The sequence below is a fragment of the Arachis hypogaea genome, chromosome 12, assembly GCF_003086295.3.
Source record: "Arachis hypogaea cultivar Tifrunner chromosome 12, arahy.Tifrunner.gnm2.J5K5, whole genome shotgun sequence".
NCBI classification, from domain to species: Eukaryota; Viridiplantae; Streptophyta; class Magnoliopsida; order Fabales; family Fabaceae; genus Arachis; species Arachis hypogaea.
This window is the reverse complement of record NC_092047.1, coordinates 11,971,420-12,101,383: the sequence shown is the minus strand read 5'-3', so window position 1 is coordinate 12,101,383 and position 129,964 is coordinate 11,971,420. Positions and strand designations below refer to the sequence as shown.

General features: G+C 32.5%; 4 protein-coding genes and 2 pseudogenes across 9 annotated transcripts; 4 read left to right on the top strand and 2 right to left on the bottom strand.

The window, feature by feature from the left end:
* Positions 1 to 9,798: 9,798 nt before the first annotated feature.
* On the bottom strand, positions 9,799 to 13,770 carry LOC140176974 (uncharacterized). 2 transcript variants are annotated; one of them, XR_011868316.1, is made up of 4 exons: positions 13,002 to 13,770; positions 12,817 to 12,934; positions 12,578 to 12,704; positions 9,799 to 10,073 (listed from the first exon to the last, which is right to left on the bottom strand). XR_011868316.1 is itself a non-coding variant. In XM_072208796.1 (4 exons), exons 1-4 carry the CDS (start codon positions 13,228 to 13,230, stop codon positions 9,995 to 9,997), a joined length of 546 nt encoding a protein of 181 aa, XP_072064897.1. In that variant the 5' UTR covers positions 13,231 to 13,770; the 3' UTR covers positions 9,799 to 9,994. The 2 variants fall into 2 exon arrangements, 1 of the variants encoding a protein (XP_072064897.1); XM_072208796.1 differs by having other exon boundaries at positions 12,817 to 12,927.
* A 25,455-nt stretch (positions 13,771 to 39,225) lies between these two features.
* On the top strand, positions 39,226 to 40,513 carry LOC140177280 (probable transmembrane GTPase FZO-like, chloroplastic). The gene is made up of 4 exons (XM_072210439.1): positions 39,226 to 39,372; positions 39,517 to 39,731; positions 39,821 to 39,985; positions 40,154 to 40,513. Exons 2-4 carry the CDS (start codon positions 39,681 to 39,683, stop codon positions 40,214 to 40,216), a joined length of 279 nt encoding a protein of 92 aa, XP_072066540.1. The 5' UTR covers positions 39,226 to 39,372; positions 39,517 to 39,680; the 3' UTR covers positions 40,217 to 40,513.
* A 333-nt stretch (positions 40,514 to 40,846) lies between these two features.
* On the top strand, positions 40,847 to 41,740 carry LOC112726865 (uncharacterized; annotated as a pseudogene).
* A 7,982-nt stretch (positions 41,741 to 49,722) lies between these two features.
* Positions 49,723 to 53,300, top strand: LOC112729694 (protein THYLAKOID ASSEMBLY 8-like, chloroplastic; annotated as a pseudogene).
* A 486-nt stretch (positions 53,301 to 53,786) lies between these two features.
* LOC112726863 (uncharacterized) lies at positions 53,787 to 126,168 on the bottom strand. 4 transcript variants are annotated; one of them, XM_072208799.1, is made up of 16 exons: positions 125,510 to 126,168; positions 124,826 to 124,919; positions 115,601 to 115,902; positions 112,233 to 113,007; positions 109,923 to 110,183; positions 109,528 to 109,739; positions 99,256 to 101,082; positions 98,870 to 99,121; positions 81,080 to 81,808; positions 79,809 to 80,648; positions 78,988 to 79,710; positions 75,895 to 76,728; positions 57,476 to 58,657; positions 54,782 to 56,078; positions 54,428 to 54,530; positions 53,787 to 54,114 (listed from the first exon to the last, which is right to left on the bottom strand). In XM_072208799.1, exons 4-14 carry the CDS (start codon positions 112,954 to 112,956, stop codon positions 54,813 to 54,815), a joined length of 8,850 nt encoding a protein of 2,949 aa, XP_072064900.1. In that variant the 5' UTR covers positions 112,957 to 113,007; positions 115,601 to 115,902; positions 124,826 to 124,919; positions 125,510 to 126,168; the 3' UTR covers positions 53,787 to 54,114; positions 54,428 to 54,530; positions 54,782 to 54,812. The 4 variants fall into 4 exon arrangements, with proteins under 4 accessions (XP_072064900.1, XP_072064901.1, XP_072064899.1 ...); XM_072208800.1 differs by lacking the exon at positions 115,601 to 115,902 and having other exon boundaries at positions 99,256 to 100,447; positions 100,550 to 101,082; XM_072208798.1 differs by lacking the exon at positions 115,601 to 115,902.
* On the top strand, positions 86,253 to 90,186 carry LOC112726864 (uncharacterized). Of its 2 annotated transcripts, none has more exons than XR_011868317.1 (2): positions 86,253 to 86,671; positions 89,643 to 90,186. XR_011868317.1 is itself a non-coding variant. In XM_025776402.3 (2 exons), the coding sequence occupies exons 1-2, from the start codon at positions 86,393 to 86,395 to the stop codon at positions 89,750 to 89,752; spliced, it is 375 nt and encodes a 124-aa protein (XP_025632187.1). In that variant the 5' UTR covers positions 86,262 to 86,392; the 3' UTR covers positions 89,753 to 90,186. The 2 variants fall into 2 exon arrangements, 1 of the variants encoding a protein (XP_025632187.1); XM_025776402.3 differs by having other exon boundaries at positions 86,262 to 86,657.
* Positions 126,169 to 129,964: the final 3,796 nt, after the last annotated feature.

Here is a 129,964-nt window from a genome sequence, read left to right as displayed (position 1 = left end):
AGTGAAAATAGAACATACAGTAAAAAATTGACTCTTAGTTTCACCAGATATTATATTAAATCTTTCTAGTATTGTTTATTAACTGAAATTCATTATTAAAGTATCGTTTATTGTATTTTTACCACAAAATAATTGTACATATAAATTAAGAATAATTTTTTAAAACAATAGTTACGACATTGTTTAAATTTGTTAAAACAACTTAACAAGAATATATAATTGACAAAAATAATATCTATTTAATACTAACTAAAATTTATTTTATTTTAACTAGTAGATGAGTATGAACAAATAATACTCTGTTGAATTTAAATAACTAATAATATATTATTAGATGATAATTAAATATTATTATTGAATTAAAAATTAATTATATGTGATTAGTTTGTTTAGTGTGCAAAAAATTAAATTAATTAACACCCCATGAAGTAAAAAAACAGGCCTCAAATTGATGAATTAAACTCATTCATAAACAAGTTTAATTAGTGGTCCAAATCTAATCATTCAACTTAGTTGCTAACTAAGAAATTCAATTTCATTTGCATTTGAACCAAAACACCACACCAATGAACCAAAATTCTCTCTTTTTTCTCATCTCTTTTTTTCATCACCCACGTGATTTCTCGAAAGAAAAAAAAAAAAAAAAAAGAAAAGCTCTAAACTAGGACAAAATCAAAGAACAAAAAGTGAGTTACCAAATATAAGCAAGAAGAGAAAGTTAAAGAAGTTAGAGCTAAAGGCAAACATCACATCGGAAGCATCATCAGAGACATCTTTTCATTTTTGTGCAACATTAAAACTTGTGGAAAAAAAACCTTCCCTCTGCATACACCGAATCGAAAAGCTCAAGAATTTGAAGGTCATGGAGCTGTGCAAAGAATCAACGGATAAGAAAGTTACTTGGAACCAAAGCACAAATACATGACTCAGATTTAAGAAGCAATTTGAAAAAAGATGAAAGAGAAGATAGAAAGTATGGATGCATGTATGATTCAGTCACTTTTTCTACTCTATCTCTCTTCTGTGGCGCTGCTGCTGCTATGTTCGTGGGTCAGGTGAAACGGTGTTTGATGTGACTCAAAACCGACCCAGAATATATACCAGCGCCTATTTGTTAGACCTGAACCCGACCCTAAACCCGATGAAACCTACACACTTTCAGGCCATGATTATAACGGGTAAAGATCGGGTGAAACCGGGCCGTTGATATTATATTACCTTGATACCTTCTTGTAAGCTAGCATGTGAAAATATCCAAATTTTCAAGATTCTAACTATTATTTGACATGGTAAAATTCACTTAGAAAAATATAACAAGAACCAACTCTTCTCTAAAATTAAAGCATAACCACAATCAATACTAATATTGTCTAATAATACCCAAATATTTAAATCAATACAAATAACACAATATTATGCATTAGTCTAAAATCTTATGTATTTTAAACATAAAACATTAACTTATAATCTTATAATAACTAATAACACAAAATATTAAAGTTTACAATAATTAAATTTCACATAAGAATAGCCATTATCCATCACTAATAACACAAAATATTAATTGTGTATGATGATTGGGCCAAGTATTTTTGTTTTTTTGTCATGATCTTGAGGGAATTTCCTTGTAAGTTGAGTGAGCACATTGCTGTTGAAAGTTAGGGCAAGTTCCTAGTTAAATCTGGCTTGGGTAGAAGCTGGGTTTGTCCCAGATAAGATTGGGTAAAATCGTAAAAAAATTGGTGAATGTAATCTTGTTTAAAGATAGTGAAATTGACGAAGACTAGATGTAGACTACAGCTGAAGCAGGATATATGGTTGTGTCACTTCTTCTCTATTCTGTTTCTGGTTTTTCACATCAGAAGAGACAAACAAAATAATCTCCTACTTATTCTATTCAGCTAGACTTCACAGCAATATGTCTTACACGTACTTCTGTTTTAACTCTTCTATCGACAAGAGACAAAATAAAATAATCTCCTACTTTTTATATAAGGCAACACTGTAGAATCTAAAAGTTTCATGCAATTCCAAGATTACTCAAGCAAAGTAAAAAGAGGCCAAAATTCAATTTTCCTTTCTCTTACTACCAATATCCATCATACTCCAAATAATTCTTTAATAATTATGCTTTAAATAAATTATTACTTAATAAATAAATATTAAAATATTAATTAGTTCATGACATTTTATTAGATAATTAGTTTTAAATATTATAAAAAAACAAATTAATTTCTTCTCTTTTCAAATTTTAAATAATTTGATTCCTTTATTATATTATTTTTTAAAAAAGTGAATGAAATTTCTCATTTTTTTAAAATATACCATAGACTGATTTATTCTTTTATCTTATTATAGGCAAATATATCTAATATTTTAAAAGATTAAAGGGTAAGTTGACATTTTAGAGATTAATTTTTTTAAAATAAATTAAAAAGTAATTTGGGATATTAGTTTCTTATTCTCTTAAATAAATAAAATACACCTTCAGATAAATCGCATTCGCTATTAGAATATTATATTTAATGGTTATTTATTTTGTTTTTAGTTACAATAAAAATAGTTAAGATAAGTCGCATTCATCCTTGTGACTAATGTTAATGACCGAATTTTTTTTATTGTTCTCTTGTTATGCATGGGCTTCTCAAAAGAAAAGGTGACAGACTGACAGAACAAGGTGGATGAAGTACATTAAATCTACTTAATATACTAAAATTAAATTTTTTCCCGACTAATAAAAATGAAGTGTTGATTTTTCATGAATCTATTTTTCGCCAAAATAAATGTACTATTTTCTCTTCTAAGTTTATTTTATAAAAATATTTTTATTATAGTTATACTATAATTAACATTTAAGTAATAATGCATAATTATACTACTTTAGAAAAATATCTTTATTATAGTTATATAAAATCAATGTTTAATACATTATTAAACTACTTATCAATTATCAATTGAAAATATTTTTAATCATTTTAATAATAATAATAATAATAATAATAATAATAATAATAATAATAATAATAATAATAATAATAATAATAATATGATAATGGCACCGGATATATATAATAACCAATTTATATTTTTCTAAATAAGTTTATTTTGAAAAAATATCTTTATTATAATAATATTATAATATTATAATTAATATTTAATGAATAATGCATAATTATACTAATTTAAGAAAATATCTTTATTATCTATCTATTCTATTTATTCTATTATATAAAAATTAGATTTTTGCACTTAATGATGGAACTAATGGGGTAAAAAACAGAAATAAGTCAAGGGAGAAAATAATTTACATGAATCAACCAAAACGAAAACTGATTCATGAATCCACCAATGCACGTTTATATGTAGTTCGAACAAGCTTGGTTCGAACTCCATTTCTACATAATTCGAACCAGCTTGGTTCGAATTATACACAAACACATGCACACACTAATTCGAACCAGCTTGGTTCGAATTACACACAAACACACGCACACACTAATTTGAACCAGCTTAGTTCGAATTACACACAGTAATTCATGGTATAATTTGAATTATGCTGTTAAAAAATTAATAATTTATTAAAAAAATTATTAAAAAATTTATTAAAAAAATTAATAATTTAAAAATTAAAAAAATATATATTTTATTTCATACGTTAAAAAAAACTAACAAAATATTTAATTATGAGACTTCTTTAAAATATTAATGAGCTATCAATTCGAATTTCATACAATACTTTTCTGTCCATTTTTAATAGCTCATGAATCTTTTTTGAATTGCTCACCATATAATTTGAATAAGAGTGATTCGAACTTCCCTATGCGTAATTCAAATCATGTAATATCTCACCATATAATTTAAATAATTTTATTAAAAAATTATCATGAATATTTTTTAATAAATTTATTTAAATTATACCACAAAAAATATTTTATTCTATGCAAAATAATTTAAAAAATGGCTTAAAAGATGTTAGAAGTACTATAAAAATTTGTAATGTCCTAATGACTTATGACATTAAAGAAATACTCTACATAGTCACTAATAATTTAGAAATTAAAGAAAAAATATTTTTATCATGTATTTACCTAAATCACTAGAATATTACAAACTTTTATAGTACTCATAACATCTTTTAAGCCATTTTTTAAAATTATTTTGTATAGAATAAAATATATTTTTTAATTATTTTGTATGGAATAAAATATTTTCTTTCATTTCTAAATTATTATTGACTATGTAGAGTATTTTATTTAAAATTTGAGTACATGCATGTATTTACCTAAGTTATTATAACATTATAAATTTTTATAGTACTCCTAATATTTTTTAAGCCATTTTTTAAAATTGTTTTGCATAGGATAAAATATTTTTTGTAGTATAATTTAAAAAAATTTATTAAAAAATATTCATGAGCTATTAAAAATAGACAGAAAAGTATTGTATGGAATTCGAATTGATAGCTCATTAATATTTTAAAGAAGTCTCGTAATTAAATATTTTGTTAGCTTTCTTTTAACGTATGAAATAAAATATATATTTTTTAATTTTTAAATTATTAATTTTTTTAATAAATTTTTTAATAATTTTTTTTAATAAATTATTAATTTTTTAACAGCATAATTCAAATTATACCATAAATTACTGTGTGTGTAATTCGAACCAAGCTGGTTCGAATTAGTGTGTGCGTGTGTTTGTGTATAATTCGAACCAAGCTGTTCGAATTATGTAGAAATGGAGTTCGAACTAAGCTGGTTCGAACTACATATAAATGTGTATTGGTGGATTCATGAAGCAATTTTCGTTTTGGTTGATTCACGTAAATTATTTTCTCTCTTGGCTTATTTCTGTTTTTTGTCCGAACTAATGTGGCATGCTGTCCTTATTTATTCCATTTAATTCGTTAAAATAAATTAATTATATTTAATTAATTATATAATTAATTTGATTAGACATTCAAATCTCATCATTTATTATAATTTATATGAATTGATTAATTATAATTAATTTGATTAATTATATTAATTATTTTGATTTGATTGGAGTAAATATCAAATTATTTAATGAATAATAAATATGATAACGAAAGATATGAATTAATTTAATTAGTTTATTTTTCTCAATGCCATCTATTTATACAAGATTAAATATTTTTTACTCATTCGCTCTCTTTTTTCTCTCTCTCCCTCCCTCCCTCTCTCTCTTCCTCTCTTTCTCTTTCTCTCGTGTTTAAGGTACAATTTTTATAATTTATTTAATTTTTGTTTTTTATCTTTATTTATTATACATTTCATTTTTTATTTTTTTAAAATTTTTGTTTATTTTAATTGTTTATTATTAGGCGCATACTTTTTTTCTTTTAACTTCTAATTAACAAAAAAGATGTGTCATCTTTACGTTGTTTTTAAATAATTTTACTATAATTTTGTTTTGTAATATTCTATTTTGTCATGTGTACTTCAATTCCTATATATATATATATATTGATTTTTTTTGTAATTCACAATTAATATATATATTGTTTGTGTATGTGGTTTATATATATATATATATATATATATATATATATATATATATATATATATATATATATTCTTTTTTTTTGTGATTCACAATTAATATATACATTGTTCGTGTATGTGGTTTATATGTTAATGCTTTTATGGATTTTCTTTATTATTATTTTTGTGTGTGTCTCTTTGTTGCTCTTTATTTTAGTTATATTCATTGATTTTTCTGTATTGATGCTCTTTTTATTTGAAATATCGTGACAATTTAGAGTGTATGTTGTGATCCATGTGATATTCGTTAATTTGGTGTATCTTTTTAGATGATTTATGTTATAATATGTTTAAGGAGTTGACTTAAAATTATAATATGATATATAAATTTATAATATGCTAAAATATTAGGATATTATCATATAGAAATTTTTTATTTGTCCATTAGATTCAACTATATAGGATCTTAAAAATTATGCAATTATGTAATTAGTTATTTTTTCATATAATTATTGTATTGATCATTTACATTAGTGAGACTATTTTCATTATTAATATATAAATATGCTATTATTTGTATAATTGATTGAATCATCTTATTTGTTTAAATTTAATTCTATTGAAGTAATTATTCAAGGTGTCATCGCTATTTCTATTTTTAAAGATTTTTTTTAATATTATTTAACAATTCTAATAACATAATAACAATTAAAAAAGATAGAACAAAAAAATTTTTAATATGAAAATAAAGCAAAAAGAATAAATTTATTTAATAATTTTTTCAGGATATATATTGTTTTATAGATAATTATTGTAAGGCATGATAAATTATTAAATTCTAAAAATAATTATTAAAAATAAATGATTATTATAATTAAAAATAATGTCAATTTAAATTATATACAAATAAATCATGCTAAACATAACAACTTAAAAGGGTTACTTTTGAAAGAATATAGTTTATGATATTTAATTTTTTACTATTTATTAAAAAAAAGTATAATTACTTAACGATATTTATTTTTTAAATTCACTATGTATGTAATTTTGTTCCCTTTTTTTTTGACAAAATTTTCTCATGATGGTAATTCTTCCAATGGTGTAAATGCAGAAAATTATATTTTTACTTTTTGATATAATCGATATATTATTCTTAATGAATAGTAATTAACCCCTCATATATTTAATCAAAGCATTTTGAGGATAGTTTCTATTTATAGATATTAATGGATGATTATTTTTTTAAAAACAAAATGCATTATGATTTTAGATTATTTCATAATTAACAATAATACTTGATTATTTCTTTAAAAATAAACTGCATTATGATTTTAGGTTATTTCACAATAATAATTAATGTTCATAATATTGAATTACTCTAAATTTTTTATTTTCTATCGTTAGTAGTTAATCCCAAATTAAAAAAATTATGTTGAATTGTTGAATAGTCCAAGTATAATTGGAGTTAATTTAGTTTATTTGTTTATTAATATAATTGATTGAAAGCATAAATGATAAATAAGACAAGCAAATAATTAGAAAAATAGAATGTTAGTAATTACTTAAAATAAATAACAAAATAAGTTATAAGGTATTACTTTATTTAAATTATTAATAATTAAAAGAATAAAAAGTCAGTAATTATTTTTAAAATAGACATTAAATTTAGTTTTATGGTACTAATTTATTTGAGTTGTTAATAAAACTTTATAATTTTTAGATTTATATCTACTCAATTTATGTAATTTATTTTATTCTACTTTAACAAAAAATTGAGACGTGTATTTTTAATTATTTATTTAAAAAGTATAGCAAAATGAGTTATATCAATTAAAATTAATTATCGATAATTGATATCAATTAATTGATTGTATTAATTTGTAAGATGTACGTATAATAAATGTTGTGAAATTAATTATAATAAAATAATAATTAATAAATAAAAAACTAAAAGGGGCTTTTTTTATTGCTTTTTAAAGGCTATACATTTTTATAATTTCACTTTTTCTTTATCTCTTCCTTTCACATTTATTTCTTTTAATTTATTGAACTAAATCAATTACACTAATTATTTGTATTAACTAATTAAGTAATTTTTAATGAGTTATTATAATTGTGTCTTTAGATCATAGGTTAAAAAGATTATAAAAAGTATTTTATAAAAATTATTAAAAAATAAATATTTTTAAAATGTGTCCTTAAGACACAAATTAACTAAATTATTTTTTAATTTAATGTGTTTGATTCATTCAATTGTATTAATTATAACTAATCAATTATGTAATTTGATTTGATTAGGATAAATATTTCATCATTTAACATTTTATTTGATTCATTAAATTATATTAATCATAAGTTTAAATATTTAATTTAATTAGAGTAAATATGAAATTATTTTAAATTTTTTTATTCATTAAACTAAATTAATTATAACTAATTTATTATTTAATTTGATCGAGATAAATATTAAATTATTTAATAAATAATATATAAAGCAATGAAATAAATAAATTCAATTAATTCAATTTATTATCTTATTATTTTATATATCTCTTTTCTTTCTCTCTATTCTGTATTTCAGGTAAAATATTTATAATTTTTTATTTTTGTCTTTTTATCTTAATTTTGCTAATATTTTTCTGTGATTTTATTTTATATTAATTTTTTTATTTATTTTGATTAGTAATTCTTAAGCGTATTATTATTTTATTTAAAAATAATTTAAATTTTTGTAATATTTTTATAAAAGTTGATTAATAGTTTTTTCTTTAAAATATTTTTTTGAAATTTTTTTAATAAGATTGTATTTTAATTTTTCTCTTTCATCCTTTGTATTAATTAATTATATTAATCTTCTATTGCAATACATTTTTTATCTACTCCATACATTATCTTTTCTATCTTCTTTTACTTTTTTAAATTGGTATTTTTACTTTATTTTTAATTATTTATTTTACTTTTGCTTCTCATAGATTTATTATAATTATTATGATTCATCACATATTTTTTTTTAATTTAAGTGATTTTTTAGGTTATATTTTATCATTGATACTTTTATTTTGTTTAGTGTATTTTTTTTAGTCTGCGTTTAATATAATAATTTGTAAATATCTATTCTATTATATAAAAGTTAAATTTCTGCACTTAATGATAAAACTGTTGTGACATGTTTCTGATGATGTTTTTCGATTTATTTCTTTTAACTCATTGAATTTAATTTATTATAATAAATTAATTATATCAACTAATTGATTTGGTTAATTATTTAAATATCATACAATTTATTATAATTTCTATCAATCAATTAATTATAATTCAAATTGAATGATTATTTTGTTACGAAATTATTATTTCCTAATCTATTCATGGGCAATACATATACTAATTATAATCGCAAATTAAGCTATTTTACATTAAATGACTTATATAAAACGAAATAATTATAACAAAAAATAATTAATATATGTGATTTAAATATTTTTAATAACTGGTAACATGGAGTTTAATAAAATATAATTCATATATTTTTTTATTTATCTATATGTATATAATTATTTATGTATATGTATATCTATTAAGAAAAATTACTGTAATATATATATATATATAGAGAGAGAGATAGAGATAAAGAGAAAGAATTATTTAACAAAATTAATATACGTATACATAAATAAAAAAATTATTATAATTTTTGAAAATTACACATGAACTCTTTTTTTCTCTCAAATAAATTTATTCTAATTATATTACAATTAGCTCATGAATAATGCATGATTATATTAATTTAAGAAAATATCTTCATTATAATTATATCAAATTAATATTTAATGCGTTATTAAACTACTTATCAATCATCGATATTTTTAATCATTTTAATTATATCAATTGATATAGTTCTACTTCTCATTTAAGTGCAATAATTTTATTAGGAGATAGTTAATGCACACATTAATAGTGTCTTATTTAATTTGATAATAATAATAATAATAATAATAATAATAATAATAATAATAATAAGAAGGTCTACACGGTACATGCATTATATTTTAAAAAGGTAAAATATATTTAAAAAAATTAGGGTATCAATAATCAATTGTGATTAATATCAATAATTAATTCTTATAATTATTTTTGTACTACTAAAAGCTACATATAGTTTTTTTTTTTGTAGAATAAAAAAGGTTGTTGTAACACCCTAACTACTAAAGTTCACGCTTCCAGCTGCGCCACTCTGATAGTTCGGACATTACGACGACTTTTATACTATTTAATACTAAAATATGAGCCTGTTTAAAACTTTAAACCGCAACACCACTCCCGAAAACACTTTCTTTCAATAATGTACATCCATAGATACCATACAACTTACAAAAACTCAAAGGGTACATCCATATATATACATATACATATACATATACATATATAATATTACAAGCATTAACCAATACAATTCCTATCCCTCTTACAGGATATATCAAGATAAAGGCAAGGGTTCAATAAACCATAACTAAAACAATACAGAGCATTTCAACAACAACTAAATAAACCCTTCGTGACTTCAGCGTCCATATCCTGAAAGGGGAAAAATGTAGGGGGTGAGAACATCATCCTCGAAAGGGTTCTCAGTAGAGGGTTTTTGGGAATTACTGTAATAGGATACGTGAAGATAAACCGTACCAGTGATTAATAACCGTCTTATGCCCCTTTTCAAAAACAAAGGTTTACAATAAAAGAGAAATCTGAAATCCTTTTCTGAAAGAGGAAACTGTTCATTTAAAAACAATATTCAAAAGCCTTTCAAAAGGTTTATCTATGCTGAACCAAATTAGTCTTTCATACATTTCCAAACCACAACCACAAAACCGAAACCAACCATCGGTCCATCTCAATTCAACCACGGCCCTAGGCCCAAACAATCCAACCAACAACCAATCACCATAATCCAACAGAGTCCCAATTGCAAACACAGATAGGAAGTTCAAGCACAAACAAACAGTTACAGCAAGTAGAACAAGTAGCAGCTAATCTCAAGTAATCACATAGGCAAACCAAGTACAATATGCACACGCAAACAATGTCACGTAGATGCATAAGATGCATGCCTGTCCCTAGTGGCTGATGATATCATCTGTCGGTTATAAAGCCAACCCGACAAGTCCTGGTAGCTAACCATTGGACTGTCCCTCTGTTGCGCATCCCCAACTCGAGTTATACTCATCATAAATTTGATCATAATCATGATCCATATCCATCACCCTCACTGGTGAATATTTACGGGGGCGAGCTCATCCGGGACTTTCACAGTGCCCGGCCACACTTATGACATAGGGTCAAAAGAGCTTCGAGTCTCAACCTGGAGCACGTGGTGGCTAGCCACTGCTTCCTCCCAGGAAAACTCTCATCTCCGATAGTGGAAGTGCAACATTCACATTTATCAATGATTCAGCATATACATGCATTCAATCTCATCCATGGATCAACATCCATCTCAGCCATCCGGCTCACGGTTCAGTCCAGAACCAGCCAATATTCATATCATACACAGCCATTCCGGCTCACGGTTCAATCCAGAACCAACCAATATTCATAATCATACACAGCCATTCCGGCCCATAATAAAACAGCACTTCCACCATTCAAAATCATCAAATTCATAAAATCGGCATTTAAGCCATAAATCACTTTTTCTCAAATCATTTCACTTTGAAATCAAGTTTCAACTCTTTTCAGCCTTGGCTTTAAAGATCTCATTTCTCAAATTATCTCAGGCTCATAAGCCACTTTTACTCAAGAAAAATTCCCTTTTTAAAACAAGCCACTCTCGGCTTCCTCTTTCCAAAACTTCCAAAACCATGGAAAGTTAAAGATTCCTTTTGAAACATTCAAAATCACCCATCCAACAATGGGATTTTTGTAACAAAAGTTTCTCGACAGAGTCCCAAGTCCTTAGGGGAGAATAGCATAACTCATTTCGCCAAATTCATTTAAAATCATTAAAACCTTGACTTTCCGATTTGAGTAATAAAATAAGATCTAAGCCAAACCGAGTCACGTAATCGTTTACTTCCTTCAAAGCCGTTTCCTTTACTTAGGCAAAACCAGCTTCAACCCCATGATAAATTCTAAAGCGTTTCAACTGTTCAAAATTGTTTGTCTTGCAAAAGTTCAGAATTCAAAGAGTACTTAAAACCTTTCTCAAAACATTTCAAAATGAAACTTGTCAATAGACATTCAGGTTCTTTCAAAGTCATTGAAACTCCTCTAATTGAAACCCTCAAGTCAAATTCAAAGGCATTGCCCTTGTCACATTTAAAACAACTTTAAAACATAAGTTTCATCTAAATAACTTTCTTTTGAAAGATATACAATGCCTTTCTTACGAAGCAAGACTAAATCATAATTTCCTCTTTAATAATTCATTTCAAAAGCATGAATCATCCTTTTCTTGATACTTCAAATAAAATAGTAGAAGTCTTTAACTCATCATTTTTCCAAACAACATTTTAATAAAGAGTCAGATTTTATAGAAATTTCGGCAGCATATCCCCTAAAACTTGGACTTTGCCACCCGGTTCGGGTCCCAACAAAATCATTCCACAATCCTTTTCAACAACCCAAAATCCAAAATCAGTTCAAGGCAAGCCAAATCCAACAGTCATCTCAATTCCATATTTCAAGAAAAACGTCTCAAAAAATCACATCGTTATCAGCTGAATAAACTCATTTCTAAAGCTTTAAAGAAACGGTTCAGCAACAGTCATTTATCAAACCAGATCATTAAAGCAAGGCAGGCTGAATTCAAGAGTGTATTCTATTTTTCACATTCTCAAGAAAATCCATCAACTCAAATCGATTTCCCACGAATTAAACTCGATCTTAAAGCTTTAAAAGAATCAACTTCAAAAGCATTTCTTTTCACAAAACCACACAACAGTCTAGTCAAACAAACACCCATAATCATACAAAACAACTAAACAATACATAGGACTGATACAATCACCAAATACACATCCTCACATCAGTACCCATATGTAATAATTCCAATAATAAACTATAGTTTTCGGAAAGCGCCCTACCTCAAAACGCAAAACCATAGCCCAAACGCGTCACAGAATCCTTTCCGCCTCAACTCGAGATCAACAATCAAAATCCCGGCAGCCAAAACCTCGGTTCCAAGCCACTTTCGCAACAGTTTCAACAACTCTAATCGCAACATACAACAACCGAAACTCAATCGTATAGCAATTAATGCCACAAACCTCAGCGTATGATAACAGAACAGTAACTAAAGGGCTTTCAAATCGAAAACGCTTACCGAACGAAGAAGGAACAGCTGAACCGAAATAGTGACGATCTCTGAACTGGCTCAGCAGCAGCCCGGCAGCCACCTCAAGTAGCAGCGGTGACCGGACTCCGGCAATGGCGCCTGGAACCTACATACAGAGACGTTAAAGCTTCCAGAATCTTAAACGAATGAAGACCGAATTCAAAAACCCTTACCGGCAGAGTTTTCCGGCGACGGCAGCGGGATTTTCCGGCGACCAGGCACGGCGGCGCGACTCAACACAACCAGGCAGAGCGGCGGCAGCCTCCAGCAACTCCGGTGAGCTTCCTCAACGACGGTGATGGCCGGAGCTTCGGCGGTGCTAACCGAGGCTTGCCGGCGGCAGGAACGACGGTGATAGCTCTTTCTCGGCGGACCGAAACAGCAAACATGAAGGGGTTTCATCTCGCTTCTTCTTCGCTGCTGGCAAGGACAACTACCCAGCTCCGGCGACGGCGAACTCGCGGTAGCAGCGGCGGTATCCAGGTGTGACGGCGGCGTGCAAGACAGCGCCCCTCTCTCTTCACCACGAGCTCCCTCCCTTTCTCCTGCGATGGTGGTCCTCCAGCGCGACACCAGTCACAACAGGGATGGCGGCGGTGAGACCCCAACAGCGACGAGTTTCCCGGTGACAGAACACACCGGCTGGAGGTCACGGCGACGTGAGAGGTTTCCGACGCGGTGGTTAGACCTCGGCTCGGCCTCAGATCTTGCTCTCTCCCTCCTCCGCGCGTCTGACTCCTTCCCTCTCTTCCATTGTTGATGATGGCAACAACGACCGGCGATGGACTGGACGTGACTGGACGGCGACGACATGAGCTCGATGGCGAGGGCACGGTGGTGCGGCGGCGAGGCGTGTTGGCTACGCCCTCCCTCCCTCCGGATCTCCTTCTTTTCTTTCACAGGGGACCGTGTGTGTTTATGAAAAAGGGGGGTGGCTGCTGCTGCTACTATCATCAATAATGTGCAGCTAGGGTTGGCTTTTGGAAGGGAAAATGTGGGCTCAATTAGGGTTAGGGTATTTTTGTAATTTCACTCAAAAATAGGCATAATATAGTAATTGAAACCCAAATTAAATCCAACACTAATTGTATATAAAAAATACTATTTGCTCCTCATTTTTACAAATTATTTTCAATAAAATGTCCCAACCAAATAATTAGAAATAATATACTTAATTTTTTCATTTTCCAAGATAGCAATATTAATATTTAAAATATTAATTACTTAGTGCAAATCATATAAAATTCTTATTATTTCACAACTACCAACTTTATAATTCAAATATAGAAAATAATCCAATAACTATAAAATTGGATAATAATCATAACTCATCTCAAATCCAATAAATCAACACTTGCCTTAATTACCTTTAATAAAATAATTTCTGAAATTAAGGCTATAAATAACCATAGGATTTGAGACTTGATCATAATAAGACTTTTCAAAAATTTTGGGTCTTACAGTTGTGATTTATAACATTTTCGTAAAGTTATATCGTATGGACACAAGATTAATTAGATAACAAATTAAATTTTAATTATTATATTTTATTTTTTGCTCATATTTTTTCATTAATTATTTTATTTTTTATATTTACAGTAAATATTGAATGTAAAAAAGAAAAAAAAATAATATTGAATGTTATCTATTTTATGTATTTAGAGTCATAATTAAATTATTTGATATAATTATAGCAAGTATCTAGAATTAATAAGAATATGATACTATAATTTTAAGTTGTATAATATAATAAAAAAATATAGCAATTTATGTATGCTTCCTATATAGCAATAATATTATATATATTTATATATCTCTTCTTTTAGCTCTTTCCTAAAAATATTGGCATATAATTAATGTCGATAACATATATATTGAGTAAGTATCTCTATTGAATTAATCATAAAGATTAATAAAATATAATGGCATAAATTTCACCTCATTGTAGTAAGTATCTCCATTGAAAATATTTGCTAATTATTATTACCATGTTTAATTAGTGTATATATATATATATATGTATATAGTAAATTGTTACAATTATTTATCATCTAAAAAATTCGTACCTCAAATATAGATCTTCTTCTATTTATTATTTTTTATACCTAAGGGCTACTAAATACAATTCTATCAACAGTATTACTATGGTAGATTATGTAATGAAAAAGTTTGAAAAATAAAGGCAAGAATTATAAGGTTATGGAAAGTCCCATCCAAATTTGACAATAACAAGACGATTTACATAGAGATGATTCTCATGGATAATAAGGTAAGTTGATTATTTTCCATGATTCTTTCAAGTGATGCTAGGTCCATTTTATAAATTTTTTTTTCATATTTTAAGTTTATTTGATAAGTAAACCCTTGCACGAATAAAAAACAGTGCAATTTTATAGATTTATAAGTGCTAATAGCCTTTATATTTGATTTGTTTTGTAGTGTGATAATAACCAATATATTTGTTAGTGAATTTGACTATTACTATATTATTTATGATCACATTCAGTATATATATTTGATTTATTGAAGAAAGTACGTAGATTATTAAAACTAATAAATAACTATTTTAGAGTTAATCTAATTAATACTAGATTAAAAAAAAATCAAACAATACATAATATATTATTTTTTTATTAATCAAATTATTATAATTTAAATTAATTTTAAAAAATAATTTAAAATTATAATTTTAATTTTATCACGTGTATGGCACGGATAATTATACTTAAACGGTATAATAATCCATGCATGCTCCGATCCTCCTTTTTGGGAGATTAATTAGTATAGAAGAGTCAAGATGGTATAGACAAGATCACAAGATATATATAGAAAAACATACCTCTATCAGTAAGAGTAAACGCGGATTTGATCTGATTCGATTTTATCCGCGTGAGGAAAACGTGAGGAATCATAAGAATTATTGTGTCTTCTCAATTATTGATTAGTAATTATGTTGACGGTCTGTGCCCTGTGGGAGTGGGGACTCATTATTGATTGTTGTTATGTACACAATGACTTGGTGGTGATGATGATAGTGAGATAATTTGTCATCATGTAATTATATTAGCATTACTAGTCAAGTCCTATTTTATTCTTAATTTGAAATTACAAATTCGTGATATTATATGATTTTCTCTTAATAAAATCAAATTATATAAATAAATAACAAAAATAAAATTGAACGAGAAAGAAAAAAAACAGTAAACTATAGAAAATGTAAAATACTTTTCAAAGATTTAATCAATAAAAATTTCTCAATAAATTTCAAATTGTGACAAAAATATCCCGACATAAAAATTTGTATTTACTTTTGTGTTGGGATATTTTGTCATAATTTAAAATTTTTTAAGGTGAATATTTTGTCGTTTAATTTTTTAGTGACATTTTATCAGCAAATAAATTTTTTAAGAATGCTTTTATAGTTTACTCAAAAAAAGAAAAAAAATAGAGAATAAACTACCAAAAACATCTATAAATTATCAAATTATTGGCAGAAATATCTTTCATATTCATTAACAATAAAAATATCTTCAAAATATTTTATAATGGAATAAAAATAACCAAATCATACAATTTTTTTATAAGCGACAAATATTTTTTATATTTGTCAGACCACTTGTGCATTTGATTCGGAATTTTGTGAGAATATTTTGATAAAAAAAAAACTAAAAATTTAATCTTTAGTTATTTTTCAAAAAAATATTTTTGGCCATTTATAAAAAATATGTTTTTTTAATCATGTTTATAAAAAATTACATTAAAAATTGATTTCTAAAGTCTTTATTAAAAAAATATATATTTAACAGTTAAGTATTCTTGTCGTGTTTTTAAAATATTTTGAGGTTATTTTTGTTCTTAAAAATTTTAGAAGATACTTTTGTCAATAATTTCATAATTTAAGATATTTTTTATTTATTCTAAGAATTTAATTTTAATATACTAATAGAATAAAATATTTTATATAATTATTCAATTATATCTGTATATATTTTTTGAATAATCATTTATATAAACAATGACCAATTTTTAAATTAGCAATGAACACTATACTTTATATTATTTTTTAAAAAGTATACTCTATCTAGTCTTCAGTGTGAATTGGGTTTGGGTTAATGTTTTGGGTTACACTAGTGCAAAGATTACTTCATACAGATTTTATATAGATATTTTTTTGTGGTTAAAACTAATGACATGTGTCCTTTTTTCTTTTATTAGAGAGGGTTCTAATATAAATGCAAAGACTGTGATTATAATATGGTACAACTATTTGCAGATTATTAAATATTAATTAGTAACTGTTTGAAAATGGTTAAAGCAGTTAAAAATTGTTAAAATTTATTACACTTCTTTTTTTTTATACAACGACCATGGCTTTCTCGGTTCGAATTATTAACTCAAGTTTATTTTCTTTTTTTTTTTAATACAATATACTAATAGATTAAATAAATTATAATTATATATGACGATAAAATAATACATATTTAACCATTTAAACAATAATAACACATTTTTTTATTTTTTCTTTACGTCTGATCTTTATTCACAACTTTTTAAATGATAATTATAAAAAAATAATATTTATATGATATATAAAAAATTGTTAAATATTTATTTATAAGTATATATTAAAAAATATAATTATAACGTGTATTGTTAATTTGTTATAAACATTTTAACATTTTATTAGTTTGCTTTCTTTTCATTTACATGGAGATAATTAAACATGTTAAACAAAATTAAGATATTATTACATTTATGTTTAATTTTTATTAATTAACGGAAACTATTCTAACATGATATATAACTTAGTCAAAGTATATGAATTATATTTTTTTTCCATTAAAATTATATTGTCTTCACTGATGAAAGATAATTTTAATTTTACTTCAAATAAATTTTTAAATTTATATATCTAGCAGTTAAATTCTTAATACAAGATTTCAAACAACTTAATAAAATTAGATAGCCCAATTTTCACAGTTTAATTTAAATCATATATATCATTCGTTACGCGATGATGTCAAGTATAATTCATTTGTTATTAGCAGTGACGAAGATTTTCAGGTGCTGTTCTATTGTTGCCGTCAGTTTTTTGAGGTGAGGATTTTGGAACTGTTGGCAAAGCTTGTTGATGTGGCATCTAGTTCTGGAGGTTCGAATAGGAATCCACTCCAAAGGACATCCAGCTTGCTTTAGTGTCCTGTCTGGCCTGTTGGATCCTCGTCAGCAGTGCCGGTAATTGTACCTGAATCAGATTTAGTAGTTTCACTGTCCTTTGCAATTAATCTGAATCGCAGTTGTGATGCAGTAGTTGGTGAGGTTGGACCGTTGGAAGAAGTTGCTTTTGCGACGCTCAGTTCTCCTGTGATGGTTTCGGTTTTCGGAGAGGTTGGAGCACTTTATGGGGTTGAGGATGCATTGCATGATGATGATAATGATGTGGAACCCGCTACGATAGTTGATGAGCGACGATGAGACACCACAAACGACTCCAGCTGTGGGTGGGGGAGCATCTAGTTTAGGTATTAATCAGTACCCCCGTACTTCTTTGCTCTGGACTTGGATGCCATGGCACCTCAGAGAGATCCCAGTGTACCTGTTGGCTTCGGGGCAAGAGACACGCAAAATGCAGGAGGTGTATTTGAATTTTAGGTCAGTCAGCAGTTTCAAGATAAAGAGGAAGTCGTGTTCAGCGTGAAGACCTATAGCATTGGCCATGGTGTTGAGTATAAGGTATTGGAATCGGATCATCACAAGTACTATAGCAAGTGCAAGGAGTTCGAGGGCGGGTGCGCATGGCTTATTCGGGTTAGCCTTCGCCAGCGCAAAAGAATTTGAGAGGTAAAACGGTACAATGGTCCTCAGACTTGTCTAGCCACATCGATCTCTAGTGACCACATAAAGTTTGATTATAAGCTCATTTTTATACACCTTAGTGCTCTGTAAATCGAATTAAGTGTCTTCGAATTATTCCTATAGTAACAAACACAATAAATTGAAGCAACAAGTTTCGATTTACCATAACATACGTGCATGGATAAATCGAATTAAGATGATTCGATTTACGTTCATTTACAAATCAAATCCATTTGTTTCGATTTATGTTCATCTATAAACGAGTCCATTTGATTTGATTTAGTAGTAAAATGTCAAATCGAACCTAGTTGATTCGATTTTCATTCAAGAACATTTTACATCTAATTCGAATCCAATGAATTCGATTTACTACGTGTTTCATTAAATCGAATTGACTCAATTCGATTTATATAAAAATTTGCTTTGAAACTTTGACGTTGCATTTTTTGATTTGGGACGTTCAGATAATATTGAGTGCCATTTAGTTTATTAAAATAATTTGTCCAATTTATTTAAAGCAAAATTATTAAAAAAATTAAGAATATTATTTTTGCATACTGATTGCTTGTTAAAAATAAAATAAATTCAGCTAATATTAAATTAGTATTATTTTTGTCAATTATTCTTTTTAAGTTGTTCGAATAAATTTAATTAAAAACAATGTCTTAACTGTTATTTTAAAAAATTATTCTTAATTTATATCTAAAATTATTTTATTTTATATATAGTATAAACGATGTTCTGTAATAATTTTTATTTAATACTATACTAGAAAGAACTTTAACACAAGTAATCTTTTAATTTCCAAAAATTCCGTTTTTACTATTCTGTAACAAAAATAATAGCCTCTAACTATACTGTAATAATTACAAAGTTTATGTTCTCTTTCTTACATTATTATAATATTATTACATCACTCAAACTATGTGTTGTATAATGTATGAACAAAAAAACATATCTTTAAATTTGTATGATTTGATGCTCTGTATACTATAATTTACTTATTTTTTTTTTTTCATTTTTGTTAACTATCCTGATTTGGTTGAACCAAAATATTAGGATTATTATCTGAAAAAATAATCATTTGTATCTATAAATTTTGTGAATGCTGACAAAATTATTCTTAAAAAAAAAAACTAATATAAAGGGAGGAAGTGGAATGGGTTATCCATCGAGAACTCATGACTCAAAGAGTGCAACAAATTCAATAAGCCAATAATATATCTATTTACTAAACTTGTACTAATTTAATTTAGTTTTTCAGATCCTATACATTATTATTTTTTTTTTGGTGACTATCCTATACATTATTATAGTACAATTGTGATCGGGAGACTAAATTGATAAAAATAAATCTGAGAAATTACTGTAGATTAAATCTATTAGCAAAATATAATGATAAAACTCATTGTGCTAAGTGCTAACATGGATTGGATCGGTCCAAATAAAAACCCCGCCGCACCTTATGCAGTGTTATTTGTTGTTTTTTTTTATTTAAATAATTTTTTTATGTATCAATTTAAATTGAAATACAAAATTTATTATTTTGTGTATTTAATTTTGTTTTTGCAATAAAAAATTGCAAAAATTATATTTCTATGATTTTTCGTGATTGTGTCTGCAAAAATAAAAAAAAAATTTGTTTATAATTTTTGTTGTTATTATCAACAAAAATAGATCAAATTTTTTTTTTATATTTTTTCAATCAATCATTGTCGATAAAAATGAAAAAAAATTTGCTGACAGTAATAAAAAAAAGTTAATTTATTTTTGCTAACAATAACAACGAAAATAGCAAAAAATTGGGTTAAGTATTTTTTTCATCCCTAAGATCTGAGACCAAAATCAAAATCGTTTCCAACCTTTTTTTTGTTATTAAAATCATCCTCAATGTTACAAAACGTTATAAATTCGCCCTTTTCTACTTTAATTTTATTTTTTTACCAAATTACCCTTAATAATTAATATAAATAATAAAAATAATATTAAAAAATAAAAACAAACCCTTCCCCCCCTTCCACCTGCACCCCCACTCTCTTATCTCTTCCCTTTCTTCTCTCTCCATCCAAGCAGAAAATCTACAAACAGAAAATCTCACAACAAACTCAGATTATGCAATACAAACAGAAATTTTAGTTCACACAGAAAAAGAAGATGAAAAAGACACAGAAGAAGAATCAGATTTCTGTTTCCTAGTCCAACCACAGCAGCAACAAGTAAAATCAACAAAAAATGGCAGTTCAAACAATAATTCAGCAATCTTCATTGTCAAGTTATAGTTACAAATATGCGGTGCCACAATTTCAGCAATAACAACAAAATTCATGCCAAACTTAAAAAATCATGGATGTAGAAGAAGAAGAACTCGATATAAACTCAGATTCAACAAACAATTCCACAATAAATTTGCAGAATGTATCAACAATTTTAGATCCCGATTTTCAATTACACATCAAAACAAAACCGCATCAGAGATATCTTCTTCGAGGAACAAGTTCAACCGATTTGAACACACAAGCAACCCGAATTTCAATTCTGCAATTAGATTTCCTGATTCAGGGACCATCTTACCTGTATGCCGGAACGCAACCTTTGGATGCCGGTGGTCGTCCATGGCGGGAACAAATTCGGTCGAGGACGAAGTAGCGGCAGATCTGACAACAGGTAGCGGCGCCAAGGACGGTACCTCCGTGAATGGGGTGCAGATGCTCGCGACGCCCTGGGTTGACGGAGTGGCAGCAGCGACCGACACCGGAGATTCTTGAAGGTGTGGCGGAGGGTTCCAGCGCGTTTCTCTGATCTGACAAGACCAGCTCCACTCCTTGCGGCGGTCTTCCCTTGGGATCTCGAAGAGGAGGATCGAACGACGAAGAAGCAGATGGCGGTGGCGTTTCCAGGGAATTGCGATGGAGTACGAGACAACGACGGGTTGCTGTAGCTAGCAGTGGATTCTGCAACGGAGGGTGTGAACGGAACTGAGGGAAGGTGGAGAAGGAGCCACTGGAGCCAGACGGTGATAAGGGAAGAGAAGGGAGTGGGGGTGCAGGTGGAGGGGAAATGATTTATTTTTATTATTTATATTAATTATTAAAGGTAATTTAGTAAAAAAAATAAAATTAAAGTAGAAAAGGACGATTTTATAACGTTTTGTAACACTGAGAGTGATTTTAATAACAAAAAAAGATTGGGAACGATTTTGATTTTGGTCTCAGACCTTAGGAATGAAAAAATTATTTAACCCCAAAAAATTCTATATTATTTTTGCTGTAAATACTAGCATAAATCATATAATTTACCGTTTTATTTTTTTGCCAACAAAAATATAAGTAAATATACAAAATAATAAAATTAGTATTACAATTTATTTAAGTAAATAATTAATTTATTTTATTTAAATAAAAAAGGTCGCTATTTGTTTCATTTCATTTATCTTTTATTTGACTTTTCTGTTTTATTAGTTTATTTCTTTGGAAAAAAATATTTGGCTCGGCCTAACCATTATCACACTAGCCTATGAAATATGGATATTTCTTTGATGTAATGTGTCTGCGTGTCTAATACATTTTAGACATGACACTCATCGATATTCGTTTGATACGCACATCTTTTGTATCCAACTGTGTCTTAAATAAAAAATAAAAAATTATTTTTCAAACACCCTTAAACACACCTAAATACTATCACGTACGTATCCATAATTATTTTTCTCTCATTATGCCTTTTCCCTCAAGAAATTACAGAAAGATAAACATTAAAAAGAAAATTACAATCTGTAAAACATGAAGGAGATTGACTCTTCAACAGCCTCTTTACTATGTGTTAAACCAGATTTGCTAGCATCTGATTCAGTTCTTCATTCTGGCGGAATACTCCTTTGACTAGGAAGCACTGTCCAAGTGGATGAACTTCTTCAGAGAGCTCTTCTCAGAACATACACCTCAAGAACACTGGTTATCTCTCCTTACCTCAGCAGAAACAAAAAATTTTTTTCTGTATCTCCTTGCATGTTGCTGAGTTGCTCTCCTCTGAGTCCATTCCTCGAGCTATGTGCTACACCAACCTATCCTTTCACTTTCTTCCATTTACCTCCAAAAATGGAATACTGGAACAGACTTTTTTTTGCTTGACTGAAAGCCTTAGATCAGCAAAGATACAAGTTTCAAAGGTAAACTTGAATCTAAACCATTTATTTTTTGCTTAGGCTCCAAGTTCCTTTCTTGACCGTTGATCCATAGCAAAACTCCATAACATCCATTTTTTTCATTTTACCAGAAATGGGTATGAGGGGAAAGGAAACTTCAGCAAGTTACTTTGGGGTACCAATAATGGAAAGATCTTTCTGATTTGCCTAAGATCCAATTTTGCCCTAGCTTCTGATTTTTTCTTCTTTCTTCTTTATAGCTAACCTCTTTTTCCTTCTAGGATGTGAACCATGGCATAGCTATCTCTGACTTAGCTTAGCTTGCTTTGACTAAGGTGATTAGACATTAGCTTTTTGTGATTTATCTTTCTCTCTCTTTCTTTTCTGATGAAAGAACAAAAAGAACGAAGCTCTCTCTTTCTCTTTCTTTCTGATTCTTACTGAAGCAAACGTGTGAAGTGCTTTGCGAGGCTTTGGGAGGCTTCAGCTTGAGTGATGTGCCTTGGGCTTGGATTATCTTCACTTACCTATTAGCCCATGTGGCTTCTTTGTTAATTTCATTTGGGTTTTATTTATTAGGCAACCCACCAGCAGTGTTTTGGTTTCCTTGCATTTGGGCTGCTGTTCCTTTTGATTTGGCCTGCAACACTTAATGAAACATAATCAAACCCAATTGGATATTTAACCCAATAAAATAATATTTGTCATCATCAATTTGGTTAGTTAATTTCTTAACTCAACATAATTATATATATATTTATACAACCCAAAATATAATTCAAACTACAGAATAGACACCTGTTTCTCCAAGTCAACCTCTAGGAGATACAAACATAAAATATATAAAGAGGAGAATCTATATACATATATACATAGTATAAATAAAAAATGCAGCATCCCAAAACTAACCCAACTTCACTTGCACAGGAAACTCCAGACGCTCAGCGAGGTGCCTCTCGACCTGCATCTAAAAAACAACAAAAATATGTATGGAATGAGAATCGGAGGTTCTCAGTATAGTAAAGGTGCCCGCATAGTTAATATAAAAGGTCCTAGGAAAGCCAGAGGCGTTCCTAGAACTTCGACACTCAGATTTCAGCTTAAAGATCCAACTAAACCAGAAATTAAGTAAGTTATCAAAGGTATTCAGGTTCTAAATCTAACTTTAACCTACTCTCCTTAAATCCTCCGAATTACTAGTAGAACAACCCTCCTTCACTCCTTCGTCAAGAGAGGGTCTCTCAGAAGCATACAATTCAAGCAAGGAAAACACAGATAAAGGTGCAATTACAGCAAGTAGAACAAGTAGCAGATAAGCAGAGTTAAGCAATTAAGCAAACCCAAACAATACAGTGATACACACTCAAGCAAAACATACAAATGCACATGATGTATACCTATCCTATGGCTATTGAGCTCATCTGTCGGTTATATAGCCAAACCCAACATGTCTGGTAGCTAACCTGGACATTGTCTCTCTGTTGCGCATTAATATCATTAGAGGGAATACATATCCTGTCACCATTAGAGGGAATAGGTGTCCTGTTACTCTTACAACCAGAGAGAAAACACAGACATACTTGTCATCAATCAACCTCAACCATGTCTCATATAATTTTAAATACATTATCATCATCAATTCATATCTTATTGAATCTCAAATTCATTATTATTACCATCATCATTCCTCATTATCACACCTCCTATTCCGTTCATCAATATTTTAAACTCAAAACATAATCAATTCTTTTCTAAACAAATCAAACTTAAAACATATAATCCTTAAAACCAATTCTTTCTACATAATCGCTTCAAACGAAGCCTCCAATTCTTATAAAAATTTCAACAGCATCTCTTCTAAAACTCAAACTTCTGCCACCCTTTAAGGGTCCCAACCATCAAATCAAACATCTTTCAGTCGTTCAAATTATTTCCAGTATCAAATTATTTTAAAATCAAACCAATTCCAATATTAAATTTTTTCCCAAAATCAACCAACTCCAATAACAAATCGCTTACAAAATCGAACCACACATCTCTCAACTATAACAGTCCAGACCACCCGCTAGCATGATATTGTTCGCTTTGGCACACAAGGCCTCACGGTTTTGCCTTTGACGATAGGGATGATAGCCGAAGCCCCCGACACTCACTAATCAAAACGCGTCATGCTAGGGAGAGGTATCTACACCCTTATAAGGCATGCTTCATTCCCCTCCCCAACCGATGTGGGACCTTACAATCCACCCTCTAAAGGAGCCCAGCGCCCTCGCTGGCACATCGATCTGGGCTCCGTCTCTGATACCATCTGTAATAGCCCAGACCACCCGCTAGCACGATATTGTCCGCTTTGACACATAAGGCCTCACGGTTTTGTCTTTAACGATAGGGATGATAGCCGAAGTCCCCTCACACTCACTCATCAAAACGCGTTATGCTAGGGAGAGGTATCCACACTCTTATAAGGCATGCTTCGTTCTCCTCCCCAACCGATGTGGGACCTTACATCAACCAATCCATTCAATTTAATTTCATAAACTTACCATCAATCCTCAACACATCAACGATCTTCATTATTTTTTTATATTTATCAAAGACATAATCCAACACATACGAATTCATTCATCCTTTATACACACATCATATATCATATTCATAATCCATCAATAATTCATTCATTTCATTCCTATCTTAAGGTCTTCTAGCTTAAGTTTTCACATGACATTAAACATTAACTTCAAGAAACTAAAACCATACCTTGGCTGATTCCTTCCTAAACTCGAAACACCTCAAAAACCTCTCCTTTCACAAGCTCCAAGCTTCCAAACATCAATTCCTCAAACTTAATCACCCAAATTTCATTCCAAACTACCAAATTGAACTCTAAATCAACCAGCACACAATCTATTTCACACAATATCACTATAATCATCACATGGTTTACTAATTCAATGATTCACAAGGGTTCAATAATTTCTTACCTTATCCATGGATGAAATGTAAAAAGCCCAACACTATCTACGAGCTAATTCGACCCTAGAACATCAAAACCACATAATCTCTTAAAATCAAAATCTTAAATTTTGAAATTAGGAAAGAGTGTTTGAGTATGAAATTGCTAGATTCTTACCAAATTGATCTATGGCTTCCGTAAAAAATTTGAGACGAACATGTGGTCGCTGACGGTTCGTCAATCGGAGCTCTGGATTGAAAGTTATATGAAATTAAAATTGGAAACGAGGGTTACGGTATTACATTCAAGCTCTTCTCCTCTCATTCAGCGTATTTCTTGAAGCTCTTCTCCCCTCATTCAGCGTATTTCTTGAATTCTAAAGAGGAGGAAAGGCTGAATCAAAGTTTTAAACGTAGATTAGGTTATGGACTTGAGCCCACTTGGACCTAGTTCATCCGATTCGGCCTGTTTGTCCAATTTTAGGCCAAAATTTTTAAAATTAGTGTCAAAATTCGTATTTTTAATATTTTCACTCCTCTAAATTATAAAAATTGATCTTCCTAATTTTCTTTAAATAATAATTAATTTATTATTTATTTACTAATTACCTGGGGTTTACATTCTACCCCCCTAACAAAAATTTTCGCCCTTGAAAATACCGTTCACTACAAGAGTTTGCGAAAGTAGTTCCCTTTCCAACCTAATGGATAGTTTCTCGACCTTTGGTAATCTTCACAACGACTTATCTCTCACAACTTCTCCTTCTAACCTTAGTAGTCCTAATGTCCTCCCAATCTTCGCGCTTCCGCTGCGTCACTCTTATCGCTTCTTATTAAGAACTTATCTTATTTATTTATGCCAACTAATATTTCATCTGGAAAATCATGATTTTTCACAACTCAATCATGTGTTACTAATGAATGCTATTCTTCGATATTATTCAAAGTGATTAAAATTTGGTTACTAATTCCTTTATTACCTCGGATCTGAGGATCGGATTTGGCTACATTCCGGTTTCTCCTGTGTGGGCAATCTCTGGCCAAATGTCCTGACTTTTCGCAATTGTAACATAAGCCTGAACCATAACGGCATGGCCTGTTTGGATGATAGCTCCCACATTTCTGACAACTTGAATCATCTGAAACAACCATCGTCTATTTTTTTCTACCATTTTCTTGGTGGTCATCATTCGTTCCAGAGTTATTGTGACCTTGGGGAATTGTTGTGCGTATCTTCTTCTCTTAAATTCTTAGCCCCTTAGTGCGAAATTCAGATTGTACTCCTTCTGGTAGAATTTTTGGCGATCATTCTCTGCCATAGCAGCCTTTCTTAAACATTCCTCTGCAACTCTACTCTTGTTTACCAATTCAGAAAAAATTCTGATTTTCATGGGACCCACTGAACTCAAAATATCACTCCGAAGTCCTCCTTCGTATTTGATGCACTTACATTCCTCAAAATCTCCCGGAGCACCCTGGCAAATTCTGGAGAATCAGCATAATTTCTCAAATTTATTCGTGTAACGACCGACATCTGACCCTGTTTCAATTGTAGCAGTTCAAATTCCTTAGCTGTCCTGAAGGAGTGAGGAAAATATTTCTTGTAGAATTCAGATCGGAAAGCATCCCAAGGTATTGCGGTGTTGCCCTGCTGTAGGAGATGTCGGGTTCCCTGCCACCAATACTATGCTTCGCAAATTAGCTGATATGTGGCAAGTTCAACATACTAATTCTCAGGCACCTGTTGTTCTTGCAAGGCTCTCTCCATATCCTGAAACCAATTATCAGCCTCTATCAGATTTGTGGTTCCTGTAAAAATTAGTGGGTTTATCTTCAGAAAAGTTGCTAAAGTCATCGGTCCATTTCCACCATTACCTCCGTTTCCGTTATTAACTTGCTGACCAAGGGCCTCAGCCCTTGCCTGAGTAGCAGCCGCTATGTTCTCTAGAGCGTTCATAAAGTTCACGGGATTATTCATAGTTATTTCAGGTTCAGCATTAATATTCTGGCCTCTGCCTCGATCGCGTCGGCGTCCACGAGTTATCATTTGGTTCTTGTTCACACCAAACAAGTGATATTAAGATGATCAGTCGCAATATCTCAAGTCTAGTGCTTCAAAGTCCCAAATATATGCTCATGATCAAATATGCCACATATATCCTAATTAGCATATACACACACCCAGAGTATGTCCAGAAGCATAGTTTGTCCGTCCTTCAGGCTCTACAGGAACGAATTGCTCTGATACCATAATGTAACACCCTACTACACAAAGCCTTACGCTTAAGTCGTAAAGTAGAGGTGGCAAGGTATTACGACCTTTAAAAATAAAATACGTACATAAATATAGTTGAAAGAATTTATAATTAGGAGCCGTGAAGAAAAAGTTAAGCAAAAGCGAAAACAGAAAATCGTGTCACACTCGCAAGGTTAATCGTAAAATGGATAAGCGAGATCAAAGAAAGGTTAAAAACATAATATACAAATCGGAGTTCCAAAATACAGATATATAGCTTTAGACTCGACCTGTGAAGCTAAGGCCAGCTAGAGTATGTAATTATATATATTTATACAGCCCAAAATATAACTCGAACTACAGAATTCTCCAAGTCAACCTCTAGGAGGGACAAATATAAAATATATACAGAGGAGAATCTATATATATAGCATAAATACAAAATGCAGCATCCCAAAACTAACCCAACTTCACTTGCACAGGAATCTCCAGATGCTCAGCGAGGTGCCTCTCGACCTACATATGAAAAATAACAGAAATATGTATGGAATGAGAACCGGAGGTTCTCAGCATGGTAAAGGTGCCCATATAGTTAATATAAAAGGTCTTGGAAAAGCCAGAGGTGTTTCTAGAATTTCGATACTCAGATTTCAGCTTAAAGATCTAACTAAACCAGAAATTAAGTAAGTTATCTAAGGTATTTAAGTTCTAAATCTAACTTTAACCTAACAGTTCACTTTCTGTCTCCTTCAATCCTCCGAATCACTGGTAGAACAACTCTCCATCACTCCTCCACCAAGAAAGGATCTCTCAGAAGCATACACATACAATTCAAGCAAGAAAAATACAAATAGAGGTGCAATTACAACAAGTAGAACAAGTAGCAAATAAGCAGAGTTAAGCAATTAAGCAAACTTAAACAATAAACACTCAAGCAAAACATACAAATGCACATGATGTATGCCTATCCTATGGCTGATGAGCTCATTTGTCGATTATATAGCCAAGCCCGACATGTCTGGTAGCTAACTCGGACACTATCTCTCTATTGCGCATTAATATCATTAGAGGGAATACATGCCCTGTCACCATCAGAGGGATTATGTGCCCTGTCACCATTAGAGGGAATAGGTGCCCTGTCACCCATACAATCATAGGAAAAACACAGACATACTTGTCATCAATCAACCTCAATCATGTCTCATATACTTTTAAATTCATTATCATCATCAATTCATATCTCGTTGAATCTCAAATTCATTATTATTACCATCATCATTCCTCATTATCACACTTCCATTCCATTCATCAATAATTTAAACTCAACACATAATCCATTCTTTTCTAAACAAATCAAACTTAAAACATGTAATCCTTAAAACCAATTCTTTCTAAATAATCGCTTCAAACGAAGCTTCCAATTCTTATAAAAATTTCAGCAACATCTCTTCTAAAACTCAAACTTCTGCCACCCTTCAAGGGCCCCAACCATCAAATCAAACACCTCTCAGTCATTCAAATCATTTTATATATCAAATTATTTCAAAATCAAACCAATTCTAATATTAAATCTTTTCCCAAAATCAACCAACTCCAATAACAAATCGTTTACAAAATCGAACCACACATCTATCAACCAATCCGTTCAATTTAATTTCACAAACTTACCATCAATCCTCAACACATCAACGATCTTCATTATTTTTTTATACTTATCAAAGACATAATCCAACACATACAAATTTATTCATCCTTTATACACACATCATATATCATATTCATAATCTATCAATAATTCATTCAATTCATTCCTATCTTAAGGTCTTCTAGCCTAAGTTTTTACGTGACATTAAATATTAACTTCGAAAAACCAAAACTATAGCTTGGCTGATTTCTCCCTAAGCTCGAAACACCTAAAAAATCTCTCCTTTCACAAGCTCTAAGCTTCCAAACGCCAATTCCTCAAACTTACTCCCTTTTTGCCCAGCTTGTATTGCCTTTCTCCAGCATTCATGTACAGCCGCTTCCTCATAGGTGTTAGGTTATGGATTTGAGGTGATGGCTAGAAAAAGGGACTTATATTCTGGGTTTAGTTTATCATAAGACAAGTGTTGTGAGATAGGATATAAAGTGTTAGAGTAGACAAAGTTGCTAGAATGCGTTGTGTGGGTTATCATACAATGGTAGTCCTTCAAATAAGCAGGCGATCTCTTGACACTTTTAGATTTTCTAGTGATGCAGTCATATGGGATGCTGTAGTTTTGTGATGGTGTGCTAATCGGTGCAATGGTATGTGAAAAAAATTGGTGAATGCATTGAACTTGAGAGATGTTCACTTGAATCTGTGAGTGTGGTTGTGTAGGTGATGGCAAATGATATGTGAATGGTGTATCATATTGAAAAATGTTGATACATTGTGGAGTAAGAGTAGGTGTCACAGTTTCAGTGCTTGTGGAATATTAAAATAGAAAATGAGTTTCATAGAAAGTTACGTTGCTAGATAATGAAAATTTCTAGATTTTAAATCAATAAGTCAAAAACCCTTTGTTCCAAATTTGAAACCGAGAAAGGTTGCTTTTCTGGCTCTTGGGTCCAATTTTGTTCTTGAATTTGTTAATGTGGAGGCATATGTAAGAGAACCAAATACTCTTAACTCTGAAAGGTTGGATAATGTACCATACAAAAGCTTATAAGGACTGACATTATCCAATTTAGTGCTGGACAACCTATTAATTATGTGAATAGCGTGATCAACTGCGTATTGCCAAAAACAAAGTAGAATTCCTGATTGAAATAACAGTGTTCTAGCAATAGCTAAAATGTGTTGATGTTTTCACTCTACAATTCCATTTTGCTCTGGTGTTTCTACACAAGAAGTTTGGTGTAGAATGCCAGTTGATGCAAAATAGGATTTTAGAGTGAATTATAGTCCATTGTCAGTTCTTATACACTTAACTTGTTTTTCAAATTGTACTTTGACAAAATTCACAAAGTTAATAACCAATTGTGATGCCTCAAATTTTGTTTTTATAAAAAAAGTCCAAATAAATCTACTCTAACCATCTATTACAATAAAAAATACCTATGTCCTTCATTGGAAGGGATAGAAATAGAACCCCAGATATCCATATGAACTAAGTAAAAATAATCCTTTATTTTAGTTGTGCTAAAATAAAAAAATAGTTTTTTTTTGTTTTGCAAAATGACATGAGTCACAATGAAATATTGAAGCAGTGCAATCTATAAAAGGATAATATTTTTTCATTAAAACCAGTCTAAACATAGGTATATGTCCTAATCTAAGATACCAAATCTTATTGTTCTCAGTATGTGAAGATGCTATAATATAAGTAGTGGTAGTAGTTGCTGCCAATGAAACTTGCTTTATTGAAGGGAGTTGAAGGTGAAAATATTTTGGTTCTCTATTAATTGTATATAGCCCTTCTCCGCACTTAGCAATGCCAATGATTTTCGATATGGATTGATCATGTATCTCACAACACTTATCATTAATTAACATTTGGCAATGTAAGTTTAATGTTAATTTTGACACAGAAATCAGTATAAAATAAAAAAAATGTACAAAATATTTTTGAGAATTTTTTTTTTAGAGAATGTGATTGTGCCAATAATGGTGCTTACAGTTTTGGTCTCATTTAGCAATATCACATTTATTGGAGCAATATTTTAAAAACTTGCAAAATCTTTTAAGTCAAAAGTCGCATGATCTGTCGCACATGAGTCAATGATCTAAAGTGCAGATTTTAGGGTTATAATGCTCATAATTCTTGCATTAAATTGTAATACAATGGTTTTACCTGGAGTGGAGGTCTGAATAGAATTAGTCAAAACCTGGTTTGTACTATGGGGTTGTTGCTGCACACTTTTGCCTTTGATTAACTCCAACAAGAAAAATCTTTGTTCGGGAGTAAATTCAGAGCTTGACATTCCAGTGTTTTCTTGGAGGCAATTAAGTTGGGAGTATTTGTCATTGAGTACATCAGCATGCTCCTCAGTGATCATTTGATTGATTGTGGTATGATGTTGCTGTCACAACTAGAATGGGAGGGGTACCCATGTTTCTTATAGCACACATCTTCTATATGGTCGAGCTTGTTGCAATAAGAGCATACCATGTTAGCTCTATGACCTCTACCACCTTGACTCGATCTCCCTCGTCCTCTTCCTCTGCCTCTGTTAGATGAGGAATTGGACACTTGTGATGCATTTGTATTTTGAATGAATTGAACAAAATTTTATTGTTGTCCATGTCGGTCAGTTGTCTCTCTTGCTATGTTAGTATAGAAAATACTATGTTTAGGTCTGGCAAAGGTGACATGAGCATGATTTACAATCTGACGATAGAGTATTGTTTGTTCAACCCTCTCAAAAGTCTGATTACTTGATCTTCATCTCTGTATCCTCTTATTTTTGACAATCCGCAATAGCATAACTCTATACATCCGACACAATTTGGAATGGATTTGAAATTATTGAGCTCTTCCCATATTTGTTTGAGCCTTGTGTAGTAATCGGTGATGGTCAGATCACCTTGTTTGATGGCAAAAAAGTTGCTCCTGGAGTTCTGCAATTATGAAACTATCCCCTTAGTAGTACTTGTGCTTAAGGTCCTCTCACAAATCAACAGCAACATTGTTTCACATAACACTATTACAAATTCCAATACTTAATGAAAGATTGGTCCAAGAAACAATCAAATTATTGCATCTTTTTCATGCCTCAGATTCAACATTATTATTCTTAGGTTTTCTTATGGTTCCATAAATAAATTTTAATTTGTTTTTCATAGCATGACTCCAACTACCATAATTGTTAGGTGTTAACATGATTGAAATAATCAGTGTACCTAAATTTTCTCCTAGATGAATAAAATAAGAACTTGATTGATTTTGAATTGGGCTTGTGTTGCTCTTCGAAATTTAAGATTGAAGAGGAGTGAGTTGATGGAAGAGATTGGCTAGTACATTTACGTCCATCTGTACTGCGTTGCTTTGGTTGTCAGAACCACCACTCGAGGATTTGTTTACCATGTCCTCCATTGTTAAAAAATTAATGAATTATAAAATAATAGGATCCAGATCTTCTTTCTTCCAACTCGTTGATCAGAACAGTTATGCTCATCAAGAAAGAATCTTGTAAAATAGTTTCTCATCAAACACTATTGGATAAGTTTGAAGGAAGAGGTAAGAAAAAGAAAAAGGAAATGTCAAAAAAATATTAGGAAAAGAAAGAAAATTGCATAATTGACCACGATTGGATCTCAATTCACAACTTTTTCAATTTGATTCACAGTTTGGTTGCTCTCCACGCTCATCGCATCATGAAGAAAATCTCATTTCCTAAACCATTCAAATTGTAATATTAATGGTTTGATAAATTAGAAGGGATTAAGAGAAGAAGAAAAATAAGTTCAACTCATTTTGAAAAGAATGAAAACTCTTTAAAAAATGTTTGTTGAGTTATTACACTTTATATACTATGTATTCCTTATGTATTCCCACTATAAAATTACAACAATTAAGTCTACATGGCTACATCTACTATTGATGAAAAAAATAATCTAGGTAACAAGCCCCCTTCTGCCAGATCCTTTTCTCTATAGACATTTGGTTAGTCGCCTCGTATATCTTACCACCATGACACCAGACATCATATATGCAACATAATAATTAAGTCAATAACCATGAGAATGTGTGAATGTGTTGACGTGCCCTGAGTCTCTGCTGTCTCTGGCTCTAGTCTGTGTTTCTGGGCCGAAAACTGAGTCCAAACTCAGCCCAAAATCGCCCCTAGCGTTTTATGCAAATTCTGCACGTGGCGCATGTCATGCGTACGCGTCAGGTACACGTACGCGTCGATGGTCTTCTGCCCGTGTCACGTGTCTGTGGCAAGTACGCGTCCGCGTCGCTGTGGAATGCGCCAAGCTGCGCGTATGCGTCAGGTACACGTGCACGTCAATTCTCGCTGGTCAGCTCCTTAGTTTCTTGTGTTCCTTCCATTTTTGCAAGCTTCCTTTCCATCCTCTAAGCCATTCCTACCCTATAAAGCCTGAAAACACTTAACACACGGATCACAGCATCGAATGGTATAAAAGGGAATTAAAAATAAATAATTTAAGGGCTTAGGAAGCAAGTTTTCAACCATAGAACAAGATTGGGAAGGATTTGTAAAACCATGCAATTTGTATGAATAAGTATGCAAAGGATTGATAAAGACCACTCAATTTAGCACAAGATAAACCATAAAATAGTAGTTTATCACAAAGCGAGTGTTGAGGTACTTAAAGAGTAGTTCCGAAAAAGGAATTTTCTTTCCCAGAAGTTCAGAAATTCAGATTCTTAACTTTAGTGACTCTGATTGGGCCAGATGTCCTGACACTGGGCGATCTTTAGCAAGCTATTATTTTTTCTTTGGCAGCTCTTTAGTCTCTTAGAAAACCAAAAAATAAACCATCATTGCCTGCTCATTCACTAAAGTAGAATATCGTGCACTTGTCAACACAACTTGTGAACTTCAATGGATACTAAATGTGTTACAATTTTTACGTATATCTTCTATCCGCTCATCAGTTTTATATTGTAATAATCTGGTTTTTCATGAACGGACCAAACATTTAGAGGTTGATTGTCACTTGGTCCGACGCTAGAGTGATAAAACTTCTCCCTATTCTTTCTCTGGGTAGCTAGTTGACATCTTCACCAGCCTTTTGTCTCCTCAACTATTTTATCTTAATCTCAATAAACTTAATGTTCTTGACATTTTTTATCCTCCAACTTGTTTCCAGGACGTATTAAACTACTCTTTCATATTAGCCCATGACAACAACAAAGAAGTCTCACATCAGTCCATAAATTCAACCCAATAAAATACATCAATTCTGCCACAATTTTAACTTATATTGTTTTTATTTGTTCTTATCTTATTTTTATTTGTACTTATCTTTCATCTATTGCAATATATATATATATATATATATATATATATATATATAGGCACGCATCCAGTAAGGGCAATGAGGGGGCACTTGCCCCCACTACTTTTTCATTTTTTTTTTCAAAATAGTTATATATAATAATGTATTTCTACTTTAAATTTTAAATGATCCCACTACAAATAAATTACACTTAATTGGTTAAAGTTCCAAATTAACTTTTTTTTATTTTCTATTATTTTTATTATTATTTAACCTAATTAAATTTAATTTTTGTACCGTTACTCTTTTATTCTCTTAAACTCTTTTTTTATTTTTATATTTTTAACATTTTTTTAATTCCTTATCTAGTAGTCATCTTCTCTTCATCAAAAGATAAATTTCAAATTCTCTATATTTTTTTATATAACTTTCTATGACTCTATGTATCTTCCAATTTCATTGTTTTTCTTTTTGATATTTTCAATAACAAATTTTAATTCAAACAATTATAGTTTAGGTATTAATCTAATATTTCTCTTCATGATTTTATATATTTTATTTTATTTTCAATTTATTCATCTTTATTACTTATTTTTTATCTTTTGTTCTATTATATGTACCTGTGTTACATATAAAATTTTAAAAATAAATTAATTAATTTACTAATTTAAAATATATTTTTTTATTTTTAAAAATAGTTAAGATAAAATATTTTAATTACAATACATAATTAAACAGATAAATAAAATCTTTCATCTAACATTATATCAAAATTAAATTAAAAAATATATAACAAACTTAATTATTTTAAAAAGAACGAAAGAAAAAAAATTGTAAATTAAGGTTATATTATTTTATATAAATATACTTTTATATACAGATTTAATTTTTCTAGTATTTATATATAATTCTAGTTTTAAATTATAAATACTAGTGTGTCATTAGTTGCTAATGTGGCAGTTGAGTCGGTCTTTTATTATTAAATATGTATAAAAAAATTAGTTAAGATAACAAGTTATCTATAATTTAATTAAAATATTTTAAATTCAAGTTTTAGAAATAAAAAAATATTTTTTATAAAAATAAAAGTGTTCATTAACTTTTTTTAATTTTTATATCTTTATATAATTAATAATGTTCAACAAAATTTATTTTAGTGTATATATTTTTGCCCACTACTAAAATTTTCTGGGTCCGTCACTATATATATATATATATATATATATATATATATATATATATATATATATATATATATATATATATAGTTTTACCTTTATAATTTTTTAATAAAAAATACAAAACACAACATTCTTTATCTTTATTTTTTTTATTCTTTTATAATTTTATTAATAAATATATTCTTTGAAACACAATGACACACCTCACCTCCGATAAGAATACAAAATAACTTCATTCATAAAACATTCAGAGAACTTCAAAAAATCACTCACACTTATGGTAGATATTGTTGTGCACACTACACTCCAATAGAAACGAAAACTTCTTTATTTGATATAGGTTTAATTACTCTGTTGATCCCTATAGTTTTGTGAAATTTTTAATTAGGTCCCTATACTTTTTTTTTTAATTGAGTCTCTGCACTAAATTTTTTTTTCAATTAAATCATTCTTAGTAATAATTGGCTTAATTTTATAGGGACCCAACTAAAAAAAATTGGTATAAGGACATAAATAAAAGGAAAAAAAAAGTGTAGGGACCCAATTAAAAAAAAATTGGTGCAAGGACTCAATTAAAAAAAAAAAAGTATAGGAACCTAATTGAAAATTTCGCGAAACTATAGGACTAACAAAGTAATTAAATCTTTGATATATTTGTTGCTATTGTTGTGATCCACTTATATTCTTATTGCATTTTGAGAGTCCTGCTGATCCTTGAAACAAAATTTCGTAGATATGTTAGATATCTCGTAATTTTTTTATTTAGAAGTCCACTATGTTCATATCATATTTTACGAATTAAAGCATTGAGAAAATTCACTGTAATCGAGTAATTCTAAAATTTTTGTAATTCATTATTTGGACAAGTGATGTTAAAAAACAGAGAGATAAGACTCACATATGTGCAACCAAAAAAAAGACTCACATATGTAAATGTTATGAGGGTAGCTAGAAATTGAGGTTATGCGAAGCCAACACTGCTTCTTTTCTCAAACTATTGATTCTATCTACATGCACCCGTATTCTCTCAGGTAATACCTTACCATCATGCTTTTGCATTCAATGATAGTGATAAAAAAGCCATACCCTTCTTCTTTGAAATTTCAAGTTGACTTCACATTATAAAAGCTCCCAAGTTTTGGTAACTTTTCAAGAGACAATCTCTGAAGCTCGCGGAACTCCAATGCTGCATCTTCTTTCCCTTTCTCTTCATCCAAGACAGAACTTTTCCTTGCCAAATCTTAATCACATCTTTCTTTGGGAGGAACAGTTTCTTCAAGTTGGGGGTAGCAACCTTGCATTAGATTCTAAATTAATAAGATATGTGAGAAGATCGATTCAAAATTTAATTCAATTTTTAAACCGGCTTAGAATTAGAATAAACTTTCAATATATGCATTCATTGTGTGACAAAAATGTTGTAATTATCTAGTTAACAATGTATAAATAAGTCAATATAAATCGCTGAGACCAGAGGTTTTCATACCTTTATAGCAGAAACAACGCCCTGATTATCTGTAGTAATGAAATCGTGATGCTTTGAAAAAAAATATATAATTTATATTGAGAAAAAATCATCCAAACGTGTTAGTAGAACGTGTATTCTATTGAGATATATGTTCAAGTTAACAAAAAAAAGCATTATTATAAAAAAAATATAATTTATATTATTACTACTGAACATATTGTAATTAAAAAGTTGATATCCTATCAAATGAAAATACACTACACCCTAATTTAATGCTACTAATTAAATTTACTCTTTTAACCTTATTAATTCACATTGTTTACACATTATTCAAAAATCTTGTTTGTTACCTATACTTTTCCTATCCAAAATTATTGCAGACTTTTCAAATATCCAAGATACAACCTCTCTAACCGCGCGAATTCAACACAATCTTCATCTTCTTCTTGTTCTCCTCCAATGGATATGTCAGATAACAATAATTGTCTTAGGTTTTTTTTCATGCACTCGCATCGAGGTATCAGAAGAAGAGGGGAATAACAAGTAAAAAGAAAATTACTGAAAGTCTTCGCTTCCAAATTCCAGTATCATTAGCAATATCAAGTGCCTTTAAAAAATCCCCATCTTTTAGGTTTTTGTTTACCTTAATTTGACATCATTTTTGAATATTAAATCCATATTTCATTACTTTGGATGTACTGGTTTTGTTAGAGCTACCTTTTAGTGTTGAATCCATGCTTGTTAGTTACATGAGCTCAATAAAGTGCGTTCTAGAATTTTTCTCTGTCTTGCGCATGGAATGCCTTGCAATTTTCTGTTTCTTCAAACAAAGTGTTTTTATCTCCAGTAAAGGTAAAATGCATTGCTTCATCATCGTTAGGTGCTGACTTAATTGGATGCATTTAAATAGTTAATGTGACAATGGGAGCAAATTCCTTTGAGCTTTAGGGTATGTTTTGAGTGAAAGATTTGGAGGGCAATGAAAAGGAAGAATCGTTTTTTGTTAGTATTTTTTAATTTAGGTAGATAAACAATTTTTATGATACAAAGGTTGAGATGTTGTTAATCATTTCATTCTGTTTATACTAAAGTATATTTTCCTAAGATGAACAATTTGCATCTGGTCATTTGCGTTTAGTACATATTTTGCATGTGCTACATCTCGAGCTTGATTCATGTGAATTGGGAAAAAACACATGACAGATGGAGGTGTCACTTCTTAATGACGCAGTTTCTCAAATTGATGAGCCGTTTTTACTGGTTATAGTGGTAATTGTGTGCTGAATCTCACCAAATTCTGGTTCCTGGGATATACATTGGTATTAGCTCTAAATTTCAAAAAAGATAAGACTGTTTTAATACATCTATTTGGAAACTAATAAACCAATTAGTGCTAAACTTTATCGAATTTTCATCTTGTCTTATTTTAGTTTATGTAGGGTGCAGATATAGGGAACGGTTGGTTCTTCTGTCACTAAGTTTAGAAGTTACTGTCCTCATTAATTTCTTTAAATAGTCTTGTTAATCTACTTAGAACAACACAAAATGCTTTTGGTTAGCTGAGTGATGTGTTTCTTCCAGCTTTTATATGGATTTTTCAGATAGACATAGAAATCAAATCCTACAGAATGCTATTAGTTATTTGACATGGTATTGTACCTTTTCTCTCATATATTTCAGGGTGAATTTAACTCCGGTAAATCAACCGTGATTAATGCGCTTCTTGGGGAAAGATACCTGAAAGAGGGAGTTGTTCCAACTACTAATGAGAAAGAAGTAAGTCAGTTAATTTCTTGATTCTGTTCTGTTTCTTCCTTGTCCTGTACGAATATCACAATTTTTATATTATAGACTTACATAATATCTTCTATGCAATTGTATGTGCTCTAAGTAATTCTTTTACATTCTTTTTGGAAACAGATGACAATTGTTGATACGCCTGGAACTAATGTGATTCTTCAGAGGCAACAACGTCTCACAGAGGAATTTGTACCACGCGCTGACTTGTGACACAAGATTGCCGATATGCCAAGCAGGACTTAGCTGCAGTGAATGATATTGTTAATAGTGTAAATGATTTTGCAATGGATATAGAAACCGAGAGCCTTTCTTGGAGGAGGCAAACTTCTTGTTTGGTATGTTTTAAGTTCATAATTTTTTTAATCATCACAATTTGTTTCCCTCTTAATTGATTTGCTATTGGTATGCTGTGGTATATTACCAGATTGAGACTACAAAATCACGTGTTGTGGAGCTCATTGAAGCTACTCTGCTATTGTCAAATCTTGATATTGTTGCTTCATATGCTTTCAAAGGAGAAAAATCTACAATGGCTGCTACTTCAAGAATCCAGAATGACATACTCGGTCCTGCTGTTTCAGCTACTCAGGTTAGCTTCTGGGCTCTGGCTCTAACCGTTTTTTTGTTTAATATATATATTTTGGTAGATAGAGGAATCCAAACTACAGAGCAACATAACTCATTTATCAGGATTATTTAATGCAGTTATCAACATTTTTGCTTTATGCTTTGCTACAATGTTTGTTGATTGAAACAGAATTTACTTGGAGAATACGAAAACTGGTTACGTAGCAAAACTGCCCAACAAGGAATCTTTTGAAAAACGATGGCCATCATTGAATCATGAAAATAGTGAGATTGAGAAGAATGAGTCATTAAAGCAAGTGGATCAAGCTGGCAGTCAGTTGATTGATAGCTTCAGCAGTAGTGCAGCTTCAAAATCATTTGAGCAACAAGTTTAGACACCCCCCCCCCCCCCCCCAAAAAAAAAATAACAACAAAAGAAATGATGTGGATTTTTTTGCCATGTGCTTTTTCATAAATTTATTGGGCTGATGTGGATTTGTGTTGTATTTGACAATGTCCGGTAATACTCTTGTATTCAAGTGATGTTAAGGCCTCCAAAGTGCAAAAAAAAGTAATCAATGCCTATATGTTGAGGAACTATTGTTTCTGCTACTATTATAGAAAAATGTTATCAACAATAGTAACTTTTTTGTTGATAACATTTTTCTATTCCTTTGACTCATAGGTGATTCAATGTTACATGGTTGGGAGGGTGGGACGATGATGGCTTTCTTTACACATTTCATATGGAATTACGTTTAGGGATGCTTATGACAAAAGTGGGATTACCAACTTTATATTGCAGAAGATCAGCAAGAACATCACATCACAGAGAATAGCATGCGTCTTTATCCTAGTTGTAATATCTTAACGGCCCTACAATCAAGAAGTCATTGTAGTGTAGTGGTGAGTATTCCCGCCTGTCAGCCCGGTAAAACCCGGGTTCGATCCAAGGTACCGGCGAGAAGCTAACATGGGTTCTAAACTTAAGCTTCCACGCCGCGCTCCTATACATATACACACACAATGATTGCTTGCAAGCAATTCAAGTAACGAATCAGATCCCACAAACATTAATTATATGATGATGTATTTTACAAAAGGATCAAGTTTAGTATCATGTTTTTGGGTTCTTCTCTTTGTTCCTCCAACGCAGCGGCGCAGGAAATGTCAGCTTCCACGAGCAGCATTCACATTATGGCCTTAGATGGCATCGTGAACGTGAATTCCCTCTTCACCTTAGCGCTTTTCGTTGGCCTCACAATCACCAACCCTGACACTGCCCTTGTTGGTGGTAGCAGCGGCGCAGACACTGCCTGCGCTGCTGGGCCCGCGGTGGCAGAAGGCCTCATATCAAGCCACGTGCACTCCTTCAGCTGCTTCCTCTTCTCCAGCCTCATAGCATTGGCCCTCAAAAACATCATCAACGCAAGAAAAACCGTTGAAGATGGGGATAACATTGATGCTCTTGCTGGTGGTAGTAATAGCAAGATGGTGCACTTTCTTCATCGGGGAGGTTAATGCGGTATCATTGAGGGTGGGGACACTTGTTTCGGCTTTTGGGTCGGTATTCGGGTGCGGGTTCTTGGTGATGGCTCTGGTGGATTTGGTGCAGATCAAGTTGGGGACTTTTGGTTGTGGAAGTAGCCGTTACAGTATTGCTGCTGTGGCACCTTTGCTTGTTCTTGTTCCCACTGCGCTTCTCATCTATGTTTCCACTCTTGTTCTTGTTCCCACTCTTGCTCTATGCCTTCACTCGTGTCAAGGCCCAAAATGAGCCATAACCACTCAGGAAAATAATCCCATAGTAAGCCTAACATGCTCAAATATAAATTGAATAAGAAAGTTATAAATATTTTACAAGTCCTAAAATGGATAATTATACATTTTTAACAAAAATTAAAATAATTAAGAATGGTTGAATTCTGTATGTGTCATATGGAGCATCTACATCTAAGAACTCATCAAGAATAAGTACTCATTGCAGATCGTTACTTCTTGAATAAAAAGTCTCACATAGACAAAAGAATTGTTCCTGAAAAATATTTAAAAAAAAAAACGGGGTGAGTTTTACGACTCAGTGACCAGACAATACATCTATAATGAGACCATATAAACATTATATAAAAATAATTTTAATTAGAAAATAATAATTCATAATAATAAGTGAATCAATAAGGGAGTTCTCATACAGAAATCAAATCAAAAGTCCACACTTGGGCGGTTCCACCTCTATGGGTAGCCATTTCCTCTAGTGTATCTGTACAGAATAACAGATCCAACATGTGGCCTACACGTTAGGCTAGCAACGCCCCTGCTAGCTGAGGTCTGAGCCAGATGCATCTAGGTTAACGTCATAACCGCCGTTAACTACGGTTTTCTAATACGAGCCTCCCTAACCAATTCAAAATATATAATTTTAAACACAACAAATCTTTGATCTTACAAATATATAAGGTATCGAATCAAATCAAATCAGATAATACTTTCTCATCCAAATCATATTCAATCATATTTTCTCAATCTTAAGGCATTTCAAAATATTTCACAATTCCAAAATAAGTGAATACCAATAAAATTTCAATACTTCAAAAATACATATTCGAATAAAAACAAATACATTAAAATAATATAAAACTTCTTCAACATACATATAGCCTTATAAAAATATATAGTCTCATGTGCATATTAAAATGACTTTAACAAGAATAAGCATTTAGTTCTAATAAATCAATTAGTAAAATCAATTTAAAATCATTTGATAATAATCTTTATAGGTATAACTAAGTTCAAGCACCATATATCCAAATAATTATAGACGTAAAGTCAAACAATTATAAATGTAAAGCCTACTCACAACTTGATCCCATGGGACCGAAGAAACTGAAACCGGAGTGGCAAATTAAAAGGGTGAAGATGGTTGGAATAGAATTGATCGAAAAGACGTAGAATCTAGATCGAGGCAGTAGCAACAACTCCAACTAATCCCGCAGCAACAACTTTGTAATAGTAACAGCTATAGCGGCTGAAACAGAATGGAAACAAGGTAGCATAAATGGAATAGTAGCAGAGCAAAAATGGAAACGATGCAAGTTTAAGGAAAAGACCTAGACCAAAACAAAGGCACTATTCAGCGGCGTTTTTCCAGAAACCACAACGGTGATGGCGACATTAGCTCCGATAAGATGCTCAAACCGGAAGCATAGGACCGGCAACGGCGCCAGCAAAGAATGGCTCTGACGGCGGCGCGTAGCTCGAAGGTGACCTCCTTCCCCAGCAACGGCAGCAGCAGCGGCAACACACCACCGTTACCCCTCTTCCCGGCAACGAGTTCTGTCGTATTCTCCTTCCCCTTTCGCGAAGTCTCTCCCTTCTCTCTCCTCGTGCTCTCCTCAGTGACGGCGACTTGGCATGGCGGCGGTTGAGGCTCAGTGGCGATGGAGACAAGGCGCGGCAGCTGTAGCAGTTTGACGGTAGCGAGGCAGAACGGCGGCAGTCCTTCTTCCTCGTCTCCTCTCCCGCGCTCGTCCCCTCTCTCAGAGGCATCTCACTCAGTTCTGGCCTCTGATGGTGATGCGACGGCGGCGAGCTGGAGGCGACTGGCGGCGACGCGACGGGACACGAAGGACGAGCTCCAGGCCGGCAATGACGAGGCGCGGCTCTCTCTCCTCGCGTGGTGGCTCGGCGTGGACAGCTCTCTCCTTCCTCCTCCCTTCTCTTCTCATGGTCTCCCCTATTCTCTTTTTCCCTTTTCTTTCTTTCTTTCTATTTTCTTCAAGTCTGTGTGTGTGCTATGAGGGAGAGGGTGTGAGGTGAGTGAGAGTGTGTGAGTGGTGGAGGTAGGGTTAGAGAAAGGAGAAAATATCTAGGAGTGGGTCCCACTGTCTCTGTTTAATTTTTTTCTGGTTATTACATTTTTCCCTCCTTTAGAAATTCGGTCCCCGAATTTTAATCAAATATACTATGTAATATCGCGTTGCTGTACAAATTACACATATTTCATAGAATTAAACATTGATGTAACAAATAACAAATTTAGGAATAAGAGAAAAGCAACATTGTGACAACTTCAATCGAAATAAATACAATCACATTATGAAATCATAAGTTTAATAGTATGTAAAAATATTATGCAAAAACAAGACTATAGACAAAATGCTATTGCAAGAGTTTAGAAAAATAATGATATGCATTAGAATGAAAAAAAAATTCTTTCGAGAGTAATGATTATAAGAAAGAGAATTGTAATAATCATGGAATTAAAGGGGACACGATAAATACACTAACAACAAAATAAAATCATTTCAATGATAATCTTTCTCGAATCTAAAATATTGTTATGATAACTTGCTTATCAATTACTATAGAAGTCCAACTAATTACAACATAATCACACAATGCAAAATATTTCTACCAGTTAAAGAGATAAATACATTTAAATAACTAATCTAAGACTTAAATCATATTTTCAAACTTCATAAAAATCATATGATAAAGATAAATTTAAAAATTTGGTATAAATTTTCTATTAAGATCAAAACACGTGTTATCTATATAAAAATTTTCTCATCAACGTGCTTCTTTGAAATATATATATATATTTGAATTTTTTTTTTTAATATCAAAACTTATTATTTATTAATTAGTTAAGAGACATAGTATAAATAAACAAACACATACGAGATAGCTTCTAATTAATTTTTTTTTTGAAAGCTTATATAATGCATTTGAAATTACTTATTTATTTATACTAATTGTAATCATATAAAACAACTCTTATTATTACTATTACTATGCAATGAAAGTTCGATTTTGATCCTTTTTAAGTCCACACACATAGATGAGGGCCAAGGTACAAGGGTATAGCACCCTTGATACACTCACTTAGAACAAATTTAATTTATCCAATTATAAAAATATAACTTAAACAAGGAAGAGAAGAAAAGAATAGTGAAACAATAGACATAAAAAAATTAAAGAAAATAACAAATAAAAAATAGTTGTAGATACCTACTATAATAATTAAAGTAGGCCAAGAGCAGTAATTATATAGTAAAACCATAAACAAGTGAATCAAATCACAAGTAAGAAATAAAAAAAAAAAAAACCACGAATCAACAAACTAAAAGACCAAGATCATAGCCATAGCATGTTTCTTAATCATGTTTAATTAGCTATTTTTTTTATATTAGACCAAACACAAAGTAATAATAAAATACTTTTTACTAAGTTCAAAGAGTACATGCATAATGTGCTGTGAGATTTAGTTTACTAAAAGAAAATTTTTGTGAATATATAAAATAAACCATAAATATGATTTAAAGGTAGAACAAATAAGATGCATCATCCATAGACATATAAATCAAAACATATGAACTTATCCCATCATCTAAAAGACAATCTAGGATAAAAAAAAATTAGGACACTCTTAATCTTGATGAACAATAAAATAAGATTTTGATGGATAAACCAAAAATCGTATATTCTGAATTAGAGAATAGACTTGACTATTAAGACTTAGTAACTTTCTTTTTTTTTTTAAAATAAAGTTTATCAAATTTATTGGCAGCAAAAAGACAAAGAAAATATAAAGAGAAGTAAAATTCTCTAAAATATTAGAGAAAAAGGAAAAAGACATCAATCAAATTGGATGAAATATAAAACAGCATGGCGTGAGTGAGAAAACTTACACGGTTATGAAAAGAGAGAAGAAAAGAAAAAAATATTCAAACACAATCAATCAAAACATACTGATAAACGAAAGATTCAAACAAGCAAATGCAACATATGATAAAGTCCGAAATAAATGCACCAATTAAAAATAGAAAACTCATGAAAAGAAAGAAAATTGATAAATTTTACATCTTTAAGATCAAACTATGATCAATCCATATCCATTATTTCTTAGGTTAACAAGCTATGATGGAACAACTCAAGATCAAACCCAATGACTCAAAAAGAACTCACAATACAAAAATTCATTCATCAATTTATTTAGAGTTTAGACTTCTCCAATTTTCATACATTGCAAACAAGAAATTTTCCAATCTCCATCTCCCACAATTTCAGTGCAAGGTGTCAAATACGAATGGGCTAGCAAATTAAAATATTGTACAAGTACATGATTCTCAAGTGAGCATTACCATACTAATCATATGAATTTAAAAGGAAAAATTCTTCTTTGATATCTTAAAAGCGAATTATTTAAAGGAAATAGCATCAACTAATCGAGAGCTATCGCTATATCATAAAGCCAATGATATATAAGTTGAGCAATTAGAACTTAGTTCATTCACTCTTTGTTCATGGAAGAATAACAACAAAAATAATTAAATAAATAATCACATAAGTATGAAAGTCAAGTTTAAACCATAAACACTTTAAGAATAAGATAAGATACGAGAACCTCCTAGCTCACTATTAACTAACGTTAGAAATTCTCAACCAAGATTCATCAGGTTACAACCACATCAATCACCAATTCAGCAACAATGATATATTATTAAACTACTTTACAGCAGCAATCAATAACCTCATGCATCCCTCAAAAGCAATTAATCCAGATCACTTGTTTGTTATGTTAGTTACTATAATAATCACTAATCATGCAACATATATCGGCAAGCAACTATCTAAATTAGTGGCTAATACTCACGTGCAAGCTAAAATTTAACATATATTCAAGATAATCATCATATGCTTAAAAATCATTAGTTTAATATAACAAGGAAAAAAAAACTTGTATATAAAATTTGTTCAGCTTTGAGGATTTACATATCTAGTCTTTTTTGTTGAAAATCAATAGAAATTCTTTTCAGTATGTAAGATCTAAAATCACAGTATCACAAGGCACTATAAATCAAGAAAACTAATCTCTCTAAACCTCTGAGAATAAAAACTAGTTGAGAGCAGAAAAATTTTCAAAAAACTAAGGTTGAGAGAATTCTCAAATTTTAGATCTTAGCCAAGAGCAAAATTCATCATCTAATCACCAACAAAAAGCAAGCGTTCATAATCATATCACCTGAACAACCAGAAAAATAGTTCCATAACAGAAAAGCCATATTTGACAATATAGTACCATAATAGAACCAGATCAACAAAGAAAAAAAAAGCTCAACCGAACTTCTAGATTGAAAAATATTTTCAATCCATCCAATTAATCACCCGAATAATTCACCATACCTAAGCAGATAAACCATCAATCTAACAAATAGCAATAACACTTCATTCATATGTTTATAGCATAATTCTTCTCCTTGAGCAACTGAATAACAATTTTCAAAATTATTGATTCGAAAAAAGGTAGAATCACAAACAAATCAAACATCATAACATCAAAGAAAATTAATATGAGAAGAACAAACTCCAATATCCAGAACAAAGCATCTTGATCACCAACTAAGTAACTTATACCATCCATAAATTCAAATAAAGTTCTATGAAAGAATTAGATATTGATGTATATCAAACACCAAACAAATCTTCTAAATAATGCATAAAATTTTGTCATCAGGAATCGTACAGAACACGAAGACAAAGAAGATTGAAGCATGTATTTATATAAACAAAAAAGATTAGAACTGACTACGAGAGAAATTGCCAACCGAAGCCGAAACTGAAGCCATTGAAAAAAACACGTTCGAAAAACCTACCAAAGGATAGGAGTAGCAAGAAGCGGCAGAGGACGCATGATCACATTAATCAGAAGACAACAATGACATAGAGAACAAGGATGACATTTCTATAGGCCTCTGATAGTGCCACAATTTGTACAAATAAGCGCGCTTCTATTTATACAATTGTGACTCTACCATAGGACACTTGCTCCATATTATACAGATTAAACCTAAGCTCTGATACCACTTTGTCAAGGCCCAAAATGAGCCATGACCGGCGCTCAGAAAAATAATCTCATAGCAAGCCTAACATGCTCAAATATAAATTGAATAAGAAAGTTATAAATATTTTACAAGTCCTAAAATAGATAATTATACATTTTTAACAAAAATTAAAATAATTAAGAATTGTTGAATCCTGCCTGTGTCATATGGAGCATCTACATCTAGGAACTCATCAAGAATAAGTACTCATTGCAGATCGTTACTTCTTGAATAAAAAGTCTTACATAAACAAGGAATTGTTCCTGAAAAATATTTAAAAAAAAAGGGGTGAATTTTGCAACTCAGTGACCAGACAATACATCTATAATCGACATGAGACCATATAAACATTATATCAAAATAATTTTAATTAGAAAATAATAATTCATATAATAAGTGAATCAATAAGGGAGTTCTCATACAGAAATCAAATCAAAAGTCCACACTTGGGCGGCTCCACCTCTATGGGTAGCCCTTTCCTCTAGTGTGTCCGTACAGAATAACAGATCCAACGTGTGGCCTACACGTTAGGCTAGCAACACCCCTGCTAGCTGAGGTATGAGCCAGATGCATCTAGGTTAACGTCATAACTGCCGTTAACTACGGTTTTCTAATGCGAGCCTCCCAAACCAATTCAAAACATATAATTTCAAACACAACAAATCTTTGATCTTACAAATATATAAGGCATCGAATCAAATCAAATCAGATAATACTTTCTCATCCAAATCATATTCAATCATATTTTCTCAATCTTAAGGCATTCCAAAATATTTCACAATTCCAAAATAAGTGAATACCAACAAAATTTCAATACTTTAAAAATACATATTCGAATAAAATCAAATACATTAAAATAATATAAAACTTCTTCAATATACATATAGTCTCATAAAAATATATAGTCTCATGTGCATATTAAAATGAGTTTAACAAGGATAAGCATTTAGTTCTAATAAATCAATTAGTAAAATCAATTTAAAATCATTTGATAATAATCTTTATAAGTATAACTAAGTTCAAGCACCATATATCCAAATAATTATAGACGTAAAGCCAAACAATTATAAATGTAAAGCCTACTCACAACTTGATCCCATGGGACCGAAGAAACTGAAACCGGAGTGACAAATTAAAAGGGTGAAGATGGTTGGAATAGAATTGATCGAAAGGACGTAGAATCTAGACCGAGACAGTAGCAACAACTCCAACTAATCCCACAGCAACAACTTTGTAATAGTCACAGCTATAGCGGCTGAAACAGAATGGAAACAAGGTAGCATAAATGGAATAGTAGCAGAGAAAAAGTGGAAACGATGCAAGTTTAAGGAAAAGACCTAGACCAAAACAAAGGCACTATTCATCGGCATTTTTCCAGAAACCACAACGGTGATGGCGACATTAGCTCCGATAAGATGCTTAAACCGGAAGCATAGGACCGGCAACGGCACCAGCAAGGAATGGCTCTGACGGCGGTGCGCAGCTCGAAGGTGACCTCCTTCCCCAGCAACGACAGCAGCAGCGGCAACACACCACCGTTACCCCTCTTCCCGGCGACGAATTCTGTCGTATTCTCCTTCCCCTTTTGCGAAGTCTCTCCCTTCTCTCTCCTCGTGCTCTCCTCAGTGACGGCGACTTGGCATGGCGGCGGTTGAGGCTCAGTGGCGATTGAGACAAGGCGCGGAAGCTGTAGCAGGTTTAACGGTAGCGAGGCAGAACAGCGGTAGTCCTTCTTCCTCGTCTCCTCTCTCGCGCTCGTCCCCTCTCTCAAAGGCATTTCACTCAGTTCTGGCCTCTGATGGTGATGCGACGGCGGCGAGCTGGACGCGGCTGGCGGCGACGCGACGGGACACGAAGGGCGAGCTCCAGGCCGACAATGACGAGGCGCGGCTCTCTCTCTCCTCGCGTGATGGCTCGGCGTGGACAGCTCTCTCCTTCCTCCTCCCTTCTCTTCTCACGGTCTCCCCTCTTCTCTCTTTCCCTTTTCTTTCTTTCTTTCTATTTCCTTCAAGTCTGTGTGTGCTGTGAGGGAGAGGGTGTGAGGTGAGTGAGAGTGTGTGAGTGGTGAAGTTAGGGTTAGAGAAAGGAGAAAATATCTAGGAGTAGGTCCCACCGTCTCATCTATTGTTTAATTTTTTTTTTCCTGATTACAACTCGTTAATTAAGCTTATTATTTATTGAAGTAACATTGTTTCAACATGTGAAATTTATGCAAATCTTGCTGACCACTGGGTCTCCTATAGAGGTTATTCCTCTATTCTCATCTCCACCTTTCCCAGAAGTTACATTCACCTCTTCACCACTTCTAACACAAATTATTCTTTCCTTATCCAATTAGCAACTTATGTTTTCCACCTTTCCGAACCAGCACCTGTTTTTTACCCTTAACATGTTTTAAGTTGAGACCAGTTTGGAATATAGATTAGAGACATGGCAGTGCTAGTCAACAAGATTTTTCATCAAACTCCGTTATTCCTGCCTTCAAGATGTTCACTAAATTATCAATTGATAGTATAAAGATAGTGAAAAAAATAAATAAATAAAAGAAATAAAAGAAGAGGAAGATGAAATTGTTGGACACATTGAAACAGGAAAAATCTTCATACCCATTGCTTAAAAGTTTATTATCCATCATGCTGTTCGGCAAATACTAAAAAATTTTTTCCCTTTGATAACAATTTGTACATTGCTGATATGGAGTTATGGACGACAAAACTGAAAAAGAGCATCAACATCTTCCAAACCGATCTATGTTCAATCCGTCTCAACACTATATACAACGACTAATCAGTAAATGTAAACCCTCAACCTACAAAATGAAGCTCAAACAAGAAGCACCATCCATAACAGCCTTGGCCCTCAATGTTACAAAAAGAGTAATTTAACTATGCAGATTAATATAACTCCCCCTCCCCCAACCCAAAAAAAAGTGCAGATTAATATGATAGTAGTGAAAAATTAATTACTTAGTCGGGAAAAGAAAAAAGTACAAATAAAGGAAATGTTCACCTTTTTGGAGCAGTATTAAAAAAGCTTATCAACTTCAGCAGGGCATAGGAATCGATTTTAGAAAGTGTCAAGTTTTGAAACATCAAAGAACAGAAAGTATAAATTAAAATGAGCACATGGAAGCTAACTAAATGGAGGTGCATATTGAAGTGGATAAAAAATGTTGTTACATACTTTATCTGTAATCGAAAAGAGTTCTAGTAAAAAAATTATCCCGATTCGGTTCGACAAGCCGATTTCTGATAGATATAATGGTTTTTAAAAAAGACGGTTCTGCATATCAATTGAGCTGCAAAAGCCATCAGTTCTCGGTTGGATCGACAAACTTCACAAGTTCATCAAAAACCATGTCTTGAAGCTCGACTTAATCATCGTTGTTCTCCCTGAGCTTGAGCACTAAGAAGAAGTTTCTCTTGCCTTCATGGTTTCTTTCTCGTTCTCTATCTTCTCTTCTATTCACTCTTTCATTGTATTGTTGGTTGCCCGTAACTTGTTTGTTAAAATGTCTGTTAGAGATATTGCTACTAAGTACTAGCAATCTAGCATACTTTTTTCTAAGGTTTGATTAAAGGATAGTATTTACTTTAATGAACTCTCACTAATAGTGCCTCTAATGACATTTTTAGCTGAATAGTAAATCAAAGTTAATATCAAGAGAGTATTGATAAAGTTATTGGATTTGGAGGCATGCTCTTTTTGCTGAATTTTATTTCTATATTGATACCTGTAGGTGGTGTTTGCTCTGTTGGTCTTACAAGTATGTTAATAAATTTTCAAGTTTTTAAGGTGATACAAAAGCAAGATTGGCACATTCAGGATAAATACTTGTATAAGGACTTGATTATTGCACTGGCAAGGGCTAAAAAGATGGATGAAGTAATGAAAATGTGGGAAAGCATGAAAAGGAGAATCTCTACCCTGATTCTCAGACCTATACTGAGGTCATAAGAGGCTTCTTGAAGAATGGATCTCTTGCAGATGTGATGAATGTGTATGAGGACATGAAGAATTCTCCGGATCCACCAGAGGAGCTATCATTCAGGATTCTGTTGATATGGCTATTACCTCATCCACTTCTGAGAAACAAAGTGAAACAAGATTTTGAGGAGATCTTTCCTGGTTCAAATATGTATGATCCATCACAAGAGGTATTTGGTGTACGCTGAGGTAGTTTCTTCCTTCTCACTCTGTTGTCTTGTGTTCATAAGTGTGTATCCACATAAACTTTTTTCCTCTTGGTACCTGTGAACACATTTATATTCAAAGTCTAATGTTAATGAACTTGATTTGGAGGTTTCTCGATAGCTATTGTGGATTGGTTTTGCATGTCAAATGCCTTTGGTGATTTTAATATCCTATTTAACCCCTTTACTTTTTTATAGGAGCTCTAGGCCGTGTGCAGCATTCTAGAAGGACCTGAGTTGTGGAACAACCATTCTTGCAAGTTGTTTTGGTAGTTTTTGCAATACTGCACTATGTTGTGCTTGTTGACCCTTGCAAGCTTTGCACTATTGTGAATCCCATCCCATGTGAATCTTCTTAAGTAATAAAAGTTTTCTTTATTGTTTCTTTTTGTATACTGAGATTTGACATCATTATTTATTTGTTTATTTATTTATTTATTGTTACTTAAATTTAGTTATGATACTGTCAATACATCTGAACATTTTTTGAATATTAGTTTTTATCGACTTTTGGTGAAGTGGGTGTGGCTGGTTTATCTGCTTCACTACTAACATCTTTGCTACCAACAACATTGGAAGATCTTCTTGCTCTTGGCATTTGTTCTGCTGGCGGGTATTATGATTTTCTATTTTTATCTGTAGTTGACTTTCTTTCTTATTGCTCAAGATTGTATTTCAAAATTTGTTCCATGTTGTGATAGAGTTGTGATATCTCTGGTCTTAAATCTTCCGTAAAAGGAAACATATTACACTATTACGGCAAGAGTTGCATGAAATAATTAGTAAATATAATGATTCTGATTAGTTGCTAGATCATGTTGATGACTTGATGCTCAAATTTGGTTGACATTGACTTGTCAGGTATCTAGCTATATCCAAATTTCCTAGACGCAGACAGAGTGTGATAGATAAAGTGAAAGCAAAAGCAGAAAAGTTGGCATCTGAACTTGAAGAGGCCATTAATAAAGATTTCAATAAAGGCATGGAATATTTGGACAATTATGTGAAAGTTCTTGGCAAGCCTTACCAAGATCAAGCACAGAATAGACTGAATATGCTTCTAGAGATTCAAGAGGAATTGTCAAATGTTGAGAAAAAACTTAGAACACTGCAAGTTGAAATCCAAAATCTTCATGTCTCATGATTGACTTTGCAGTTTTGCACGCATCATCATTTTTGTTGTTGATGATGCTTAAGAATTCTCCACTCTATTTTGGTATTGTATTATTTTTGGAATAAGAAAATTTATTATGAGGTGAAATGGTGAATTTATCTTAAAATAAAGTCAGAGTACTTTTGTCCTAAGTACTAACTACTGTTTCGTTTAGTTAATTATACTTATGATTTTTTTTATTAATTTAAAGTCATTATTCATGTATTGAACAAAATATTAGATGAACTAAATTCTAAATATATTACATTGTACTATTAAATTAAATCATATGTTTTAATAATTATATCCAATTAAGATTGTCAACTGTCGAGACACTTATTTCTATCCGTTGCTAGCAGTATTTTGATGGCAGTATATTTTTAGCTAATTAATACGACAAATCTTATCCAACAATCACAATTCTTGGAAAAGAAAAATATTCATGTCATCGTTACCATAGCAATATGCTTTATGCAAAAAGGCATACACAATTTGAAATTTTATAGAAATATAAGGTTAACTTTATGGATTAAAATGGTCTTATGTAGAAATATATCTATATACCATTGTCAATCCTATTTTTAAAACATTCTCTTATAACTTCAATATAAACCACACTCCTTCAATATTGTAAAATTATTACAATAAACTTTCATTCTAAAAATACGCTAGTGCTCTCAATAACTTAACTAGACACCTTACATCTTGTATAAAAATACAAGATATAATTTTATTCATAAAACACACTGAGCTTATAGCTATACCACTTAAAAGGCAATGACACACTTCTTCCTGCATAGTGATACAGGGAACTTATTCAGGTCATGCACACCACACCATACTCAAACAGAAATGAATATTTGTTGCCATGATGGGATCCACTTATATCCTCTTAATTGCTGCATTTGGTGTCCCGTAAAACCTTAGAAATGAAATTTCATAAAAACAATTGTGTTGGTTAATATTGACTAAAGTTAAAAAAGTCATAGGATTGGAAAAAGCAAAACTCTCCATGATTTGAGTTGAATGTTAACCAAACTTAAGAGTAAAACTTTCCAAAAAGAAATATGTAACAGCATCAAATTAACTTGTGTGTTTTTCTATCTAATTTGTTACCTGGCCTAATAATTTCAGTTATCATAATCATCAGATTGTATCCATACAAAATTACAATGAAAGCATAACCATTTCTAATTTTTTTTTTTCTCAAAATAAGGAGAAAAAAAAAAACTTACCAACCGTCCTTATTTATTTGTCCATTGCTCCTTGAGCAAGGCTAACTGGTAAGTGGTAACAAATGCATTGAAAATAAGCTTCCCTTAGCAAGCAACAAATTTCCTGCAAGAATTTATATACAAGAGCTAGTTAAGTCAAGTTACATTAACTATACCATTCTTTAATTTATTAAATTCTTACAAAGGACAAGAATTGGATAATAAAATGAGCAATATCAAAAATTAATATAACCGAATATGGAGGGAGCAAATCAAATGACATTTCAAACAGAACTTTTTCTATTGTTTTGGTGCATTGCGTAACATGAAAAGTAAAAGATGATGCAAATTTAGCAGATAGAGGAACTAACTTACATGTTAAATTATAGTTGTACTAATTAACTCATCAATGCTGCGTAGATCGTTTCTCAAATTGTTGACTGACTGCAGCATTTAGATTATCTTTCGAGCAACGAACTCCATCTATCTTCACCATCTCTAATTTAGGTGCTTCCACGTCACCATGTGAGAAAGTTTTCATGATCTTGCATTGACTGATCTCAATGTACAAGTATGCTTGGAATTTCAGAGTTGACTTTCCCGTGAAAAAGCTTCCAAGTTTTGGGGATTCGCTTAGAGACAGATCCCAGAGGTTTGAGAATGTGAGCTCATGTGGCTCGTCTGCCTCTGCTAATACTACTGTTTCCAATGACTCACATTTGGAAATCTCCATATTCCCCAATTTATGCAAGCTTTTGGCAGTTGAGAATGTGAATATATACTCCAATCTGTTGCATTCAGTAACCTCGACTTTCTCTAGAGACGGGAAATTCAAAGTTAATGAGTTTTTCGTGAAAAAACTTTCAAATTTTGGTAATTCGCTAAGAGTCAGACATTTGAGGTCTGGGAATGTGAGATCTTCATGTTGTTGGTTTGCCTCTTGTGTTGTCAAAACTACTGTTTCCAATGACTCACATTTGGAAATCTTCATCTCATTCAAATTTTTCAAGCTTTTGGCAGTTGAGAATGTGAACATGTACTCCAATCTGTTGCATTCGGTGACCTTGACTTCCTTCAAAGATGGGAAATTCAAAGTTGACTTTCCAGTGTAAAAGCTCTCAAGTTTTGGTATTTGGCTAAGAGACAGTCTCTCAAGCTTTTTGAATATGATGACATCATGATCATCATCATGTGGTTGATAATCCACCATTAAGCTTTCGAGTGCTTCACAGTTGGATATGAGCAACTCTTTAAGTTGAACAAGGCATTTGGGGGCTGAAGAAGTGAACAAATACTTCAAAGATGCACAACCCTCAATTTTGAGCCATGTGAGATTAGAGGGGGCCACCCAAGTGTGCTGTAACCCAATGGATTCAAGCTTGTGCAGATTCCTCAACTCCAATGCTCGAACAAGCAGCTGTGAATGAATAATCTCAGGCTTTTGTAAGGGGAATATCTCTTTGAAAGAACTGTCGGCCACCACAAGCATTTGAATATTGGGAAGTGGCACCTTCTTTGGGAAGAAATTAAAAGCAGATGCGGCATCTGAGTCATTAAAGCCCTGCAATCTTAGATATTTTATGTTTTTGGGGTCCAAATGAAGCAGTCCTTTGTCAAGCATCATCACACCTTCCATGTCTATTGATAGTCGCTCTAAGTGAGGGGTAAAAACCTGCTCCATCGGATTCAAAGTTAATAAGAAGGACAACACATGGCCATCATGACATGTGAACATAATTTACCTTCTCCATTTTTTAATTGCTGCAAAATGCGTACAAGTATTCCAAATAAAATGACATAAATGAAGCATGCAGAAGTTTAGAAGCTTATAAGTTAAACGTGTTAAAAATCTACTTTTCTTGATGATGAAGAAAACATCAATTGTTTGTGGAAAAAAATGTGATTTTACTCTGTCAATATAGCTTTTGTTATAAATAAAAAAAGATTTCACATGACAATTGAATTTAAAAATAGGAAAAGTATAGGTAACTAACAAAATTTTTGAACAATGTGTAAACAATGTGAATTAATAGGGTTAAAAGAGTAAATTTAATTAGTAGCATTAAATTAGAATGTGGTGTATTTTCATTTGATTGGTGGTTGTTCATGTTGTTCAAAATTTTCATTGTTTCCCTAGTACTCCCCTTAAAAATATCAATTTGTTCAAAAGTCAATACCAAATTTAGTAAAGAATTTGTCACTTTTTTTTTAGTTATGAAAATGTATTATTGTGACAAAGTCTATTACAAAATAGTTGAGTGTTTTTTTAAATAAAATATTAACTCACTATTTTCAGTCTTTTTGTTTAAAATTTATAGATACTACTCTTAATTTAATCCTAAACTCAGAATAAGAATCAATTCTTTTGAGTTTATTGCCAAACTAGAATTTATTGTAGTTAATTTCAGAAATATTATTTGACATTATACTTGAAATATACGAGGGTGACAAATCAATAGAGTTAACTTTTTCAATAAGCTTATTTAAAAAAAAATAGAAGTGTTAATTTTTTTTTAAGTAATATCATGAAAGAATTAAAATAAGTTCAATATTGTATATTCTCTTTTTAAGACTGAGAATACTTTTTTGACAAAAAAATAAACTATCTTAACAAATTTTTTGAAACGAATATCTAACATTATTACGTATAACATGTTATTAATATAAATCGATATATGAATATGCAATGTTTTATATGTTCAGCATGCAATTTTTAAATTGAATAACAATGCATAAATATAGGTATCTTAAATGTGCATATAAGCTATTACCACATATACAAGTAAGAGATCAAAAATGACAAAAGCTGCTCATATTTTCTAATGGTGGGTAGCTTCTCATATTATAGATACATGCATTTGGCTCATTATGAATAATTTAAAAGACTTATTGGTGCGCAAGAGATATATTAACTTATTAACAAACAAAATAAGAATGAGCTGCTTATTGTGATAAATAAAATGCATTTTTCTCAAAACTATATATTCTACAAAAAAAAATAAGCAGATCATATATAAAGCTAACAAGATTAGAAAGTTATGAATATTTTTAAGGTAGGAACTTTTGTACCTTTGCATTAGAATCTGTTGCAAATTTACAATGAGAAATATCCAACTCTCTTAATTTGGGCAAATTTAGAATTTGCATTCCAGCATAAATGTATGTAAGATTTGGCAAATTGTACAGAGTCAATGAAGTTAGCTTAGGAAACATAATAAGCTCTTTATTTATTTCTTCATTGTCTGCTTCATCATCTTTTGTAACAATTTCAACCAATTCCTCACAGTTTTTTACATCTATCCTTATCATGTTAGACATGGACAATGATGCTGGCAACAAGCTTGTGAAGCTTTTACATCCATTCACAACCACTTCCTCCAGACATGGAAAGCTGAGACGACTTCTTTTAAGATTCTTGTTCCAAATATGACTTAGAGTTGGCAGATGCTCCAAAGTCAACTTCTTCAAAGGAATATCTGTTGGTGTATCTTTGACTTCAAATATGACCTCAACAGAAATTATGTCTGTATCTTTCACATCATTTGTTGGAGCATCTTTCACATCAAATATTGTCTCAAAGGAACCACAATTCTCAACGACTAACTCTTCCAATTTATGAAGGGAAGGTAGTATATGCCATGGTAGTAATGCATTTGATAATGAAAATTCAGAGTCTTCCATTCCATGATAAATGTAGCTCAGATTTGGCAAATTCCACAGTTTCAGATAAGATAGCTTGGAGAAGATATTAACCGGTTTATTTACTTCTTCTTCTTTGACTAGTTCATCTCTGGAGACAATTTCAACTAACTTTTCACAATTCTTTACTTCTAACCTCTGTATGTTAACTGATTCTGAGAACACGGATTTTAAGCTTGCACATTCATCAATAATAACCTCCTCCAGTTTGGGAAGACTGAGCTTTCCTTCCGAATCCTTGTTCCAAACATGTCTCAGATTTGGAAGTTTCTCCAAAGTCAATATCTTCAAAGGAATAACAATATCTGCTGTTGTATCTTTGACTTCAAATATGGCCTCAACAGAATTGCATCCCCACACCATCAACTCTTGTAATCGACTGAAGAAGGAAAGTAAATGAGAAGGTAGTATTGCGGTTGTAAAGAATTCATCACACTCTTTCACCGTCAGACCTTCTAAATTGAAACCAGAGGAAAAGGCCTCATCTGGGATATGCACTTTATCAAGCCATAAATCTTTCAGCTCCGAGTCATCGCCAAGATCAAGATGTCTCTATGTTTTGTTATGTCAAGAAAATAAATATAATAAAAAAGATTAATTAGAACTTTAAACATTTCAAATTTCTTATCAGAAATAACAATAATGGTGAATATAATTAATTACAGAAAAAATAATAAATAAATTCTAAGTTTTTTTTATTGAAAAAACGATTAAACATCTTACCAAATTTAATAGACAACATATAAATTTCTTTACCGATGGTTTGAAATTGATATAAAAAATCTATGTATCACTTGTCTATAAATATTTAGATATGGTTAGCATAATGTATTTCTAATTATTTGTTTGTCACTTACCACTATATTCAAATTAAACATTTTATAAATAGATATTTGAAATTTTATATTTACCCACATTGATCATTTTGTCAAAATTATTTTAATTAATATCTCTTTTGGCGTGACCATAAAACAATGCTAACAAAATATATATATATATATATATATATTGCCAATTTTCATTATTTCATTTCTAAAATTTATATCAATATATAATAAAAGGATATATATATATATATATATATATATATATATATATATATATATGATCAATTTCTTAATTGGTGAATTTTGTACCACTCTTAGCATATTTAATTTAATTTTAGAGATATTTATAGCCACTTATGTTAATTTATATTATAAAAAAACAGTACAAACATACATATATATATATATATATATATATATATATATATATATATATATATATATATATATAATAGTTGTAATAGCATAAATTAAATGCAGTGTTAAAAACATATAAAAATTTATCTTCGTCAATTTTAAAAAATTATTCTCGATGCATCCTTTTTTATATATTACTCTAAATAAATGCATTTATTGATTAATAAAAAAAATCAAAGTGGTGAAGAAAAAGAAATAATTAGATTATAAGAAAATACGTCATATATTTATTTTAAAATATTTGTCCAAAAAAATAAAATTAAAACGCATATTAGCCTACAGAGTTAAAAGTTTAAAAGTGTAAGACCCAGAATGTTTAAAAAAAATTCTATTTTAAACTAACTTTAAATTATATATTTATTTATAATTTTAATTTTATAAATTATTTTATTGGAGATAATTAAAGGTAGTTTTGATTAATTGAATTTAAAATAAATTAAGATTTTTATCTAAATTTTATAATTTTGAATTATTTTTCTATTTATCATTTAAAGTCTTAGAGATTTAAAAATAAAGATGTTTGGATATTTAAATTAGAATTTTATCTAATTTTTTAATTATTAAATTAATTTTCATATTTAAAATATAAAATTAGTAGTTGTAAAATAACAAAATTTTTATATGATAATATCTTTATAATTAAATACTTTAAGTTTTGTTAATAAAGAAAATTAATTATATTGTATTATTATATTTTTAATTAGAGTGTTTGAGTGAAAACCAAATAGTATTTTAATACAACGAATAATATTTTAAAATAATTTCAAGGATTTAATTAATTTCAAATTAAACCCCAAAATTTTTAATTCCATACACAAACCCTAACCCTAATTGAACCCACATTTTTTCTTTTGTCTAAATAGAACCCTAGCTGCTACCCTTTTTTCCCTTCAGTAAACACCTCAGAAAAAGTAAAAGAAAGAAAGAAGGGGGGAGCAGAGGGAAGCAGGGAGAACGGAGAAAAAGAAGAGGAAGAGAGGCACGAGCCAGCACCGGTGGGCCTCGCTGTCGCCGCAAAGCTGCTCGCTGCTCGTCGCCATCGCGAGGAATGCCAGAACCGAGGGAGAGAGCCGCGCGAGGAACGTCCCGCCGCTGCTGCTGTCCGTGCCATCGCCGTCATCGCTGGTCCACCGTAGAGCCACCGTCGAAGCTGAATCACGGAGAGAGAGGGGTGGTCGCAGGCTTGGAGCCGCCGCGCCTTCGTCGCCGCCGTCCAACGCGAAGCCAACTGCTGTCGTCGCATCTCCCAAACGTCCCTGCCGCCGCCATGCTGTCGAGAAGGAGGCCGTCGGGTCTGACAACATAACCGATGCATGAGTTCATGGCCAGTAGGACAGGCATGCATCATATGCATTTATATGACATTATTTGGGTGTGCATATTGTAATTGGTTTGCCTATGTAAATAGTTATGTTTAACTCCTAATTGTTCTACTTGATATAACTGCTCGATTGTGTTTGAACATTCTTACTTGTGTTTGTGACTGAAAATTGGTTGGATTGTAATGAACTAGTTGTTGATTCAGTTGCTTGGGCCTAAGGCCGTGGTTAATTATGAGATGGGCTGAAGGCTTTGTTTGGTTTGTGTTTCTCGTTTAGTAAAGTATGCAAAACTAAACTAGTTCAGCATAGACTTAATGAACCTATGCTTAGAACAGGTTGGTTATTCATGCTGTTTAGGAAAAACCTTTTGAAAGGCTTTTGAATTTTTGAAGGAATAACAGTTTCCTTTTTCAGAAAAGATTTCAAGTTTTTAATGGTAAATCTTTGGGTTTTAAAAGGATGCATAAGACGATTATTAATCACTATGCTTTAAAAAGAGTTTTATCTTCACGTATTATATTATAGTAATTCTCAAAACCCTCTATTGAAAACCCTTTCGAGGATGATGTTCTCACTCCCTACAGATTTTCCTTTTCAGGATATGGACGCAAAAGTCATGAAGAGTTTACCTAGTCGTTGTTGTCGCGATGTTTTGTGTTACTTTAGTTATTATTCATTATTTCACAATTTGTAAGAGGGATAGGATTTGTTTTTATGTAAAGCTTGTAAGTTAATACTGTGTATATGTATGTGTGTGGTTAAAAGTATAGAGTTATGTAACCTTTTAAACGGTCTTTTGAAAAATACGGTTTAAGTTTTAAACAGACTCATATTTTAATATTAAATATTTTAAGAATCGTCGTAATACCCAAACTATCAGAATAGTGCAGCCGGAAGCGTGACATTTTGATAGTTAGGGTGTTACAAAAAGTGAGATATTATGGAAAAAAAGTTTAATAAAAATAATTATCTAAAAAAAAAAAAAAGAACACAGATTAACACAAAAATGAATATAATCTTAATAATCCTTAAAATGATAGGTAAATAAATGAACATACATAAAATAATTATTTAGTTATCTCAATTAAATTTTTATGATATATCTTTCTATTTATAGTTATTTCTTATTTTCATTTTTATCTCATTTTTTAACTAAGTTTCATTAAATTAAAATATTTTTCTGTTAATATAAATCCTAATTGAAAATTTGTTAAAGGTATTTTCATTATACATCACAGTTGCACTTCTTTATGTTTAGTTTTTCATATTTTATTATTGTCTAAAAATGATTATAATGTCCTTACATTTTAGTCGCATTATTCTATTTTTTAATTCTGGTATTCAAAACTTCGAGTTAAAAGTATTTATATATTTCTTTTGTATTAAAATAAAATAATAATTTAACTATTTTTTAATTGAATATTTGAGATATGCTACGTACCAAAATATATCATAGAGTAACATAATATAGAAGAGTGATGTCCCTTGTTTTGTTAAAATTTTTAAAGAGACATCAATACTTTATTTTATATTTAGTAAATCAAAATAATTATATATTTATGTTTGTAATTTTAAAAATTAAAGATATTTTTAAAAATATTTAAGGAAGTATTTTTTTAAGTTAGTTTATATTTATTCTTGATTAAATTATTGATGTCAAAGTTTATTTACAATCAAAATTCTCTCTATTTTTATGTTTATTATGATCATTTTAAATTTTAAAAATTATTTTACTAAATACTGTTGTTATTATTTATACTTATTAAAAGTCATTTTTAATTTAATTTACCAAATATAAAATGTTATAACATTTACAAATATATCTTTCAAAAGTCAATTTGATAAAGTTATTTGTTTAAAGTAAAAGATTTCTCGAACTAAGTCTTTGTCATTTTCAAGAATAATGATAATATCACTCTTCTTTTGGGTTATTCTTAAATTATCCTTTATTTTTATTACTTTAATTTTTATAAATTTTTTTAAGGCACTACTTATATAAAGATTTCAAAAACAACTTTTTTTAATTGTTATTTATTAAAAAACTTACTCTGAAAAAACATAGATTAATAATAAAAATATAAATTATAAATAAAATTAAAGAGATAAGAAAAAAAATTACACTAATGATTCTAATTAATATTAATTCAAATGACACTGAATATTTCTTAAATCAATATAAAATATTTTTTTTAAAATCTCAATTTCACAATAAATTTTATTCAAAGAATTTAAAAATAAATAAGAATTACTAGAAAAAATAGAATAATTAAGACCTGGTAGATTAAAATAAAGATATTCAAAAGTAAGAGAAAAGAAAAAAAATATTAAAAAATTATAAAAATTATAAAAAAAAACTTAATTCATAAAAAATTATTAAATTCTTAAAATAAAAAAATATCAAAATAATAATGAAATGAGAGTAGAAAAATAATATTAGAAAATTTATAAAAAATAATAAAAATAAAACAATCCTCTAATAAATTTTTTGTTAAAAAATTAAATTTTAAACAAATTAAATCATTATTACCAGAGTCAAATTAATAATTTTAAAAATATATCAATATTTTTTAATAAAAATAACACTTTTAATCTATGTCACGTGTTAAAAATCTAATATATAATAATTTATTCAATAGATGAGATTAAACATTTTTATTTAAAGACATTTTAAATATTTTTGACTGAGTCTCTGTTTTTTTTTTAATATTATGAATCATTTAAAAATATTATATAATAATAGAGTAACATTATCAATTAGAGATAAGATTTTTTTAATGTTGTTATTATCAATTAGAGAATAATAATTAACAAGTGATTATTAACTATGAACAATACATGATATTTTTCAATGCAATACACAAACTTAAACTAAATTATTATTGGTGAATTTTAATGCATTCCAAAAAATAAAATAAAAAGTGCGATACATTTTGAATTTTGAATTCTAAATCTTAAATTTTAAACTCATAATATGATGAGTTTGGAAAATTCTAATTTTAAATTGATGATGATCAAACATTATTAACAGCAAAACTATTAATATAATATATGTTAATTAATTTATTTTGTTGTACAGGTATGAATTGGGCCAAAAATAAAAGAAATTTACAAGTCCAATTTGATGAAAAATATTCAGCATTGATATAAATTCTTAATCATTATGGCTGAATTGATTTGGACCGAAAGGAAAGAAAATTGGCAAGTCCAAAATATGCTAATTGAAGCTCAGCCTTGGAACACATTGTCTAAATTATTTTGGCTGAAGCAATTTGTGATAATTTGGGCCAGGAAACCAAAATTAAAAGCCCAACAAAGAGGCTGATCCGAAACTAAGGGGAATGGAGCACAATGCATTTCTTTAACTTAATAAAACCCTTTTTTAAATATGCTACAAGCTTCCAACAGAATCTATTTCTAGTGGAATTTAAATTTTATTAAAGTGAAGTTAATACATGTATTGAAAACATGAGAGAGAGTTGGACTTTGATTTGATGGACATCATTAAGCTACACGTTGCTCAGCAAAGGGAGTGAAAAATCAATTCACCTTTATTCTCTTTCTTTGCTTCATTAATTATTGTTCATAATTTCTCTTTCCTCTCTCTCATTTCTTTCTTCTCTATTCGGTCATTACACAGCAAACCATGGAAGCCATGACTAGACACCGAAGAGAGGAAGAAGCACGCCTAAAGACCATCACAATGATGGCAAGAAAAAGAAAACATAAAAAATATAGTGGCTGAGATTCTTATCACTTATGGTAAGATTTGGTGATGAGATCTTGGCTTCTCCATACCAAAAATGGTTGAAGAAGATTTCGGCCAGCTAGGAGGAAATCTTGAAGGGATGGCTTGTCTCTGATTCTGCTCAACCACCACAGGAAGTAGCTAGGGTGGCTACGTGATGGAAGAGGCAGAGATTGGAGCAGATGAAGCTATCATCATCATGAAGTATCAAGGGCCAGAAGTTCATCTTGGAGAGCAAGGCAGGGATGAAGGGCTCAGATTGATGAAGATTGATGACCAAGGAAGGACTAGAGGTAATTGCATGTTAGATTTTGCATGGGTTATCTCTTCTCTCTCTCTCTGGCCGAACCGGTTCTGTTTGAAGAAGAAGAAGCTTAGCTTGGTTTGTTTGGTTTCAACCGTGGAGGCTTCTCCCTATAAGTAAGGGTGAACATCCAAGGCTTGAAACAAGGAGAAAGTGTGAGAGTGCAAGGCACAGAGTTCTCAGAGCTACCTGAGCCAACAGTTTTTTTTCTCCTTCAATGTATTCTATTTTGTATTATTCTGTTTAATTTTGTTATGTCTTGAGTCTCATGGAAAAAGGCAAACAGTGAGGTTTGTACGAAAAAGCCATAGAGCGAAAAAAGGCAGAGAGTGCAAAATTAAAAGAAAAAACCATAGATGTCCTTAGAGATCCTTTGTTTATCTATGTTGTGTTTCATGATTCTGTGGGAATCCCCTTGTAAGTTGGGTTAGCACTTTACAGTCTGTAATCAAAGAAGATTATAGTGAAATTCCATCATTGTTGTGATGGAGACTGGATGTAGGCTGCACTGCACTTAGCAGCTGAACCGGGATATATCTGGGTGTAATATTCTCTTTCTTCTACTCCATTTCTGTTTCTACTGCACAGGAGATAAAACCGAAAAATATCTCGTGCCAAGTGACGAGACAAAAATAAAAGTCTCGTGGCTAGGGACGAGACAAAAATAAAAAAATTTCCAGAAGTTGTTTCAAAGACCAGCAAGTGTTCTAAAGTGAAAAAGGGGCTAAGATTCAACCCCCCTTTCTCTTAGCCACTGAAAACCATCAATTGGTATCAGAGCTTGGTCTCAAAGAGATCAAGCTTTGCAGCTTGGAGAAAAGATCCAAATGACAGAAAGCAGTGGCTTAAATCTGGTGTCCTACAACCTTACAGAAGGAGAGTCAAGCAACAGACCGCCTCTTTTCAATGGGAAAAACTATACCTATTGGAAGGAGAGAATGAAGATCTTTGTGCAAGTAGTAGACTACAGACTCTGGAAGATCATCCTGGAGGGACCTCAATTTCCAACTAACACAAGTGCTGAAGGAGTGGTCACTCTTAAACCAGAAGCGAGCTGGACCGAGGAAGATAGAAAGAAGGTGGAGCTAAATGCCAAGGCTGTCAACTTGCTCAACTGTGCCATCAGTTTCGAGGAATACCGACGGGTATCACGATGCACAACGGCAAAGGAAATATGGGACAAACTTCAAATCACTCATGAGGGAACCACCATTGTGAAGAAGACTCGGACTGATATATTGAACAGAGAGTATGAAATATTTGCAATGAAGGAAGGAGAGTCCATTGATGAACTATTTGAAAGATTCAACATCATCATTGTTGGCTTAGATGCTCTGAGAATTACGTATCCTGATTCTGTGCTTGTAAGGAGAGTGTTGAGATGTCTCACAAAAGAGTGGGAAACAAAAGCTTTAATTATTTCTGAGAGAAGTAGCCTAGATTCCATCACTTGTGATGATTTGAGAGGAAACTTACTTGCTTTTGAAAATACTTATTTGAAAAAAGATTCAAAAAGGAAAGGAAATGCTTTTTCTTCTGTGACTAACCCTCTGGATAATGAATCCAGTGATAACTCCTCTGAAAATGAGTTTGTATTGTTTGCCAAAACATTCAGAAAAATGGTGAAGTTCAAAGGGAAAGGCAAAGGCAGAGCAGCTCAAGAAAACTGAAGAAAGACCTCAGCAAAGTAACTTGTTACAACTGCAAGGAAACGGGGCATTTCAAATCTGATTGTCCTAAGTTGAAGAAGGAGGAGAAGCCAAAAGGAGGAAAGAAGAAAGGACTGATGGCATCATGGGAGGACTTGGAAAATGACTCAGACAGTGATGAAGAATCCGAGACCAAGTCACAGCATTGTCTCATGGCAGATCACATAGATCAGGTGTGCTTAGCATCCAAACGGAAGGAGAATATGTGGTACATGGACATCGGATGCTCTAGGCACATGACCGGAAAGACAATCTTCTTCATAAAGCTTGATGAGTATGATGGAGGACTTGTCACTTTTGGTGATGATGGTAAAGCAAAGATAGTGGCTGTTGGGAAAGTTGGTAAAAGCTTTTCATCTTGTATAAATGATGTTCTTCTTGTAAATGGTTTGAAACATAATTTACTTAGTGTAAGCCAATTGTGTGATTTAGGATTTGAAGTTGTTTTTAGAAAGTTTGTGTGTTTGGTTGTTTGTGAAAAAAACTGGGGATATTTTATTTGAAGCTAAAAGATGCAACAATGTGTATGGATTGACTCTTGAGGACTTGAAAGAACAAAATGTAACATGTTTTACCTCTCTTGAATCTGAAAAATGGCTATGGCATAGAAAGTTTGGGTCATGCTAGCATGTACCAAATTTCTAAGCTAGTAAAGAAAAATTTGGTTAGAGGAATTTTCAATATCAAATTTGATAAGGATCTTACTTGTGATGCTTGTCAATTAGGTAAACAAGTAAAATCATCTTTTAAACCAAAAGATGGAATTTCAACCAAAAGGCCATTAGAGATGTTACACATTGATCTTTTTGGTCCAACAATGCAAGAACTCAAAGTCTAGGAGGTAAACACTATGGTTTGGTAGTGGTAGATGATTACTCTAGATTTGGTTGGGTATTTTTTCTTGCTCATAAAAATGATGCTTTTCGTGCTTTTTCAACCCTGTGCGAGAAAATTCAAAATGAAAAAGATTTAAAAGTAGCCCATTTGAGAAGTGATCACGGAAAAGAATTTGAAAACCAAGACTTTGAAAAATTCTGTGATGACTTTGGAATTACTCATAATTTTTCATGCCCTAGAATACCTCAACAAAATGGGGTTGTTGAAAGAAAGAATAGAAGCCTTCAAGAGATGACTAGGGCTATGTTATGTGAGAATGAGGTTCCAAAGTTTCTATGGGCTGAAGCTGTAAATACAGCATGTTACATTTTGAATAGGACCATTATTAGAAAAGGGTTGAAGAAAACTCCTTATGAGCTATGGAAAGGAACCCCTCCAAATCTTAAGTATTTCCATGTTTTTGGATGCAAATGTTTTGTGCTTAATAACAAAGAAAATCTTGGCAAATTTGATCCAAAATCATATGAGGGTATGTTTGTTGGATACTCTATCACTAGCAAGGCATATAGGATTTATCTCAAAGAACATAGGACCATAGAGGAATCCATACATGTTACTTTTTATGATTCTAATTTAATTCCCAATACTGTGATAGATAATGAATCAGATTGTGAAGAAGCTGGAACAAGCAAAGAAAATCCCAAATCTGCCCAAAATAAAGAATCTGCCAGTCTAGTTTTGTCTCGTCAGAATGGATGAGATATTTCCATTTTGTCTCCTGAGCTAGCAAGAGAAACTGAAACAGTGAGACCCACAGAAGCTCATCAAAGTTCAACACCAATCCGGAAGCCTAGAGAATGGAAGTCCATGAGGGGTTATTCTCATGACTTTATCATTGGTGATCCCTCTCAAGGTGTAACCACAAGATCCTCAACCAAAAGGCAATCTGAACCAAGCAATTTTGCACTCTTGTCACAATTGGAGCCCAACAATGTCAAACAAGCTCTTGAAGATCCATCATGGGTCAAAGCCATGCAAGAAGAGCTTGCTCAATTCGACAAGAATGAGGTTTGGATACTAGTACCTCATCTGAATAGTAAGAAAGTTATGGGTACTAAGTGGGTGTTCAAAAATAAATTAGGTGAGGATGGAAAAGTTGTTCGTAACAAGGTTAAATTAGTGGCCCAAGGTTACGATCAAGAAGAGGGTATAGATTTTGATGAGTCTTTTGCTCTAGTAGCTAGAATGGAAGCAATTAGATTTCTTCTTGCCTATGCTGCCCATAAAGGTTTCAAAATGTTTCAAATGGATGTTAAATGTGCTTTCCTTAATGGCTTTATTGATAGAGAAGTGTATGTGGCTCAGCCCCCCGATTTTGAAGATAAAAAATTTCCAAACCATATTTTCAAACTATCTAAGGCTCTTTATGGTCTTAGACAAGCTCCAAGAGCTTGGTATGAAAGGCTTAGTGCCTTCTTATTGGAAAATCAATTTCAAAGAGGTACCACGGACACAACTTTATTCATTAAAGCATCTAATGATGATATTCTTCTAGTTCAAGTTTATGTGGATGATATTGTGTTTGGATCGGCCAATGAGTCCTTGTGTGAAGAGTTTGGAAAACTCATGACTAGTGAGTTTGAAATGAGTTTAATGGGAGAGCTAACTTTCTTTCTTGACCTCCAAATTAAACAAACTCCTAGTGGTACTTTTATTCACCAAGGAAAGTATGCTAAAGAATTAATCAAAAAATTTGGCCTAGAAAATTCCAAACCTATGGGAACTCCAATGCATCCAAACACTAAACTTGAAAAGGATGATGATGGAAAAGATGTGGATGAAACAAGGTATAGAGGTATGATAGGATCACTCATGTATCTTACATCCTCTAGACCGGACATTGTTCAAAGTGTGGGTGTATGCTTAAGGTTTCAATCTCACCCAAAGGAATCCCATCTTTCAGCCGTTAAGCGCATCATTAGATACATCAAGGGAACTAGTGAATATGGTTTATGGTACCCAAAATCTTATGAGTTTTGTGTAGTAGGGTTTTGTGATGCAGACTATGCGGGAGATAGAGTGGATAGAAGGAGCACCTCCGGCATGTGTTGCTTCCTTGGAAGCTCACTCAACATGTGGTCAAGCAAAAGACAAGCCACATTGGCTCTATCCACAGCTGAAGCAGAATATATTTTCGCATCTGCATGTTGTTCACAATTAATTTGGCTAAAAACGCAGTTGGAAGATTACAAATTAAAGATCAATAGTATACCCTTATTTTGTGATAATATGAGTGCTATAAATATTTCAAAAAATCCTGTTTTGCACTCAAGAACAAAGCACATTGAAATAAAATATCATTTCATTAGAGAACATGTGCAAAAGGGTACTATTGATATTCAATTTGTAAAGTCTGAAGACCAACTTGTTGACATTTTCACAAAATCCCTCTGTGAAGACAGATTCTGTTCGTTAAGAAAAAGCTTGGGAATGATTGATTTAAGTTCTGTTGATAATTTGTGAAATTTTGATTCTACTCAGTTTTATCTCGTAGGAAAGCAGGAGATAAAAACAGAACGTGTGGAATGGGCTATGATCAAGGAGGAGACTGCGCAGAAAGTAACGCTAATGGGCCCCACCAAAATTTCTTGACCCCACTCTGACCGTTTTGTTAGTTCCTCATTTTTTTTTAAAAATCACAATTCTTTTGTTGTCTCATCAAATCTTATTGGAAGAGGATAGTGTCAAATCAAATCTTTCCCTCAACTAATCCCTTGATTCTAGGAAACCACCTTTCAGTTTATTTCAAATAAATGGAAACCACCTTGGGTAATAACCGCCCACCTTGTGCATTAACTCCCTCATATTCTCTCTCCCTCCACATTTAATGCGTCCTAACCTCCCTCCACCCTCACTCAATTCGGTTCCTATTCATCCCTTTATCTCCCACTTCTTCATTTTCATTACCATGAAAAAGAAAACTGCTCCTAGAAAAAGTGAAAGGATTCTACTCTCTCAAAAACTGACCACACCTCAAACTTACACCCACATCCATATTCATTCTACATCTTCATCCTCTCCCTCACCACCATCCAAACACACGGACACCATGAGAACCAAAGTCATTGCCAAGAAAACCTCTTCAAGGAAGAAGAAAGAAAAGGTTCCCGTGCCTGAAGAAGAAGAATCGCACACCTCTTCCATTCCATCACCGCCGCACTCACCACCAAAAAGGACCACACCCGGAAAGAGTACTCAGAAAACCAAAGGGTTTGCCTTGAATAACACCAGGGAGCCAGCAAACTTGGAATCATTGGATTTCAAGAACAAGTTCCACAAATCACACTCTCACTACAATCCGTCTAGGTTCGACTCTTGCGCTTCCTATGAGTTCCATAAGGAGGTTCTGAAAAAACGCCATCTCTGTGCCACCTATCTCGTTAATCTCGACTCACTCACCATCAAAGGGATCAATGTGTCTTCTCTGTTTGAGTCTCTTCAATGGACACCACTGCTCTACATCCAGAAACCGGTTTACCCCGGTTTGGTACGTGAGTTCTATGCCAACATGTGACTGATTGATGGCACCATTCACTCTTATGTGAAGAGGGTTCACATAACTCTGGACACTGTAACCTTTGGGATGGCTCTAGGCTACAAAGAAGAAAGGCCAAGGGCGTATATGGCTGAGAAGTGGGACGCCCAGGTCGGCGTCACCCATAGGATTGTCCTCCAACACATCTATGAAAATTTATCTGGCTTAGATGGCACAACTCCGTCCCACAAAGCCCTCGGTCCCACCAACTCTCTGCTTCACAGGATCATCACTCACATCCTGACCCCTCAAAGCGGATCCCATAATAGAGTAACATTCTCTGACTCTCTCATACTCTTTGCTCTTGTTACATATACTCCTATATCATTTGGTTACATTATGATCAGACACATGTGGGAATCAGTTAAGAGCACCAAAAAGGCGAATATGTCTTATGGCATATTTTTAACAAGTATTTTTGAATATTTTAAAGTTGATCTTTTAAATGAGGCTGTAGAAAATAAGGTATCTATGATCAAAGGAGGAGGAGCTACGAAGGGAACAAAGGGGAAGAAATCAGGAGCCTCGGATAGTGACTTTGAGAGTCGGCCTGAGTCCTCCAAGGCAACCGAATCAATCAAGGAAATTCTCACTGAATTTTCAAACATGTCAGAACTCATGGCGCAATCCCACAAGGCGGCACGCAAGCTAGCCTATGAAAATGAGAGAGCTTGGATGAGGTGCAAGGAGAGGGTAAGTCTGATGCTAGAGAGCCTTGAGGAGGAGTTGGGTGCTGCTAGTGAAGAGGAGGCTGAGGAATCTGAGTTTCACCTGTCTGATGATTAGTCACTGTTTCTTTTATTCTCGTTGGTATTTGGCATGTTTAGGCTCAATAAGATACTATGGTAGTTTGTTTTGGTTCTAGATATATGACACTGTGAAACACTATTGATCTTTTGGATATACTTTGGATATTGTGTTTGCTATGTCATCTTTTGCAAGTGCCCCCTTGATGCTAAAAGGGGGAGAAATGATGCTGAAAATTGAAATTAACAAAACAGGGATGAAATCCTTGAGAGGATTCATGATCTCCTTTGTTTTAAGTTTCAATATTCTGTTGTGGTTATATGTATGATGTTGATAATAATGCATTTGTTCTATCTTGATTATTGATGAATACTAATGTTTGATGCTTTGATGTTTGCTTGATGCTTTGATGTTTGTTGTAATTTAACTTTATCTTGGTAAAATGTTTGATTACTGTTTTTGATACATTTGACTTATCTTGATAAAATGATTGCTGTTTTGGATTTTCTTTGACAGTTCCTTTAAACTGTGATATAAACATGAAGTTTGAAAATTGCTATGGTTTAAAAGGATCAGGCTTGATTAGAAATATTTTCCTTACTATAATTATTTTTTCTCTGATTTGTTAATTGGAAAAATATTTTTAAATCACTTAAAAACAGCTTCAGGTAACATCAAGTTTTGTTTGTACAAAATTGTTTTTGTATGTGATTGAGCAGAAAATCAAATTATTGATAACAAATGAGTTTTGATTATCATACAACTCTGCTCATAAATCAAGCTATTCAACATTACAAAATTTTATATGTTGAATAACATAGTTGCCTTAGGCTTGATAAAAATTGTTACAAGTTGGAGCTTCCCTTGGTAAAACTGGTATATATTAAGGGGGAGTCATGTGACAATTAGAAAGGGGGAGAAATTCAAATATTCAACGGGAGTACTCTTTACTCTAATCTTTAATTTCTTTCCATTTCAATTTTTAATAATGTTTGTCATCAAGGGGGAGATTGATGAGTTTGAAAAACTCTAATTTTAAATTGATGATGATCAAACATTATTAACAGTAAAATTATTAATATAATATATGTTAATTAATTTATTTTGTTGTGTAGGTATGAATTGGGCCGAAAGTAAAAGAAATTTACAAGCCCAATTTGATGAAAAATATTCAGCATAGATATAAATTCTTAATCACTATGGCTAAATTGATTTGGGCCAAAAGAAAAGAAAATTGGCAAGCCCAAAATATGCTAATTGAAGCTCAGCCTTGGAACACATTGTCTAAATTATTTTGGCTGAAGCAATTTACGATAATTTGGGCCAGGAAACCAAAATTAAAAGCCCAACAAAGAGGCTGGTCCGAAACTAAAGGGAACGGGGGGCACAATGCATTTCTTTAACTTAATAAAACCATTTTTTAAATATGCTACAAGCTTCCAACAGAATCCATTTCTAGTGGAATTCAAATTTCATTAAAGTGAAGTTAATACATGCATTGGAAACATGAGAGAGAGTTGGACTTTGATTTGATAGACATCATTAAGCTACACGTTGCTCAGCAAAGGGAGTGGAAAATCAATTCACCTTTATTCTCTTTCTTTGCTTCATTAATTATTGTTCATAATTTCTCTTTCTTCTCTCTCATTTCTTTCTTCTCTATTCGGTCATTACACAGCAAACCATGGAAGTCATGACTAGATACCGAAGAGAGGAAGAAGCACGCCTAAAGACCATTATAATGATGGCAAGAAAAAGAAAACATAAAAATGTAGTGGCTGAGATTCTTATCACTTATGGTAAGATTTGGTGATGAGATCTTGGCTTCTCCATACAAAAAATGGTTGAAGAAGATTTCGGCCAGCTAGGAGAAAATCTTGGAGGGATGGCTTGTCTCTGATTCTACTCAACCACCACAGAAAGTAGCTAGGGTGGCTACGTGATGGAAGAGGCAGAGATTGGAGCAGATAAAGCTATCATCATCATGAAGCATCAAGGGCCAGAAGTTCATCTTGGAGAGCAAGGCAAGGATGAAGGGCTCAGATTGATGAAGATTGATGACCAAGGAAGGACTAGAGGTAATTGCATGTTGGGTTTTGCATGGGTTATCTCTTCTCTCTCTCTGGCCGAACCGGTTCTGTTTGAAGAAGAAGAAGCTTAGCTTGGTTTGTTTGGTTTCAACTGTGGAGCCTTCTCCCTATAAGTAAGGGTGAACAGCCAGGGCTTGAAACAAGGAGAAAGTGTGAGAGTGCAAGGCACAAAATTCTCAGAGCTACTTGAGCTAACAGTTTTTCTTCTCCTTCAATGTATTCTGTTTTGTATTATTCTGTTTAATTTTGTCATGTCTTGAGTCTCATGGAAAAAGGCAAATAGTGAGGTTTGTATGAAAAAGCCATAGAGCGGAAAAAGGCAGAGAGTGCAAAATTAAAAGAAAAAGCCATAGATGTCCATAGAGATCCTTTGTTCATCTATGTTGTGTTTCATGATTCTGTGGGAATCCCCTTGTAAGTTGGGTTAGCACTTTACAGTCTGTAATCAAAGAAGATTATAGTGAAATTCCATCATTGTTGTGATGGAGACTGGATGTAGGCTGCACTGCACTTAGCAGCTGAACCGGGATATATCTGGGTGTAATATTCTCTTTCTTCTACTCCATTTCTGTTTCTACTGCACAGGAGATAAAACCGAAAAATATCTCGTGCCAAGTGACGAGACAAAAATAAAAGTCTCGTGGCTAGGGACGAGACAAAAATAAAAAAATTTCCAGAAGTTGTTTCAAAGACTAGCAAGTGTTCTAAAGTGAAAAAGGAGTTAAGATTCAACCCCCTTCTCTTAACCACTGAAAACCATCATAATATAAACCACTGATATAAATAATAATAAATAAAAAATTCAAATTTATATAATTAAAAAAGAGTACAATACTAATACTTTTATTTGAGTGTTTAAAAATGAGCCTTATTATTTATTTTATTATCATCAAGTATTTTATTACTAAAAATCTATCTGATTAATTCATTTAATGGTTTCTTTTATTTATTTTTTTTTGTTTTTTCCATACTATTTTTGAGTTAAAATTGCCGCAAAATGAATTATTCATCAATTAGTTAAAAGTATTTATTATGGTGTCTAAAAATTATTGTCTAATTACTAAAAAAAATTAAATATTAACTTTAAATTTTAAAATATAAAAATAAAAGAATAAAATATTTAAAAATTACTATAAAAAATAAATTAAATAAAAAGTAAATGCCAAATAAAAAACAATATAGAATTAGAGGTGTGCATGGTCCGATCCGACTCGAAGACTCGATCCGGCCCGAAACACTTTAGGGGTTAATTTGGTGTGATTTCACCGGGTTTAGGGCCGGGTAAGAGTCTCAAAAATAGATCCGATCATTATTTCGGGTCGGGTCTGGGCCATGGCTCGGGTCACCCGAAATCGGCCTGGTGGCCCGGTCATTATACACAATTAATATTTTTTATTATTAGTGATGGATGATGGCTATTCTTATGTGGAATTTAAGTATTGTAAATCTTAATATTTTGTGTTATTAGTTATTATAAGACTATAAGTTAATGTTTTATATTTAAAATGCATAAGATTTTAGACTGATTAATGCATAATATTGTGTTATTTGTCTTTATTTAAATATTTGGTGTTATTAGACAATATTAGTATTGATTATGGTTATACTTTAATTTCAGAGAAGAGTTAGTTCTTGTTTTATTTTTCTAAATGAATTTTATCATGTCAAATAATGGTTGGAGTATTGAAAATTTAGATATTTTCACATGCTAGCTTATAAGAAGGTATCAAGGTAATGTTAATGTTAACGACCCGATTTTCACCCAATTTTTACCCGGTATAATCGTGGCCCGAAAGTGTATAGGTTTTATCGGATCTATGGTCGAATTCAGGTCTAATAAATAGGTCCGGTATATATTTCGAGGCGAATCTGGGTCACATCAAACCCGATTTTACTCTACCCATACACACCCCTATATAGAATTGGCCTTAGTTAAATATAACCAAGTGTTTAACTTTCTAAGGAAAATATTTCAAAGTGGCACATAGTAAAATTTTATTTGGAGAAGGGTTTTTATTTATTGGATTTGGATCTTCTAAAACTTGAATTTCACTTTAGAGAGTAAAATATAATCTCTCACCATTTATTTTATAGGTGAGACCAAAAATAAATATGAAAGAGAAACTATTAAAGGGTAGAAGTCTCTAACCTGAAATTCAAACTTTAGAGGATCTAAATCCAATCCTTATTTATTACCTGACTTAGAGACTGCAATACTACTAGAGCGGCATTATTAAGATCACGGAGGAAGACCAAATCATCACTGGAGTAGTTGTAAGAAACTTGAATGCTTCTAGAAACGCCGACATTTCCATGAGAGAAAACTTTCATCTTGGAGCAATTCACAATGTCCAGTTGAATGAGAGATGGCAACTTCAGAGTGACATTCCCTGAATAAAAGCATTCCAGGCTTTCCAAAGATCGAAGGGTTATCCTCTCTAGCTGCTTAAATTCAACTTCGTCTTCCGTCATAGCACTCTGCTGTTCTTCCCCCACGATTTCTTTCAATGATTCACAACTCTGAACTTGCAACTCCTCAAGGTGTATTAGCATTTTCGCTGTTGAAGATGTGAATAGACGCAGCATTGCATCACACGATTGTATGTGCAGTTCTTTCAGAAAGGAGCAAGATTGTAGCAATATTGTTGTCAATTTTGGACAATAATAAACATCGAATAGACGCAGTTGCTTTGACAAGAATTCTACTCCACTGATGGATTTCAACTCATCTAAGTTGGATAGCTTCAATTCTTTCACGTTTCCAAGAATCTCCTTATTAGTAGCTTCATCATGGGAGGGAAATATATTTTTGAGGTTTTCATCACAGTAAAAGCTTACTCGCAGCGTTTCCAAGTTGGGTGTCTTCTCAAATAATTCAACTGGCACATTAGAGTTCCTTTTCTCATCATCATCAAGAAGGGAAAGTTCATTCAAACTCTCAAGATTTTCGTTATTCAATTTTGTCAACCATGAACTTAAAGCTTGAGTGTGTCTCCAATTCAGAGTCAAATTTTCCATCTTGGAAATATCCTATGACAGAAACGGTTGATAAGTATAAATAACTTTTTGAAGCTTAGGATTATAAAAAGTAACAACTAATTATTTCAAAATTGTAAATTTGTTAGCCCATTGACTCTAATAAGTATCAATTATTTTAGATATAGACAATTATTATATAGCGTTTACAAAATAACTATCATTAGGATTTAGGTTTAAGGTTTACTAAAACTAACTTTTTGTGTATTATTCAAATAAGTATTAAACTATTAATATCATTCTACAAATATTTCATAAAGAATAAAAAATTTTTAAGAGTAAAATTATAAAAAAATAAATTTATTTAGAATAAAAGTAATATGATTAAGTGTAATTTATTTAGATGTAATTAAAAAATAATTGAATAACTATGTACAGTAAAAAATTGATATTATTAAAGAATAAAATTAAAATTTATTTCTATGTATCGTTTTTATCTCCAACGTTTTTGTCCTATTTAAGTCCCTAATATTTTAAAATCGTTTCTATTTTATCCCGCCGTCAACTCTGTTAATCCCTAATGACAAGAAAATATTGAGTCAATTTTAAAATGTTAAGAATTTAAATAGAACGATTTAGACATTAGAAATAACATTAAAATTAACCCTAAATGTAGGAAATAAAAATACTTTACTGTAATTATCATATATGGTTTAGGTTTTAATAAAACTAACTTTTGGTGTATTACTCAAATAAGTATTAATATCTTTTTAATCAAATAATCTAAAAGCGCATAAATTAATTTTATATGATTAATTATATAAACAATCATTTAAAACAAAATTTAATTTGCAGACTTCTTCATTAGAAAACAGAGAAAAAAAATTAAAAGAAAGTGAAAAACATACAATAATGTTTTTTTCACATCAGAAAATATAAAAAAAAAAATGAGTATTTATCGAATACTCTTTTCAAATTCAAAAGTGTGTATGTCATTCAACATAATTGATAAAATGAGTTTTAAGTTACTATTTATTTTTGAAATAGTGCAAGTAACATTAAGAATATAAATCTATTATATATCTCTAATTTTAGAACCAAAATATGTCACATGTCATTATTTTATTATAATTAGAATTAAATCTTTCTTTTTAAAATTAAGAAATTTTTCTCTCCTCCTTACTAATTTTATAACAAAAATGTACTACATGTCACTCTCTCATTATTATTGAAATTAAATCTTTCCCTCCAAAATTATAAAATTCCTCCATCATCTTTACTAATTTTACAACCAAAATGTGCCACATGTTACTCCCTCATTGCAATTGAAACAAATTTTTCCATCCAAAATTAAAGAGTTCTCCTGTTCTTCCTCTTCCTTTCTCTATTTCTCTCATTCTTTCAACTACTCTATTTATTTTATATATCATTATCAATATTAATGACTAATTACTAATTTGACAATCAAAATGTATAACATGACATTCTTTAATTGCATTAAAATTAAAATATTAAAATTAAAATTGAAATATACATATATTATGTATCATATATTACTATCTAATTTAATAATCAAATATGACATATGACACATGACACTTTCTTATTAAAATTGAGAGAAAATATTTTTTTTTTAAATTAATAAACTTCCTTCCTAAATTCTCTCATCTAGCTCTCTCCATTTTTCTACTTCTCTCTACTATTTTTACTTTACGACAAATCAAAATATGTTATCCGATATTTTTTTATAATTAAAATAAAAATGTTCCTTCTAAAATTAACAAACTCTCACTCTCACTCTAATTCTTCATCTTTATCTTTCTCTCTCTATTTGTGCAACAAACTTAATAGGTAACACCTAATTAAATGCAAAAGTATACACGTTAAATTATTTTAAATTTTAGATAACGAATGTTAAAATTAATTATTAATAAAAATTAGACTTTTTCATATAAAAATAATAACTAAAAATTTTATTATTTGATTTTTTATCTACAGATACCTTGGTCTTCTTAGCCAGAGACTTTTGTCAATTTACAACGTTTTTTTGTAAAAATAGTTTGATTTTATAAATCTTTTGTGCCATGCATAATCTATACTTTCAGAACAAAGTAGAACGTAATTTTAAAAAATTTAGGAGTAAAAATACTAGTATGAGATCTAAATCCTATAAAATAAAATGACTCATAAATATAAAATGAAAAGTTAATCATTATTAAAATAGAATAATGAAACTCAAAAGTTGTTATAATAAAATACTTTCACCTTAGAGGATATTATAACAAATAATAAATAACAATATAAATTATTTACCTTTATATTCATGAAAAGTGGTTGCTTAGCAGTTGAAGTGCTGTTTTGGTTTTCGTCTCGTTGACTCTGAAATAGCTCCAGTTGATCGTTGCAATCATATACCTCTAAGCAATTTAACTTAGGGCATTCCAGAGTAAACTTCTGAGAGCAAAAGCCTGTAAGATTTGGCAAATAGCACAATTCCAATGTGGTTAAACAAGGAAACACAAGATTTTCATCAACAGTTCCAGCTTCTTCTGCTTCAACAATGTTGGGTAACTCATCACAAGATCTAACATGAAGTTCCTCAAGCTTCTTAAGATCTCTGGCCAAGGCTATAGGAAATAGGGTTCTCAAATCCTCACAGCCATTGACAGTCACTATTTGTAGACTTTTGAAGCTGAGAATTCCTTGTTTTTCCGGGTTCCACACATGTCTCACATTTGGAAGCGATATCAAAGTTAGCTTCTTCAGTTGGAACGATGTTTCCTTGATCTTAGTATCATTCATTTCAAAAATCCCTGTTATTTTGTCGCAGCTATACACTTCCAATTCTTTTAGGTTCTTGAAACTAAAAAGAACATTTGATGGAATTGCGTATGGTTCGAACTCACAACCACTCAGCTTCAAAGATTTCAAATTGTTAAACAATTCTTGTTGAAGGCCTGCTTCTTTGCATGTCCATAGTTGTTGTAGATGAGGATGATCAGAAACACTTAATTCCTCCATGCCTTTGAAAAATATCTGTCATTATATTAAATTTACAATTATATTTCCTATATTATTCTTTACCTCTAATTCAAACAATCTTATTCGAGTCAAATAATTTATTTAGACAATACCTTTTTGTTGAATATATCTCGTATTGTTTCTTGTAAATTGTTTGTCCAGTACGCTTCCACCTTGTCTTTTTCATGGACAACATATACTTTTCCCAACTTGGGCAGTGGTTCCATGTGTTCTTCTTGGGAGAAACTTTTCAATTTGGGACAAGCACTCACCACAAATTTCTCTAATGATGGAAACTGAAACGCACAACTCTTGGACCTGCAAAAGCTTTCAAGGCGCTTGAGAGACACAAGTTCAATTGTCGTCAGTTGTTTGAAAATGATGTCATATTTGTCTTTATTATCTTCTTCTCTTCCTTCTTGTCCTTCCTCTGATACAATTTCCTCAAGAGATTCACAATTAATTACCTTCATGGTGTTGAGTTGACCCAAGCTGCTAGCAGTTGATGGTGACATTAAATATTTTAATCTTTTACAGTCAACCACTTCAAGCTTTGTCAAGTTAGAGAGAAATACATCAGAAGGTGCTATGGTTTTCAAACTTGGGCATTTTTGAAAAACCAATGACTCTATCCTTTGAAGAATGGGGTCTCTTTCGAAGCCAATGTTCTCAAGATAAAGTAGATATGTTAGCTTCAAGCTTTTCAGCTGTGGAACAACTCCTAAGCTTTCAATCTTAGCAAGCCTTTCAAGAGGCACCAATTCTCGAAAAGAACCATTATTCAAGCATAGATTCTTCATATTAGGATTGCTATAAAGGAAAGAATACAGAATTTTAGTATCTTTCAGTCCAGATAATTGAAGCTCTTCTAGATTATCCTTTCGATAATCATAGTTAGTCGATGACGTTGCATGTCTCGACTCAACTTGAATTGACTTCAAATTGTTCATTACCTACATGAAATAAATCATCACAGAAAAATTAATTTAGCATGCATGAAGTTAAATATATCAAAATGCAAATTCATACACGTATTCTACGTCATTTTAATTGGGGTTTAATTGTGACGATATTTTGACTTTGTAAAATTTCATGCGATCATGAAATTTTTTTTTCAATGGTTGAAGGTTAAATCCAAAAAAGAATAAACAAAACATGTCCCTAGTAATTAATAATAGAGCATAAGATATATATATATATACTCATCTTAGACCCATAATTTTCTCTCAAACCTCAGGGACATTTTTATTTGATGATAATGTAAAAGAGTTTAATTTACAACCACGCCCATTGAATCTAATCAATTTTATTTTATTCTAATTTATTTTTCTTCTGCTATTATGAAATAACAATAGAAATAAGAGTTTGAAGGTAATGTTATTACCGTTTCAGGAAAGAGGGCAGGCTTTTTTTGTTCATCTATGATTTCTTCTTCTTTGAATGGTTCCAAGTTGTCACATTGTTCAATAGACAAGTTGTTGAGTGCTGAAAAATTTATTCCATAAGCTCCTGGATAGAAATCCTTGAATTTTGGTAGTCTCAAAAATTTGATGGTTGCAAGTTTCAAAAAGTTCAATTCAGTAAGACTGCTGGCATCTTCTTTCTTGGAAACAATTTCCCTCAATTGAGAGCAATCCGAGACCACAAGCTCTTCAAGATTATTTTCAAGTGTTTTAGCGACAGGAGCAGAAAATATGTTTTCCAACCTTTTACAATCTTGAACCCATATCTTATGCAAATTGTTTAACTTAAGAATCTCTTGAAGCTGTTTTTTCTTCATGTTAAACATATGCTCTAATTTTGGAAGTGATTCAAAATGAACATCTTGCAACTTGGGTGTTGCATCCTTAGAAGTTCGCTTCTTTTCCCAAGCTGCTGCCTCAAATATAGCTTTCATTGACTTACAATTAGTAACGCTTAAGTTGCTTACATGCTGAAATATTCCCACCACATTAGAAGTGAAAACATGGACCAGTTTATGACACTCATCAATGGCTAGGCTCTCCAACTTTTCAAAAGAGTCTTTTGGGAGTTCAAATTCATTATTGCATATCCCACTCAAACTCTTCATGCTTTTCATTTTAATACTCTTCAAATTTGGAAAGATGGTAACCTGTTGTGTGGTTCACAATGCAATAGCAAAAAACAACAACTAAGTCAAATGTCACAAAATCAAACCAACAAAGAGAGATCGCCAAAGAAATGCTTGCATTGCTATTTGCAAGTTGGCATCACGAACAAAACTAGTAACAGTAACTCATCAAAATCATAATATTGCAATGTTGGGCTTTAATTTAATTTAGACTTGCTTTGATAAAAGCACAAGTTTTTCATTTTGTGTTTATTAAATAAAAAATCATGTACTTGTAATTTTTAAAAGATCAAAATATTTTTAAAAATATTTAAGATGAAATTTTTTAAAAAATTTAGAAGTCTAATATAACTTCATATATTTTAAATTTAACATTTAAATTTATGTCTTTTATAGTATTTTTAAATTTTAAAAGTTATTTTATTAAATGTAATTATTTTTACTTGTGTTATTAAAAGTCTTTTTTAATTTGATTTACCAAACATAAATACTATACTTTTAAAAAGTAAAAATTTTACCAAACCAAGTTTTAACACTAAAATGTATTTTTGGTGATAAAACTTAAGATGAATATATATACTTTTTATAAAATATATAAAATAGTTTAAAACAAAAAATTTATATATAAAGTGGACTATAAGTAAAATTATGCAAATATTGAATTGAAGTTTATTTATTTAACTTCATATAATTATATTTATCTTTATTCATTTTAAGTACGTAGTAACCTCTATTTTATTACTTTTATAGTATTTTTAGCTATATTTAAATATTATATTACAAAGATAAAACTATTAGATAATATATATATAAATATAAATATAATATTTTAATAGTTAACAATTAAATAATATTTAATTTTTTAATTTTATTTTTTATAAATCAAGAAAAAATATATTTTTAACAATATTATTACAACTACTATATAAATAGTTAAAAGAAAAATAAAAGTAATATATAAGTGACAAGGATAATATATAACTAATGAATACAATAAAACTTAAAAAAAATGACTAAAATAATGTAAAAAAACATTATACATTCTAGTGTTTTAGGGAGTTTATCATCATTTAATTAGAAAACTTAAAGAAGAATTATGGTTACGTTAAGAATAGAAGAGAAACAATAAGAGGCATGATATTAGTAACCACTATTCTACGTTTACACTAAAATCAATTAATGAAATCAGCATAAAATATGAGATTATATAAGAGGATATAAAGAATGATGAAATAAATATTAAATTATATAATAAATATAAGAAAAAATATGAAAGAAGAGAATGAATTAAATTTTATTATTTAATTTATATTTATTAAAAAAATAACATTAATATTGAAGGCAATGAGTAACTTAATAAAAATAAAGAATAAAAATAATATGAAAAATAAGCCTAAATATTAATTTTATAAAGAAGAATGAAAAGATATGGAATTCATATGAAAGAATTAAATAAATTTTATAATTTAATTATATTTATTAAAGAGAAATAATATTAAGATTAAATGCTTAGAATAAATGTGAAAATTATGAATTGATAATAAGTTGATTACATAAATGCTATTTAATTACTATGATATTCTAAATGTGATTATATAAATAAATTATTTTATAGCATAATTACATATATTATATATAGATGATGGTATTAATATTAAAAAATATAGTAACCTAAAAAAATAAATATAAAAAAAGTAATATAAAAATATAAGAAGAATTCTAAGTCATAATGTAAAAAAAAAAAAAATTAGATTATGCCACCTTGAAAAAAAGTATAATGTGACATAATAAAAAAATATTAAGTATGAGTGAAAAATATATACTAACACATTGTAGAGAACTCTCTCTTATTCTTGAGAAATTTTAATATTATAATTGTGCTAAATTTATGGTCTCTTGTTTAAGATTATCTTTATGATAAAATTCAATTTAAATTCTTTTTTCCAAGTAACGATATTTCATATTAAAGGAATAAATTAGCACATATAAACTTTTTCTTGTGATTTTTTAAAATTTATTTGAAATAATTATCCTTTAAATAAATTTTAATAAGTATTGCTAATGTTAACTTTTTTTTCATAACCTATCATCATTAAATTTTCTTAAGAAGAGTACATAGAGTAGGGGAAAAAAACTTAGTATCATTATGTAGATTAAAGAATATTATATGGAAAAATTATATGCTATCTAAGAAAAATTTTATATGAAAAAATGAAATGACGTGAAATATCTAAGAACGATAATAGAATTACTTTAATTTCTCTTATCTCAAAAAAAGTAAATGAAGGAAAAAGAATTTTAGTATCATTTCGTAAATTAAAGAATATTATGTTATCTAAGAAAAAAATTATGTGATGAAATAAAATAATGTCAAATATCTAAGAATGTCACCTAAAAAAAAATTATGTAACAAAATAGAGTAACGTGAATGTTTAGAAATGATTGTAAATTGTATATTTTTTAATATATTATAAATAGATAGATAAAGTTTTAAATATACACATTGAAAGAAGGTAAAAAAAAAAAAGAAAAAGAAATGTTACTTATAAATTTTTCTTTCACAAATAAAGGTGCATGAGATTTTTTTTTCTTATGGAAAAAGATTTTTCTTCTTTTACACAATTTGTGTACCTCCTATTTTTCTCTCTCTAATTTTTTTTAATTTAATAAATAAGATCATTTTGTGGAATAAAAAATTTCTTAGCTTACTCCATAAAATATATGAGTGCCTCATGCAAAACATCTTCTAACATAAAAAGAATTGTAAAATGATAAAACTGAGATTAATTATAATTAAATTTATACAATTATACTATGTGTATACTAAAATTAGTTATTAAAATTAATTATTAATATAAAATATATATTAGAATACAAATATACATTAAAAATAATTTAAATTACACATATATTTATACAAAAATACATTAGTAATTAATTTTAGTATACAAATAACATTTTTAAAAATTATAGCACGTAAAATATTGATTTAAAAGTGAGTAAATTCTTACCTTTTTCATTTTAATTACTCACTTCTTCACTTTTAAATAAAAGAGCTTTATTGGTCTCAAATCTCTATTTTATTCTTAAAATGAAAAGCATGAAGTATACAAAAATCTAACATATTGAATTGAATTGAATATGTCCACGAATATAGATAGATCAAGTGGAACATAGCACAAAGAAGGTTAAAGCACGAGAGATCATTGATATCAATGATAACGATGATAGCATGGGGATAACAGAAGAGAAAATAGTTGAATCTCCCACAACACAAAAATCATCGTATAACAATTTACTTTTGTCAATCTTTGAAATCAAGAACCAAAGGAGTGATGTCAACCAAAACATGGTTACGGAGGACTCTCCTAATCCGGAAGACCAGTGGTATAAAGAGGAGGAGGATCCCACTAAACGGGACAAATCGTTTGATCCTTGTCCTGTGATTTCTGTATTTAAGAAAGAATTTGATGAATGGTACAAGTCATGGCAAGTGACGCTTATTGTCAAAGTACTTGACAAATGAGTACATCTGGTTTTTTTGGAGCAGCGACTCAATAGAGATTAGGTAAAGTAAGGTATGATTAGTGTTATTGATATGGATCGTGATTATTTATTGATTCATTTTTTAGATGAGAAAGACTGTTCTCTAGTGGCTTGGGTTTGTATTATATTCCAAATATTTCTATTGAACATCATAGCAAATGTTTCTTATGGCAGGTGAGATCTGCTATTGGGACCATGATAAAAATAGATCATGCTATCTCTATCCATCTTAGAGGAAAATTTGCTAGAATATGCATTGAAATTGATATAACCAATAAATTGTTGCCAAGGATATTGGTTTTGGGAAGGACTCCCAATGTTGATTATGAAGGATTGCATCTTATCTACTTCAATTGTGAGAAGTATGGCCACCATTTTGAATAATGTACTAAGGTGGTGGCTAGCCCAGCCACCCATTGGGAGGAGGAGACGATTGTTGAGATCGAAGGGAATAAAATTAGCCAGGATCTTGCCTCCATTAATGATAAGATTGACAATATCAAAGATCCCAATTCTGGACATGATACTAGCACATTAATTAAAATTCTCCAGATTTTCGGCCTTAGATGATGGTGAAACGGTACATCTGAATGAATCAAGAGAAACGTAATCTGGATAAGAAGGTGGTTTCGAGTAGGATTGAATCCCATCATAGTAGAGAGAAAAAATTGTCAATACCTAAACATAATATGGAAAGAGGATCCTGATTCAATGTCCTATTTGAGAATAACGTTGATGATGCGTGTGAAATGGAAAAACATGAGAAATCACATGAAGATGCCACCATGCATAGTGAGCCAACTAAGACCCAAGCCCATGTGAAAATGGAAAGTTCAATGTCTATCCAAAAAAGAATTTGAGCAGGAAAAAATCTTCAAAGGACAAAAAATCATATGACAACTAAGATTAGGCCAATTTTTTCAGGAAAACGTTTCAAGCCCAAACAAAAACTTATTGAGAAGGTAATGGAAACTGGAAAGAACTCCTATCATTTCTTATTCTTCTACATCAAAGCTCCTCCCTCGCACCTCTCGTTCCAAAAATTATTAGGTGGAACCCATGGAAATAGACATGCTTGAGACTATGAGAATTATGCAGAATCAACAATGGAAAGCTTTTGATGTCTCTAAAATGCTGAAGAGCAGGCCCGAGAACCAAGTTCCCATGTGTGAGGCTCCCAGCACTTCTACTGAGCAAGGGAATACGTCTGGTAAAGCAATGCTCAAGGACAAAGTGGTTCCGACAGAAAAACCTCCTGATGAAAGTACGAAGAATTTGAGAGGCACCCAGAAGGAAAAAGAGCGGATGTCTCCAGAAAGAAGTGGTAATGCTAGAAAGGTGACTGCTAAAGTTTAATTTGGTTAGGTCTTTCGACCTCTTTCTCCTTTTCATTAGTTATCATGAATTTTCTGGTTTGAAATTGCCGTGGTGTTGGAGAATAGAATTTTTCATCTCTGATTAGAGACTTCGAAAGAGATTACAATGCTAGTTTTATTATTTTGATTGAGACCCACATCAGTGGTGATAAGGGAAAAGCTGTTCGTGATAAAATGGGTTTGGATAGGAGTTTTATTGTGGAAGCGAAAGGGCATTTTGGTAGTTTTTGGTATTTATGTAATAAGGGTATCTGGAGTGTAGATGTCTTATGTCACAATATGCAATTTATCCATCTTCAATTAGCTAGCGGATCATCTCTTTCTTGGCTTTTCACTACTATTTATGGCAGTTCGCAGAGACTCCTGCGCAAAACTTTGTGGAATAATTTGAGAACTCTGGAATTCGATATCAGTTTATCTTGGTGCCTATTGGGAGACTTTAATTCTCTGATGCATGATTATGAAAGCAAAGGTGGCGCCATGGGGCAGTACTGCAGTATCATAGAGCGTGTTCTGATTTTAAGGATTGCATTTCTGAATGTAGGTTACTGGATCTGGGTTATGTTGGATAGCCTTTTACCTAGAAAAGGAGAGACCTTGTGGAGAGACTAGATAGAGGCCTCTGTAATTTGAATTGGAAAATTGTCTTTTCTAAAGCTAGAATCTAACACCTCTCTATGCTAAAATTTGATCACACTCCCCTCCTTCTGACCTTTGCTCCTACTCTTGCACCTAATAGAGGTACATACCTTTTAGATTTGTGGCAGCCTAGTTAAATCATTCTAACTTTGAAGATTTTCTTAGCAATAATTAAGAGTACAAGGACTTTTGGAAAACTGTATTTATAACTTCCAAAAAGCTCTAAGGGTTTGGAATCACGACGTGTTCAAGAATATTCATTTTAGGAAGAACCGCATCTTAAGGAGACTTCATGAGATCACTAATAGTCTCAATACCAGTAGTAATAAATTTTTAGAGAAACTACAAATAAATTTGTGAAAAGAGTATCAGAAAATTCTGGAGCAAGAAGAGTTGCTTTGGTTCCAAAAATCTAGATACAAATGGATTGAATTTGGAGAAAAAAATACCAAAACACTTTCACGGTAAAACTACAACTAGAAGAAGAAGAAATAAAATTGAAACTCTTCAAGATGAGCATGGTAACTGCTGGATTTTGGAAAAGATGGCTCTTGAGGTAATGGCCACTAATTGTTATACAAATTTATATAAAAATGATATGCCAAATGTTCCCTTTATCCTCAAAGATGTGTTTTCTTCACTTAGTCATTCTGAGCTTGTTGTCTTCAATACCTCCATTGAAAAAATCAGAGAATTGTTGTTTAGCATGGGGCCCTTAAATCCCCGAGTAAAGATGGTATCCAAGCAGATTTCTATCAAAGTAAGTAGGAAAGAGAGGGGGCTGACCTCTGCAATTTGATTAAAGGTATTTTTGTGACTCCCTAAAAAGTGGAAGAGATTAGTAAAACTCTTATTACTCTTATCTCGAAAGTAGAATCAGTTACCTCCCTGAAGAAAATGCGGTCGATTAGTCTGTGTAAAGTTTCTTACAAGATTATTAAGAAAATCTTGTCTAGAAGACTAAGGAGGGTGATGGAAAAGTTAGTAGTTCCCAATCAATGCAGCTTTGTTTTGGGTCGTCATGGTTCAGATAATATTATCATATCCCAAGAGGACATTCACTCAATGAGAAATAAGAAAGGAAAAAAAGGGATGGATGGCGATCAAGATTAATCTTGAAAAGCGTATGATTGATTGAAATGGAGTTTTATCAAAGACACTTTGGAGGATATTAGCCTTCCCCAACACTTTATCCATCTAGTCTATACTAGTATCACTACTGCAAGGATGAGGGTCTTGTGGAATGAAAAAGTTTTGGATGAATTTTTTTCCTCTAGAGGCATTTGTCAAGGAGACCCTATCTCCCCCTATATCTTTGTGCTATGCATGGAGCGGCTATCTCAACTTATTAATGTGACTATTGAACACAATCTTTAAAAACTGATTCACTTAACCAGTGGTGGTCCTAACTTCTCTCACTTATGCTTTGCCGATGACCTTATCCTTTTCTCCGAGGTTAGTATGGAACAAGCTGAGATGATAAGCAATGTGTTAAAAGATTTTTGTGTTAGTTCTAAGCAGCGAGTCAATAATGAAAAGACCAAAATCTATTTTTATAATAATGTGTATCATCATAATGTTTTCGTACTGAGATTAGTAAAGACTTTCAATTCGCTGGAACAGAAAATTTGGGGAATATCTTGGGGTTCCTCTTTTAAGGTTAACAAGGATACTTATTAGGGGATCATTGACACCATGAACTCAAGTCTCAATAATTGGAAAGCCTCCTCGTTGTCCTTAGCAGAAAGAACTACCCTAGTGAGATCTATCATTTCTACTATTCTTAGTTATACTATGCAAACTGCTACTTTACCGATATCTACTTGTAATATTATTGATCGAAAATGTAGGAACTTTATACAAAGTACTTCAGAGTAGTCAAAGAAAATGCATCTCCTAAATTGGGAAAAAGTGTCAAGACCAAAGGTTGCTGGTGGCTTGGGAATTCAACATGCTAGTTCTCTTAATCGAGCTTTTATGATGAAGATCAGTTGGAGCTAGTAGAAATGAAAGATAACTTGTGGGTTAGAGCTCTGAGAGCCAAGTACAGATGTGAAAATGACATTATCCCAGATGTCAGAAGGAAAATGAACGAGTCCAATCTTTGAAAAGGAGTTTGTGCAGCTTGGAATGATGTGGAAAGGAACTCCACGTGGCATATCGGCAATGGCGAAAAGATCAACTTTCGAAAAATAACTGGGTTCCTAAAGTTGGAAAGCTGAAAAAGCATGTCATCCAACCTCTAGACTCTAGTGATTTGAATGTATCTCTAAATGATTTCTTATCTATTTCAGGTGAATGGGATAAAGATAGTCTAAGGAGTTGGCTGCTAGCTGAGTTGGTTGATCAGATTTTGTGCATCCCCCTCCGTCTCCCTGGAATAACTCAGGTAGAAATGGTGTGATCTTTCTTCTTATGGTAGTTTCACTTTGAAGATTGCTACAACTCGCTGGAAGAAGTCGTTACTACCATGAGTGGATGTTCAAGCTAGTTTGGAATTAGAAGGACCTAAAAAGGATTAGATCATTTATGTGGCTAACAAATCAGAACGCCATCCTTTCTAAAATAGAGAGACGTAAAAGACATACGAACACTTCAACAAAATGTCCAAAATGCGGCTAGGATGAAGAGACAACTCTTCATATTCTTAAGGATTGTTCCTTTACAACTGTGATTTAGCAAGCATTAATCCTTTCAAGAAGAATACTAATTTCTTCACTCACAATCTCAAAGATTGTTTTATCATCAATCCCTCTACCAAGGATCAATGATCCTATTTGTTTGGAGTTTTTATTCGTCTCTAATACTTTCGTAATAAATTGGTTTTTAAAGGTAAAATCACTGTCTTAGCATCCACCATTGCTATTATGAAAACTAGGATCAATGAGATTTTTAATTGTATAGAGCTGAGTATTCCTCATCTCAAGACTAATTCAAAGTCAGAACCCCTCATTAAGTGAATATCTCCACAAGAGAATTATATTAAGTTAAATATTGATGTATCGTACTATGGCAGTAACAATAATACATCATGTGAAAGTATTTTCGAGACCACCGTAGAAGATTCATCAAAGTCTTTTCCTATAATATTTAGAATTACTCCTGTTACGATGGGTAATCGGAGATTAATGGGTTGAACTTATGAGGTTGGCCTAATCGCTTGAAGGAAGGGTCCTCTGACCAGGCTTGTGTCTGAGAGCCCCCGCCCGACTTGTGTGCGTGTGAATGAATGGGGGTGGTCCTGCAAAGACACTCCGATACTTAAGTCAGCAAGGGTCTAAGCAAGTTTAGAGAGTATGGAAACTTAGAGATACCTGAGGGGTGTCAGTGTATTTATAGGGGTGAACTCATAGCAACCGTTGGAGTAGCTCCACCTTTTAAGGAGGATAACCGTCCCTTTATCTTAGGAAAGTTAAGGTTTGACTCCTGGAAATAGGTTGAGAGATTTTAAGGGCAGTTACTTATTTGAATGAGTGTTATCTGCCACCTAACCCTCTTTTCTGACTTCCTTGTGATGGAGCCTGTGTCGATCCCGACCTCTTGCGAGGAGGTTGGTTATGGAGGAAGACCAATCTTATGGATTGGACCTTTTTATATTATTTGGATCTGGGTCTTGGCATTGGGTCAGGGTATGAACAGTGCCCCTACTTGAGTCCAAATTTTTGTGAGTTGGGCTCGAGTATGTAGCTCGGAATTCTAGCCGACGTGGTGAGGAACTGACGTGATTTTTCAGGAACCGACGTGATTTAAATTTTTCAACCGTCGCGTCTAATCAAACGTCGCGTCTCTTCAGGGGTTTGAGCATTTACACGCAGGGAGTAGTTACATTGGTAACGGTGTATCTCTTAAATGGTTACTTTGTTTTACCCTTATACCCCTAAAGTGTTTATAAATACTTTCCCTCTCTTTCCTTGTTTCGTTTCTGAAAATTTTTCTGCTTTGCACCCTGTGTTCGAAAGAAGAGAACTCCTTCCTTCTTAAGTGCTTTTGGCTGTTCGTCGCACCTGTCCTTTGCGTAACAAAGGTCAGTTTCTTTCTCTACTCCCCTTTTTATAAAGTGCTTTTTCCTGCATGTTTTTGTTTGGCGGAGTGCTGGTTGTAGACCTAGTGTTTCTGTTTGTTTAAGAAATTCGCCTTAGATCCTTAGAGACCCTATTTTGATTCTTTTTCCTTTTTCTTTGTAGGATTCGTCACCCTTTTTATAAAATAGATGTCTGCCCTAGAGTCTCTTTCCTTATGGGTTGATTGCACCGTTCTTGGGGAGAGCCCCCTGGTAGATACCGACTATCTTACCGATCTGCGCACTCATCATAACATTTGTGCTCTTGATGAGGACAAGCCGAAGTACGAACTGGTTGCCCCGGGTCCAGAAGACCGGGTTTGTTTTGGGAGAGCTTCTGACGTAGACCTTCATTTTTTCTTTATGTATGAAAGTCTTTTCACCCGTTTGGGGGTTTTTCTTCCTTTTTCCGGCTTCGAGATAGCTGTTTTATCTCATTTCCGCATCGCCCCCACTCAACTTCAGCCCAACTCTTGGGTTTCCTGAAGATTTATCAATTCATCAGCCATGCATTGGATTTTCTGACCTCTTTGAAGATTTTCTTTTTTCTTTTTCACATGACCAAGCCCTTTAGTGGGCAAAATAACAAACAGCAATGGGTGTCTTTCTGGGCCATACAAGGCCAGAGAGTTTTTACTCTTTTTGATGAATCCTTCCATGATTTCAAAAACTTCTTTTTTAAAGTTCAAGTTGTAGAGGGTCACCACCCCTTTTTCCTGGACCAAAAATTTTCTCCTCGCTTTCCCCTGTATTGGTTAGAGGCCTCTCCCCTGAAAAAATATAGCTTGGATGACCTGGATGAGGTAGAGGCGGCCATTGTGGGGTTCTTCCGAGAAGTATGGGGGAGAGTCCCTTACCTTGACACTAAAAATTTCCTCCAGGGGTCTCCGACCTTTGTACAGGCTCAATTAGGTAGCGTTATATTTGTTTATGCTGTTTTCTGACCTGATTGTCATCCGAGTTGCTTTCTCCGACTTGTATGATGATTCTTTTGTTACCTAATGGCTTTTGCAGAAATGGCGAAGAATAATTCCAGCTCCTCCTATCAGAGAGTTTAGGATGCCAAATCAAGGTCTCGTGCCAGGGTGGGTGCCGCCAGGGTTGCTGGCACTCTTCCTCCTCCTCCTCCCCCTCCTCCTCCTCCTCACAACTTGGGGACCCCCTCCCGACCTATTTTTATATCTTCCTCGGCTTCTTCTCTTCCATCTCCTCCGTCCCGATCTTTCTCTAAGCCAGAAAAGAAGAAGTGCAAGACTTTAGAGTCTGGCTCTTCTTTTGAGGGTGAAGCCAAGTCTAATGCGCCTCAGTTCGTTCGGAATCATATCTATCCTCATACTCGTATAAGTATGGATGATGCTTCCGTTCGAAACCACCTTAATGTTCTGGTCCAGGGGAGCGTTCGGGCGGCGGGGGTGTGTACAAAACTTCTGGATATTTTTGAAAAGACTCCCCTCAGTTCTTTGGGTTCATCCCTGAAGGTCGAGGAGCTAGAGGGGAGGGTTTTCTTATATCAAGAGGAGAAGAGGCTGAAGGTGGAGGTCGCTGAGTTGAAGGAGGAGAGGGATCGCCTCCAGGAAAGGGAGAAGAGGTTGCTGGGCTAGTAAGCCATGCCGGAGGGTCTGAAGGAGAAGGCGGAACAGAGTTACGTGAGGCTGTTTGGAGAGAACCTGGAGCTGAAGAAGGAATTGGCGGGGTGTCGGGAGGCCTTCCAGAATCTGGAGGACTCTATTGCTGAGGGGACCGAGGAGGCGTGGAGGATCTTCAAGGAACAGGTCGGGGTTATTGCACCTGACCTGGATCTTTCTCCACTGGACCCTGACAAGATCGTGGTTGACGGGGCCATCGTTTATCCTCCTAGGCGTGAGACGGACTCCGAACTGAAGACTCAGGGGTAAAGAATAATGGAGTCCCCTCCCCGTTTGAAGGACATTCCGTGTTCTTCAGGAGCTCCTTATCAGGGTCCCGATCAGCCTGTCCTGCCTTCCCCAGGTGCTGCTCCGACTTCTCTCCCTGGTCCTGATGCTGCTCCGACTTCTCTCTCTGGTCCTGGTAGTGATGATCTTCCTTCTTCCAACTGATTTATGGCTATATGAGAACCCGGCCTGTGGGTCCCCTGTTTTTAAACAATTTTTATGTTTTATTTCATGGTGGTTGCTTGCTGACAATTTTTTGCCCTTTGTGGCCGTAAACAAAATTTAAAAATACCCTTTTTTGGATAAGGGTTTTAGGCTATCTGTGTTGTGTGCATGCCTTTCTATTTAGGTTTTTTTTTTTTTTTTTAGGAAATCTTTTTTATCTTTTTGGTTTTTGAAAACCTTTTGTCTAAGTTACCTTGAACTTTTCTCAAAGAGTTGGGACAACTTTGGTTTTTCAATAGGTTTTCTTTTCTCTTTTCCGTATTCCTCGTACTCAATTTTCTTTTATTGAATTTCCGTGACTTAGGTTATATTTGCGATGCATTTCGTTTCTTCTTGGGATTTCCGACTTGCAAGTCGATTAATCTCCGAGTTCTTTTATGACCTACTTTTATAACCACTTTACACCGACTTGTACCTCGTCGTTTTATTCTGACGACTATCTAGGTTGGTTCACGGGATTTTCATATTTTGTCGAGCTTAAGTCGGCACGTTTCGTAGAATAATAATGTTAGAAGGAATTTTATAAAGATATATTGAAAGAAAAATATCTTTATTTATTTGTAAAGGTACTTTTTTTGCTACTAAGGGTTTTGACAATTTGTTGCCCCTTAGTCTCCACTTTGATGCCTCATTAAACCCCCCTCCCCCCCTTCAGGAAAAGCCTTTCTTTGGGAAAAAACCACGAAGTTGGAAAAATAGTACACCAGGGAGTGGAGTTCGCTTTTTAGTACCTTTTCATATTACAAGTATGCCACGACCTAGGTAGCTCGGTGTCGTTTAAGTCGGTCACCTTATAGTAGCCTTTTCCTAAGACCTCTCTAATTTTGTATGGTCCTTTCCAATTGGCAGCGAGCTTGCCATCCCCAGATTTGTTGACTCCTATGTCATTTCTGATTAAAATCAAGTCATCTAGGGTGAAGCTTATTCGAATGACCCTTTTATTGTATCTATTTGCCATCCTTTATTTCAACGCTACTTCTCTTATCTGGGCTTGCTCTCGGACTTCGGGGAGTAACTAAAGTTCTTCTTTGTGCCCTTGTACATTTCCGACCTCGTCATAGAAGTTCACCCTTGGACTTTGCTCGCTGATTTCCACTGGTATCATAGCTTCTATGCCATAAGCAAGTCGGAAGGGTGTTTCCCTTGTGGCAGACTGAGGTGTAGTCCGATAATCCCAAAGTACTTGTAGGATCTCCTCAGGCTCCCTTTGCATCTTGCAACATTTTCTTCAACCTTGCCAGTATGACTTTATTGGCTGCCTCAACTTGTCCATTTGCTTGCGGATGTTCTACTGATGTAAACTGATACTTGATCTTTATACTGGCTACTAGGTTTTTGAAGGTTGAGCTGGTGAACTGAGTGCCATTATCAGTGGTGATGGAGTGAGGTACTCCATATCTTGTGATAATGTTTTTGTAGAAAAACTTGCGACTTCTCTGGGCGGTGATGGTGGCCAATGGTTCTGCTTCGATCTACTTCGTGAAGTAGTCTACCCACACTATTAGGTATTTCACTTGTTCAGGCGCTTGGGGAATGGTCCTAACAAATCCAATCCCCATTTTGCGAATGGCCATGGAGAAGTTATACTTATAAGCTCCTCGGGGGGTGCAACGTGGAAGTTGGCATGGTTGGCACTTCTTCATGAATTTTGTGGCATCCTTTTGTAAGGTCGGCCAGTAGAACCCAACTCGGATGACTTTCCTTGCTAGCGATCTGGCTCCGAGATGGTTTTCGCAGATACCATTGTGGACCTCTTTTAAGACTTCAGTTGTCCTTGATGTCGGGACGCACTTTAGTAATGGTGTTGATATTCCCCTTTTGTAGAGGATATTTTTCACCAATGTGTAATTTTGTGCTTTCCTCCTGATTTTCTTAGCCTCTTTTTCCTTTTGGGGTAGGATGTCGAATTTTAGGTATTCGATTAGAGCATTCATCCATCCGAGGTCTAATCCAGAGATTTCAAGGACATCTTGCTTTGCCTCCGTTTTTGCCACAGAGGGCCCATGGAGAGTCTCTTGTATCAGACTTCTATTATTCCCCCCTGGTTTGGTACTTGCTAACTTGGAGAGAGCGTCTTCTCTGCTGTTAAGATCCCGAGTTATATGGTTGACCTCAGTTTCTGCAAAGCGCCTAAGGTGCTCCAAAGTTTTGTCCAAGTACCTTTTCATGTTGGGGTCTTTAGCCTGATACTTTCCGTTTATTTGAGAAGTCACCACTTGAGAATCGCTGAATATCACAACTTTTGTTGCACCGACCTCTTCGGCCAGCTTTAGTCCTGCAATCAAGGCTTCATATTCTGCCTAATTGTTGGAAGCTGGGAATTCAAATTTGAGGGAGACTTCTATTTGTGTTTCCCCTTTGTTGACTAGTATTATGCCTGCGTCGCTTTCTATTTTGTTTGAGGATCCATCTACATATAGTTCCCATGTAGTGGATTCTTCCTCTTGATCTCCTGCGTATTTTGCTATGAAGTTGGTGAGACATTGGGCTTTAATTGCCGTCCGAGTCTCGTACTTTAGGTCGAACTCGGAGAGCTCTATTGCCCATTGAACCATTCTGCCCGCAATGTCCGTCTTCTGAAGGATTTGTTTCATGGGCTGGTTCGTCCGAACTTTTATTGTGTGAGCTTGAAAATAAGCTCGTAGCCTTCGTGAGGCTACCACTAAGGAGTATGCAAAATTTTTCCAGCTTTTGGTACCTTAGCTCAGGGCCTTGTAGAACTTTGTTGGTGAAGTATACAGGATGCTACTCGACCACGTCTTCCCGTATTAGAGCTGATGCTACAGCTTTGTTTGCTATGGACAAATACAAGACGAGTTCTTCCCCGACTATAGGTCGGGTCAAAATTGGAGGTTGGCTTAAAGACCTTTTGAACTCCTGGAATGCTTCTTGCACTCAGGGGTCCATTCGAACTGGCATCCTTTTCTTAGTAAAGAGAAGAGTGGAAGGGATCTTAGTGTTGATCCTGCCAAAAACCTGGAGAGAGCGGCAAGTCGGCCATTCAACTGTTGGACTTCTCTTAGGCGAGTCGGGCTTTTCATTTCTAGGATTGCTTTGCATTTGTCGGGATTCGCTTCAATCCCCCTTTGTGTCAGCATGAATCCCAGAAATTTTTCAGCTTCTACCGCGAAAGTGCACTTTGTGAGATTCAACCTCATCTCATGCAACCTTATGGTGTTGAAGACTTGCGAGAGATCTGTCAAGAGGTCGGTCTCCTCCTTGGTTTTTACCAGCATGTTGTCCACGTAGACTTCCATTAAATTCTCCAGGTGAGGAGTGAACACCTTATTCATCAGCCTTTGGTACGTGGCTCTAGCATTTTTTAATCCAAAAGGCATGACCACATAATAGTAGTTTGCTCTAGGCGTGATGAAGGATGTTTTTTCTTCATCAGGCTTGTACATTGGGATTTGATTGTATCCCGAGTAGGCATCCATAAACGACAAGTATTGGTATCCTGAGCTAGAGTCTACTAGGGTATCAATACTAGGGAGTGGACATGGGTCTTTAGGAGACGCCTTATTCAGGTCGGTGTAATTGACGCACATTCTCCACTTGCCGTTTTTCTTCTTAACCAGCACTACATTTACCAACCACGTCGGATACTTGACCTCCTTGATGAAGTCGGCTTCTAAGAGAGCTTGTACCTGTTCCTCTACCACTTGAGCCTATTCTGGTCCGAGCTTGCGCTTGCGCTGCTGTATAGGTCGCGATCCGGGGTATACTAAAAGCTTGTGGGACATGAGTTCGGGGTCTATCCCTGGCATGTCGGATGCTTTCCTGGCAAAGAGGTCAGAATTATCTCGTAGGAACTTTATTAGCCTCTGCTTTAGGTCTCCATCTAGGCTTGCTCATATGTTGGTATTTTTCCCTTCCTCTTCTCCGACCTGTACTTCCTCAGTTTTTCCCTCGATTGCGGCCGCAGCTCTTCTCTTGCTCTGACCCCACCGAGCTCTATGGTATGAACTTCCTTACCCTTTCCTCTCAGGTTCAGGCTTTCATTGTAGCATTTCCTTGCCAATTTCTGGTCCCGCCGTATGGTTGTTATTCCCTCAGGTGTTGGGAATTTCATGCAAAGATGAGGAGTCGATACCACTGCTCCGAGCCGGTTTAGGGTAGTCCTGCCGATTAAGGCATTATATGCTAACCCTACGTCGACGACTGTAAAGTCGATGCTCAAAGTTTTGGATTTTTCCCCTTTTCCAAAAGTCGTGTGAAGAGGTATGAATCCTAGTGGTTTTATTGGCGTGTCTCCTAGTCCATACAGGGTGTCGGGGTAGGCTCTTAACTCCTTTTCATCCAACCCTAACTTGTCGAACACTGGCTTGAAAAGGATGTCGGCTGAACTCCCCTGATCTACTAGAGTTCTGTGAACCTATAGCCACCGTTGGAGTAGTTTCACCTTTTAAGGAGGATAATCGTCCCTTTATCTTAGGGAAGTTGAGGTTTGACTCTTGGAAGTGGGTTGAGAGATTTTAGGGGCAGTTACTTATTTGAATGAGTGTTATCTGCCAGCTAACCCTCTTTTCCGACTTCCTTGTGATGGAGTCTGTGTCGATCCCGACCTCTTGCGAGGAGGTCGGTTACGGGGGAAGACCAATCTTATGGATTGGGCCTTTTTATATTATTTGGATTTGGGCCTTGGCATTGGATCAAGGTATGAACAACTCCATAACCCATACTGAAAAGTCAGAAATATAGGAATTATCCAAGGACTTAAGATTAGAAAGATAGAAACTTTCATCGTTATTAAAATTTATTATTTTGATATAATATTATTTACGATTACAAATTGTTAAAAAAAATATTGTTACCAATTAATAATTATGTCAAAAAGAATATTCAAATGTATTTTTGGATATCACTAATTATAAACGGGTATTTAGTAGTCTTGACGGCTAAAATTCTAAAAAAAAAAGTATTCACTTGATTTTTACCATCAATAATAATAATAATAATAATAATAATAATAATAATAATAATAATAATAATAATAAATGTATTGTCAAAAAAGACTTGTATTTTTACTATTAATATGTTCGCGTGAAAAGTACTTTTGAATATATACATATACAATCATTGAACATTAAGATTACCAAACGCCTTTTTTAAAATAATTATTAGTAGTCTAAAATATATTTAAATACTTTTTTATACAATTATTATTTGTCAAAAAATAAATACTACTACTCTAAAATTATTGTTTCTTCTACACTAGTAACAGTCAAGAATGCAAATTTTTATTGTAATGATATATGAATCTTATTCATTCGTTGTTATGAAATAAAACTATATCAAATCAATGGCCAAATTACGTACATACCTTCTTTTCACTTTCAATATCATTGCTGTTCTCGTTGAGAAGAATCTGCCCCATTTTGTCACACTCGCTGACAGATAGGCTTTGGAGAGTCTTCATATTTATAGCCATAGACAATGTTAACAAACTTTTTAAATTACCGCAACCATTCACTTCCAAGTGTACCAATTTTCCAAAAGGAGGATTTTTGCCATTCCATATTTGGTGGATTTGGATAGAGGACAACTGCAATCTCTCTAATTTTGAGAATTCAACCTATGAAGAAGCACAAATAATAATAACTATTAATTTATGTCAAATGAGAAAAAAAACCATCATATGTAAATGTTGACTAACTAAAATTTAAAATGTAAAAGAAAAATAAATTTGTTCTATAGTTCTGAACTGACCTGCTCATCGAACAATACTTTTTGTTGCGCTGTAGATGAAATGGAACAGAATCCATGAAACTCAGGTAATGATTTTAATGTCAAAGTGCGTAATTCTTGAAACTTAAGAGGCTTCGACGTGTTAGAATCTTGTGTATCTTCCACAAAGACAATCTCCTTTAGAGAATTACATTCTAAAATTTCAATTGTTTGAAGAGCAACCAAAAGCTTGACCATAGACATTACAAAGACATTCTTTAATAAACCACAAAGCTTAATCTTGACAACTTTTAGTTTACAAAATGAGGAGGATGAAAGTGACACACGAGAGCATAGTTGCTCCATGTTATCGAGCTTGTAGAGGTGCAATGTCTCCAGTTTCGGAAAAGCATTCTCAGGATGCTTCCTCTCCTGTGGGTTGATCAAATATCGAATGCTAAGAGTACTCACAATGGACAAAGTCTTAAGACATGGAAACCCTTTCAAATTCAGTGCATAAAAGATGTCTTGGACACCGTTGAGTTCTTCCAGCAACAAATTCTCAACTCTTTCAAACAACATTTTGATCCCTTTCTGAGAATGAATGCCAACATCTTTCTCCAGTATTGCCAAATACCTCAACAGTTGATATTTCTCCGGAATCTTGAAATCTGGCTCCAAAAATGTACTTGACGAGCCAATTACAATTTTGTAGCTATGCAGCTTATCAAAGAATAAGTTTTCTGGCAAATGGGCAACACTTGGGATTTGAAAGTCAACATTTGTTATTTGAGTTAGATGTCCCAACTCCGAAAGACTAGCATTTTTGTTTTCAGTTTCCTCTCTATTATCCATCCTCCATTCAACCAAAGTGTTTCTCATGTACAACTCCTCCAAACTTGTCAAGCTAGATATTACACCAGCTTGAATTGATTTTAGTTGGGAGCAATTACTTAAGTCAAGAATTTGCAGCTTTGACAAACCCTTCAATTTAGTAGGCAAGCTTTTAATATCAGATCCAGAAAAGCTTAGAATTCTTAGATTCTTCATGAACGTGCCAATACTGTTGCATAATTCCTCATCTAGGTTAATGCATTGCTCCAAACAAAGCTTTCGGAGTTTTCTTAGGCATTTCATTGATGAAGACATTTTGGAGAGATCAATGCCAAGCAGAACCAACACTCTAAGTTCTTTCATTTCTCGGAAAAAGTCATTTGGTATTTCGAAATGTTGACTATTATTGTGAAAATGAAAGACTTTCAGATTAGGACATTTTAAACTTTTAGGAAACTCCTCAGTGTTGACATCACAATGATGTAAGAAAACAGAAGTGTACCTTTCAAGTTTATCATCATCAGGCCATTCATCTAGCTTTCTTTTTGCCAGCACGAACACATTATTCTCTGATGCTATCAACAAAGCTGCCTTGCGAACAAGGTTTTGCATTGTGAAACGATCATTTGAGTAACTGTCAGACAACAAACCTGACTCTTTTAAATGAATAAGCAACATTTGCACTTGATCTCTGGCTTCCTTTGCTGTGTAGACGCCTTCAAGAAAACCCAAACCAATGCATAGTCTCACTAAGTCTGAGACCAATGCATCTTGATCCATACAAGCACAAAGCAAAAAGATAAGCTTGAGCTCCTCATTTGCTAAAAGCTCATAACTCAACTTTGTAGAATACTCAGGTGTTCCTGCAAGCTTTTGTCTTTCAAGTGTGTTAAGGGTCTCCTGCCAAACATAGCGGCTTTGATTTTTCAATGCCTTTGCAGTTGTAACTATTGACATGGGCAACCCGTGACACTTCTTGGCAATGTCAATGGCTAGCCGTTCAAGATCAGAATTTTTCTCATCTGTTATTCCCACCTATTTTGCACAAAAAGAATATAAGTATTGAATACAATATGATATGATATATAATCACAACAATTTTATGAGAAAAGAAAATTGTCATAGTACTTTAACAAGTTTAAAGTAACAATATATTGGAATTTGATTTATACTATAATCTGTTAATACATATACTACAAATAAAATATGGGATCTGATTACCTTGCAAATAGTGCCTGAAAATATTTGAAATCAAAGGAGCAAACAAAATGTATATGTGTATGCTACTGGGCAACATACAAAATGCAATTTAAATTCAATAATTGTTATGATATCTAAAAAGTAATATCTAACTTGTTTAAAAAAAAGTAGGGAGAAATAATCATTTTTAACCAATAAAATAGCCAACAATTCACAATAAATAGAAGACAAAACATCTAAAACTAGAAATAATAAAAAAAATCCAAAATTCAAACCAAAGAATTTAAGATTTAATATTCAAAATTTATGTTTAGAATTTAGTGCTTAAAGTTAGAATTTAGAGTTTGGCGTTTGGAGTTTAGGGTTTAATATTTAAATTTAGAGATGATTTAGAATTTAGGGTTTAAGATTTTAGATTTAGGATTCAAAATTTTGAATTTAGAATGACCGGTAGTAGGTGGATGAAGGAGGTAGTTGTCGACGATAGAGGTGGCCTGTGGTGGTCAGTGGAGGTAGAGGTGGTCTACGGTGGTCACCGGCCAAAGGTGTCAGCAATGGCAGTTGTGGCAGGTACAGCAACAACGGTGATTGGTAGTGGAGATAAATTTTTTGTGGTGATTAGTGAAATTGTGATATTAAAAAAAAGATAAAAGTAATTTTAAAAAAATTGTGACCGGGTATTTAACTTTTTTTTTTGTTGATATTGGCCGATTTCTTTTTAGTTACCTAGGTCTATATAAACTGTTTTTTTTTTCAAAGATAATACTATACTCATTTAATGAAAAAGAATATCGAGTGGGCTCTTTATGAACAACCAATTAAAAATATCGAGAATACTCAAAGAAACAATTATCATAACATAAGACAAAGTAAAAGTTCTAGTGTCTTCCTCTAGTAGCGGTAAATTCTTCGGTTAATCTTCTCGCCTCCTTCATGATTTTTGTTGGGTTTTTCTCTTTGGCTTCAAAGATCTTTTTGGTTCCTGGCTATCCAGATTTTTCAAAAGTGTGAAAGCTTTAAGTATGATTGTCTCTTCATTTTTTCGAGTCCTTTTTGCTTCTTGGATGCTCTTCAGCCACCATTGTTAAAATTTCTATTTGTCCTAATTATCACTTGTTGTTTCAGAGCTTTTTTCCCTCAGATTCCACACTTTCCGAGAGTGATCACATCTTAGCAGATAGTGACTCCTCGATTCCTCACGATTGCGTCTTGGGCTCTTTGGTGAAACATCTTTAATCCGGGAATAGAGCTTTTATCTTACGAATATTCCTCCATACAAGGTGACGCCGAGACATCGTTTGGACTCACCAATCTTGGCAAGGTTAACAATCCCACTATGGTGACATAGTTTAGATTCATCAATCTTGGCGAGGTTAGCAACCCCACTATGGTGAAAATAGCCATAAACCCACCTTGGTTGGCTAAGCCAAGGATGCACCTCTTACTCTCAAAGAGCCTAGAGGAAAATAAGCACACAACTTATTTCATATTCAAAAATAAACTTTGATGAGTTTGGAAAATTCTAAATTAATATTAGTGATGACTAAGCATTATTAATATGATTAATTGCAAAATCATTAATTTGATTCATATATGTTAATTAATATAATTTTGCTGTGCATGTTTTAATTGGGCCGAAAAAAAATTGTTGCAAGCCCAAATATGAGTTTTACATTCATCCTTGGTTAAATTATTTGGTTGAATCAATACTTTGTTAATGGGCCAGATTCTATCAACATTATCTTTAGCCCAATTCAAATTCTCCTTGGAAACCCAAGGCTTGGTCCGAAACCAATTGAGAGAGAAAGCAAATGCTTTTGCTTCATGCTTCCAACGGATTCTATTTCCATCATGTGGTGGATTTCAAAATTTTCTTTGCTTGAGTTAATTACCTTGGAAACATGAAAGAGAAAATGTCAAAGTGATTTGATGGCAATTAAGTGTAGCTTACATGCTACTACACAAAGCATGGAGAGTTGCACCTAATTAATTTATTTGTGATAACACTCATATCTTTGCTTTTCTTTTCACTTTCTTCTATCTCTACTCTCTCTTCTTCTCCTTCGGTCACTTTACAGAGAAGCAAGGAAGCTATGGCTAGCTATCGAAAGGAAGGAGAAACAAGCAACAAGACCATCACAATGATGGCAAGAAAAAGAAAACAAAAAGTATGTTGTGGCTAAAGATCTTCAACCAAGAAAGGAAAGATTTGGTGAAGAGATCTCAGCCTCTCCATACCAAAAATGGATGAGAAGATCTCGGCCAGCAAGGAGAAGATCCTTGGAGGGATGGCATGACTCTGATTTTGCTCAACCACCACAGGAGGTAGCTACAGTAGCTACGTGATGGAGGAGGCAGAAGTTGGAGCAGGAGAAGCTGTCATGCATCATGAAGCATCAAGGGCTAGGAGTCCTTCTTGGAGTGCAAGGCAAGATGGATGGCTCGGATTGGTGCTTATTGGTGACCAAAGAAGGACCAGAGGTAACTGCATGTTAGGTATAGCATTCGGTTTCCTCTTCTCTCTCTCTGGCCGAACCGGTTTGCATGAAGAAGAAGAAGAAGTTTAGCTTGGTTTAGTTGGTTTCAACCGTGGAGGCTTCCCCCTATAAGTAAGGAGAACAGCCAGGGCTTGAGGCAAGGAGTGAGAGTGCAAGGCACAGAGTTCTCAGAGCTACCTAAACTAATAGATTTTCTTCTCCTTCAATGTATTCTGTTTTGTATTTTTCTGTTTAATTTTGTCATGTCTTGAGTCTCATGGAAAAAGGCAAACAATGAGGTTTGTATGAAAAAGCCATAGAGCAGAAAAAGACAGAGAGTGCAAAATTAAAAGAAAAAGCCATAGATGTCCTTAGAGTTCCTTTGTACATCTGTGTTGTGTTTCATGATTCTGTGGGAATTCCCCTTGTAAGTTGGGTTAGCACTTTACAGTTGAAAGCTTGGCAGTGACCAAGTCAAGTTCAGGATTGAGGTTAGATTCTGGACTTGTCCCGGATAGGAAGGGTAGTTCCTAGGGAAAATTGGTGTTTGTAATCAAGGATGATTATAGTGAAATTCCATTATTGTTATGATGGAGACTGGATGTAGGCTGCATTGCACTTAGCAGCTGAACCAGGATATATCTTGGTGTAATTCTCTCCCTCTTCTACTCCATTTCTGCTTCTGCTGTCCAGGAGATAAAACTGAAAAATATCTCGTGCCTAGTGACGAGACAAAAAGAAAAAGTCTCGTGGCTGGGTACGAGACAAAAATTAAAAAGTTTGATCTCCAGAAGTTGTTTCAAAAACCAGGAAGTATTCTGAAGTGAAAAAGGGGCTAAGATTCAAACCCCCTTTCTCTTAGCCACTAAAATCATCAAACTTCAACTCTATTTCATAAATGAAAGGTACATAAGTTATTTATACTAGTAGGAGAAGGAAAAGCCTTCATAACTTGGACGATGTGGGACTAATATATAACACAAAATTCACTATCCTAAACAATATGAGACTTGTATTCCCTTATTACAATTAACTAATATAATTAACTTAATAACTCTACTAGCTCCTGCGTCATTCTCCCTGGGTTGAAAGAACTCTTGCGTGAAAAGACTTGTGACAGCAGATGATTGATCTCATTGATGAATGGCAGTAGACGATCTCATTGACGAATCCACACCAAAAAATCCCATTAGCGAATCCACGCCAAAAACCTGCACCACAAATCAAATAAAATTCTACTAAAGTAAGGTGAAGGCCATGAGGACCGACCTTGCTCTGATACCAAACTGACGCCGGGACGTCGTTTGGACTCACCAATCTTGGCAAGGTTAACAACCCACTATAGTGATATAGTTTAGATTCACCAATCTTGGCGAGGTTAGCAACCCCACTGTGGTGAAAATAGCCATAAACCCACCTTGGTTGGCTAAGCCAAGGATGCACCTCTTACTCTCAAAGAGCCTAGAGGAAAATAAGCACACAACTTATTTCATATTCAAAAATAAACTTCAACTATTTCATAAATGAAAGGTACATAAGTTATTTATACTAATAGGAGAAGGAAAATCCTTCATAACTTGGACGATGTGGGACTAATACATAACACAAAATTCACTATCCTAAACCATATGGGACTTGTATTCCCTTATTACAATTAACTAATATAATTAACCTAATAACTCTACTAGCTCCTACGTCACAAGGCCTTCTCACAAAAAACTTCATCACTTTGGGTGGGCATTTCATTTCCCAAACTGAGTTCCACAATGATTTTTTTCCAAAGTACTATAGCAATATTTCTACTGGAGGATGGAAGAATTGATACCCAATTTTGTCACCTGAGCTCATCGAATAAGTACCCTTCTTCTCTTTACTCCATATGGTTCTGCTATACCCTCGGACATAAAGTGAGCTTCTCCCGTTTCTTCCTTAGGTGCCCCAACATGTTTTTTCGAGTACTCGCTTGAGATTTGGCATAGAAGAGTTTCGTATTTTGATCACCTCATCTCAACCACTGGATTCTAGCTTTTTCTTGCCAATATCCTTCCTCATTAATGCATGCTTTGTATAACTCCTCCTCTAAAGACCATAAGAAAACTCCATCAGCCATAGCAGTCTTCTCTTTTTCTGCTTCAATTTTTTCTTTAAGTTCTAGGATCTGCCGTTGGGAGTTGCTACTGCTATGAACTTGCCGATCCCTGAATTTGTGCCTCACTTTCTTTAACTTACTGAATAGAATAAATATTGGTGAACCAACAACTATTTCCTTCCACATCTCCCTAACTAACCTTACAGCCTCCACATTCTCACACAATCATTCCTGAAACTTGAACATTCTCTTTGGCCTTCTGCTATTCAAATCAAAGTTAACCAACAGTGAATAGTGGTCGGTCCTTGATATGATAAGTGCAAAATACCTACATTTGGGAAGTTTAACCTCCACTCATCTGAAACTAGACATCTGTCAATTCTTTCTCTAATGAAGCATCCACCAAATAGTCTATTATTCCATGTAATTTTTTTCCCTTCATAACCCAAATCCGCCAACCTGTCTACATTGAGAAGATTGTTAAAATTCTCTATAGATGTGGCAGATTTCATTCTCCCTACTTTCTTCTCATGATAGGATAAAATAACATTGAAATCTCTAGCCACTATATAGTACTGACTTGCATCTTTAGTTAAATTCAACAGCTTTTTAAATAGAGCCTCTCGCATTCTTTTCTCATTATGTAGGTGAACTGCAAAAACAGTACAAGTTTGAGCCCTATTTGGATCTGCCCAACTGAATTGAATGTAAAAATTCTCGTGTTTGTCCACTGTTATTAGTGTATTAGTTTTCCATGTCAAAGACAAACCACCAGCCAATCCTGCGAATTTACACAATGGACATTATTGAACCCCACTTTCTTACATTGTCTCATAACGAACGAAGTACTGTTCTTAGTTTCGCATAGGAACAATATTTTGGGGAAATGAGATTTACTAATCTCTTGTATGTTGTGAACTATCAGGAGTTTTCCTAAACTCCGACAATTCCAACATCATTTTCATGAACTTTGGGGTGCCAATTCTGGGTTGGCACTTGGCACCCTTCCTCATCAGCATATCCTCATCATTACATCACTGTTTCTTAGTCCCAAATTCTTCCACTACCTCCACAGTTCTCTCTTCTCTCCACTCACATCCCTCTCCTTTCATCCATGCATCCTTGCTAATTTCTTTATATAATTCTTTTTTTTTACTCTAGTTCATTTGAATGCCCAAAACAAAAGAAATTATTCGCGTTGTTCGTTATTGCCCCAGTTTGCTGCGTGGTTAGTTGTAGTTGATTTTCTTTAGGTTTTTTCATGTTGCATTTTGTACAATGAACTCTATTCCTCTCCCGCCTTATATTTTTCATTCTCCTACATTGATAATTTCTCCAAACTCCTTAACAAGCTAACTGAAATTGACTTTTGAGAACCCTCCTTCAGAGACTCTTTTATTTTGGACTTGATAGGATTGATATTCTCTTTATCTAATATATATTGTCTTTCAAATTGCTCAGCCTTCAACCATGTCCCCCATCCCTCCGCCAAACATTCATTCTTATCCTCATCTCCCACAAAGGAGCTGAATGTTCTTTTCTCATGTCCCAAGTGTCCACAGTAATGACAAAAATGACTGATTTTTTCATACTTGACCGATAATTCAATCACTTTTCTGTTCGGTCCTACAATTTTCAGTGATCTCCTCAATGATTTTGTTATATCTATTAAGAGAATCTTCACTTTCAGCACCTTTATTTCTCTACCCTTCATCTCAAAAATCTACATCTTGCGCAACCCCCAAATTCTCTTTAATCTTCCTCCTTAACTATTAAGTATCAACGTTCTAAAAATTGGACTGGACCGAACAATTATAGTCTAAAATTGTTTGAACAGAAACGGTTCGTGAACCATTAAATTAGCTAAAAACCAGTCAATCGAATCAAACCAAAACCCAACTGGTTAAAAAAAAAAAAAAAAAAAAACTCACCCTAAAAAGGAAAAATAACTCAACCCTCACACCTTTAAAATACAGAGTCAAATTCAACTACCTAACACTATTTCATTGTTATATTCTCTTCCGTCAACAACACTTGGGACCTCCTCCAGAAAAAAAAAATAACGTAGAGAGATATAGAAAACCATGAACGTAATAACGCATTAAAAGAGAAAAAAAGTGAAAAATTCAGAAGAAAAGCCGAGTAGAACGATAGAGAAAGTGGCTAATTGGAATGACACAGGGACGTGCAATGGATCCATAATAGCATGGGGTGACGACAATTATTTTGGGACAGAGGGACAATGGATGTGCAAAAAGGAGCACTGAAACTTTTTACATTGTTTTATCACTTTATGGCTTAGGATATGAATACCCTTAGCTACTGATTGGAATTTAAGGCATTCATGAGAAGGTACGAGTGATAATTAGGGTTATATTAGAAGATATAGACTACTCTCTATTTGGACTCAAACCCAACCATTTTTTTTTACCTTTCTTACCATGACTAGCTAGGATTACTCATGATGGACTTCAGGTGTATTCTTCAATCTAATCTTAAGTTGTCAATGAGCCTCAGTTCGAATGATATATGTTCTCCTTTTTTATTAAAAAGTCTCATATTTGAGTCTCATCTAATACAAATTTGACTAAAAAAAAAAATATTTTGTGTGTGTAAGTGTGAGTGTGTAATTTAAGATTCAAAAAATTTTATTCAAATAATTATAATTATAATATAACACTAATATAAAAATTTTATTCTAAAGATTATAATTTAAAATATTAATTAATATAATAAGAATATAATTTAATTATTTGTATTTATGTTTTTTGTATGTTTATTTATTGTTTTATATATTATTTTGTTATAATTCGATTATTTTTATTATAAAAATACTATTTGTATATCAAAATTAATCAACATATATTTGTCTACAATATATGTAGAGTTTAACTCATTTTAAATGGATATTTTATTTTTATAATGAATTTTAATATACACTTAACATATTTATTTATATTATGTTTATTTATTATAAAATAATTATTCTAGTTAAATCACAATTAAATCGGTTAAATTAATAAACTAATAAATTAGTATTTAGAACAATTCAATGACCAGTTCAATTTTCAAAACTTTAGTTAATATATATGGTATGTGATATATATATAGATAGATTTTCATTAAATTTGTTCCATTAAAATTGATTCTCAAGATAAAACAATATCGTAACAGAAAGGTAGCTAAACATATTGTAAAATTTGTGCCACAATATTGCACAAAAGTAATCTTTAGATTTGGGCGAAATACGCATGTGTGAGAGACAAAAGTGTAATACACATGTATTGACATACTGAGAGGAGAAAGAACAAATCTCTCTCAGAAATTTCAGTGCGACTCAAATTGCATCTAAAAATTTTTGAATTGATCAAATCAGACCCATCAATTTTTATTTCAAAAAATTAAGATATCTTAAGTTTATAATACTAAAATTGAACCCAATAATTCTCTTTTTTAAGAGTAAAAATTTTAAAAACATAAAATTGTATTTAATATTTTTTTTTTAAAAATAAAAAAATCTCAAATAAATATCATACCCAGCAATTTTTTGTTTTGTTAAATGATCTCCATATCTTGAGAAAAACACAAAAATACCAATATCCATGAAAATATATTTTAACTCATTAAAATTTTTTAACCCAATATTTAATGTAGATTTATAGAAGTACGGATAGTTGGCTAAAAATAATGTATTTATAAATAATAGATTCTAACCTTTTTTTTGAACAATATTTTGGCATCGTCAGGGTTTATGATATCTAAAGAGATAATTGAATTTGCATTTACATCCATCTGGTTCAATACTCGTTTTGCCTCAGAAATTAACAAAACCTTGCATCCTTTTTTATTCTCTTCTGATGCTTTTCTTACTTTACTAGAACCATTAGAGGTGTCTTCAATTTTTTTCTCTGTTCTCGTCCTGTTAGCTATACAAAAATATGGATATCAATGTTGAATACAATGCAAACCAGTGTATGTATAATATATAAATATGATAATAAAAAGTTGCTTACAAATTTAAGAAATTTAAGGTATTATCTGATATAAATATATATATGATATGCGTATGCAAATCAAAAATAAAATATTTGTGCATTATAATTTGTTACCATCTATTCCTGACTTTAATCTTGTCAAATTTTGTCTACCACCAACAAAATTCTCTGTCTCTGGCTTAGTTAGAGTTGCTCCAGAGGGATTAGAAGATCTTATTCTTTGTTTGAGAACGAGATTCTTTTTGTCATCTTCATTCTGTGATGGAATTCCCAACATATCCAAGTCCACTTTTGTATACATATCATCAAGGATTATAAGAGTGTTTTTTTCTTTCTTCAATTTCTCTCTTATGCGAATAGCTCTCGCATACTCACCTATGTTATTAAAGTATCATAGATATATAACATAAATACAACAAAAAACTATTTTTTGAAAAAGAAAAAAAAGAAAAATCAACCCCAACAATACCATCAGACCTATTTAGGGCCACTTTTCTCTTAAGGCATAGCCATCAAAGATAAAGATTTAGGAGATAAATATTTATATAAAAATATTTTTTATATTAAGATAATATTTAAAAATGATTAAATAATGTGATATATTTGATTATATTATTTAATATAATACGTGTTAATATATCAACTATTTTCCTTACATAAAAACACTTTCATATGAATAATGAACTAATCACTATAATATTAATCTAAAGAACAAAAATACTACTATATGCATAGAAAAAATAATATTAAATTAATTATTATATATTTGTGTATAAATAAATATCTTATTTAAATTATTTATGATATATTTTTATATTTTAACACACATTTTACTAACTAAATTATTGATTTAATGAATAATTTTTTTCCATGCAGTTTGCATTGATTGTGTAAGAATTATTAAGTTTAACAATATTCTAGATACTATGTTTGTAGATTTGTCCCAAATGCTTACTTCAATATATATATATATATATATATATATATATATATATATATATATATATATGGGTTAACTACCAAAAACGTCTCCGAATTATTCAAACGCTGACAAAAATGCACCCGAATTTTACTATCGACAAAAACACCTTTAAATAATTTAAAAATACAACAATAATACCTAACAGTAAGTATGTATTTTAAAAAATTATCTTAGAGATTAAATTTTGATGCAATTTCATGTAAGCATGATTAGAAAAATGAGATATTATTATTCTTAAAATTTGGTAATTTTTTGGTGAGTATGTATTTTTTTTGTGATTTTTTAAAAGTATTATTGGTTGTTAACAAAAAAATTATATAAAAATTATATATTTAACAAAAAATCACTAAATTTTAAGGATAATAATATCTCATTTTTTTAATCATGCTTACTAAAAATCGCATCAAAATTCAATCTCTAATTTATTTTTTGAGAAATACATATTTAATGTTAGATAATCTTGCAAAAAAAACTAACATTAAATATGTATTTCTCAAAAAATACATTAGAGATTGAATTTTGATGCGATTTTTTTCAAAAATGATTAAAAAAATGAGATATTATTGTGCTTAAAATTTGGTGATTTTTTGTTAAGTATATATTTTTTTATAATTTTTTAAAAGTTTTATTGGTTGTTAACAAAAAAATTATAAGAAAAATATATACTTAACGAAAAATCACCAAATTTTAAGGATAATAATATCTCAATTTTATAATCATGCTTGCAAAAAATTGTATCAAAATTCAATCTCTAAGGCATTTTTTGAAAATATATATTTACTGTTGGGTATTTTTGTTGTGTTTTAAAATTATTTGAAAGCATTTTTCTCGATAGTAAAATTCGGGTGCATTTTTGTCAGCGTTTGAATAATTCGGGGGTGTTTTTGGTGGTTAACCCTATATATATATAAGTTTTAAATAAATTAAAAAAAATTAATTGATGAAAAAAACACGAAAGAGCAAAGAACTTTACAAATAAAATGTTATTTAAACAACTATTCTCAAAAAAGTTACTCAAACAATCACCTAAAATTAGCAGTCTCTTTTTTTTTTTGAACATTTATTTAAAAGGGTTATATTACGTATACACTAAATACATGTTAAAATATAAATATACATTAAAAATAAATTAAATCACACATATATTATACACAAATAAATTAGTGGTTAATTTTAATGTATAAATAATATTCTTTATGGAAAAGTCTAGAGGGCCAGCAACTTTTGTGTTTTCTGGCCAGCACTTAACCATCAAAACAAAAATGAGTAATCTCCCACCATTAGATATAATCTCATACCATTAAAAATACTATTGATGGCCAATTAATGGTTACAAAACACCAAAATTGCTGGTCCCCTACCATTACTCATTTTTTATTTGAAAATATAGTTGTTTGCATTTATTATAGGTATAGAATATATATAGATAGATAGACACTCACTCTCCTCTTGCAATGTTATTCCGAGCATGTCAGCAATCTGGCCTTGAATTTTTCTGATGTCTGGATTTTTGCCCACATTTGCCATAATCACCATATCAAATAACTTAGGTTCTCGACTTTGAAGTGTGTTAATAGCTTTTATGACCAAAGTAGTCTTTCCCATACCAGCTAGGCCGTGAATACCAACCATTGTAGCACTCGAATCTTCCAAGGCTTTTTTAACATCTTCCATATTTTGTTTTCTTGAATCAAGTTCTTCATATTCAACAGAAGGAAGCGCATAACCCATGGAAGAAGGTGGGCCCTGCCAGCGAGATATACTATCATGCTTCTCATTTTGCAATTCTTCAACCCTTTCTTTGATATCTTCTGCTGTTTTGCTGCGATGATATCTTATGTCTAGATTTTGAAATGGAAAAGCAAGTGCATAGCCTGCATTATTATCATGTTCTTGTTTGAATTTTTCATATTTAGCAAGAATTCCATCGACACGAGCCAACCATTCTACAACATTATCATATATAGCTCTCCCATACCGTCCTTCATCTTCTTCGGCTTTATCACGCACTCCATCCCTATCATTCTTGAGAGCCTCGACAGCTTTGCTTACATCGACGAATCTTTTCTCGTAATCCCACACGTAGCCTAGTTGCGTTGTTACGTAAGCAGTTGCTGCATCGATTGCACGTTCTTGCAAAAAGCCAGGTATAAAGCTGATCGACATGCTTTTACTTCATCCTTTATCTTGATGATCTTGGTTTGCTACATCTTTATGCTACATATGATGCAAGATTCAATGAGATATTGAAAATACATATATGAGGAAACGTTTAATTTAACATATAACAAGATGAAGTCGAATATACTACCATAGACAAAGGAAAAAATGGGTGTCGAATATACTACCATAGATTTATTTTATTTTATTTTATTGCTGATTTCTTCCTCCTCGGATCTTTGCAATCCTTTGACTCTTACATATACCAACATATACCATAAACAATTACTAGAGAGTTTAAAACATCAAGTGAAGTTGAATCTAAACATCTAAGTATGAATTCATTGTTTCTTATTTTTACCGTTTTTCATTTTTACTAATTTGTCATTTTTTAGTGAATCATCTTTTGAGTAGTCTAAATAGTGATAGATTCAATTGAGCTGTTACTTGAATTAATTTTCAACGACAATAAAACCTTGTCCTATTAAGTGGGGTATGCTAATTTGAATTAATTTTCGAGAAAAAAAATCTTTTTTATTCATTTTCTTATTACTTGTGAACCGATGTACTTACTGAAACTAAATTATATACACTACAAGAAAAATACCCATTCAGCCACACTTTTTTTAAGCTATATTTGAAAAGCGTAGCCTATTCTATGAATAGGCTACGCTTTTCTCAGTGTTGCCTTTTTTTAGAGAAAAGGAAACACAATTCTGGTATCAGTTAAAAAGTGTAGCCTTAGGTATTATAGAAATCACTTATAAAGTGTAGCCGTATGTTGATATTTATGGGTACACTTTTTGTACCAAAGAGAACGTTTTTTGAGGGTAGCCTATTTACTAAGTTTTGGGTACGCTTCAAAAGTGATGCCTATGATATTCACCAATACTTAAATGAATTTTGTTTTCTTTTTGGAAACCCTCGTTCTTCTCCTCCAAAAACACGCGCCTTGCTCAGCTCCTTCTCTGCTTCACGCCGTTTTCACGCCACCACCACTCGCCATCGCCCTTCTCCTTCGTCTTCACATTTGCTCACCCCCACTCACCGTCGCTCTTCTCCTTTGTCTTCTCACCATCGCTCACCACTCACCGCGCCGCTCCTCATCTTCACCTTCGCTCACCACTCACCATCGCCGCTCCTCATCTTCGTCGCTCACCACTCACCGAGACATTGAAGTTCTTCTCTCTCTCAAAGAAAAACCCTAGCCGCTGTTCTCTTTTTCAAGCTGTGTCGCCGCCGTTGAATCTGGTCCAGCCGCCGTCCCCGCTCCTACTGCTCCAGCGCCATCGCAACTTGTCTTTATCATTGCGTTGCGTCGCCTCTGTTCCACTGCCGTTGTTTGTTCCAGTTCCGTCGCCTGTGCTCCACTGCTCCCTCTCCCTCATCTTGGTTTGAGTTCTGTCCTTCATCTGAGTACAAATTCCGTCTGTTATTGTTTTTTTCTTGTTTTTATTATGTTATTGTGATTTAATTGTTGGTGTTGTTGCTGTGTAACTTTTAATTGTTGCTGTGCAAGAGGACATGTACTGAAAATTATATGTTAGAGGACATAGTTTCTTTGGTTTTGACAAATCTGAGCCGAGCACCTGGTTTACAACGCGGGGTTACAAGAATATTCCATTGCACTGCTAAGCCAGTTGAGGTGATAAATGACTTCTTGTTGGACCATTGATTTATTTATCATGTTCATCATTTAATCATTTGTCTATATCCCCTATATAATTTCTTTGACATTCTCAGTTTACAACAGAGAGGGAAATGTAAAAAGAGCTGAGCATATTCTGTAGATCGTGTAATTTAATGTTATCTGCTTGGGCACACAACTAGGCTCCTATCTTTTGATCTGATTATTTGGTCCATGTTCAATTTAAGAACAATAAGCACTCTAAAAGCTATAGGCATTTGGATTATCTGTATATCCTATTTTATGGGTATAAATGACCCCAAAAGGTTTCTTAATCTGCTAGATAGTTGGTATTGATTGCTTAAATCATTTTGTCTTCCCAAAGTTTGTTGCCGTTATTCAAGCTATTTTGTCAGCTGGAAAACAGCTTCAGCAACTTAACAGCTTCAGCTAGGGTTTATCGTCTCTCTTGGATTCCCTTTACTCGCGCTTTTGATTCGCATATCCCCTTTGTCTTCCAATTCAATGGAAATTTGTCCCACAATCAACAACAACAACTGGAGATGATTAAGGTACCTTTCTTTTTTCTCCAAAAGAACAAAAAGAAATTGAGCTATTGGAATTAAGTATGATGATGGTTTTTTGAGAATTCGAATAGATGTTAAAGGATACAAAAGTTTTATAATTGTCCTCTATACTGCAGGTTTTAGTAGTAGTGAGCTTCTTACTTCTCAGTTCTCAGCATCATTTAATTTGTTCATGGTGTTTGTTACGGAATTTCTGCTGTTAATCTTTGATTGCAGGAGGTGAGTTTTTCTACAGAAGAAGTTCAATCGGTGGATTTGATTATAGACTCCTACAATTCTCCGTTAGTGGAACAAAATGAAGAAAGAAATCAGCATTTTAAAGATGAAACATTTGAAGTTCAGAATGACCCTATGGAAACTGAAACATCACATTTTTCTGTGAAATTTGATAGTGATAATGAACCATTTGAACATCGAAACCAAGTACTATTACCACCTTTCATGCAATCAGTTGATGAAGTTTGCAGCATAGAGAAGACTGAAGCTTGTCCTGAAGCAGAATTGCTTGAGGAAACTAATTTGCTTTGCACATTGAGAGAGTATTTGACAGAGAGCTTATGTCTGCCTGTTGTGGAAGCACTCCAGGGGACAACAATGCAACAATTTCAAACTCCACAAAATTTCAGGGTGCGGATGCAATTCTCTCCTTTGAAAAGTTCTACTGCAAATCTCCCCAGACCTCTTCTTCAGGTTCCGGTTTCTATTTGGATTAGTTTTCTCAATTCAATTTTGATCCATCTGCTAATTAATTGGGTTGATTAATACCAGATCATATATCTCGCCATAATCAGTTCAACATATTATTTCATTGTAAAATCGTGTTTAACAGATCATATATGATTAATGTGAATGAAGAACACTAGGTTGAGTTGAATTGAATTGAATCATGGATAAGAGCATATTAGCTGGTTTGGAATCACTTCCAGAAGCTTATGTATAGGATTTATTGTTGGCAGAATAAAAAGTGGTGAATAAATATTTATTTGTTGGCAGAATATGTATAGGATTCTTTGACATTGATTCTTTCTATTCTACCATTTTTGAAATGCTTCAAAGTTGGTCTTTGGCATACATTTAATCATCATATAATTTATTTATTATATCTAATTTGATTTATTTATTATGTCTAATTTGATTTATAAATCATATTTTTGCCTAATTATTCTTTATGGTTTTATCCTAAGCTTAATTAATTGGTTTTATCAGGTTGCATCCAAAAAAAGTTCAGGAGAAGTTCCTTCAAGAGAGGATTAAGGTTGGTGGCAAAGCTGGTGCTCTTGGTGATTCTGTCACTGTCTCCCGTGAGAAGAACAAGAGAGGATTAAGGTTGGTGGCAAAGCTTAATTTTTCCCCCTTAATTTTTCCTTTTCTATTTCTTACATGCATTTGAAAAGATTTAGGTGCTCCAATTGAATATCTATAGTTTCTGTCTCATGATTTGTTGGTTTGTTTGTGAATATTTGAAATTTGGAATGCTCTGGTTGAGTTGATATTGTTGCTGATTTTGAACCTAAACTTTGGCTTTTGTTGTTGCATTTTCACTTGAATTTCTGGATATATTATAATCAGTTCATATATACAAAATCCACCAATATCATGGTTTTGCAGATTGACGAAGAGCTTCTTCAGGAAGTGGTTAATATGGGATTTGACAAAAATCAATTGGTTGAATCTTTATGCAACAGGATCCAAAATGAGGTCTGTGCCCTTCATTTCAGTCGGAATCAGTTGCGCTCAATGGGAGAAGCCAAGAATTTGCTTCAATATATGTTCAATTCAGTCGCAGATGTTAGGTGCTCTATTTGACATCAATTTGTTTTTTTCTCTTTTATCGGAAGATTAATAACTTTTATTAGAAGATACCTATGTAAGATACAATATTTTGGTTTTTTATAGTTTATTAGTAATAAATTCTAAGTGGTCTAATGTATATTTTAATATGGGTATGTTTAATTTAGTGTGAGATGTATGAATACTCATTTATGATCATCCCAATATTTTTAGTTCATTATAAATATATTTTGTTAAAGGATAATTTTTATTATTTAAAGAATATTGTATGGTATTATTATGTATTTATTTTTATTTTATAATGTTTGACTAATTTAATTAAAAAAATAGGATTATATATATAATCATATTACTAAATATTAGGTTTTAGAAAAAAAATTATTAGAATATATATATATATAGAAAATAAAAAAAAACAATGAGGGACCTAAGGCTACACTTATATATAGTAGCTATAGTATACAAAAAAAAAAAGAGGGACCTAAGGCTACGCTTATAAAAAGTAGCTATGGTATACAATGTGGCTACGCTTTACAAGTGATGTAGTAGCGTTGAAAAGCGTAGCCTATTCTGGAAAAATGAAAGCTGAAAAGCGTAGCCTTTGGTCCTGGACAGCATCAGTTGAAAAGCGTAGCCTATTCCCAAACACCAAAAGCGTAGCCCTTGGTGCAGAAAAGCGTAGCCTTTGAGAATAGGCAACGGCTGAATAGGAATCACCCCAAAAAGCGTAGCCGTAGCCTAAGGCATCATTTTTTTTCACTTTTGGCTACACTTTTCAAGTGTACCTGAATGGGTATTTTTCTTGTAGTGATAAATTCGATAATAGACAATTTAAACAATATAATGTATGTGATTGCGCATTTTAAGCATGATTAATGAAAAAAAATGAAATTGTGACGCCGGAACGTCCGCTTGGGTCACCAATGTTAGCGAGGTTAACAACCTCACTGTGGTGAAAGTAGTCAAGAACCCACCTTAATTGGCTAAACCAAGGATGCACTTCTTACTCTCAAAGAGTTTAGAGGAAAATAAGCACACAACTTATTTAAATATATACTGAATCAATTCAACTCTGACGAATAAAAGGGGTACATACGCATATTTATACTAGTAGGGGAGGGGGAGCCTTCATGACTCGGGCGATGTGGGACTAACTCATAACACAATATAATAATATATGCTAAACTAGACTATTTTAATTAATATTTCTAATAACCTAATAGATGCTCCTGCATTATTCTCTCTGGGTTGGAAGAGGCTCAATCTTATCTTCTATTGATTCTGCATCTTCGTCATAGTAAGGTGACAGATCAGCCACGTTAAAAGTGTCAGATACTCCATAGTTTCCTGGAAGCTCAATCTTGTAAGCATTATCATTAATGCGCTCCAAGAATCTGAATGGTCCATCTGCTCGAGGAGATAATTTTCCGCGAGACTTAGGAAATCGTTCCTTTCTCAAATGAATCTATACCAAATCTCTGACATTGAAAATATTTGGTCTCTTATGTTTGTTGGCTTGGGCCTCATACCGAGCAGTATGACGCAATATCTTCTGTCGTACCTCCTCGTGGAGCTTCTTGATTTGTTCAGCACGTTCATCGGCATTTGCACTATACTCTCGAGGAGTTGGTAGCGGCGGAAGGTCTAAAGGACTCAGGAGTCGCTTGCCATATACCACCTCGAACGGACACCTCCCTGTTGTTTGACTAATGGAATTGTTGTATGAGAACTCGTCTTGTGTCAAAACAAGATCCCACTGGCGAGGGTGTTTGCCCACAAAACTTCGTAGCAAATTTCCCAGGCTTTTGTTGACTACTTCTGTTTGACCATCCATTTGCGGATGACTAGCCGAGCTAAACTGTAGGTGAGTCCCCATTTTTCTCCATAAAGTCCTCCAGAAGTGACTCATGAACTTCACGTCTCAATCTGAAGTGATTGTTTGAGGGATACCATGCAAGCGCACGACCTCTTTAAAGTACAAATCTGATACGTGGGAGGCATCATCTATCTTATGACAAGGTACAAAATGAGCCATCTTCGAGAATCGGTCAACAACCACCATAACATAATCCTTTTGCCTCTGTGTCCTAGGTAATCCCACAACGAAGTCCATGCTAACATATTCCCATGGGGCCTTCGGAACAGGCAACGGCTTGTACAAACCAGTGTTTTTATTCCCACCTTTAGCAATGTGACAAATGTGGCATCTCTGAATGTGTCGAATGACATCCCCCTCAAGTTTTGGCTAATAAAATTTCTCTTTTATGAGAGCCAATGTTTTGTCCCTTTCAAAGTGTCCTGATAATCCTCCATTATGGGTCTCCCAGATAATTGATTGGCATAGTGAACAACGGGAAATGCACAACTGATTGCCCTTGAAAAGATAACCTTCTTGAATGAAGAATTATTGAAAGGGTTGTTGCAAGCAGCACGTCTAGATTTCTCCAAAATCTTTATCTCCCTCATATAACTCCCTTACAACCTCAAAGCCAACAACATTAATTTGTAGAGTGAAAAGGAGAGTGTGTCGTCGGCTTAAGGCATCGACAACCTTATTTTGCATCCCAGATTTGTGCTTAAGGAGAAATGAAAAAGATTGTAGAAACTCACTCCAAGTTGCATGGCGTCGATTCAACTTTTGTTGGGAGTTAATATGTTTAAGAGCCTCGTGATCAGTATACAAGATGAACTCCTTAGACAATAGATAATGGCTCCAGTGGCTTAATGCTTGTACGATCGCATAAAACTCCTTGTCATAATTGGTGGAATACTTCATTTTAGCGTCATTAAGCTTTTCACTGAAGAAAGCAATTGGTCGGCCTTCTTGAGAAAGTACAGCACCGATACCAATATTTGAAGCATCACAATCGACCTAAAACATGGAATCAAAGTTTGGAAGTGCAAGTACAGGAGCAGTAGAAATCCTTTCGTTCAATGCCTCAAAACTATGTTGCGCCTTAATACTCCATGTAAAGGTATCATGCTTAAGACATTCAGTAAGTGGAGCAGCAATGGAGCTAAAATTCTTGATGAATCACCGATAGAACGAGACTAATCCATGGAAGCTCCTTATATCATGCAACGTCTTTGGAGTAGGCCAATTAACAATAGCATCAATTTTGCTATGATCTACCTCAATGCCTTGACTTGTCACGACATATCCCAGAAATATGACTCTATTCGTCAAGAAGTCACACTTCTTGAGATTAGCATATAGTTTTTTGCTCTCGAAGTACCGCAAATACTTGACATAGGTGGACTAGGTGTTCATCATGATCCTTACTATATATTAAGATGTCATCAAAGTAAACAACAACAAACTTCCCAATAAAGGATCGGAATACCTGGTTCATCAAGCGCATAAAGGTGCTTGGTGCATTAGAGAGACCAAATGGCATAACAGTCCATTCGTACAATCCATCTTGTGTCTTGAAAGCTGTCTTCCATTCATCACCAGGCCTCATACGGATTTGATGATAGCGACTCCTTAAGTCGATCTTAGAGAAGATAACAGCACCATGTAATTGTCCAGCAGATCATCAAGTCGGGGAATAGGGAACCTGTACTTGATGGTGATCTTATTCACAGCACGACTGTCAATGCACATACGCCACGAACCATCTTTCTTTGGAACTAGCAGAGCAGGAACAGCACAAGGACTACACTTTCTCTGACTAGGCCTTTGTCTAGGAGATGTTTTACTTGGCGTTGCAACTCGTCATGCTCCTTAGGACTCATACGGTATACTGGCTTGTTTGGAATGACCGAGCCAGGGACAAAATTAATGGCATGTTGTATATCTCGCATTAGTGGTAACCCGTTAGGGATCTCCTCAGGGACCACATCAAAAAATTCTTCATTTAAAGGCTTGACATCCTCATGCACGGACAAGGTCTCTTTGTTCTCCTCACAAATCAGTAAAAAACACATGAAGTTGAACTTTCGATGAGTTTTGTTAAGGTCCGACCTTGTGATTAAGGACGGCTCAACTTGCTTCTCGTACTCATCAGGTCTTAATGGAGTCAACACAATCTTCACTCCATCCTTGAAGAAGAAATACGTATTCTTGAATCCGTCATGGAGAGCACGACAATCATATTGCCACGGACGTCCTAGCAACAAGTGACATGCGTCCATTGGGATGACATCACACCATACCTTGTCTGTATATTTACTTCCAATTGAGAATTGAATGCAACATCGCCTTGTCACTTTGACCTCATTCCCTTTTCTCAGCCACTGCAACTTATAAGGGCGAGGATGTTCCTCAGTTGGAATCTTCAGCTTCTCCACCATATAAGTCGCAACAACATTCTCACAACTTCCGGAGTCAATGATGACCTTGCATACTTTTCCTTGGGCAGTGCACCTTGTGTGGAAAATGTTATGGCAGAGCCATCCTTCATCTTTGGTTAGCATGACAGTGTTCAAAATGCGACGAATCACCAAAGCTTCACCACAATCCGCTGGAACCTCCTCTTCAGCATCATAGTCAATATCAACCTCCTTCTCGAACTCTTCACTTGGCTCTTCATGGTCTTCTTCTTCAATTAGAGTGATAACTCTTCGATTTGGGCAATCAGCAGCAATATGCCCAAACCCTTGGCACTTGAAACACCTTCTATTAGATTCAATAGAGCGAGAAGAGTTGTGCTCCTTATTGGCTTGTGAACATTTTAAAGGACTCACCTTAGAGGATTGTTGAGGAGTCCATTTCTGCTTTGGAAGATTAACCACCCCTCTCTTTTGAGAAGCGATTGTTCTTCTTCTATGTTATTTGCCTTTCAACCTTCAACGTTAGTCTTGTAACATCATCCAATGTCCATAATGGTTGTAGTTGGACAATGTTTGAAATTTCCTCATTAATCCCTCCGAGGTAGCGAGCAACAGTTTGTTCTTCAAGCTCTTGAATGTCACACTTCATAAGAAACTCTTCAAACTCCATAGTGTACTCCTCCACAGTCAATGATTTTTGTTTCAAATTGTGAAGTTTGATGAAAACTTCTTGCCTGTAATGCTCTGGAAGGAACTTTTTCCTTAGTTCGCGACGCATTTTATCCCATGTCTTGATCTTGCTCCGCCCTTCTCTTTCTCGCTAACGCTTAAGATTCTCCCACCATACTGACGCATGCTTCTTCAACTTGATTGCTACAAGCTTTACACGCTTATTATCTGGAATGTCTTTCAACTAGAACACTCTTTCCACTGTGCAAAGCTAGTCAATGAAATCATCAGGTTGGAGTCTCCCTTCAAACTCAGGAATATCAATTTTGATTCCTAAGTCTTTAGTTTTCATGTTGTTATGTCGTGCTCTTCGTGTGGACAAATCTTCAGACGAAGAAGAATAATGAAATGGATTTCCATTATCCTCTTCGCTAGAAGGACTGTCTTCAGTCTGGTTTCCATGATTATGTTGAGTAGCATCATATTTTGCAAGTTGCTCTTGCAACTCCTTAACTTGACGGCGTAATCCCCCCACTTCAATTTCTTGAATAGTTCTACGCTTTGGAGCCATCTTTTACTACCATGCAATATGCTTGGATGTTGATGTTGTGATGATGATGAGGATGCACAATGATGATAATGATGGGGATGAACGAAGATAATCACCAATAGAAATGGAAAGAAGAAAAAAGAACGATATTACCCGGAACTTCCGTACTAATGATGACTTGTACCAACAGCGAGAGAACCGCACTATAGACCGTACCCACGAACCAAATAAAATTTTACTAAAGCAAGGTGAAGGCCACGAAGATCGACCTTGCTCTGATACCAAACTGACGCCGGAACATCCGCTTGGGTCACCAATCTTGGCGAGGTTAACAACCCCACTATGGTGAAAATAGTCAAGAACCCACCTTGATTGGCTAAGCCAAGGATGCACCTCTTACTCTCAAAGAGTTTAGAGGAAAATAAGCACACAGCTTATTTAAATATTTACTGAATCAATTCAACTCTGACGAATAAAAAGGGTACATATGCATATTTATACTAGTAGGGAAGAGAAAGCTTTCATGACTCAGACGATATGGGACTAACTCATAACACAATATAATAATATATGCTAAACTAGATTATTTTAATTAATATTTCTAATAACCTAATAGTTGCTCTGCATCAAATTGTCTTTGAACATTATAAAAGAAAAGCTTGAAGTTATCACATCAAGCATGATAATATGATCTTTCACAAGATTCAAAGATTATTGCACAATAGATTGTGATTTATTATCTTGTGTGTTTAATGAATGGTGTGAATGATAGCGAGGATGATTACGCTCACTTATGAGTAGTAAGAATGTAGGTTTTTTCCACTTATAAAAAATTGCTTATGTGAGAATGACAATTTTATTTTTTTTTTCACTCTTTTTTTTCTCTCATATTTTTGTTATAAATAATGTTATACATTTAAATTTTTTTATGAATTAAGTCCAACCAAATAAAAAAAAGCTTAGAATAGTACTATTTATAATTAATTTTTATTGATATTAGATCAATTTAATTAAATTTAATTAACAAAAATATTTAAATATATAACATTATTTTTTTATTTAACTATATATATCTATTTATTTTCGTGTTTTTCTTTCTTGTATTTTAGTGTCATGACTCATACTTGTGATAATAATCTATTAGTAAATTATAGATGTTTATGATGACTTTATGAATCTGTTGTATTTTATATTTTTTTTTATGTGTGGATGATATAATTTTTCATTTTTTTTTCATGATTAATTATTTCTTTGTCTTGCAAGAAGAATAAATTGATCATAATTTTTCATACAAATTATTATTATTATTATTATTACAAATTAACAAGATATATATAAATATTACATTAAAAATGAATGAGGCCAAATAAATAATTGTAATTAAAATATTACTACTTAAGAATTGTATCTTAATTTTTAGGATGTTATATATCTTATGTGGGGTTTGACTATATGAATATCATTCATCTGTTTTCTAGATCTGAATAAAAGATCTATTAGCTTAATTCATAAACTAGAATAAAGGGTATTTTAAGTTATTTTAAGTTATTTTAAATTATTTTTTTATGTAAAATAATTTAAAATAAAAATAGTTTAAAAGATATTATAAGTACTATAAAAGTTTGTAATACTCTAGTAATTTAGATAAATATATGTTAAAAATATATTTTTTTAATTTTTAAATTATTATTGACTATGTAGAGTATTTTTTTAATGTCCTAAGTCATTAGGACATTACAACTTTTTATAGTATTCCTAACATCTTTTAAGCCATTTTTTAAAATTATTTTGTATAGAATAAAATATTTTTTTGTGGTATAATTTAAATAAATTTATTAAAAAAATTTATTAAAAAATATTCATGAGCTATTAAAAATGGACAAAAAAGTATTGTATGAAATTCGAATTGATAGCTCATTAATATTTTAAAGAAGTCTCGTAATTAAATATTTTGTTAGCTTTTTTTTAATGCATGAAATAAAAAATGGGTAGAATTAAATCATAAGTAATTCGAATCTGACCAATTCGAATTACTATGTATACGTGTCTGTGTGTAATTCGAATCACCCTGATTCAAATTACTGTGTGTAATTTGAATAAGGTTGATTCAAATTAATGGGTGTGTGCGTGTGTAGGTAATTCGAATAAGTTATATGAAGATGAAGTTCGAATTAACCTAATTCGAATTATATAGATACCTGTCTCTAGTTGATTCATGAACTATTTTTGCATTTAGCTAATTTGTGTAATGTTAAGCTCCCATTAGCTTATTTCAGTGATTTGCCCTAAGATTAATTTAAAACTCTGAATATGATATTAATTTTCATTTCTTACGATGAAATAGAAATAAAAAAAATAATTATGATAAATATATACCGCATTTTTTGTGGTGTCATCTCTAAAATTGGGATACTATATCAATCTTCAAGTCTATTACCCTCTCTTTAATAGGGCATCCTTTTCCAATCTTCTGCATTAGGTAAAAATACCAGTCAATGGATCTTTTAGTTTTAAATAGTTGGTAGAAAGTTACATCAAAATAATATTTTATAAACTTAATTTTAAAAAAAAATTAAAAAACATTATTAAAGAATAAAAAATAAAATGTTTACTTTTTTAAATGGCAAAAAAATTATTATTTTAACTAATTTCATACTTATTATTATATATAATACATATTTAGTTTATAAAATGATATTTAATAAGTCTTGAATCCAAAACTTTTCGTTAAAATATAAGAGTTACATTGAACTTAAAGCTTTCAATTAAAATTTTCTAGTAATTAATATCTTAGCAAGACCATAACCCATGTAAAGAAAGAAAGAAAAGTTTAGTTAATTTGTGTTTTAAGAGTATATAATAAATTTAAATTTATTATTAATAAAATTTTTAAATATTTTTATTTAAAAAATATAAAATAAATATATTAAAAATTTAATTTTTTATATTTTTAATTAAAATTTTTATTTTGTAATCTTAACATATGTGCTAAGATAATAGATAAATCAAAGAAAGAATACAAGAATACGAAGACAGTAGATAATGAAATGAAAAACAAACCTCGACTTCAACACATACAGGATGTATCATGTTGTGATTAGTCCATAACCAGAACGAAGACAGTAGAAAACAACCATAATAGAAATTAGAAACCCTGATTGTCTGGTCAATTCAAAAGAAGCTTTTTTTTTGTGTTTTTTGTGTTTTTTTTTTTTTTTCTTTTTCAGTGAGAATTGAGTTTATAAAAAAGACGTAAAAATAGTAATGTGTTGCATACAAGACCAGGAAAAGAAAAGAAAAGAAAACGAAAGAAAGAGAAGTGAAAAGACAAAGGCAACAGAGGCTTCTTTCAATCACTTGAAAAATTAAGATCGATATGAAAACGAAGTTGTGGAAAAGAGGGAATCAAATAGCCTAGATTGGTGGAATCTATAAGAAAGAAAACGACTATATTTATAAGTGTTGTGGGAAAAGACATCAGAAGAGTATTATTTGACTATATGTTGAGGAAGAAAAAACACAAGCAGTAGCTGGTAATAAGGACTAAGGATTATTACATAATAAACACAAGCAGTAGTTATGATATATGGTTGTGTATTCTTTTCTTTTCTTTTCTGCTCCGTTTTTATTTGGTTTGCTAAACCAGGAGATATATATGCCTTAGTTGTCATGGAAAGTATCGTAGGTCATTTAAATTCTTCTCCCAATGATTTAGCTCAAACGACTTGTAAAGTCATCTTAAAAAAATTGTTTGGTCTTTTTTTAATGTATGCTTATCTCCCCAACAACTCTTACATAATTGCTGATTGTATGCAAACATCAAATAAATTAAATAAATGACGAGGAACAGGAGTCTTGATCTTAATTAATATTATATAGCATTATTTATTTTTTTATATTTTGTTCACATGATGATTTGCTAAAGCTTCTTTTGAAATTTATCTTCTAGGGTAGGTAAAGTTTTAGTCTCATTTTTTAGCTTTAGATGTATTATTTTTATAATATAGGAAACCTTTTAAATGTATCCATACAATGGTATTTTAATATTTTTTATTATTAATCTTAATTATAAAAAATATTATATATAATATATAATTAAAATTAACAATTAAAATTTATCGAAATACAAGTGTACTAATATACTTAAAAATTTTTTATAATATACTATATATAAAGTTTTTCTTTATTTGACTGGAACGCATTATTTTTAATCTACCAAATTGATAATAAAATATTAAACTGATGACCAAGTTGGTCATAAATTATGACAATAAAAAAATAGTCTCTTTTTTATAATAATATATTTTTAGAATAAATAATTATTTTTTATCATAAAAAATTTAGCACTGACAAAATTGATTAAAAAAAACTAAATAAATTTTATATTTATGAAAAATGAATTATATTCAATAAAAATAATTATTCATTGAATTTTTGTTAATTTTGTTTAAAGAACACATTAAATTTTAAAATTAACCTTTCTACTAATCATCTTCAACCTTCAACGCTTCCTACTTTTACTCTGAACTAGAACGCACTTTTGAGATCACAAATCGATGTCCAAACGCGCTTGTGGTGTTGCAGGTCACAGATCCAAAAAACAAGCTTGAATCTGATATATCAGATGCACTGGAGTTAAAAAATTAAAATAAAAAAAATTGAACAGACTTTTTCATTGGCATCTTGAATAGAAGCAGGGGTATTTGTTCTTCTTGACATTGAAGGCTCTTTTCTTTCTTTTTTTGGTTTGAATGGAAGTCGAGGGAGATGAAGTTGAGAAAGTGGGATAGAAAGAGTTGATTATTTTCGTTTTTGCTTTTGCTAAAAACGGATTGAATTGGGATTGCGACGCTTTTCTTTGAATTGATTTTAGTGTGTCTATTGTCTAACATCAGTTTTTTCGATCTGCGACCTGTGACACCGCCAAGCATGTTTGGGCATCAATACGTGACATCGCAAGTGCGTTACGCCAAGCAGAAAGTTAAAAATAATTAGTGGTAGAATTAATTTTAAAATTTAACCTTTTTTTAAATAAAATCAACAAAAAATTAATAATAAAATATTTTTATTAAATATAATTTATTTTTTATAAATATAAATTTAATTTAATTTTTTGGTAGTCAATTTTATTAACGTCTAAATTTTTTATTATTAGATATTTGCTCATAAGACTTCTATTATTTGAACGTTCATATAAATATACCTGACTTAAGGACGGCATCGTCAAGGACCAACAACCTATGATAATTATAAAAAACATCACATCTGCAATGTGTTTCTCAATCCACTCAAAAACCAAAAGGTCCAATCGTGTTTTTCTTGATTTCTTAAAAGTTAAAACACGTTCGTTAGAAGGCCAAAAATATAAAAAGAAAAAGAAAAAGCAAACGAAAAGAGCACGTTAGGTTTAATTAAGACAAATTGACAACAGCAGAGAGATTAGATAAAGTTAAACTTCTATTCTTTCCAAGTCATTAGAATTAGTTTAAAAGAAAATTTAGAAAGTTGGTATTTTTATTAAAATTTAGTCAACATTTAATTAGTAAAAAAAAATGAATAATATTATATTATTAAAAATATTAATAATAATTAATTAATAGTAACAAATTATAAAATTTGTTAACCGTTAACATTCTTTTTAATTTAATAATAATATAACTAATTTGAATAGGGTGCACGATGTCTAAAATTTAAACTTCTTTTGGTCATTACATCTAACCAATAACATAAATAAGGTTTTCATAATTGTTCAAGCATTAATCTAACAACATTTTCTTAATAGAAAACTTGCATATTTTTACATACCTGATATTATTCTAAGGTTAAAATATGTTTAAATTTTCGAATAATTTTAAAATTATTATAACATTTAATTGTGTTATAGTATTTTAAATATATTGTAAGAATAAATAGTCAAATCTACTTTTTTTTTTTTGAAATAAAAATAAGCTCAACACATGTAGTGGAGCATACAAAGATACAATACATGAATTTTAGCAACTCCTATGTCATCTCTGACATAGCTATCAACAACACGAGTTAACTTTTGCACCACTCTCTAGAGCAACAAAACGATCTAGTCACACAGTTTACCACATTTGTTGTCTTATTCTGGAAAATAAGTTCATTTCTACACAGCCATATATTCCATATAATTGAGAAGAATCTAACTAACCATGTTTTTTGCACGTCTTTTCTCAACGGCATAGTCTTTCAACTCTCGAAATGTTCTTTTATGGAACCTGGGATGCTCCAAACACTACCCACATGACTAATCCATGCGCACCACACCTGCCAAGCAAACTCACACGTAACAAACAGATGTTGTACAGTTCAATTTCCTTGCTACACATAACGCAGACATTATTATCACTTCGTTCAATGATGCCCAATCTGCTTAGTCGATCCTTTGTATTGACTCGACCTACAAGCACAAACAAAGTAAACAACTCTATCCGAAGGGGAACCAGTCCTTTCCAGATTTCATTTGTGAACTTATAGATAAGGATATCGTCCGTCAGAGTCGGTTCCTGCAAAACCTGCACAAATGAGTTAGTACTATAAACATCTCCCTTATCAAATTTCCACACCACTCTATCTTGTGTGTCACCTATCAGTCTCACAGCTTGCAAGATATCAAGCATTTGGTTCAAACTGTCAATCTCTCATTGGTGGAGTTCCCTCCTCCATAGGAGATTCTATACCCACTCAATCCCATCCCAAAACCCACATTCCGCAATCATGGATCCTTTGTTATCTGAAATCAAGTAGAGTCTCGGAAAGGAGTCTTGCAGTTTCCCCGACTGTAACCAAGCATCTAATCTTTTTAATCTACCATCTCCTACTTCCATAGCCATACCGTCGATCATCTTTTGTCTGACCTGTTGCTCTTTTATTTGCAAGTGACATATATCTCTCCACGGGCCCCTTTTGCTGGTATCTCTTGAGTAGACAATAACTGTCCTGGGTTCAGATTATTGTAGGAGCACACTACCTTCTTCCATAAAAGACACTCTTCCTTCGAGAATCTCCACCACCACTTAAACAATAGTGCAGTATTCCAAATCATCGCATCCCCCACACTGAGTCCTCCTAGTTTCTTCGGCGCTTGTATCATTTCCCATTTTACAAGAGGCAGCCCAGGTCGTCCATCGTCCTTCCCCCAAAAGAACCTCCTTTGTAAAGAAATTATTTTTTTAGCCACTATGACTGATATTTTATATAAGCTCAAATAGTAGGTCGGTAGACTATTAATTACGGACTTGATGAGAAGTAGCTTTCCTGCTTTACTAAGAACCTTTGCTTTTCACAAACTTAGTTTCTCATCTACCTTATCTATTACTGGTTTCCATGTTTTTACAAGCCTCGGGTTTGCTCCTAGATTAATCCCCAGATACTTCACTGGTAGACTGGTGCACGAAATCGTGATTCACACTCTTCACAATCCCGATACAACTAACCAGCAAGTGCACTGGGTCGTCCAAGTAATACCTTACGTGAGTAAGGGTCGATCCC

What these genes read in the sequence shown, in the direction of transcription:
- LOC140176974 (XM_072208796.1), bottom strand. Translation starts at nt 13,230, where the DNA reads ATGAAACCCCTTCATGTTTGCTGTTTCGGTCCGCCGAGAAAGAGCTAT. An exon ending in AGCTGTTCCTTCTTCGTTCG is followed by an intron (nt 12,705 to 12,816) that starts GTAAGCGTTTTC and finishes TGTTGCGATTAG; the next exon opens with AGTTGTTGAAACTGTTGCGA. An exon ending in CTATGGTTTTGCGTTTTGAG is followed by an intron (nt 10,074 to 12,577) that starts GTAGGGCGCTTT and finishes TTCCCCTTTCAG; the next exon opens with GATATGGACGCTGAAGTCAC.
- LOC140177280 (XM_072210439.1), top strand. Translation starts at nt 39,681, where the DNA reads ATGGATATAGAAACCGAGAGCCTTTCTTGGAGGAGGCAAACTTCTTGT. An exon ending in GGAGGCAAACTTCTTGTTTG is followed by an intron (nt 39,732 to 39,820) that starts GTATGTTTTAAG and finishes GTATATTACCAG; the next exon opens with ATTGAGACTACAAAATCACG. An exon ending in CTGCTGTTTCAGCTACTCAG is followed by an intron (nt 39,986 to 40,153) that starts GTTAGCTTCTGG and finishes TGATTGAAACAG; the next exon opens with AATTTACTTGGAGAATACGA.
- LOC112726864 (XM_025776402.3), top strand. Translation starts at nt 86,393, where the DNA reads ATGGAAATAGACATGCTTGAGACTATGAGAATTATGCAGAATCAACAA. An exon ending in GATGTCTCCAGAAAGAAGTG is followed by an intron (nt 86,658 to 89,642) that starts GTAATGCTAGAA and finishes TATCTATTTCAG; the next exon opens with GTGAATGGGATAAAGATAGT.
- LOC112726863 (XM_072208799.1), bottom strand. Translation starts at nt 112,956, where the DNA reads ATGTCGATCAGCTTTATACCTGGCTTTTTGCAAGAACGTGCAATCGAT. An exon ending in AAGTATTGTTCGATGAGCAG is followed by an intron (nt 99,122 to 99,255) that starts GTCAGTTCAGAA and finishes GCTTCTTCATAG; the next exon opens with GTTGAATTCTCAAAATTAGA. An exon ending in GAGATATATTCAACAAAAAG is followed by an intron (nt 79,711 to 79,808) that starts GTATTGTCTAAA and finishes ATATAATGACAG; the next exon opens with ATATTTTTCAAAGGCATGGA.